The 136679-nt window shown below is 48.3% G+C and overlaps 2 protein-coding genes and 1 pseudogene across 3 annotated transcripts; 2 read left to right on the plus strand and 1 right to left on the minus strand.

Moving 5' to 3' along the window:
* Positions 1-4691: 4691 nt before the first annotated feature.
* TENT4B (terminal nucleotidyltransferase 4B) lies at positions 4692-61655 on the plus strand. Its single transcript, XM_065898696.1, has 12 exons — positions 4692-5320; positions 47109-47232; positions 48936-48982; positions 50408-50528; positions 51636-51743; positions 54352-54480; positions 55231-55444; positions 57191-57317; positions 57420-57523; positions 57619-57806; positions 59963-60127; positions 61283-61655. The coding sequence occupies exons 1-12, from the start codon at positions 4692-4694 to the stop codon at positions 61457-61459; spliced, it is 2133 nt and encodes a 710-aa protein (XP_065754768.1). The 3' UTR covers positions 61460-61655.
* On the minus strand, positions 30171-30897 carry LOC136140970 (large ribosomal subunit protein eL21-like; annotated as a pseudogene).
* A 44555-nt stretch (positions 61656-106210) lies between the features above and the next one.
* Positions 106211-135656, plus strand: ADCY7 (adenylate cyclase 7). 2 transcript variants are annotated; one of them, XM_065898496.1, is made up of 26 exons: positions 106211-106237; positions 110463-110642; positions 111963-112166; positions 113316-113477; positions 114324-114473; positions 114773-114921; positions 115935-116046; positions 119395-119522; positions 120929-121087; positions 121307-121439; positions 124599-124790; positions 125174-125208; positions 125704-125787; positions 125931-126003; positions 127246-127343; positions 128272-128356; positions 128752-128877; positions 129734-129832; positions 130850-131043; positions 131933-132020; positions 132389-132544; positions 133231-133377; positions 133966-134070; positions 134459-134573; positions 135184-135308; positions 135510-135656. In XM_065898496.1, exons 2-26 carry the CDS (start codon positions 110472-110474, stop codon positions 135654-135656), a joined length of 3237 nt encoding a protein of 1078 aa, XP_065754568.1. In that variant the 5' UTR covers positions 106211-106237; positions 110463-110471. The 2 variants fall into 2 exon arrangements, with proteins under 2 accessions (XP_065754568.1, XP_065754567.1); XM_065898495.1 differs by lacking the exon at positions 106211-106237 and having other exon boundaries at positions 110472-110642.
* The last annotated feature ends 1023 nt before the right edge of the window (positions 135657-136679 follow it).

A 136679-nucleotide genomic window follows, 5' to 3' on the forward strand; every position in this document is an offset into this window, starting at 1 on the left:
CTGGTCAGGGAACTAAGAGCCTGCAAGCAATGCGGCCAAAAAAAAATTACCTTTAAAGGGCCTTTCATGGCAGTATAAACTTTTCTACCATGTGCTTCCAAACTTCCCCAGTCTCTACCCATTTCCCAGATCCAAAGCTGCTTCCACATTTTTAGGTATTTGTTAGAGCAGCACCTCCACTTCCTAGCACCAATGACCTATATTAGTCAGGGTTCTCCAGGGAAACAACCGGGAGGATGTATATATTATCTATTATTTGACTTTGTTATATATGTAATATATATCCATATATAGAGATTTATATGGAGATTTATTATGAGGAATTGGCTTATGCAGTTGTGAAGGCTGAGAAGTCTCATGATCTCCTGTCTGCAAGCTGGAGACCCAGGAAAACCAGTGGTGTAATTCAGTCCAAGTCTGAATGCCTGAGAACCAGGGACGCTAATGATATAAATCCCAGTCCAAGCTGGAAACGATGAGATGAGATGAGATGTCTCAGCTGAATCAGCAAGGTGTGAAAAACAGGGTGAATTCCTCCTTCCTCTGCCTTTTGTCCTATTCAGGCCCTGAACCCATACGACTCCAAAACTGGATTGTGGTGATGGCTGCACAACTCTGTAAATTTAGTAAAAGTTATTAAATTGTACGCTTAAAATGAGTGAATTTTATGGTATAGAAATTACAGTATAAAGACTTTAAACACACACATGTGTAAACACACACACATATGCATACACACATAGATACTCTCACTCCAAAGATCCCAGAATGCACACAATTTGAGCAATATTTTTTCTAAAAGTTAGGAATGGGAGAAACTTCCATTGCACAGAACAAGATACAGGCTTCCACATTGCATGTTATTTTGAAGTCTCATTGAAATGCAATTCCCTACTTGGAATCCTCTTTGTACTCACAAAGGAGGAAACAAACATGGTACAATGGTGTATATTCTGTGCAAAAAAGGGAAAGTTGTAAATGGTACCTAAGCCCAAGATTATTAATACCTGGGCAAATACTTCATTTGCTAAACACAGAAGATACTAATAACTATAACTATGTGACTATTATTCATGGTTTTGTGAACTCTGGAGTAATATAATCACACACTAAGATTTAATTACAATGACAATTATTAATAACACCATGTAGTAGTATGTATGTGCAATTCCCCTTCTGTTTTATTCAAGTTAATAAATCAACAAAATTGTACTTAAATTTGCCTGATTCTTGGGCAACTTGCTTTTCATTTATCTACTCAATTTTTACTCTGCAGAATCTTGATGTTTCTGTAAATCTTGCAAGTTGAGACCATCAGCCCAGTATTTTCCCCCCTAAGAGTAAGAATGCTGAGAATGAATAGGACGTTATATTATGCAGGATAATGTCTGGTGAGTTTTTTTTTAATTAATTAATTTATTTGGTTACATAGGGTCTTCGTTGCAGCAGGTGGGCTCCTTAGTTGTGGCATGTGGACTCTTAGTTGTGGCATGCATGTGGGATCTAGTTCCCTGGCTGGGGATCAAACCTGGGCCCCCTGCATAGGGAGCATGGAGTTCCAACCACTGCGCCACTGGGGAAGTCCTCAATGTCTGGGTTTTTGATAGCTGTGTTTTTTGGCTCATCAGTTTAATGAAGGTGGTTTTAAAGAATGTAATGTTCTAAATAGCAAAATGAAAAGGTTGAGTAATCAAAATTTATTATTGCAATTAGTGTAGTCTTTCTCTTTGGTCGCAGTAGTAGATTACTTTGAGACAAAACATTGAGATTTGTTGTGGAAAGTGAATATATTTTTGTGTATTTAAAATTCCCTATTGTTTTAGACTGGATGGTTTTTGAGGAAACTTCCAGAAGAGATACTTTATGATTCTATACACATTCAACACTCATTTACATTGCCTTATCATCCTGCACACAAAGTAAATTCCTGCCTCAGGGCCTTTGCACTTGCTGATTTGCACTTGCTATTCCCTCTGTCTGATGTGTCATTCCCTAGATGGTCATGGTCCATTCCCTCACTTAAGTCCCTGATCAAATATCACTTCCTCAGAGCAGCCTTCCCTGATTAGCCCATCTAAAAATAGCACACCGTCACTATCCTTTTAGCTTGCTTTCTTTCTCTTCACAGCACTTAGCCACTGTCTGACCTTATATGCTTGGCAGGGACATCGCCAGTATTGTTCATTGCTATATCCCCAGACTTTGGCACATAATAATTCCTCAAGACATGTTGTTGAATTAACTGAATGAATTTTAATTTGACTTTAAATATTTACCTTTTTTTGCCTCCCTAATCAGACAGTAAATTCATGGAAGGCAGCCAAAGGCCCTGGTTGCTTATTTATCTTCTCTAAAACAATTAGCTCAGCTCTGCAAGGATGCTAAACATTCAACCAAGATTTACTGAATGAATGCCTTGAAACATGGACATGTGACACGGCTAACCAGTCAGCGTTACCTGCAGGTGAACAAGAACAGTGATGTCTTGCCTTACAGCCCACATTTTACAAACTACTTTTATGTATATTAACTCATATGATCATTTTGGTAATACTTTAGTAGTTCTGAAGGTTCGCCTGAAGAAACAAGCATTCAAAAATAACAAATGTTAATTTCCGGAGTGTACTATTGCTAATTCTGAATACTATTTTTTTTTTTTTTTGGTTTAAATATCATTTAATGTGTTCTTGGACATCTGAAAAACTATTTTAAAAGACTGAATAAGATTTAAAATAAATAAGGAAATAAGTAAAAATAAGAAAGACTGTCTTGAAACATATATATGCATGGAGAGATTTTTCGAAGAGTGTTTATCAAAGTCTTCATGGTAGTTATTTCTACATGGTGGGATCTTAGTAATGTTTACTTTTTTTTGGCTTTGCATTTTTCTCACTTGAATGTTTAAAACAAATTTGAAGTCATGAAAAGAAACTTTTTTCTATACAATGCTTTATTTTTAATTTGCCAGTGTGAAGAGCATAAAAATATCACTACTCATTTTCCTGGCTATGTAATTCTCAGGACATAGCAAATTTCATTCTGAGAAAACTTTTAATACTGATTTATAGTAAAGCAACAACAAACAAATAGAACGAACCAAAATTCTTTAGGGTTTACGGTGTGTTTTCCATATTTATGCCCATGTTATTCTCTGAGCAAGAAAAAAGGTAGAGCAATGCTTCGTAATTTGTTAATTTTTCATCTTTGCCGAAAAAACCTTTCCAGGAAATTGAGTTCCCAAAATAGGCCAAAATCAGGCGTTAGGGGCTCATTCTGGACTTTGGGCCAAACTTAAAGGGCACACATGAAACGTACTAACTTATTTTCCGTTTTTCTCTTGATGATTTAAAACACTTAAAATCCCTGTCTTTTCCCCACAGGAATTGGGAAGATATGCAAATAACCACTTTGTGGAAAATCTCTGCTGATGCCAACAATATGGTCCTCAAATTAGGCTTAAAAGGTTTTGGGTTTTCTTTCATTCTGAACTAAGAAGGGTTTTTCATGGTTGCTGGTGCACCTTAGGGCAAGTGAAGTTTCTTTACACGCTGAACACCTTGTGTCTGTCTCCCTGCCGGTGCGTCTGCGCGTGTTTCTGTGTGCAAGTCTGCATAAAGTCGGTTTGGGGTGTGTGACGGTGGTTTTGAGCCCATGGTTTACGCACTCTACGAAGAAGCGCGTCCAGCCCTGTAGGTGGGCACAGGTTTCTCCAGTCTCGGGGTCGTGTGGGGGGACCCTCCGCCAAGGCCTGCGGCTCCCAACCCCAGCCAGGGCGCGGCAGAGCGGGCGCAGGGAGTAGTGGGATGGCCCGGCAGCCTGCGTCCAGGCAGGGTCCGGGGCACATGCTCGGGTGGCGAGGGGGCGCATTTTCTCCCCTCTGGAACACTGCTTAGAGCGGAGATCTCGGGAGGGGTCGGAGAAGCCCAGGGGGTCCCGTTGCTGCAGACTGGGGGAGGGGACAGTGGGCGGGGCGGCACCGCCCACAATCCATTCCCTGCGGAGGGGGCGGCGACCTCCGTCCGGCCCCACCCAGCCTCAGGGACCGGGAAACTGGGATCGGAGGCGGCACGCGCATCAGGGGCGCCTGGACGCCCAGGTACGTGCTACCCTTTCCCTAGCCGGCGCCGGGACGGTTGGGCAGGGCGGTTTCAGCCCCAGACACACCTTCCCGCGGCCTCTGTGACGCGCCGCGCGGCCTCTGGGGCTGGACCGGCGGCGCGGCGCGCGCTGTGGGGGCGGGGCGGGGGCGGGGCGCGAGGGGCGGACCCGGCAGAGGCCCCGCCCCGGGGCCGGAGGAGCAAGGACGCTACGGAGCAGGCGCGTCCCGCCGCCGTCGCTGCCGCTGCCGCCGCCGACGATCACCCTTCTCCAGAGCCGCCGCTGCAGCCGCCATTTGCACGGGGACCCCGGTGACAGGGGCTCGGCAGAGGGGCGGAGGGAGGGGGGGAGGGCCCGCGGAGCCCCCGAGGGCGGGAGCGACGCCGCCGGCGCCGGCCGGGCTCACAGCGCGACCGCGCCGCCCGCGGCGGGCCGGGAGCAGCAGCAGCAGCAGCAGCAACAGCAGCAGCAGCAGCAGCAACAGCAACAGCAGCAGCAGCCGCCGAGGCCGGGCGTGCGCCTGAGGCGCGGCGGCGGCGGCGGCGGCCCTGCGGGCAGCCAGGAGGGGCGGGGGCAGCGGCCGCCGCCGTTTGATGGATCCGAGGATCGCCTGGTTCCAGCCAGAGCAGCTCGGACCGTCCAACAGTCTGTGGATGCAGATCTGGGAGACGACCCAGGGACTGAGGAACCTCTACTTCAACCACCACTGTCACAGCAGCGGCGGCGCGAGCGGCGGCGGCGGCGGCAGCAGCACGGCCACCGGCGGGAGCGGCAGCAGCACCGGCAGCCCGGGCGGCGCGGCCCCGGCCCCGGCCCCGGCCGGCATGTACCGTTCCGGGGAGCGCCTGCTGGGCGGCCACGCGCTGCCGGCAGAGCAGCGGGACTTCCTGCCCCTGGAGACGACCAACAACAACAACCACCACCACCAGCCCGCGGCCTGGGCCCGCCGGGCTGCCGCGGGCCCCTCGGCGTCCCCGTCCCCCTTGGCGTCCTCGTCCCCGCACTCCTCGGCCGCCGTCCCCGCCGCGGAACCCGCCGACCCAGCTTCGGGCAGCAGCAACAAGAGGAAGCGCGACAATAAGGCCAGCACCTACGGACTCAACTACAGCCTGCTGCAGCCCAGCGGAGGGCGGGCCGCGGGGGGCGGCCGGGCCGACGGCAGCGGGGGCTTGTACAGCGGGACCCCGTGGAAGCGGAGGAACTACAACCAGGGAGTCGTGGGGTGAGTGGTGGCCCTGCGGCCTGGCGGCCTGGCCCTTGCACACGCGCAGCCGGGCACACAACCACAGAAGGGGGATTGTGGGGGAGCCTGGGTGAGGCCACCCCCCTCTGCCTACCTTCGTTACTGGTCCTCAGGGGGCTGATGGCCATCGCTCCATCCCTCCGCCATCCATACCTTCTCCCAACCTTGGTTAGCGGTCCACAGCTTTCCCCCCTCCCCCTCAGCTCCACGCCTTTTCTGGACATCCCCTCAGCCATCCACACCCTCCCCTCACCTCCCTTAGTCATCCACATCCTCCTTTTTAACCCTCCACACCTTCCCTGGACCCCCCCGTTATCCATCCACTCTTTCCTCCCATCCCCCCTAGTCAAAGACACCTTCCCTCTATTCCCTCTCCAGCCCTCTAGCCCTCCCCACCCTGCTCCCCATCATCACACCCCAAAATGAAGTCGCTTAGCACAGGCAAATCATTCATTCCCTGAGAACGTTCCTGTGTTAGTGCCTTTTGACGGTACAGGACTTGGAGGTGCTTTTCTTGCCAAGAATAGAAACATCCAGAAAGCTCCTCCCCCTCCCCCAATCCCAAACAGGAATCCGTGTCAGCCCTGAAAGGCTTTGCCTGCTATTGACCCTTGGCCCATCTCTTTATTTTTTATTTTTAAAACTTTCCTATATTAGCGATGCCTTGCTTTGTGGGGAGTGAGGAATGGGGTGACAGTTAAGTTTAGGCTGATGGAGATGGTGAGCTCTTCTTCTCAGGCGGATAGAACTTTCTAGGAGTTCATGGTCCTTGGCCCCAGTTTCTCTCTGTAAAGTTGTCATCCTGGCAGAGACAGCCAGTGCTTTTCATTCTAGGGGGTAACTTTATGCTAATGAATGAATGTTGCACCACTAATGACTTTCTGTTTAAAGTTCAGCTGTTACAAAATGGAATCTTACCTGACCCCTAGTGAATTATGTACATAAACAGGGACTGTTTCCAGCTAGATTTCCCTTCTGGAAGAGCCCCTGTGCTGGAATTGATTATACAGTCCTTTTTAAAAATTTTTGTAAAATAAAGCTTTTGGGCCGTGTGTGTGTGTGTGTGTGTGTGTGTGTGTGTGTGTGTGTTTAGCTTGAGTATGGAGAATGAACTTTAAAATTGCTTTTCATTTTTCAGATCCTGTTTTACATTGTGGGCTACAGTAGGCAAATGAAATCACCATTAGTAGTCCCTTGTGAAACCTTTTCTTAGATTCTTCCATTCAGATCTGCCCTGCTTTGGCAAGCAGAGAGAGTTCTGTGTACCTTTTTGAAGGTCTGGGTAAAATGAGTTGGTGGGTTCCATCTGCTTCTAGTGGGCTGGTGTCTGCTGTATGCTACTATTACAACTCCCACCTTTTATGGAAAATGTAGTCAAGCATTTTAGGACTGGCATTGGGGTACATAGCAAACCTGTCCTCACTTTCCAGAGGGGAACCTTTTTGGGTTTAGTCCTCTGTTGCTAAGCTTCAAGGGCGCTCTCCATGGTCATCTCGTTTTAATAAAAGGCTCATGGTTCCATCCTGTTAGCATTTCCAAGATGAAGCATAAACCTGTGGTTTAGTGACAAGCACATTGATACTGAGGGATTCTGGTAGTTTCATTTCACAGGAATAAGCTCCAGTTAAGTAATCACTGTAAACGAAAATCTTGAAGTTCCCTAGTTTCGTTTTACTGAAGCTTCTGCATATGTATGTAGCAATGATACATTATAAATCCAAAATGCTGGCTGCCTCTCTTTTTGATAGATTAGAAATTCTCTCTTTCACTTGCTATTTAATGTTGAGGATACTGTAAAAGGCTCACATTTGAACTTAGGTAGAAGCAAGATGTTCTTGGTCCTGATTCAAATATTATATTGTCCTCAAAGGGATTAAGGAGAGGAATTTCCATTTCCCAGAGGGATTACTGTTTAAAAACTGATTGTAAACCTGTCTTAAAACTGCTTATCGCTTCATCAGACTTTCCATTCTTTTGCCTCCTTCTTTAGAGGATGTCAGCAGTTAAATTTTTTAAATATTATTAAGCGGTTCCTAAGAGTGTTTTTGTAAAAGTGTCTGGGTGCTTAAAAATTCTTGTTGTGATTTATGGATCCTTGTTTCTTGACTTTTTCAAAAGTTTTGCTTTTTTTAATACAGGTATTTTAAAAAATCTGACTTCAGAGTGCACCTCAATGTTACGCTATTCTGAGATTAAATACGGTAAAACTATTCTGAGTTCTTGGGATGACTGACATTTAGCTAACAGATTAACAAATCGTGGTGGTCCCTGGCCTCTGAACTGACATGACTGTCCAGATAGGGAGAGGAAGAAAAAGCACATGAACAGTGGACTGGAACTGTGGGACAGCTGTACACACACTCTGTCTCACATGTTTGATCTCTCTGTGTTCTTTGTTTTGGCCAGACTGGTTGACTTATTCCCTGAACACTCCAAGATCCAGTTCAAAATCCTGACTTTGTTGCCCAGGTTCATGATTTTTTTGGTTCTTCCTCTGAAATCTTGTAGTACTTGTTTCACGCTCTTGGTATAGCTTGCTTATGTTTGATTTTCCTTTTATGTATATGTTTTCTCTTACCCACTAGGTCACTAGTTAAGATGAAATTTCTTTCTTTTTTTTAAATTGAGGTAAGATGGAAATTTCTTAAATGTAGAGTAAGATGTTTGAATTTCATCCCGAAGTTTTCATGGTCCTTTTTCAAAATTAAAACTCACCTCGGCTTACCATCTCAGCCTTCTCTGTGTACCCCAGATCCAGGGAGTTTGTTTGCTTTTCTTTTCTTTTTTTTTTTTTTGCGGTACACGGGCCTCTCACTGTTGTGGCCTCTCCCGTTGTGGAGCACAGGCTCCGGACGCGCAGGCTCAGCGGCCATGGCTCACGGGCCCAGCTGCTCCGCGGCACGTGGGATCTTCCCGGACCGGGGCACGAACCCGCGTCTCCTGCATCGGCAGGCGGACTCTCGGCGCACACTGCGCCACCAGCGAAGCCCATAGACTTATTCTTTTTTACTTAATGATTTTAATAGCTGTGTATTATTCTGTCTAGTGGTTACATCATATTTTACTTAAACTCGTCCCTGTTTTAAACATTTTGTATTTCAATACATTGTTCAATATTCTTTGTGACTATGAGTTTCTCTATAGTTTGGATTATTTAGGTTAGAATCTTCTTTTTTTTTTTTTGCGGTACGCAGGCCTCTCATTGTTGTGGCCTCTCCCGTTGCGGAGCACAGGCTCCGGACGCGCAGGCTCAGCAGCCATGGCTCACGGGCTCAGCCGCTCCGCGGCATGTGGGATCCTCCCGGACCGGGGCACGAACCCGTGTCCCCTGCATCGGCAGGCGGACTCTCAACCACTGCGCCACCAGGGAAGCCTTCTTTTTTTCTTTATAAAGTTGCTTTCACTTATTCTGTTTCTTGGAATTCATCCCCTTTCAGCGCTGGCTATGATATAGGACGAGTCCGCCTGCCGCTTCTGGTTGTCCGTGAGAATGAACTTTAAGCCCTTTGCTTTTCAGAGATTTAATTGTTGATCATAATGGAGAAAGAGGAGGTGCCAAAAGGTAGCAAACATGGGAAACTTTGGCAGATTCAGAGTCCTTGGTCTTGCGTCCAGGTGTCCAGAAACTTCTTGTGGAAGGTGCTTGGCGCTTGTCCAAGCTCATGAGGATAGGCTTGTGTTGGCTGCACTGCCAACTCTGTAGATATTTTTTCAAGGCTTGGATGACTTGTTCAAAACAACGTTTTAGAGTATGAATTTGACTGTGGGACATCAAGAAGTCCCTGGTGGGAAACTTGGGTTGAAGGAATAATTTCTTGAACTGGGATGATGCGTATGAGAATGGGAAGGAGTGAATGTGAAAGGTACCACAAGGTAAGAATGGAAAAGATTCTGACTCCCTTCATGGATTTAATAACAGCTTTGAATTTGAGTGACTAGAGTAATGTTCGTGTTATTGTTGAAAATAAGGGTTATGACTGTTGGTTTGGAGCAAAAGGTATGGTGCTGTTTAGATAGAACTGTCTAGCAGGGAGATGAAATTTTGGGGCTGAGATACAGTCATCTTTACTGCAGTGGGGCAATGTCCTTTCTTATGTGTGTTGTACACTGTATCGTAGTAAGTCCGAGATGTTAACGCTATTCTTTGGCCCTGGCCTTATGGCCTCTTTCTGACTGTTTCTATGCAATTTGATCAGTGGGATTGGTGTTAGTGCTGGGCTCCAAAGCGATCAGGAAGATTAACATGAAAGAATTCAGAGGCCTTATTCCAAGGGTTTGCTCTAAGTATAATTTCTGTGCATTTGCAAATGTAGCCCGCAGTAATTCTTCACTGAACTAGGACCTTCAGGTTATTGAATTTTACTGCATTTGGGTGCTTAAATGTGCTTTCAAGAAGACATTAGGTTTTCTGCAGTGTAGATTCTACACTAACAACATAATTCATATTTGAGAATTTCAAATCTAGTATACTGTGTTCAACTAAGCTGCTTCCATGCCACAACTCATCTTCTGTCTAAAATCTGTGACAGTGAACACTGTCACACCGTCAGAATCATTGGCATTTTAGCGTGTGGAATTTTCTTCAACACCCATTAAGTTTTTAGGTGCCAAAAGGCAGAAAGAAGCCATTACTAGAGCTTTTAGGAATCTACCGTGGGGTCACACAGAAGGTTTAGTTTTTTTCTGGAAAGGAAGCATGGGAAAGGGATACTAGGAAAGTCTAAGGTAGGGAGGAGGAGGGAGTGTGTGTTACAGCAGTTCTGGTCCTGGGGTGGTAGATGGCCTTACATCACAACTTCTTCCGTGAAACCACTACCAGTAAATCCTAGTGTTAGGAGTCCAGAAGGGTCCATGGGGAGAAAATTTCAAGGGCTCCCTTGCTGGTATTGGACTGGTCAGACAGTTGTGGTTAGGTATTCTTATACCTGAGAAAAATTTAAGCCACTTTTCTATGGAAAGTAGAAAAGCAAGGTGTTGTATGATTTTACTCAGCTTTCTTTTTGTCCTTTAGAGTAAAATTTAGTGGAGGAAACTATTTCAGGATCACACCCACTGCACTGGAGACTGTATATGTTAATCATTTATACACACATAGGTATGGAGTAGTCTTGAAGGGGCTGTAGGCCTAAGAGGATGCTCATTTGAAGAATTAGGGTCCAGTTCCCAGCAGCTGGTCTGAGACTGCTATTTTGACTCTTTCCTACAGAACTGGCTGGACAGCTCAGCCTACTTCAGGGATTCAGAGGATGGCCTAACCCTCTGAATATTTGTTAGCGACTCAGCTGCTACAGAACACCAAAAAGACTTTAAATTCATTTTTACCATGACAGGAAATTATTTTTTTCTAAGAGAATATTTATCGAAGTTGAGGATGCCCTTGAACTAGGCTTTTCACTAATTTGAACCCAAACAGCAGGTGTTAATTTATTTCCATCCTGTAAGTCTCTAATGATATTAGAGACTTTTTTTTAATACTAAGGGCTTTGGGTTATGTAGAAATTTGAGTTAAAGATTTTGGGAAAAAGCTGAATGTGGAGCTGTTTTTGTTGTGTACTGGCTCCTTAATCACTTGAAGGGTTTCAGAGTATGGGAAAAAATCTTGCCATGTGCATAAGAGATTTCATGTAGCATCTGGTAACTGAACTCTGGAATTCTAGCTCAAGTCATGCTTTCTGCTGAAATAGTTTGAATAGTATACAGAAACCTGTGTTTTCAAATTAGTTGCTTTATTAAAAGTGCTCTATAAAATAAAAGTGCTCATGGAGCCTTTTTACCATGTTCCATATGCTGTGTTAAACCTTTTGTATTTCTTATATTAACCTTCTCATGCATAGCCCCATCTAATTTTTAAAAACTTTTTATTTTGAAATATAGATTCACAGAAAGTTGCAAAAAATAGTACAGAAAGATCCCATGTTCCCTTCACATAGTTTCGTGCAGTGGTAACATCTTACATAACTATAGTTTAATATCAAAACCAGGCAATCAACATTGTTATAATCCATAGCCTTATTCAGATTTCACCAGTCTTACGTGCACTCATTTGTGTAGTGTGTGTGTGTTTAGTTCTGTGCAATTTTACATGTGTAGATTTGTGTAACCACCGCCACCGTCTTTAAGATGCAGAACTATACCATCACCTCAAAGATCCCTCATGCCGTCCGTTTATTTTCACGCACACACATCCTCATCTCTAACCTCGAACAACCACTGATCTGCTCTCCATGTTTATAATTTTTCATTTCTAAAATGTTATATAAATGGAATCATATAGTACTTTACTTTGACTTTTTTCCATTTACCATAACTCCTTTGAGTTCTTTCCAAATTGTTGCATGTTTAATAGTTCCTTCCTTTTTAGTGCTGAGTAGTGTTCCAAAATTTGCATGTACCACAGTTTGTTTAACAGTTTACCTGGCGAAGGACATTCCGGAAGAGTTTATATGGTTTTTGGCTATTGCAAATAAAGCTGCTATACACATTCATGTAGTACACATTTTTATGTGAATGTAAGTTTTCACTTTGGGGGGAATAAATGCCCAAAAGTGCTGAGTCATTTGGTAAGCACATGAAACTGCTAAACTCTCTTCTAGAGTCGCTGTATCACATTACATTCCTACCAGCAACGTATGTGAGATCTGGTTTCTCTGCATCCTCGCCAGCATTTGGTATTATTACTGTTTTTTATTTTAGCTGTTCTCATATGAATAGCAATAGTTTATTATGCTTTTATCATATTAACCACCTCATAAATAACTCCACCTAATTTTAAGTTTTATTTTAAAAACTTCTTGGCAGTATTGAGAATGTCTGCAATTAAAAATCTGTAAGTAAAATTGACTTAAAAGGGCCTTACTTTTCGATTTGCTTTGATTTTATGCTTAGCAATATCATTTTAACTCTTTTATCATTGAATTACTTTACAGTGTTTCCTTTACATGTTGCTTTTTCTTAGATACTAGTATGAAGTAGAGCTTTATTTTCATTTTCTAAAAACATATAAAAGGATAACTTCAGAGTTGATTTCAAAATTTAGAGTCCTTCCTTTCATATGCTATGAATAAACTTTATTTTCTGTTGGCTTGGTTATATTTTAGGGAGTAAACCCCATGGTTAGTGGTGATTTTTTTTTAAATTAATTTATTTTTTGGCTGTTTTGGGTGTTTGTTGCTGCACTCAGGCTTTCTCTAGCAGTGAGAGGGGCTACTCTGTTGCAGTGTGCGGGCTCCTCACTGCAGTGGCTTCTCTTTGTTGCAGGACATGGGCTCTAGGCGCAAGGGCTTCGGTAGTTGTGGCACGCGAGCTCAGTAGTTGTGGTGCACGGGGTTAGTTGCTCTGCGGCATGTGGGATCTTCCTGGACCAGGGCTCGAACCCATGTCCCCTGCATTGGCAGGTGGATTCTTAACTACTGCGCCACCAGGGAAGTCCCTAGTGGTGACTTTTTTTGTTGTTGGTGGTAGTAAGGTTTTTTTTACAGTATTTTTACATCTGAACAGTGCCTTCAGACTGTGTAGAATAAATATATTTTCTTCATATCTATGCTAGAATAAACCATGTTTCATTGGAACCATTTTCTGGACTGAGAATTAGGACCTGGTCTCTTATCTTTCCCTTACCAGCCCCTTTAGTCACTGTTTTGATTTTGTCAAAATAACATAACTTTTAGCACTGTCAAGTTTGTATTATAAATTGTACTTTTTTTTTTTTTTTTTTTTTTGCGGTATGCGGGTCTCTCACTGTTGTGGCCTCTACCGCTGCGGAGCACAGGCTCCGGACGCGCAGGCTCAGCGGCCATGGCTCACGGGCCCAGCCGCTCGGCGGCATGTGGGATCTTCCCGGACCGGGGCACGAACCCATGTCCCCTGCATCGGCAGGCGGACTCTCAACCACTGCGCCACCAGGGAAGCCCTATAAATTGTAAATATATTGTATTGTAAATTTCTGCCAAAGCAAGAGTAAGGATGCATTAGGATTGTGGTTGTGGAGTATTTTGTTTTTTTTTTAAATTAATTATTTTTGGCTGCGTTGGGTCTTTGTTGTTGTGTGCGGGCTTTCTCTAGTTGCGGCAAGCGGGGGCTACTCTTCGTTGCAGTGCACAGGCTTCTCACTGTGGTGGCTTCTCTTGTTGCGGAGCACGGGCTCTAGGCGCGTGGGCTCCAGTAGTTGTGGCACGTGGGCCCAGTAGTTGTGGCTTGTGGGCTCTAGTACGCAGGCTCAGTAGTTGTGGCACACGGGCTTAGTTGCTCCGCGACATGTGGGCTCTTCCCGGACCAGGGCTCGAACCTGTGTCCCCTGCATCGGCAGGCTGACTCTCAACCACTGCGCCACCCGGGAAGCCCAGTTGTGGAGTTTTAAAAGTTATCGTCTAGTAATTTGGATTTAATAAAGTGTTAGGTCTGTGATGAGGTTATTTTTTTTATTTTTTTTTATTTTTGACTGTATTGGGTCTTCGTTTCTGTGTGAGGGCTTTCTCTAGTTGCGGCAAGTGGGGGCCACTCCTCATCGCGGTACGTGGGCCTCTCACTATCGCGGCCTCTCTTGTTGCGGAGCACAGGCTCCAGACACGCAGGCTCAGTAATTGTGGCTCATGGGGCCAGCTGCTCCGCGGCATGTGGGATCTTCCCAGACCAGGGCTCGAACCCATGTCCCCTGCGTTGGCAGGCAGATTCTCAACCACTGCGCCACCAAGGAAGCCCCTGTGATGAGGTTTTAAATTTGATGTCTTTATTCTTAAATTTAGTTATTCACCCTTGGTTTTCTTCTTTGTTTGAGGTGTTAATACCACTGTTCCTTAGAATACTTGTTTTCTGGTGTTTTTTTTTTTTTTGGCCGTGTTGGGTCTTCGTTGCTGTGCGCGGGCTTTCTCTAGTTGCAGGGAGCGGGGGGCTACTCTTCGTCGCGGTGCGAGGGCTTCTCATTACGGTGGCTTCTCTTTTTTTTTTTTTTGCAGTTTTTTTTTTAACATCTTTATTGGAGTATAATTGCATTACAATGGCGTGTTAGTTTCTGCTTTATAACAAAGTGAATCAGTTATACATATACATATGTTCCCATATCTCTTCTCTCTTGCATCTCCCTCCCTCCCACCCTCCCTATCCCACCCCTCTAGGTGGTCACAAACCACCTAGCTGATCTCCCTGTGCTATGCGGCTGCTTCCCACTAGCTATCTATTTTACGTTTGGTAGTGTATATATGTCCATGCCACTCTCTCAGTTTGTCACAGCTTACCCTTCCCCCTCCCCATATCCTCAAGTCCATGCTCTAGTAGGTCTGTGTCTTTATTCCCATCTTACCCCTAGGTTCTTCATGACCTTTTTTTTTTCTTTCTTAGATTCTATATATATGTGTTAGCATACGGTATTTGTTTTTCTCTTTCTGACTTACTTCACTCTGTATGACAGACTCTAGGTCCATCCACCTCACTACAGATAACTCAATTTCGTTTCTTTCTATGGCTGAGTAATATTCCATTGTATATACGTGCCACATCTTCTTTATCCATTCATCTGTTGATGGACACTTAGGTTGCTTCCATGTCCTGGCGATTGTAAATAGAGCTGCAATGAACATTTTGGTACATGACTCTTTTTGAATTATGGTTTTCTCAGGGTATATGCCCAGTAGTGGGATTGCTGGGTCGTATGGTTGTTCTATTTTTAGTATTTTAAGGAATCTCCATACTGTTCTCCATAGTGGCTGTATCAATTTACATTCCCACCAACAGTGCAAGAGTGTTCCCATTTACCATTGCAACAAAAAGAATAAAATATCTGGGAATAAACCTACCTAAGAAGACAAAAGACCTGTATGCAGAAAATTATAAGACACTGATGAAAGAAATTAAAGATGATACAGATAGATGGAGAGATATACCATGTTCTTGGATTGGAAGAATCAACATTGTGAAAATGACTCTACACCCAAAGCTATCTACAGATTCAATGCAATCCCTATCAAACTACCACTGGCATTTTTCACGGAACTAGTACAAAAAATTTCACAATTTGTATGGAAACACAAAAGACCCCGAATAGCCAAAGCAATCTTGAGAATGAAAAATGGAGCTGAAGGAATCAGGCTCCTTGACTTCAGACTATACTACAAAGCTACAGTAATCAAGACAGTATGGTACTGGCACAAAAACAGAAATATAGATCAATGGAACAGGATCGAGAGCCCAGGGGTAAACCCACGCACGTATGGTCTCCTTATCTTTGATAAAGGAGGCAAGAATATACAGTGGAGAAAAGACAGCCTCCTCAATAAGTGGTGCTGGGAAAACTGGACAGGTACATGTAAAAGTATGAAATTAGAACACTCCCTAACACCATACACAAAAATAATGGATTAAAGACCTAAATGTAAGGCAAGGCACTATCAAACTCTTTGAGGAAAACATAGGCAGAACACTCTATGACATAAATCACAGCAAGATCCTTTTTGACCCACCTCCTAGAGAAATGGAGATAAAAACAAAAATAAACAAATGGGACCTAATGAAACGTCAAAGCTTTTGCACAGCAAAGGAAACCATAAACAAGACCAAAGGACAACCCTCAGAATGGGAGAAAATATTTGCAAATGAAGCAACTGACAAAGGATTAATCTCCAAAATTTACAAGCAGCTCATGCAGCTCAATAACAAAAAAAACAAACAACCCAATCCAAAAATGGGCAGAAGACCTAAATAGACATTTCTCCAAAGAAGATACACAGATTGCCAACAAACACATGAAGAATGCTCAACATCATTAATCATTAGAGAAATGCAGTGGCTTCTCTTGTTCTGGAGCTTGGGCTCTAGGTGCGCGGGCTTCAGTAGTTGCAGCACACAGGCTCAGTAGTTGTGGTACGTGGGCTCAGTTGCTCTGTGTGGCATGTGGGATCTTCCCCAACCAGGGATTGATCCCGTGTCCCCTGCATTGGCAGGTGGATTCTTAACCACTGCGCCACCAGGGAAGTCCCAGAATACTTGTTTTTAAAATCAACATATGTTTTATATACTACTAATAAGTGCTAATTGTCAAAAAATTAGAAAATACAGCTAAACCAAAGGAAGAAAAAATAGCCCCTATAATACTAGTACCGGGACATAACTATTGTTAGCATATTTTAGTGTAGATATTTTTTATAATTTTATAATATTAATTTTATTTATAATATTAATTTATAATATTTATAATTTTACAATATAAATTTTATAATATAAATTTTATAATATATTTTTATAATATAATTTTATAATATAATTTTATAATATATTTTAATAAAAAATTTTATAATATAATTTTATAATATAAAATAATAATATAATATAATAAATAATAGTATAATAATATAATATAATATATAATAATATAATAATATAATATAAATTTTATAATATAAAATTTATAATATTAAAATATTAATATATATATTTAATATATGATATTAAATATATACACTTACTATATTTCATTTTTTCTGTCTATCAATATGGACTCCACTATGGGTATACTTAAAATTTTTTTCCAATTTAAAGAAAAATTTTTTTGTTTGTTTTTTTTTGCAGTACACAGGCCTCTCAGTGTTGTGGCCTCTTCCGTTGCGGAGCACAGGCTCCGGACGCACAGGCTCAGCAGCCATGGCTCACGGGTCCAGCCGCTCGGTGGCAAGTGGGATCTTCCCGGACCGGGGCACGAACCCATGTCCCCTGCATCGGCAGGCGGACTCTCAACCACTGCGCCACCAGGGAAGCCCCTAGAAAAAATTTTTTTGAATAATAGATATTTATTCTCTCACAATCTGGAGGCCAGAACTTAGAACTGGTTTTTATCTTAAGATTGTTTTCTACTTTGGGAGAAGGGTATCAGACTATTGTGGGCATACTTTTTTGACTTAAAAAAATGTATTAATGTGACAAATATCTTGCATATGAAATACATTTCTACAGCATTTAAAAATACCCCACTACCTTTAGTATGACTCTGTGTACCTACTGTGTGTGGACATGGTATTCCAGTGATTGAATGCACCTTAATTTATTTCACCAATCCCCAGTTGAACATTTAGTTTGTTTCCAATCTTTTTTTTTTTTTTTTTTTTTTTTTTTTTTGCGTTACGCAGGCCTCTCACTGTTGTGGCCTCTCCCGTTACGGAGTGCAGGCTCAGCGGCCATGGCTCATGGACCCAGCTGCTCCGTGGCATGTGGGATCTTCCCAGTATCTTCCCGGACCAGGGCACGAACCCGTGTCTTCTGCATCGGCAGGCAGACTTTCAACCACTGCGCCACCAGGGAAGCCCCAGTCTTGTTTTTTAAAAGACATGTTTTTAGCTGAGCCGGTGCCACAGTGAGGATTATTTCTTCTATTTTTCTACTTATTTTTACTGAGATAAAATTCATATGCTATCATATTCACCCTTTTAAAGTGTACAATTCAGTGGTTTTAGACCATTACAAGATTGTGCAACCATCACAGCTATCTAATTCCAGAACGTTTTCATCACCACAGAAAGAAACCCTGTACCCATTATCACTCCACTATCCCCTTCCTCTTCAGATCCTGGAAGCCTCATACAGACTTTTTGTCTCTGTGGATTTATGATTCTGGAAATTTCATAAGAATGGAATCATATAATATGTGGCCTTTTGTGTCTGGCTTCTTTCACTTAGCATGTTTTCAGAGTTCATTTGTGTTGTAGCATGTATCAGTACTTCATTCCTTTTTATGCCTAAATATTCCAGTGTATGTATATACCACATTTTGTTTTTCCATTTATTAGTTGATGGACATTTGGGTTGTTTCCACTTTTTGGCTATTATAAATAAGAACATTCATGTACAGATTTTTTTGTGGACATGTGTTTTCATTTTTCTTGGGTAAATAACTTGGAGTGGAATTGCTGGGTCATATAAAGTGGCTATAATATTTTTCATTCCCACCAGCAATGTCTGAGGTTTCCAGTTTCTCCATGTTCTTGTCAATACTTTTCATTATCTGTCTTTTTGATTATAGCCATCCTAGGGAGTGTGAAGTAGTATCTCACTATGTTTTTTAAAATTTATTTAATTCATTTTATTTTTGGCTGCGTTGGGTATTTGTTGCTGTGCGCGAGCTTTCTCTAGTTGGCGCAAGCGGGGGCTACTCTTCGTTGTGGTGCATGTGGGCTTCTCATCGCAGTGCCCTCTCGTTGCGGAGCATGGTCTCTAGGCGCGCGGACTCAGTACTTGTGGCTCGTGGGCTGCAGAGCACAGGCTCAGTAGTTGTGGCGCACAGGCTTAGTTGCTCCGCAGCATGTAGGATCCTCTCCGACCAGGGCTCGAACCCATGTCCCCTGCACTGGCAGGCGTATTCTCAACCATTGCACCACCAAAGAAGCCTTCATTGTGGTTTTGATTGCATTTCCCTAACGACTAAGGGTGTTGAGCATCTTTTCATGTGCTTGTAGGCTGCGTGTAAAGCTTCTTTGGAGAAATGTCTATTTAAGTTGCTTGCCCAGTTTTTTCTAGTGGACTTTTTATTGTTTATGGTAAGAGTTCTTTATATATTCTGGATTGTAGACCCTTATCAGATAGATGTTTTGCAGATATTTTCTCCCATTTTGTGGATTGTCTTTATATTATCTTGATATTGTCCTTTGAGGCACAAAGTTTTATTTGTTTGTTCTATTTTATAAATTCCAATTTGTCTATTATTTTTTTTTCTGTTTCTTGTGCTTTAGGTGTCATATCTAAGAAACCATTGCCAAGATCACAAAAATTGACCCCTATTTTGCCTTTTAAGAGTCTTACAGTTTTAGCTCTTAAATTTAGGTCTTTGATCCATTTTGAATTCACTTTTGCATATGGTGTGAGGTAGAGGTCTAGGTTCATTCTTTTGCCTGTGGATATGGGGTTGTTCCAGCACCATTTATTAAAGATCATTCTTTCTCCATAAATTGTCTTGCCACATGGTTATTTCTTGAGGATAAAGTTTTAGACTGGAGAATGTTTATATCTTTTAAGGCTTTTGCCAAATTTTCCTGTGGAAAGATTGGATCAGTTTACCCTTACATTAGCAGTGTGCAAGAGTCCGAATTTTCCCTAAACCTTCACCAATGCTACATGTTACAAATAAAAGCAAATACCAATACAAAAGGAAACATTTTTGGCCAATTTTACAGGTAAAAAATAGCATTTTACTGGTTTCATTTGCACATGCCTTCACATTAATTGGCTATTTTTCTTTTCAATTTCTTATTTCCCTTGCCTGTCTTTTTTTAATTGGAGTATAATTGCTTTACAATGTTGTGTTAGTTTCTGCTGTACAATGAAGTGAATCAGCTATATGTATGCCTATATCCTCTCCCTCTTGGACCTCCCTGCCACCCCCGCCCCCCCGGCTCCATCCCACCCATCTAGGTTGTCATGGAGCACCAAGCTGAGCTCCCTGTGCTATACAGCAGGTTCCCACTAGCTATCTGTTTTACATGTGGTAGTGTTTTTATGTCAAACCTAATCTCCCAATTCATTCCATCTACCCCTTTTCCCCTCTGTCCACATATCCGTTCTCTATGTCTACGTCTCTATTCCTGCCCTACAAATAGGGTGTTTGTACCATTTTTCTAGATTCCACATATATGCGTTAATATACGATTTTGTTTTGCTCTTTCTGGCTTACTTCACTCTGTATGACAGACTCTAGGTCCATCCACATCTCTGCAAATGACCCAGTTTCGTTCCTTTTTCTTGGAGATGTTGGTCTTATTTATAAGAGCCCTTGTTCTGTCCTATTACAAATACATGTAATTTTTAATTCTAATTTTATGATTTATAAATAGCTTTTATTAGGATATCATTTATATATAATAAATTCACCCATTTAAATTGTACAGATAGGTGACTTTTGGAAATATATACAGTTGTGTGACCACAACAATCAAAATGTAGGAAGAAGATATAGAACATTTCCATCACTCAGAAAGTACCCTCATGCCCGTTACAGTCAGTTGCTTTACCCCATCGCTTCCCCTGAGCAACCACTTTTGCCTTTTCTAGGGTTTTGAATAAATGGAATTCTATATGCTGGGCAGTCTTTTGTGCCTGACTTCTCTGAGCATGATGTTTTGGAGATTCATGCATATTGTGTGTAATATAGTGTTCTTTGTTACTTTTTAATGCCGAGTAGCATTTTTATTGTATGGATCTATCACAATATGTTCATCCATTCTTTATGACATATAGATTTTGTAAACATGTCCTCTGCTTTTCGTTCTTTATTACTTGTTGATTTTGCGACTCATCTCCAAACAGACCAGGATGATCCACACGGTTTTTTGGTTGGATAATCTACTGCTGTATGCAAGCCACTGCACTAGGCTTTTTGTGGGAAGTAAAGACAGTAAAACATTCTCTGCCTTCTAAGAAATTATGGTCTGGTTGGATAAACTGGATAAGGTGGAGATGTTGCTTTTGACTAGTGAGGTAAGGGCAAACTTTGAGAAGAGTAGAGATTTTTTGCTAATGTTTTGAAAGATTGGTTAGGTTGTGGAGGGTTGGAAAGGAAAAATTGGTTATACAGGTTTCATATGACAATCCCTAAAAGGATAGGTTAGATATACAGTGGTCCCTGGGTATCCATAGGGGATTGGTTCCAGGATGGATACCAAAACACGGGGATGCTCAAATCCCTTAAATAAAATGGTGCAGTGCAAGGAATACAGTTGGCCCTCCGTATCTGTGGGGTTTGCATCTGAGGAATCAACCGACCTCGGATTGAGATTTTGATCTGTGGTTGGTTGATTGTTTGGATGTGAAACCCATGGGTACGGAGGGCTGACTGTGTAGTATTTAGCATAATCGAGATAGATGGGGAGCAGCATCTACTATGATGGGCTATAATGGTTTATCTTTCTTAGAGAAATTTGAGATCTGAAATTACTGTACTTCATTTTTTTTTTTTTTTTTTTTTTTTTTTTTTGCGGTACGCGGGCCTCTCACTGCCGTGGCCTCTCCCATTGCGGACCACAGGCTCCGGACGCGCAGGCTCAGCAGCCGTGGCTCAGGGGACCAGCCGCTTCGCGGCATGTGGGATCTTCCCGGACCGGGGCACGAACCCGTGTCCCCTGCATCGGCAGACGGACTCTCAACCACTGCGCCACCAGGGAAGCCCTCTACTTCATTTTTTAAAACATTTTTATTATGGAGAATCACAAGCGGTATGAAAGTACACAGAATAGATAATGAACTTCCATGTACTCATCACACAACTTCAACAGTCATCATCAACCCGTGGCCAAACTCAATTCACTTGCATGCCAGTCCATTTCCACCCCACATTATTTTGAAGCAAATTCCAGATGTCGCATCCTTTTATATAAACCTTTCTGTATGCATGCGTCTCTAGATAAGGACTTAAAAAGAAACCATAGGGCTTCCCTGGTGGCGCAGTGGTTGAGTGTCCGCCTGCCGATGCAGGGGACGCGGGTTCGTGCCCCGGTCTGGGAAGAGCCCACATGCCGCGGAGCGGCTGGGCCCGTGAGCCGTGGCCGCTGAGCCTGCGGGTCCGGAGCCTGTGCTCTGCAACGGGAGAGGCCACAACAGTGAGAGGCCCGCGTACCGCAAAAAAAAAAAAAAAAAAAAAAAGAAACCATAATCGTGATACTATTATTACACCTGAATAAGTTAACAATAATTCCTTAGTTACCTCAAATACCCAATGTTTATATTTCCCCAATTGTGCCATAATTTTTTTTTAACAGTTTGTTCAAATCAGAATCCAAATGAGTTTCTTGCATTGCTGTTGGTTGAAATGCCTTTTTAATCTTTTAATCAACAGCTTTGTCTGCTGTCTGTTTTCCCCCCATTAATTTATTTGTTGAAGAAGCTGGGGTGTTTTTCCTATAGATTTTTCTACTTTCTGAGTTTTGCTAATTGCATTCCTGTGGTGTCAATTTAATATGTTCTGTGTCCCCCTGTATTTTCTATAAATTTGTAATTAGATCTAGAGGCTTGTTTAGATTTGTTGTTGTTGTTTTCTGCAAGAATACTTCATAGAGGGTGGTGTGTACTTTTCCCAGGACACATATAGTATCTGAATGTCTTTATTTTTGTGATATTAGTAGCCATTAATGATCATTGCCTATAAATATTAGTTCATTATTAGAGTTGTAAACGTGGGATCTTCTTATTCTCTTGATCCTTTATCATTTATTAGCTGAAATACTCCTAAAAGGAGAAACTTTTCCTCCTCAACCATTTGGTTGTCCTGAGGGTACGGTTCCCATAGGGAAAACAGGATAAGAGTGAGAAAGGGGATATAACTTTTAACTAGCTCTGTTAATGAGCTGTCATCCCTCAGGAAAGAGAAGCAAGGTGGGCTGCAGGAAGCTGAAGTGGGCTTTGGGCCGACTAGTGCCTGGTGTGTGGAAGAGGAAGTAGTGAACTGTACGTGACCTTTGGTCGGTGGCTGGGACTGTCAGGGGAGCCCTTGGCCCACAGGCACACCTGACCTTTGCTTTCAGCTTGTGGTAGCTGAAGAAAACCATGATGGATGTAGTGGTCTGTGAGCCTCTGCTCAGGAGACAGAATTCTCACAGCCTTAACTTGACAACCAGAGTAATACATTTATTTTTCCTTTAAATTGAACTTGGATTATGTTTCTTCATCTTGTGCTAATATTCTTTAACCTTAGGCTAAAGAATGCTGTAACCCATACAGCATTATAGGAAGGATTCCTACCGGGAGTAAATGTTTAACACTTTACCTCCAATCAAATACTTTTTTTAAAGGTTACTATTTACGTATAAAAGCCATGTAGCAAGGTGTGTAAAGGAAGGGCAGTATGACCTCTGTAAAGGAAGGCTCCAAGATGATGACGTGAATCGAGCCTCAAGATCATGGTTTGGCTTCAGCTTCCTTAGGAGTTTGTGGTCGCCCCTCTGGGGAGTCAGTAGGCAGGGAAAACTGTGAGACCTGGGCAAAGTGGAGATATTCATGGACATTTCTGTTCTGAAGTAGCTGGTTCCTCTTTCCTTCCCCAAGAGCCGTGTGTGTGTGTGTGTGTGTGTGTGTGTGTGTGTGTGTGTGTTTTATGTATATATTTATGTGTGTATGTGTGTGTATATGATTTTTTCTTGAGCAGTTTTACGTTTACAGAAAAATTGAACAGAAAGTACAGAGTTCTCATATACTCCCTCACTTCCCCACTCCCACCCCAGTTCCTCTATAATTAATATATTGTATTTATTGTATTTGTTACAATTGATGGGCCATATGTTGATACATTATGACTAATTAAAGTCCATAGTTTACTGTTAGGTTTCACTCTTTGTGTTGTACATTCTGTGGATTTGGCAAATGTATATAATGACTTGTATCCATCATTATACAGAATGATATCACGCAGAATAGTTTCACTGCCCTAAAAATCCTGTGTTCTACCTGTTCATCTCTCTCTCCCCCTGAGCCCCTGGCAACCACTGATCTTTTTATTGTCTCCATTGTTTTGTGTTTTCCAGAATGTTATATAGTTGGAATCATACAGTATGTGACCATTTCAGATTGTCTGCTTTCCCTTAGCAGTATGCATTTAAGGTTTCTCTGTATCTTTTCCTGGCTTGATAGCTCATTTTTATTGCTGAATAGTACTCCATTGTATGGATGTACCACAGCTTATGTATCCAATTACCTGCTGAAGGACATCTTGGTCATTCCAGGTTTGGGCAGTTCTGAATAAAGCTGTTATATGCATCTGTGCGCAGGTTTTTGTGTGAACATAAGTTTTCAGCTCCTTTGGGTTAATACCAAGGAGTGTGAGATTCCTGGATGGATGGTAAGAGTATATTAAGTTCTGTAAGAAACTACCAAGCTGTCTTCCAAAGTGGCTGTTCCATTTTGCATTCCCACCAGCAATGAATGAGAGTTCTTGTTGCTCCACATCCTCTCCAGCATTTGGTGTTGTCAGTGTTTTGGATTTTGGCCATTCTAATAGGTGTATAGTGGTATATCATTGTTTTAATTTGCAGTTCCCTAATGACATATGATGTCAGGTATCTTTTCTTATACTTGTCATCTGTATTTTCTTTGGTGAGGTGTCTCCTCAGGTATTTTGCTTTTTTTTTTTTTTCTAACTGAAGTATAGGTGACTTACAGTATTGTATTAATTTCAGGTGTACCGCATAGAATTTGATATTTTTATAGATGATACTCCATGTTTTGCTCATTTGTAAGTTAGGTTATTTCTTTCTTTTTTTTAAAATTAATTAATTAATTTATTTTTGCTGTGTTGGGTCTTCATTTTTGCGCGAGGGCCTTCTCCAGTTGGGGCGAGCGGGGGCCACTCTTCATCGTGGTGCGCAGGCCTCTCACTATCGCGACTTCTCTTGTTGCGGAGCACGGGCTCCAGACGCACAGGCTCAGTAGTTGTGGCGCACGGGCTTAGTTGCTCCGCGGCATGTGGGATCTTCCCAGACCAGGGCTCGAACCCACGTCCCCTGCATTGGCAGGGGGCTCTCAATCACTGCGCCACCAGGGAATCCCTTTCTTCTTTTTTAATATTTGCATTCAGTGGTATAAATCTTACTCTATGTACTGCTTTCCCTGCATGTCACAAGTTTTGATAAGTTATATTTCCACTTTCATTTAGTTAGGACTATCTCTTGAGACAACTTCTTTGACCCAAGTTTTAATTTCCCAATTATTTAGTCTCCAAGTATTGCATATTTAATCTTCAAATATTATATTTGGGATTTTCCAGCTATTTTTAAGTTACTGATTTCTCGTTTAATTCCATTGAGGTCTGAGAGTATACTTTGTATGATTTAAAATTTTTTAAGGTGTGTTTTATGGCCCAGAATGTGATCTGCTTACAGGTCTTTCCCCCACACCCCAAGAAATGTGATGATGTAAGGTTCTCTCATTTTTATTGTATGTGACTTCAAAGTAACATACAGTTAAAAAAAAAAAAATCAGAATGAAGCAACCCAAGTGTTCATTGATGGATGAATGGGTAAACAAGATGTTGTAATATACACACAATGTAATATCATTCAGCTTTATAAGGGAAGGAAATTGACACATGCTACGGACATGGGTGAAACTTAAGGAAGTGCTAAGTGAAAAAAAAGCCAGTCACAAAGGACAGAATTGAATGAGATTCTACTTCTATGAGATACCTAGGGAGTAGTTAAATTCATAGAGACAGAAAGTAGAACAGTGACTGCTAGGGGTTTGGGGGCGGGGGAGAAGAGAATGGGAGTTAGTGTTTAATGGGTACAGAGTTTCATTAGGGGAAGATTAAAAAGTTGTGGAGGGCTTCCCTGGCGGCGCAGTGGTTGAGAGTCCGCCTGCCGATGCAGGGGACACGGGTTCGTGCCCCGGTCCGGAAAGATCCCACATGCCGCGGAGCGGCTTGGCCTGTGAGCCATGGTCGCTGAGCCTGTGCGTCCAGAGCCTGTGCTCCGCAGCGGGAGAGGCCACAGCAGTGAGAGGCCCGCATACCGCAAAAAAAAAAAAAAAAAAAAAAAAAGTTGTGGAGCACACACTGCAACTACGGAAGACCGCGTGCTTTAGGGCCTGCATGCTGCAACTACTGAGCCCGTGAGCCACAGCTACTGAAGCCTGTGCGCCTAGAGTTCGTGCTCTGCAACAAGAGAAGCCACCGCAACGAGAAGCCTGCACACCGCAACAAAGAGTAGCCCCTGCTCACCGCAACTAGAGGAAGCCCGCACACAGCAATGAAGACCGAACGCAAACAAAAAAAGAAAAAAAACAAGTTCTGAAGCAAAGTTTCAGTTATGCATAAACAAGTTTTGAAGATCTATACAGCATGGTGCCTATAACTAATAGTACTATATTGTATACTATAATATGCTAAGAGGGTATGTCTTTTGTTACATATTCTTACCACACACATTAAAAAAGTAAATAAAGGGGGCAGGAGGAAACTTTTGGGAGGTGCTGGATATGTTTTTGGCCTTGATGGTTGGTGATAGTTTTACAAGTATGGTTATATTATGTGTCAGTCATACTTCAGTAAAGTGGTTTAAAAAAGAAAGTGCTATAGATGGATAGTAGTGATAGTTTCACAAGATGTGTATGTCTTTTTTTGTTTTTTTAGCGTCTTTATTGGAGTATAATTGCTTTACAGTGGTGTGTTAGTTTCTGCTTTATAACAAAGTGAATCAGCTATACATATACATATATCCCCATAACTCTTCCCTCTTGCATCTCCCTCCCTCCCGCCCTCCCTATCCCGCCCCTCTAAGTGGTCACAAAGCACTGAGCTGATCTCCCTTTGCTATGCCGCTGCTTCCCACTAGCTGTCTATTTTACATTTGGTAGTGTAAATATGTCCATGCTACTCGCTCACTTTGTCCCAGCTTACCCTTCCCCCTCCCCGTGTTCTCAAGTCCATTTTCTAGTAGGTCTGCGTCTTTATTCCCATCCTGCCTCTAGGTTCTTCATGACCTTTTTTTTTTTTTTAGATTCCATATATATGTGTTAGCATACGGTATTTGTTTTTCTCTTTCTGACTTACTTCACTCTGTATGACAGTCTCTCGGTCCATCCACCTCACTACAAATAAATCAATTTCGTTTCTTTTTATGGCTGAGTAGATGTGTATGTCTTAATGCCATAGAACTGCACACTTAAAAATGGTTAAAATGGGGCTTCCCTGGTGGCGCAGTGGTTGGGAGTCCGCCTGCTAATGCAGGGGACGCGGGTTCGTGCCCCGGTCCGGGAGGATCCCGCATGCCGCGGAGCGGCTGGGCCTATGAGCCATGGCTGCCGAGCCTGTGCATCCGGAGCCTGTGCTCCGCAGCGGGAGGGGCCACAGCGGTGAGGGGCCTGCGTACCGCAAAAAAAAAAAAAAAAAAAAAAAAAAAAAAAAAAAAAAAAAATGGTTAAAATGGTAAAAAAAAAAAAAAAAAAATGGTTAAAATGGTAAATTTTATGCATGTTTTAACCACAGTTTTTAAAAATGGGAAAAAATTTCCTTTAATCAGAACATTGACAAAGAAAAGGTTGAATTATTTTTAAAATTTCTTTATTCCAAATGTATGTATTTATTTTTATAGTTTTATTTATTTATATCTTTTTATTATTTTTTTAAATAGATCTTTATTGGAGTATAATTGCTTCACAATACTGTGTCAGTTTCTGTTGTACAACAAAATGAATCAGCCATATGCATACATATATCCCCCTATCCCCTCCCTCTTGAGCCTCCTCCCCACCCTCCCTATCCCACCCCTCTAGGTTGTTGCAAAGCACCGAGCTGATCTCCCTGTGCTATGCGGCTGCTTCCCACTAGCTAACTATTTTACATTCGGTAGTGTATATATATACGTCGATGCTACTCTCACTTCACCCCAGCTTACCCCCACACCCCGCCCCGTGTGCTCAAGTCCATTCTTTATGTCCGTGTCTTTATTCCTGCCCTGCCACTAGGTTCATCAGTACCTTTTTTTTTTTTTTTTTTACGGTACTTGGGCCTCTCACTGTTGTGGCCTCTCCCATTGCGGAGCACAGGCTCCAGACGCACAGGCTCAGCGGCCATGGCTCACGGGCCTAGCCGCTCCGCGGCATGTGGGATCTTCCCGGACCGGGGCACAAACTCGTGTCCCCTGCATCGGCAGGCGGATTCTCAACCACTGCGCCACCAGGGAAGCCCAGTACCATTTTTTTTTCTTTAGATTCCATATATATGCATTAGCATATGGTATTTGTTTTTCTGTTTCTGACTTCACTCTGTATGACAGATATTGAGCTCCATGAGCTGTTTGTATATTTTGGAGATTAATTCTTTGTCTGTTTCCTTTGCAAGTATTTTCTCCCATTCTGAGGGTTGTCTTTTTGTCTTGTTTAGGTTTCCTTTGCTGTGCAAAAGCTTTTAAGTTTAATTAGGTCCCATTTGTTTGTTTTTATTTTCATTACTCTAGGAGGTGGGTCAAAAAAAATCTTGCTGTGATTTATGTCAAAGATTGTTTTTCCTATGTTTTCCTCTAAGAGTTTTATAGTGTCTGGTCTTACACTTAGGTCTTTAATCCATTTGGAGTTTATTTTTGTGTATGGTGTTAGGTAGTGTTCTAATTTCATTCTTTTACAAGTAGCTGTCCAGTTTTCCCAGCACCACATATTGAAGAGGTTGTCTTTTCTCCATTGTATGTTCTTGCCTTCTTTGTCATAAATTAGGTGACCATATGTGTGTGGGTTTATCTCTGGGCTTTCTATCCTATTCCATTGATCTATATTTCTGTTTTTGTGCCAGTACCATACTGTCTTGATTACTATAGCTTTGTAGTATAGTTTGAAGTCGGGGAGCCTGATTCCTCCAGCTCCGTTTTTCTTTCTCAAGATTGCTTTGGGTATTCAGGGTCTTTTGTGTTTCCATACGAATTGTAAAATTTTTTGTTCTAATTCTGTGAAGAATGTGATTGGTAGTTTGATAGGGATTGCATTGAATCTGTAAATTTCTTTGGGTAGTAGAGTCATTTTCACAATGTTGATTCTTCCAATCCAAGAACATGGTATATTTCTCCATCTGTTTATGTCATCTTTGATTTCTTTCATCAGTGTTTTAGTTTTCTGAGTACAAGTCTTTCGCCCCCTTAGATAGGTTTATTCCTAGGTATTTTATTCTTTTTGTTGCGATGGTAAATGGGATTGTTTCCTTAATTTCTCTTTCTGATTTTGTGTTGTTAGTATATAGGAATGCCAGAGATTTCTGTGCATTAATTTTGTATCCTGCAACTTTACCAAATTCATTGATTACCTCTAGTAGTTTTCTGGTGGCATCTTTAGGATTCTCCATGTATAGTATCATGTCATCTGCAAACAGTGACAGTTTTACTTCTTCTTTTCCAATTTGTATTCCTTTTATATCTTTTTCTTCTCTGATTGCCGTGGCTAGGACTTCCAAAACTATGTTGAATAATAGTGGTGAGAGTGGACATCCTTGTCTTGTTCTTGATCTTAGAGGAAATGCTTTCAGTTTTTCACCATTGAGAATGATGTTTGCTGTGGGTTTGTCGTATATGGCCTTTATTATGTTGAGGTAGGTTCCCTCTATGCCCGTTTTCTGGAGAGTTTTTAATCATAAATGGGTGTTGAATTTTGTCAAAAGCTTTTTCTGTGTCTATTGAGATGATCATAGGGTTTTTATTTCTTAATTTATTAATATGGTATATCACATTGATTGATTTGTGTATATTGAAGAACCTTTGCATCCCTGGGATAAATCCCACTTGATCATGGTATATGATCCTTTTAATGTGCTGTTGGATTCTGTTTGCTAGTATTTTGTTGAGGATTTTTGCATCTATGTTCATCAGTGATATTGGCCTGTAGTTTTCTTTTTTTGTGGTATTTTTTTCTGGTTTTGGTATCAGGGTGATGGTGTTTTCGTAGAATGAATTTGGGAGTGTTCCCCCCTCAGCAATCTTTTGGAAGAGTTTGAGAAGGAGCAGTGTTAGCTCTTCTCTAAATGTTTGATAAAATTCACCTGTGAAGCCATCTGGTCCTGGACTTTTGTTTGTTGGAAGATTTTTTTTTTTAACCTTTAATTCATTTATTTTAAATCCTTTGTTCATAGGAATTTAGAGACTATTTTCAAACTAGTACAAATATTTTATAAGTAATATCTAGCAGTTTATTAACTAGTGGAGTATACTGCACAACAAACTACCTCACATCTTTCAGGAAGAAAACCCCCTAAATTTGAAACGTAAAAAGATGTCACCCACTGAATTTGGACACAGTTAAAATGTGCTTTAATATTTGTTTGGAGGAGGGGGGTCACACACTTCTACTCAATTAAGAGAAACATTTATACAGTCCAGGTCTTCAATTTTCTTTACACCCATCATGCCATGAATTCATAGGGAATGGGCTCTAACAGTTCAGGATCCTTTCCATTGGTTTTCACAAAGTGTGCTTCTCTGGGTGGAGCAGGCTGGCGCTTCAGTTGACCCCAAGTACCTTTCTATTTGGCTTCCTTCTTTTTCTGATCATTTTCCTTCACCCGTTTCAGCTGTCTCGGCTCCTTGAGTGCTTAGTATGCTCGATACGCACATTAATTCTCTTGGCAAGAATCTTGCCCTTAACTTGTTTGTTTACAATGATGCCAACAGCATGCTGGGTAACATTGTAGACTCTCCCAGTTTTGCCATGGTAACATTTCTGGGGTATTCCTTTTTTTTTTTTTTTTTTTTTGCGGTATGCGGGCCTCTCACTTCTGTGGCCTCTCCCGTTGCAGAGCACAGGCTCCGGACACGCAGGCTCAGCGGCCATGGATCACGGGCCCAGCCGCTCCAAAGCACGTGGGATCCTCCCGAACCGGGGCACGAACCCGTGTCCCTGCATCGGCAGGTGGACTCTCAACCACTGTGCCACCAGGGAAGCCTGGGGTATAACTTTTTGAACAGTGTCCAGATATCTACAGTATCACCTTTCTTGTAGATTCGCATGTATGTGGCCAACGGAACAACTCCATATTTTCTTTTTTTTTTTTTTTTTTTTCCATATTTTCTAAAGGGCCTGGAGAACATGTAGAGGGTGCCCCTCCTCTTTCCCTTTGTGTTGATCATTTTGGCGAATTACTGGAAGATGGTGGTTCCGGCCGAAAAGCTGTTGGAAGATTTTTAATTACAGTTTCAATTTCATTGTTTGTGATGGGTCTGTTTATATTTTCTATTTCTTTCTGGTTCAGTCTTGGAAATCTGTACCGTTCCAAGAATTTGTCCATTTCTTCGTGGTTGTCCATTTTATTGGCATATAGTTGTTTGTAGTAGTCTCTTATACTCCTTTGTAATTCTGCAGTGTCAGTTGTGATTTCACCTTTTTCATTTCTTTTTTTTTTTTTCATTTCTAATTTTACTTATTTGCGTCCTCTCCCTTTTTTTCTTGATGAGTCTGGCTAAGGGTTTATCACTTTTGTTTATCTTCTCAAAGAACCAGCTTTTAGTTTTATTGATCTTTGCTATTGTTTTCTTCGTTTCTATTTCATATATTTCTGCTCTGATCTTTATGATTTCTTTCCTTCTACTGACTTGGGGTTTTTTTTGTTCTTCTTTCTCTAGTTGCTTTAGGTGTAGGATTATATTGTTTATTTTGATAGTTTTATTTATTTATTTGTTTAATTTTTAAAGAAATATTTATTTGGTTGCGTTGGGTCTTAGTTGTGGCTCGCAGGCTCCTTACTTGCAGCTCCAGGGCTCCTTAGTTGTGGCTCACGGGCTCCTTAGTTGTGGCATGCAAACTCTTAGTTGCAGCATGCATGTGGGATCTAGTTCCCCAACCAGGGATTGAACCTGGGCCCCCTGCATTGGGAGCGTGGAGTCTTATCCACTGCGCCACCAGGGAAGTCCCTGTATTTATTTTGAGACTTATGTGACTAGTTTAATTTTCACTTGTGATTGATCTGATAGAATCTAATTAGGTTCAGTTAGGATTTCTTATGGTGTGATGATGAATAGAATTTTTGTGTAGATTAGCATAAAATTATATGTATGATGAATCTGATACTCGCAGAAGATATTCATGCATTTATTTAAGGGCACTCTGCTTATGGACTTGATTGATTTGTGGCCATATGGTAGAATGATCATGGGGTTTGAGATCAGAGGATCTTCGGAGGTCATTTATTCCAGTCCTTTAAAAAATTGATAATTTGAACCTCAGAGAGGTTAAATGACTTTACCAAGTTTCAAGTTAGTGGAGTGACTTTATCTTTAGTTGAAACCAGGGCTTCTTACTAGCCCTAGTCTATAATGGATCTTAGTTATAGAGAATCTGGTCCTGTTAGCCTAACTCTGTGATTTCAAATAAAACTGGGGGTTGGTGTTTCAGCTCCTCTGCTGGCTGCCACTGCGTTTCCTATGGCCCATGCAGATAATGGTGTTCTGCTTCCTGAGCTGGAGAAGAGCAACGCCTAAACCAGTTACTTCAACACAGGGTTCTCAATCTGAGGAAGTTAAAAAAGAGAGTTGATGACGGGAACCCACTCCTCAGAGATTCTGATTTAATAGGTCTGCAGTGGGTGGTGGCTCTCACGTCATATTTAAAAAATAATAATCGTATGCAGCACGGGTTGAGAGGTACTGCTTAAAACCCACTTTTAGAGCGTGGGTTCCCAAATCCGGCTAAGTATCAGAATCCCTTGGACCCCCTTGCTATAAGAGGGGTTCCTTGTTGAGGCGGGAGATGAGATGCTGGAAGTCCTCCGAAATTATGCTCAAAATGGAATAGCTTTGCCTTCCCACTAACTTTTCTGTATTGATTGAAACCAGACCAAGTGAATGAAACAACTTCAAAATAGTTATGTGGGCAGCAGACGTCATCTTAATGAGGTGAAGTTTGGCTAAGGCTTTGTAACACTATCGTTTTTTGGATGAAAAGTAAAAACGCTTATTAAGGAGTTTGAGATTATGTGTAAGATTTTTTAAAAATTTGGTCTCGTACTAAAAGTGCTTTTTTCCTTTTTTTTTTTTTTTTGGCGAGGAGGGTGTCTGGGGTTGTTTTTAAGGAAGGAAACATATTTACATTGTTGGAGAGGTACAGAGGGAAGTGTGTTTTTGTATTTAAATGTGAAGACAGGGCACCTTCAATGCCCTTTATCAGTTAGACCCAAACCACCTGTGTTCATACAGATTTGAATTCCCTTAGTGGAATATTAGATAAATCACATGCAAGTTATGATCCAGAGATTTTTCTTAAATTATAATTATGGAAATAAGGCATGAATTTATTCTCCTTGTAAAAACTCAAAACGTTACAGAAAAGTCAGGAGTCTCCTTTGACCACCATTCTTATTCTTAGCTCCAGCCTCTTCTTCAGAGGTAGTGATTGTTTCCAGTGTCCTGTGGATCCTCCCAGAACTTTTCCTACTGGGTGGACTTTATTTTGTAAATTTTGGTTTTTTCCAAATAATGTATCTTGGAAATTTTTTCGTGTCAGTTCACGTGCTGTGTAGAATTCAACTGTGTAGTTGTACCATAATTTTTAAAGCCATTTTCCTCCTGGTGAGCACAAATGTTGTTTCCACTGTTTCCTATTCCAGTGCTGCAGTGAACATTCTTGTGGATGCCTCTGTGTGCACACGTGCTGTGATTGCTGGGGCAAAATGCTAAATTGTCCTCCAGCCAGGTCATGCTGCAGAAGTGTTGAGGAGGGGAACTCAGGAGAATTTTCTGGACTTCATTGAATTTGCAAATATTTCAGTGAAGACACACAAGTAGCAGAGCAATTTTTTTGTTTATAATTGTCAAAAATTTGAGGAGTGTTTTGGGTTTGCTCCGCAGACCCTGAATGTCTTCATGCCCAGTGCCATTGTGCTGGCTGCTGACTTGGAAATAGTTTATAAAAAACGCTGAATTAGGTTAGTGATGTGAAGATGATTAACAGATAATGGTAGCCAGAATAATTGTGTCAAAACAGCAAGAAATATCAAGAGAATTTGATGAGTTCTGCATTTTCTTTGGTGCTTGCCTTTCATAATAGTGTTAGAAACTTTACGTTGTATATTCAGTAATTTGTATTGTATATTTGATCAACTTGACTGTACAATAACAACAAATATGCCACTTCAAAGAAGCTCTTCATTAAAAATTATCAACTAATATTAGTCTCCATAAACTCTTATTTAAGTGTCATTGTAAAAGATCCATTTAAAAATATACAATTTTCTTCTACTTGAAAGATCTTATTGCTTCTCCTAGTTTACATTTTGCATGGTCTTTTCCGTGTATTTATATAGTCTACGATGCAGTGTTTTTTGGAGAGGGTAGACCATATTTTCCTACATAACTATATACCAGGGTTTACTAAAGCACGCCCTTGTTATTGGACATCTAAGTTGCTTTTCATTTTCTGTTGTGAATAAAGCATGAGAAACATACTTATAAGTGTTGTTTACTTTTGAGCCAGTTTCTCCATCTGTGAAGGTTAACAGTGAATGAGGGAAACTGTTACAGCTTTTCTGAAGGCTCCCAGGCTCCTACCCTGCACCCCCTACCCCCAAGTAGATTTGGGCTTTATCCGTTTACTTATTTTTGTCATGGAATAGTGGTTGTGAGATTTTTGCCTCATGAGTTTGTTGGTGTGTGTGTTTGTTTGTTGAGGTATGTGTAAATGTGTTGGCTGTATTATTATTCTACTTTGAAGTTTCTAGTGTGTTAATGTTCTGATTTTTCTCACGCGTATCACTTTCTTATCTGAAAGTGAGGTAATAATGAACTTGGCACCACTGAATTAGAACATTGGCAGTTTGTCCTTGACCAGAAGATCATATGCCCAGGAAAGAGGTAATTACATGAGGGATTCAGCAGTTCCAGAAATGGGTGGTTGTGTCTTCCAATGGAGAATGTCAAAGACTTATTCAGATTTATATAACTTTCCATAAAATGAGACAAGACTCCCTAAGTAATGGTAAACTTAAGGACATATAATATATGCTCATTGTTAGGGAAGTTAATGGTGAAAAGAGTTTTTGTTTTTGTTTTTTCGTTTTTGACTTCTGTGGATGCTTGAGGATTATCCTGTGAAACCAGCAGTGCCCAGGAGGGAGCTGAGGTGGGCAGGCGCAGATTCATGGACTCTCTAATGACGTGTAGAGAAGCTATTGGGACTCTCAGATTAGATTGATGTTGCGTTAAAAGTTCTGAATGCCTTAGATACATGTTGACCCTGGGATCCCTAGGTCCTTTTTGGGTCTTTCAGTATTTCAAAAAGCGTTAACAATTTGCCTGTTACCTTGGTCCATGTGCTAAGTAAAATGTCAAGTTGTTTTGTTTTGGGTTTGTGTTAAGTCATTTACCACCTGGATATACAAGTCTCCTTTCTATTGACTTATAGACTCTCCTATTCCTCTTATTTTGCTTTGTGGCAACATACAAGTTGAGGCAGAATCTTTTGGGGTCTGTAATGGCAGCTTGTCCTTGTTTTTTCTCTTTTCCCTGATAATAGCCTCACTGAGATATGTACAGTTCAGATGTCTTTTAGTATATTCACAGAGGTGTGCAGCTATCATCAGAATAAGTTTTAGAATATTTTCATCACCCCCAAAACAAGCCTCATATCCACTAGCAGTTACTTTCTATCTCTACGGATTTGCTTATTTTGGGCATTTCATGTAAATGGAATTATATAGCTTAGGTGTCCTTTTGTGTGTGCCTTCTTTCACTTAGCGTGTTTTTAAGGTTCATCCATGTTGTAGTATGTATCATGCCTTTATGTGGCTGAATAACATTTCACTGTGTCCACATTTTGTTTATCCATTCATCAATTGATGGACACTTGGATTGTTTCCACTTTTTGGCTATTGTGAATAATGCTGTTATGAACAGCTTTTGCGTGGGTATACGTTTTCATTTCCCTTGGATAGATACCTAGGAGTGTTCCCTCTTTTGGTTCTTAGTGTCATTTTGAGCCTGGTGTACTTTTACATCTCCCATACTTACATGGAAATAGTGTCTTGGCTAAAAGAAAAAAAAAAGATCTAATTGTGTGTTGTGTGTGTGTGTGTGAGAGAGAGAGAGAGAGAGAGAGGGAGAGGGAGAGGGAGAGAGAGAGAAAGAATGACTATGAATGGCTCTAGGGTTATTTCTACCCTGATCTTATTTGTACACTTTTGATATAACTGGCAAAGTAGCAAAGCTCCAAGTTGCAGTTGCTTCCAAGTTCTGGCTTATTTGGGAATTTTTGCCTTTTATTGACAATTTTCAGTTACCTGCAGTAAGTAGTTATGAACCAGTTGTAACTGTATTACTACTAGCCTGGTATGAATTTAATTGTATGTAGAAATGCTGCAGTTTTTACATTAATTCTAATGGGAATTAGTGTTTTTTTTAACTTGCAATTTTGGAGGCAAGCAAAAATTGTAAGACCAATTATGGTCTCAGAGTGAGAGATAGAAAAGTCTGGCTAGTGAATGCTGATTGACAACTCTGACTGCTTGTTGATGGCAGCTTAGATCTATGGGGAGAGGGGAAGATGGGAAGTAGAAGGTGCTCTTGATGGTAAATTGGGAACGTGGCCTGTGTCTGGGCTGTCTGCTCATTCATTGTGTAGAATGGCTAAAGGAAGTTTTAATTCCTTATTATGTAAACTTTTGATTCTTAGTCATTTCAAATTTTTATGATTAATTATTTCAAACATATGTAGAGGATACAGAATAGCAATGAACCCCTGAGTACCCACCATCTGGATTTAACAAATTTGACTTTTTCCCTTTTTTCTCTCCCTCCCTTCCTTCTTTTCTTCCATTTTTTTTTTCTTTTTTTTCCTTTACATAAGGAATATAACTTTTCAGGTACACTTGAACACTGTTTGGCATACCTCCCATTTACCTCCCTCCTTTCCCAGAGGTAACCGCTCTTGCAACGCTGATGTTTTTATGCTTCTGTGTTTACATCCATAGCAATATATACCATTGGTGTCTATATTTTTAAACATTACATAAATGGTTTAATTTTTAATTCTAACTCTGTAGCAGTGTTTCTCAGATTAGGATCTTCATAAAATATTTTTGGCAGATATCCAGTGTTAGCTTAAGTTTTTCTTATTGTGATAAAATATACATAACATAAAATTTACCATTGTTAAGTATACAGTTCAGTGGCATTAAGTACATTCACATCACTGTCCAACCGTCACCACTATCAGTTTCCAGAATTTTTCGTCATTCCAAGCAGAAACTATCTACCCATTAAACTGTCACTCCCCTTTCCCCCCTCCCCTCCAGCCCCTGGTAACTAACCTCTGTTCTGCTTTCCCGCTGAATTTGCCTATTCTAGGTACTTCATATAAATGGAAACATACAATATTTGTCCTTTTGTGTCTGACTTATTGTTTCACTTAGCATAATGTTCTTAACATGCACGTTATGACATATATCAAAATATTCTTCGTTTTTATTTATTTATTTTATTTTTGTCGGTACGCGGGCCTCTCACTGTTGTGGCCTCTCCCGTTTGTGGAGCACAGGCTCCCGATGCGCAGGCTCAGCAGCCATGGCTCACGGGCCCAGCCGCTCCGCGGCATGTGGGATCTTCCCAGACTGGGGCATGAACCTGTGTCCCCTGCATCGGCAGGCGGACTCTCAACCACTGCGCCACCAGGGAAGCCCTATCCTTCGTTTTTAATGCCAACTAATATTCCACATTTTGTTTATCCACTCATCTGTTGATGGACATTTGGTTTGTTTCCACCTTTTGGCTATTGTGAATAATGCTATGAACATTGGTGTATAAATATCTTGAGTTTCTGCTTTCAGTTCTTCTGGGTTTATACCTAGGAGTGGAATTGCTGCATCATATGGTAATTCTACTTTTTAAGGAACTGCCACAGTTTTCCACCTGAGCTAATCATTTTATATTCCCACCCGCAATGCAGGAGGGTTCCGATTTTTCCACATTTCACCAACACTTGTTAATTTCTGTTTATTTGATAATAGCCATCCTAATGGGTTGAAGTAATCTGATGGTACTGATTTGCATTTCTCTAATGACTATTGATGTTGAGTATCTTTTCATGTGCTTATTGGTTATCCATAGTTCTTCTTTGGAGAAATGTCCATTCAAGTCCTTTGTCCATTTTTGAATTGGGATTTGATTTTGTTGTTGAATTGTAGGAGTTCTTTGTATATTTTGGATATTAATCCCTTATCAGATAGATGATTTGAAAATATTTTCTCCCATTCTGTTGGTTGTCTTTTCACTCTCTTTTTTTTTTTTTTTTTCCAGTACACGGGCCTCTCACTGTTGTGGCCTCTCCTGTTGCGGAGCACAGGCTCCAGATGCACAGGCTAAGTGGCCATGGCTCATGGGCCTAGCCGCTCTGCGGCATGTGGGATCTTCCCGGACCGGGGCACGAACCCGTGTCCCCTGCATCGGCAGGCGGACTCTCAACCATTGCGCCACCAGGGAAGCCCCCCAGCACCATTTTTTGAAAAGACTGTCCTTTCTCCATCGACTGCTCTTGGCACCCTAGCTTGAGTTATTTTTATTATAATGTAAGAATGCACACAAAGATAAATTTCTTATGCTTAAAAAAGGTTACAAAAACAAAACAACCAGGTAAATACAGATAAAATGACAGAATCAATAAAATTAAAATTAATTTATGGGACAGATGATGTTTTACACAGATCATATTGCTACTCTCAATGTAAATATGATATTGCCTGCTGTGGTGTTGGGAATGCACTGGAAATGCCTTTGGTACCTTGCCATGTGACAACTCAGTTCTCTCATCATTTTTCTCGATTCTGAAAACTGTAGAAATGTTCAGGGGTGCCGTTTGACCTTTACTTGGCATATATGTGTGATACATGTATCAGGTCTTACCCTGTTCTTGACTGTTAGTACAGACCAATTAAAATCCTCTTCTTTGGCCTTAGCTTGATGGTAAACACAACAGCACATGTGGGCTGGAGAATCCCTGGGCAGCTCTCTGTTTCCAGAGAAGCATCTGGATGATCCAGAACAAGCTCATGCTAATTTTATTAGAGTAATATTGAAGTGAAAACACACAATTTAAAAATTCTTATAGAGAACATATGGACTTAGAAGAAGTATCTACAGGGCCAGTTTGAGACACATTTCTTTCTTTCTTTCTTCCTTTCTCTCTTTCTCCTTTCTTCCTTTCTTTCTTTCTTTCTTTCCCTCTCTCTTTCTTTCTTTCTCTCTTTCTGTCTCTCTCTCTCCCTTTCTCTCTCTCTCTCTCTCTCTTTCTCCCTCCCTCCCTCTTCCTCTCCCTCTCCCTCCCTCCCTCCCTTTCTTTCCTTTCTTTCCTTCCCACGCCACGTGCATGGCACGTGGGATCTTAGTTCCCCAACCAGGGATCAAACCTGCGTCCCCTGCACTGGAGGCAGGGGAGTCTTAACCACTGGACCACCAGGGAAGCCCCAGGTTCAGTTATTTTTATTATAACTTCAGGGTTTTAAAAATTGCTTCTCTTTAGTGCTTTTATATATTATTGTTTTTTCTCTTGATTACAACCAAAATAAAAGCTGGTATTCTTAATCTCAGATCCTGATGTCCGTGTTTAAATATAATTTTACTGCCAAAAATCTGTCAAATTTGGTTTTTATTACGTTGGTTTTGTTTTCTGTGGATAACATGACCCTCAAATACCATGTCTTCTCACTGTTAAATTCTCAACTGAGTTGTCCCTATTTGAAGTGTAAGACTGCCAATTTGATTTTAAAATATTGGAAGTGAATTATGGTGAGATAGAGCTGTGAAGAAAGAAGCTTCATGTTCCCCTGGTTATAAATGCCTTTGGCATTTGTTTCTACTTGAAGACAACTTTTTCCTAATGCTTTTTTGAGGGAAGAATGTCTCACCTCTTCAGATAGGTCTGGGGGCAAATGGCTAAGAGACATGACCTAAAGCCCTGTGCTGTCTCCTGACAGGAAATCCCTTTCGCACTCTCTCTCAAGTGTTCTAGTATGTAAGTGTGTTTCCTATTTGTGTGAACTCCTATATTTAGCGCCTAAAATCAAAATTCTTATCTTCTATGCCTGACATGAAGTTTTATGACATGTGGACGTGGGTGTGGGTAGATGTACATATGTCAGCTGAGGGTCCCTTCCTCAAGAAGTGCTTTTCTGTACTGTGTCCTGGGTCTGGGGACACAGAGCTGCCTCGGAGAGTCGAGTCGGAGCAGGGAGGCCTGTGAGCAGGGCATCTGCTGTGAACTCGCTGGGTTGACTGCTGGGCAGGAGGTAGGACTAAGACTAGAGGGGCAGGAGCGCTGCGGAGGAGCTGAAGTGACACTGCTTCTGGGAACTTGACTGAGGAGGTGCTAGTGGAGCTCGCAAAGGCTGAGTAAAAAGGTGTTCCAGGCACAGGGCCTGCCTGTACAAGGGCGGGGCTCTTGAGGAGGCCTGGCGTGTACCAGCACAGTTCTTTGTGGCTGTACTGGGGGGGAAGAGGCATCAGGAAATGACACAGATAGCTTGAGGAAGGGTGATCACGTGGAAGATGGCCCAGAGAAGGGAAAAGCTAGGGGCTGGGAGACCAGTTTGGTTTCCATTTTGGGGAAACAACTCAGGGAAGAAAATGCAAGCAGGAAGGCTAGGTTTTGGAAGAAGACAAGGAATTTCATTTTGAATGAGTTTGAGGTGACATATAGGTAGAGGAGTCTAGCCGGCAGCAGGAAATATAGGACGTGTGTGTGGGTGTGTGTGTGACAATTTCTTTGTAAAAATCAAATTCTAGAGCCTCCTGAAGATGTCACTCAGACTGCTCTAGGGATTGCCCCAGGGCTTGCTGTTATTCACTTCTCTTGGTGCCTACTTGCATTTGAAAAAAATCAAACAGTACAAAAGGCTGTATAAATCCCTATACCTCAGACCTCAGTCCCACCCCCTCCCCCCAGAGGAAACCACTGCGAGCAGTTTTATGTATTCTTCCAGAAATTTGTCTTACATATACACACACATTTAAGTCCCTAGAAGGGGTGAGTCAGACAGCAGCAGAAACTTACTACTATACTCACTGCATCATGCATGCCGTAACTTCCCAACTGTGTCATGTGTCAGTTGCTGCGTGCCCGGGTTTGGGGTCCCTCTCTGCTCAAGTCTTCCAGCTGCCTGGTGTGTAGCCTTTTGGTCTGCAAAGCTCGATTATTAGAGTAAGCTGAGTCTTTTTCCTTTAAGTGTTAATTTTCTTTAATGATATTTTTCCTTGTTATAAAAATATACAATGGTAATTAATGTGTATGCATTTTAAATGATAGACTATATATATATCAGTGTATACTTTAAAAAAAGTGAGTCTCTTCCCACCCCCAAATTCACTCACCAGGTTTAGTCACCATAAACAGTATGGTATATAGACCGTGTTCTGTGGGGGCGAAGCTTTGGGGAAATACACACACGTGTGTATTTTTCACATGGAAAATATAAAGAAGATGACAAGTGACCTGTAATCTCTCCCAACAGATAATGATGATTCCTGTTAGAAAAGCAGACAAACAAATAAGCACTAGTGGTTTTAAAAAAATTACAAGATTATACAGAGTGATATGAAATAAAAAACGAAAGTGTCCCTACTTCTCCTGCCATGCCCTGTCCCCACAGCCATCACTGTTAACAGTTCTCCTTCCAGAAAACTTGTAATGCAAATAGAAACATATGGTGACTCTCTCTCTTTGTGTGTGTGTTTTTATTACTTTATTTTATTTTTTAAAATTTATTTTATTTATTTATTTGGCTGCGCCGGGTCTTAGCTGTGGCGCGCGGGATCTTCGTTGCGGCATGTGGGATCTCTTTCCCTGACCAGGGATCGAACCTGGGCCCCCTGCATTGGGAGCATGGCGTCTTACCCACTGGACCACCGGGGAAGTCCCTGTGTGTGTCTTTTTAATGTACATGAAAGGGATCCTTTCTTTTAAACATAACAAATCTTAGATCTTTCTCTCTCAGCTCATTTAGCTCTTCATCATTCTTTTTAATGGGTTATTGGCTATAGTTCAAGGGAAGGTCAATGAGTACTCCTATGATTATTTAATTGGATCCCATTGATGGACATCGAGGCTGTTTCTCAGTTATTTAGTATCCTAAATCATGCTGTGGTGAATATCCTTGTTCCCTCATGGAAATATTTCTGAAGGGTGAAAAGAAGGGGATTTGTTTTTAAACAGCTTTACAAAAACCTGCACATATTTCACGCAGATATTCAACTTGATGAGTTTGGACATATGCATCCCCCCATGAAACCATTACTGCAATCAAGGTAATTGATATATCCAGCACCTGCGAAAGTTTCCTTGTGTCCCCTCACTTGTTTTGTGGTAAGAATGCAACATGAAATCTACCCTCTTAACAAATTTTTAAGTGCATAACACAGTATTGTTAACTATAGACACTGTGTTGTACAGCATATCTGTAGAAGTTATTCATCTTGTTTAACTGAAACTTTATACCCATTGAACAACTCCCCACCCACACCCCCATGCCAGCCCCTAGCATCCACAATTCTGTTCTCTGCTTCTGTGAGTTTGTTTTAAATATTGCCTATAAGTGGAATCATGCAGTATGTGTCTTTCTCTGAGTGGCTTATTTTACTTAGCATAATGTCCTTCAGGTTTGTCTATGTTGCAAATGGCAAGATTTCCTTTTTTAAGGCTGAATAATATGTCATTATAGATATAGACCATGTTTTCTTTATCTGTTCATCTGTCAATGTACATTTCGGTTGTTTCCATATCTTGGCTATTGTGAATAATGCTGCAGTAAACATAGGACTGCAGATAAGATACTCTTCCAGATCCTGATTTTAATGAAATAATGGGATTTTAGAAATTATTTATATAAGCATTATTTATCACTAATTAATACAACAACCTCTGGAGAGGTTGTCGTAATTTATATTTTTACATACAGCATGTGAGTGCCTTTTCCATATGTCCTTGTCAAAATTGGTTATTATTAATCTTAAAATTTGGGGGGGGGGAGTAATTGAATAGAACTTTGTCAATGCCTTCATGTAAATCTGAAGTTATAATTAATGAGGACTTCAGTTATGGAAACTGGAAAGCTTGCCCTTGATGTGGCAGTGTTCTCAGGCACATTGCAAGCTGGGCAGGTGTCCCTCGGAAGCAGGGTTAGCCCCTGAACAGATTTTGGCTGAACTGCAGGGGGCAGTGTTGAGCAGCAGGGCCAGCAGTGGGTGATCTGCCTGCCTTGGCCCAGAGGCATCAGGGAGACTGCCATGTTGCCTCTGGTTTTGAGGGTACAGAAGCTCCTAAGAGACTCACACCGCCACCCTGGGCAACCCAGCTGAAAGGGTGTGAAGCAGTTCTTCCCTTCGATAGCCAGAGAAACTGAGCCTTTGAGGGCCATTTTGAAAGGCTAACATTTCTCCCTGGTGGAACTTTTCTCAGAGCAGAAGCAATTTTTTTTTTTCATGTCTCTGTTTTGACCTAAATTATCTGTGGGGTTGTACTTTTTCAAATACAGAGGCTATTTTTTGTTGATATTTCTTCCTTGTCACTTTAAATTTTTGTATTATCATTAATTTTGAGATTAATGTAAATTTTACCCCAGCAAATTAATTTTGATTCTGTTTTTTTGGGGGGGTGGTATCCTCTCCAGTTGTATATTAGCACCTACTTTATCATATTGCTTTTATATTATGTACTTTTCCTTTAAAAACAGGGAGTGGATGTGCTTTCATGCTCACTTTATCTTATAAAAAGAAAACATTGATATCCTGATAGAGGGCACTGTGTTTTGATCACTCAGGAATTTTGATCACAGGAGAGTTGTATTTTATTAATTTAAGATGAGAAACCATAAGGCTGCGTATGTAGCATACAGCAATATTTACTAATTAATCATATTGAGTTTTGACCCAGATGTGGGAGAAACTAAAGTTTTCTCTGAGTTATTGATTTCAGAGGCATAAAGTTGCATTAATATGTGAAAGCAAACTTGCAAAGTTTCTCTAGTTTCCAGCCTTTATTAGGTCATCATGTCACTCAGAAGTGTGCCAGGCATGCAGTAGTTACTCCAAAAATGGGATTCAGTTCCTTCAGGATTTTTGAAGCCCCTAGATATACATGGCACCATGCCAGTAAAATTATGCAGTCCACAGGGATAGAGCCCCTCAGAATTATTTTAAAATCTTTACTGGAAATTTATTTCCTAAATATACCAACATTTCTCACTTAGTTCTTTAAGCATTTTACAAGTAGCTAGTTAAATATAGACGAGATATAGGCAGTGATGTTTGTGTTTGGTGTGGGTAAAGAGATGACCCTGGCAGGCTTGAGATGGGTTCTCTTGTTCTTGCTGTTCCAGTACATTTTTGTTTTAATAGCCCTCCCTTTTTCCTTTATTCCTCTTTCCCCCTTCCAATATGGCAAATGCAAATCTACAGATAAGCTGTAGAGCCATATTTTCCTAAATGGGAAGATGGTTCCATGGATTTTTAAAGTTTAGGGTAGTCTTGATTTAAGGATTTGTCACGTAAAACTGTAATATCTTGTCTCCAAATTAATGTGCTAGTTAGAAACCTAAAAGCCTAGTGATAAACAGGAATTTTAGAATCTTCTCCACTTTTTACCAAGTTCAGAAATCTCTTATAAGACCTTTGTTTGCTTCATGGTCATCTAGTTTTTTTTATTTATACTCGTAGTGACGGGGACCTTACTACCTTGCAAGGCAACCCCTTTCCATTTCCCGAAGCTATCATCGTTGGAAAGCACTCCTGTTTATCTGCAACCTGCCTGTGGTGGAACAGTGCAGAATATATATATTACACATCACAAAACCACTTCAAATGAGTATTTCTTTTCGTCATTAGATGGAAACTACCCAGTGCAAGGATCATGTGTGACTAGCCTTTTTCCTTGTAATGCCCTGAACATAGGCGCTCGGTAGTGTTCTTACTTAGTTTCATATGACTTGAAGATTAACTGGAAGACAGGCCAAATATTTTTTGCCTGTATTTGAATTAGAAAATGTGTAAGTGGGCCTTTGTAGAATAGATAACAGTCAAATTTAGGAGGTTTTTTCCATTGGTTAAAATGGAAGTATTCTACAGTGATATGCTTTCGAACCACAAATAAACTCTGATACATAGCAGATGATCCAGTTAGACAAGAAGTCCGTTTATTATTTTTTTATTTTTTTTTAGTCCGTTTATTTTGTTGTTTATTTGTGGCCCTCATCCCTGCCAAAAGTGCAGAAGAGTGAAGCAAGCTGTAAACTCTGTAATGACTAGTCATTTTAGCTGTTGTCTTTAAGAAGCCAAAGGGGATAACCTTAGAGAATATATTAAAACCTGGGAAGCTTAAAAAAAAATCAGAAGATCCTAGGGTACCTAGAAGCATACCAAGGAAGACTTGATTCCACCTGCAGAACTCCCTGGAGTTTTAAAATCCAGTTTTCTGTGGTATTGCACAGTGAACAGGCAGAACGTTGCTATAAATCATTCCTTACCAAATGGCCCAGGGTTTGAAACTAAGGGGCTGAAAAGGCTCCCTGTGGCCAACCCCTTGGTCGTGCCTGAGGACACCAAGGCCAGGAAGTGCCAGTTGCTTTTCAAAAAGAACATAGCTGCCCTCAGGCGGAGCCTGAGTCTGGAACTCAAGTGTTTTTGACTCTGTCTAAAAATAAAACATCAGAAGAGGCAGAAACTGTTGATTGCCTACTCAGCCACATTTTAAATGTTATAGCCATTATAACATATAGGACTTAGACATTTTTCTTTCCTTTCTTTATAACCGTTTTGGATCTCCTGGTGTTTCTAGCTTCCTGTGAATCCGTACGCGCTCTGGACCTGAATGGGCTTGCCGCTGCGGGCACACCCCTCCTTCTGGATTCTGTTGCTTCGAGGCTGCACTGCCTGCCACTGCCCCCCAGCATGCTCCCCTCTGGCACTTGACACCCGTTGCGATTTAACTAGTGCCCTTCTCCTGGCTTCCTGGTCCATCACAGCGGTGCTAGACTGAGACGCCACGAGCACAACCTCACTCTGGCTTACCTCCAGCTACCTGGAGCCCGGCCTCCCACCTTGTCTGCGTCCAACACAAGTTCAGCAGACTTCCTCCCGTTTTATATTCAGTTTTCCCTCCTAGAGGTAGCTCTTCACAGTTGCGCCAGCTTGTTAAGGAATGCTATTTTCGTCTTCTTCTCTTCTGCAGTAGTAATTGACTACACCCAGCCCCTTCGCCAGCCTAGTTTTTCCTTTCATCTTGTTCATTGATGCCCCCAGCCGCTCAGGCCTCAGCCCTTGCAGGTGTCCTCACTCCTGTCTTTCCATTGCTGGTCATGCCCTGCGGCCCAGCCATTGTGTCCGTGTGTGTGGCACTTCTGGAGCCCATTTCTTTCCTTCCACCATCCTCCAGGCCTTCAGCTAGTTAGTTCCTCTACAGTTGCAGTAGTTTATGAGCCATTCCTCCGCCTCCAGTCTCGTCTCTTTCCCAATCCATTGTTTGCACCACTGCCAGATGAATCTTCTTAAAATGCTCCATTTTTTAAGTCAGTCTTTCCCGGGTCCCTCTCAGAAGCATTTAAATAGTCCCGTTACCACCGGGGAAGGTCTGAACTTCTAAGCTTTTCGTTCAAAGCCTGCTGTCATCAGGTGCTGCCTTCCTCTCAGCTGCTGTTCCTCCCTTTACTCCTCCCTCCGCCACAGGCTGTGCCCTTTGCTCGGTGCTCCCTGAGTGTGCCTCGTACCTCTCGGTCTCTGGAAGTCTTCTTAGCTCCTTCGTGGAGCCTTGTCTGCCAGCCATTCTTTTCAGGTCTTTGCTGATGTTCACTGGCTGACCTATTCATTTGACACTTAATTCACTAAGCAAACATTATGAAAGACACGCTGTTTTGCTCCTGTGAGGAATGGATTACAGAGGGGTTAGAGGGTCATCCGCACTGCCAGGAAGCTTGTCTTTGTCACCTAGATTCTGTATCTTCTTGTGTTCATATCTACCGGATCAGAAGTGTAAAGGCAGAGGCCAGGCCTTACACTTGAAATTTAAGAAATTTAAAAATCACCAGCACCCAGCAAATATTCTGCACAGGCAAATAAATACGTGCTGTGAGAGCTGCTAGTACACTTCTATTAAGGCTTCTTGGAATTTCTTGTTTTATTTATTTTGGCATTTTGATTAAATTGTGTACGTTCCCATTTTAGCATGAATTGTAACTTTAAAATTAAGGTGAGAAATCTATGAATGTAAAATCATCAGCTGAGTTATCTTATAGACTTAATTAGGTAAGATTATTTAAGCTAGTGATTTCTCATTAGTCTGGCCCCGCTCATATTAACTTTTCTGCTTTTTTTTTTTTCAGTCTGCATGAAGAAATAAGTGATTTTTATGAATACATGTCTCCAAGACCAGAGGAGGAGAAGATGCGGATGGAGGTGGTGAACAGGATCGAGAGTGTGATTAAGGAACTCTGGCCCAGTGCTGACGTGAGTACCTGTCTGGGTAGAAGGGTGCTTAGGTGGTAATATCCCTGTGTGTGTGCATCTGTAGAGTTGTGATCTAATGAAATTTTAAAAGCAAAGAATTTTCTTCAGCTTTTAGAATTTTGGGCTTCCTAATTATTTGCGTTGAATTGGATGACTTACTTAAAACTGTTTCTTTGCAGTACTGAATAGCAGCTACTAACTGCAAACTATTTTTAGGAATCATTACTATAAAGAGAAGAAAGACAAATAAAGCCTCCTTGTAGTAGTGGGTTATTTGGATGTGATGTATCAAAACGCTGTTACTATTTTGTTCCAGCCTGTCAGTATGAACATTACATAATTGTGTACAGCTGAATGAAGATGTCAAGTAGGAATTTCTTACGTCATTTGAAATTCGTTTTCCTAGGCTAATGCAGGCGTGTGTTCTACTTTCCTGAAACTGCTGTTTTCTTCTCTTTTTCTAATCACTCCTTGCCTCCCAGTATAGCTCCCACCCAGTGAACAAAACTTTTGCCCAAGATTTCCTCTGCTTATTTGTGGTTCTTATTGTGGACGCTCACTTTTTAGGGCTCCTTTGAGGGTCTGTTGTACAATTTTGTGCATTCGAAGAAGTAACTTATTAGAATCCATTCCGTTGTACATTGTGTTGTATAGCTTTTCTTTAGACTCCGTCATGGGCTGGTAAAGGTGAAGCCAGGGAAGTTTTTCTGGTCCAGTTGGCAAAACAAAGAAGCCTCAAATAAGATACTGTAGGTACAGGGAAGAGGGGAGGACACTAATAATATTTTATCGAGCAACCACTGTATACCACGTTGTTCCTCCCATGCGATCTAGATTGACAGCTTTCAACCGTGGACAAGTTTCTCCCCCAGGAGGCATCTGGCAATGTCAGAGACACTTTTTATTATCGTGACTGGTGAGGTGCTCCTGGCATCTAGTGAGTAGAGGCCAGGGAGGTTGCTAAACATCACATGCTGCACAGGACAGCTCCTCAACACAAAGAATTATCTGCCCCGGATGCCAGCAGTGCTGCATTTGAGAAACCCTGATCTAAATCAGTCCTCCTCCTTCTGAGGTGGGGGATTTTATCCACAATTTTTTTTGCAGAGGAGGCGCACGAGGCTGTGATTAGGTTCCTGGGTCCATCTCACCTCAAAAGTTGAAGTTTTTTCATTGTTCATCCTTTATTGCAATTACTTGCAAACACATATTTGCCTGAGTCTTCCACTGTCCTCTGTGGTTTGAGATAGGATATGTCCTGATTTTATGCCACAGCATGACGTTATAATGACAGTGCCTGGTGTTCTCTGTGGAGATGGCCTACAGGCTGGCACTTGTCCTGGAACTGAAGTAGTCTGACCCTAATGCAGTAATCTATGCGAAGATTCCTTTTGAGAGAACAGAAGTTAAGGATTTGTGATTATATCTCTAGATTATCAGGGAACATTAGTGACCTGAACATTACTTTTGAGAGGATTCTATTTAAGTCTACATATTTGATATTTGAACCTAATAAGTTTAAGCTATATTCCGAATGTCTGCCTATAAGCCACGGGATCCCGCTTCATGAAAGCATGGTGTTAGAAAAAAAATGCTCTTGTAGTACTAAAAATTACCAGTAGAGGGTGGCAAAACCCTGCATTTCTCCATAGCTTGGTGGCTTTTCATCTGATATTTTAATATAACAATTTTTTCTCTTTTAGGTCCAGATATTTGGAAGTTTTAAAACTGGCCTGTATTTACCTACTAGGTTAGTACATTTATGGCGCTTATAAGGGATTGTACATATTTTTAGAGTGTATGTGCTTTGACTGTTGAATGTGTAAGAGTTGAAACAAAGCAGGTTTATGAAACAAAAATTCACTTACCTGTATTTTATTTGAATTATCTTGAAGTGGAATATCACTGCAGAGAACTGTTCAACCCTGTAACTTAACCCACTAACACAGATGTTAATGTCATATTGTGGTAAAACACCTGATTATGCTCTAGAACTTTGTATTCTCTGGAATGCCAGGTCTCTCGTTTTTTATTGAGAACTCATACTATTAGCTCCTGTTCCAGTGTTCTGATTCAGAAAATCAGGGTACAGACTCTTCTCTGAGGGAAGTCTTGGTCTTTTCAGGCCTCTTATTTGTTTCGGTCTTCTCAAATAAGGGCTGTCTTGGCCCATATATAGCTGGGGGTGGGGTGTGTGTGTTGGTGATTTTGGGGGTGAGTAAGACTTCCTTGAGGAGTGAGTACCCGTCCTCTAAGAATTGAAATGCTGTGGTCTTTACGAAGCAAAAACATTTATGATGTTTTTGTTTTTATTGTGGTAAGAGCACTCAACCTGAGATTCACCCTTTTAACAAACGTTCGAGCGCACTATAGGCATCCATCATGTTTTTCATTTGAGTTTGATTCAGTCTACTTTACCCAAACTTAAAATGTGTTAAAGTGGACGGATCCTAGCAATTTCCATTTTTCCCATTGCTGTCTTAGGCCTACAAAAGCCATAAAATATTCAACTTTGAGTCCATTCATATTTTTCCTTATTTAGGTTCTGAGCCTCAGCAAAACCTGAGTCACTCTTTCTAATAATTTAATTAAATTTTATGAACAGTACTACATTTACCTAGTTCAGATTTGAAAAGAGCACACACATAATTACAATGAAAAGTCTGGATCCCACCTCTCTCCCCCAGTTTCTCTCCTTGGAGGAGCTGCTATTACCAGTTCTTTGCATATCCTTCCAGAGATATTCTACGCATACAAAAGGAAATGTGTGTTTCTTCCTTTTGTACACAAATGGTAGCATACTAGATACACTGCCTGCATCTTGCTTTTTATACTTAATAATGTAAGTCACAATCAGTTAACCTCATTCACTTGGAAAGTCTTAAGTTTTTTAGTACCAGAAGCCTTTATGAACAGGAAACGTTAACTGGTGTTTTTGAGGTGTTACTTCTTTTAAAATCACCCCGGGAAATGACCAGGAGAAGGAGGAGGTTGTTAAAACCACCAGTTTCCACTTCCTCTCTAAAAACAGTCCTCACCGACACATTTAGTCTTCATTGGGCAGGGTGAGAAATAGAGTTCCATTGTACTAACCTGCTGTCTGTAGCTTGAATGAGTTAAATTAAGTACAGTTTCTCACTTCTTGAAACAACTCTTGTGTGTGCTCTGTGTTCAGTGACATCGACCTTGTGGTGTTTGGGAAGTGGGAGAACCTACCCCTCTGGACCCTGGAAGAAGCTCTTCGGAAGCATAAGGTTGCAGATGAGGACTCAGTGAAAGTTCTAGACAAAGCAACTGTAAGTTCTTTAACATTGCCTCTTAAACCCTCGAGGTTACTTATGCATGAAACTTGTAAAATTAAAATTTAATTTGGGTGAGCACCGTCGGATTGTGAGTGAGTTATTCCTTCCTTTTGTTCATGATCACAGTGCTTATACATAAAAAGTTGTGTTTGTGAGACAAATGAATTATTCTGGTTGTACGTTTCTTTAAAAAATATTATTCAATTTATCATACATAATACTGTAGAGATTTTTTAATATAAAAAACATAAGTAAAAATGTGGATATCTGATACAGTTTATAGTTGCACAGCTGTTGCTTTTCTATCATACTTTGTATCCTTGAAGAATTGTATTAATTGAAATTTTGTAAATCAAGTCATATTTTAACTAACGGAATGGACGTTAAAGAATTTTCACAGAAGCTCATTTTAGAAATAAATATGTCTATTTTAGAAGTTTGGATTTTTGCATATTAGGTTTTATTAGAGCAAAACAACTTGTATTGTTTTTTATTAAAAGCTGTTAATTTGGAAATCCAGTTCTGTACACAAAGTTTGCTGGCCTGTGTTTTCTAATACATGGTAGAAATAGAGCTTTTTTTTTTTTTTTAAAGAATTCCTGATATCGCATATAAATCATCCTATCATTTTTCATTTGAGAATCATTCTTACATTTTAAGTTCTCTTCTTAGGTTGTTTTTTGGGCTGTTTGCAAAACTGACCAAAAAGGCCAGCGACTTACTGCGTGTGGCTTAAGAATCTAGCAGTTTTCTTATTGGAAACGGTTCGGTGCTGTTGGGCTGACGTTCATAATTCTTGATTTTCTTGAGTTGGAAACTGTTCTCCAAAGTATATTAATGTTGAGAAAGTTTTTGTTACCTGATTTCAAAACTCTCAGTTAGTAGAAACTACAAATATATTGCATGAGGTTAATGCTAAATATGTAATGTAAACTATCTAGAAGGCCAAGTCAACTGTGGTACGGAGTGTTCAGAATACTCAGTGTTTTTACGTCCTCATGAGGAGGTGAAGAAGACCTCAAGTCTGATAACCTTCCATCCCCTGATTTTGTCATTTAATTTGGTTAAAGTATTTAAATTTTACCTGTCTTCTCTTTCTAGGTACCTATTATTAAATTAACAGATTCTTTTACCGAAGTGAAAGTTGATATCAGCTTTAATGTACAGAATGGTGTGAGAGCAGCTGACCTCATCAAAGATTTTACCAAGGTCAGAGAATTTATAGTGTTTATTCAGTGAAAATGTTAGAAATGGAGTTGTGTTTTGAGATTCTGTTGTGGTGGTGTTCTGATATACTTGGCTAAACTATTTTTATATGTGTATCGCTGACAAATGCTTCTTTTCTGTGCAGTGGTTTTACTTTCCTTGAATCTGCTTGTAATAATCAGTAATTTATAATGTGACCTCAAGTAAGAATTAAGGGTTGAGGAAGCTTTTGAAGAACTTCTCTCCAAGAGTTCAGATTAAGACCCTCTCTAGGGAGCCTTTTCTAGATTTTAATCCCCAAGTCACCTGTAAGATAGGTCCTGCAGGTGTCCTTATCTTATCTTGAAGTGGTTTAAGTCTGCTTCTGCTTATTCTGTTTTCTTCCCAGGTAGTGCAGAATTTGTCAACATCATCTTCAGAACATTTCTCATGCTTAAACCCATCAGCTTTTTTCTCCCAAAACTAAAACTGTGAACTGCTTTGGCTTATGTAGAATATCATTTCTCTCCATTCACAATGTCTTTCTTTTAATGAATTTATTTCTTTTATTCATTTATTTAATTTTTGGCTGCGTTGGGTCTTCTCCACTGCACGCGGTTTTCTCTAGCTGCGGCGAGCGGGGGCTCCTCTTCGTTGCAGTACGCGGGCTTCTCACTGCGGTGGCTTCTCTTGTTGCGGAGCGCAGGCCCTAGAGCACGCGGGCTTCAGTAGTGGTGTCACGTGGGCTCAGTAGTGGCAGCACGCGGGCTCTAGAGCACAGGCTCAGTAGTTGTGGCGCACGGGCTTAGTTGCTCTGTGGCATGTGGGATCTTCCCGGACCAGGGCTCGAACCCGTGTCCCCTCCATTGGCAGGCGGATTCTTAACCACTGTGCCACCAGGGAAGCCCCCACGATGTTTTTGTTTTTTAGCAGCTCTTCAGGTTCACCTTTTTCTTTTTATGTCAGAAAAAAATTTAACTCTCCTGTGGTAAACATTATATTCTTATATAAATGAGCGGAGTGTAGAAAAGCAGAAAATGAAAAGAAATATTATCTGTAATCCCACTCTTTTGGAGGTATTGGGTGTGTATAAAGTTTCTTTTTACCAGAAAGAAACTTTTTTAAAAATTGAGAATAATACGTATGATAAAAAATCTTACTAGTATAAAAGGGTAGTGAAAAGTGAGTCACCCTTACACCTTATATGCTTAGACCAGCTTCATAGGATGTGCCTTCATCAGCTTTTTTTCTTTGCTTTTTATCCTCTTCTTGAAATTTTTAACAAAAGGAATATAGCACACTATATACAAGATGTCTCATACTTTTTTTCTAACTTAATATTTTGGTGGGTTTTTCTGTATCAGCACAGTCAGGGTTCCTTCATTCTTTTCACTGACTACATGGTTGTCCCTTGTCAGGATTATTGTGCTTTGTGTAGCACTTCCGTGGTGTTGCTTCCAGTGGTTTTATCTGTTACAGAAAGTGCTTGGTGGACATCCTTCCATGCCTACATCTTTCTTTACACTAATAAATTGTAGGAAGATTCCCGGAAGTGGAATTTCTGGGTCAGAGGATATATGCAGAAAAAATTCTGTTGGAAATTTGCCTAGTTGTTCTTTAAAGAGACTATATTTCTGAGTTCAACTGTAGTGTTTAAAAATGATTATTTCTCCATATTTTTGTTGTTTCTCATGCTTGCTTACTTTGACATGATTTGCAAAAGTTTAAACATTTTTCTTTCTTATGGAAGCAGTTTGTTTTCATTGTAAGTGTCAAGAAAAGAGTGGAAATCACTAGTAATTCTACCACCCCTAGGTAATGGCTGTTGACTTCTTTCTCGATGTTTGTGCTTGCTTTGTTCCCCTCGGCGTCCCTAGCCTAGGGCCTGGCTTGTGGAGAGAACTTAATGAGTGTGTGCCCGAGTGAAAGACAGACTCACACTGTCCATATTTGCCAGCATGGATGTTCTCACCCTTCTTTGTAAAGCACAGAAGGTGGGTCTGTGTGTTCACCTGCCCGCATGGAGAACAGCAGGCAGGATGGCTCCTGCTTCTGGGCTCTGCAGAATCATCTGAAGGACCCTGGTCTGCCTATGGAGTGCCACCTACAAGAAGTGATTCTTTAAAATCCCACTGATTTAGTGCTCTAAGAGATGGGAATTCCCTGGCGGTCCTGTGGTTAGGACTCTGCACTTTCACTACATGGGGCCTGGATTCGATCCCTGGTCGGGGAACTAAGATCCTGCAAGCTGGGAGGTGTGGCCAAAAAAAAGAATTGAGACATTGTCCTGTACTGTTTCTGTTACCTATTTACAATTGAATATTATTCGGTAATGGTCATAAATGAGTGTCACAAAATATGTATTGCTAGCGTTTCTGTCCTGTAGTGAGTGCTTGGGTGCTGTCATTTACGTCTACATGTTTTAGATTTTAGATGTGAGGAGACAATCCTTAATTGCTTTTAGCTTACTTTTTTATAGCTTGTTTTTAAGATAGAAAATTAAGTATGTTACATATGTCCACCAAAGTTTGTAATGTAAGGACCAGTTTATACTTAGAGACCACATATGCTGTTAATGCTTAGAGCTATTATTGATGTAGGAATTCACTGAAAATACAATTTTCTTTTCCAGAAATATCCTGTATTACCATACTTGGTTTTAGTATTGAAACAGTTCTTATTACAGAGGGACCTTAATGAAGTATTTACAGGTGGAATTGGTTCTTATAGTCTCTTTTTAATGGCAGTGAGTTTCCTTCAGGTAAGTTATACCATACTAGTGTACACTAAACATTTTTTAAAATAAATCAGTTGGGAATCATTTTGGAAAAAATTTAAATCAAGCTCTAATTAGAGTGTTTCCCTTGATTACTTACGACTTCTCCCTTTAAACTAGGTACCTTTTTATAATTTAGCAAATAAGTACTTTAAAATCCCTAGGGAAGAATTTTTTTAAATTTTTAATCCCGTGTGCTCTAGTATTTTTGAGACTTTTCACTGCAAATTTTAGCATGCAAAAGTATGGTGTGGTTTCCATAGGTGTAAATAGTAACACAAATGCCAAAATTAAGAATGCCTTCTAAGCAACTACTCTTGTAAGTTTAGCTGGAATTGAGATTTGCTGTCTGGTTAAGATGAGTTGGAAGTCTTACTCTCGTCAGTGAGCGTATTTATGTGGTGCAGTGTTGCCAACTGCGTGACTCGCTGGTGAGTCAGAATGACTTCCCTGATGCTGGGCCAAGCCCGCGCTCTCAGCATCCTGGGGCAGCTGTAAAATTCAGCCTCATAAATTGTCCCCCCCCCCACAGGTCCCCCCGCCCATGGGGCTTTAATTTAGGTTGTCTATAACAGAAGTACTATTAGGATTAGCCTGCTCTAACTCCATGACCTATTGGCTGCTATGCTAAAGCAAAATTATAATAATACTGTTTATAGAAGTTAGAATGTCATTTATTATCCTCACCTTGAATTTAGAGAAAGTCCAATATAATTCTTTTTCTTCTCATTTTAGTTACATCCCAGGGAAGATGCTTGCATCCCCAATACAAACTATGGTGTTCTCTTAATAGAATTTTTTGAATTATATGGACGACACTTCAATTATTTAAAGACTGGCATCCGGATAAAGGATGGTGGTTCCTATGTGGCCAAAGATGAAGTACAGAAAAATATGCTAGATGGCTACAGGCCATCCATGCTTTATATTGAAGATCCTTTACAACCAGGTATTGAATTTAGGTAAATTTACGGACATTCAAAGAAAAAGGCATTGGGAATTCCCTGGCAGTCCAGTGGTTAGGACTCACTCCACGCTTTCACTGCTGAGGGCCTGGGTTCAATCCCTAGTCGGGGGAACTGAGATCCCGCAGGCCTCTCAGTGCAGCAAAAAGAAGAAAAAGAAAGAAAAGGGCATTGTCAGTCACCACATTGTACTTTAAACTCTCTTCAGGTGGAAAAGTAAGCACTAACTTGTAATTGTAGTCGTTTTTTTCCCTCAAAATATATATATATATATTTTGCGGTACGCGGGCCTCTCACTGTTGCAGCCTCTCCCGTTGCGGAGCACAGGCTCCGGACGCGCAGGCTTAGCGGCCATGGCTCACGGGCCCAGCCGCTCCGCGGTATGTGGGATCTTCCCGGACCGGGGCACGAACCCGTGTCCCCTGCATCGGCAGGCGGACTCTCAACCACTGCACCACCAGGGAAGCCCTCAAAATATTTTATAAGCAAACACATGAACATAAACACACACACACAACAGGAAAACACATTGCGTACTTCCAAATGAGTTGAGTTGGGAGTGGAATCCATTCGACTCTTAAAGGCAAAGGAGAATGGGTATTAACTATATGGGTGGGTTTGTGCATCTCCAGTTTGGTGCCATTTTTCTTCTTTCTTGCGTCCTCACTGCTCCTGATTCTAACCAATTGTCAAACGGCACTTTAAGTGAGGATTTTGAGGTCATTAGAGGGAGTGAGCTCGCTCATATGTCTCAGAATTCATGAGGGAAAGGGTACCAAGAGATAGTTTAGTTTCCCTTTGGACCCCTTCTTTTTAATTTTGCATAGTCTCCCTGTGCTTTTTCCGGCTTTATGTTGGCTTAAAAGTGAGCAGAAAATGAATTCCTCCTGTGCTTTCATGATGCTGTGTTTGCTTGCTTGTATCCTAGTTTTTCTGGGCAATATTTTTTCCTGATATAATTGTAAAATATTTAGATTCCGTGTTATCAGACTTCAATGGAAATGCTTTTAGTCATTTGCTTTTAATGCATTGGCCTTGAAAATGAGTAAGGAAAGGGAGTTAAGAGATAGAGTAGTTACCTAGGAGCCCTTTTCTGGCTTGATGAGCCATCTTATAAACATTAATAGTTCTGTGTGGTGACTCCCCCGGCGGTCCAGTGGTTAAGACTCTGCACTTGCAATGTAGGGGGCTCAGGTTCGATCCCTGGTCGGGGAACTAGGATTTCCATATGCCGTGCAGTGCGGCCAATAAAAAAAAAAGAAAGTTCTGTGTTTATTCATTGAGGAAATGTTTACTGGGAGCCTACCCTACCTAAAGGACACTAAGGTTTTTTTCAGCAAGATGGTCCTTGCTTTTTAGGAGTTCATAATTTAGTGAAGGAGATGTCTGTATACCTACCAAGCAAAAAATAAGTATTTATAATTTAGCTTGGTTTCCCTCTTAGGGAAAACCAGGCCGTTACTTCTTTTACTTGCATGACTGTGTATGGGATAGTCCTGTTGGGCCAGAAGACATTTAGGCAATTTATATGACATAAGAACATATTTATGCGTGATGCACGTGTTTATAGAGTCTGGGGAGCTGTGGGACCGACTGGCAGCTCAGATTCTGAGTGCCACTCTTAGCAGGACAGTGAGTGCCCTTCCTCTCCCAAAAGAGGGCTCACAAACATCTAGTTCATTTTAAGCCACGGTAAGTTTTAATATCTTATGTATATATTTCTTTTAAAGGTAATGATGTTGGAAGGAGTTCATATGGGGCCATGCAAGTGAAACAGGCCTTTGATTATGCCTACGTTGTTCTGAGTCATGCTGTATCGCCAATAGCAAAGTACTATCCCAACAACGAAACGGAGAGGTAAAAGTTTAACTAAAATCAGCCCATTGGGTCAAAATTGGTTGTGGCTTCTTATCTTCAAATTAATGTACCTCCCCTCTTTTTTTTTTTAAACACTTGCAGCATATTAGGTAGAATAATTAGAGTAACAGATGAAGTTGCCACATATAGAGACTGGATATCAAAGCAGTGGGGCTTGCAGAATAGGCCTGAGCCTTCATGCAATGGTAAGAGTTTTTCATCGATTGAGTATTAGAGGCTTTTCTGTGTTGTGTGTGCTTAATGGGAAGAAACGTTTTCCAATCTTTTGCCACTCTTTCAGGAAATGGTGTTACCTTGATAGTAGATACTCAGCAGTTAGATAAATGTAATAATAATCTATCTGAAGAAAATGAAGCCCTTGGAAAATGTAGAAGTAAAACTTCGGAATCTGTTAGTAAACACTCTTCAAACTCTTCATCAGGTCCAGTGTCTTCCTCTTCCGCTACACAGTCCAGCTCTAGTGACGTCGTAAGTATGAAGACATTGTTTTCTAAACCTAGACCCTTAGGAGTTCTGTTGGGGGTAACTCTATCTAGAGAGCCAAGGCTAGCTCATTTTCTTGTTTGTTCCTGGGAAATTTTAATAACTTTATGATTGTACTTTTTTTTTTTTTTTCTTGCAGTACGCGGGCCTCTCACCGTTGTCCCCTCTCCCGTTGCGGAGCACAGGCTCCGGACGCGCAGGCTCAGCGGCCATGGCTCACGGGCCCAGCCGCTCCGTGGCATGTGGGATCCTCCTGGACTGGGGCACGAACCCGTGTCCCCTGCACCGGCAGGCAGACTCTCAACCACTGCGCCACCGGGGAAGCCCTATGATTATACTTTTTCTCAACATTGTGTTCAAATTTTCAAGCATACAGCCAAAAGTGAAAGGATTTTAGCGAACATCCATATACGCCACCACTAGATTCTACCATTAATATTTTACTGGTTTATCACAGAGCTGTCCATTCATTCACCAGTTCATCTTATTCTTTGATACATTTCAAAGCACTGCAGACATTAGCACACTTCCCGCAAAGTACTGTTGTGTGCTTGTCATTAACCACAGTTCAGTGTTTGTCCAGTTTTCTCTTTAGATATAAAATGAACGTATAAGGAAATCTTAATTATACATTTACTAAATTTTAACAAATGCATACACATGTGTAACCCCAAATCCTAGCAAGATACAGACTATTACCATCACCCCAAAGAGTTCCCTCATGATGTTTGCAAGTAAATTCCCAATCTTACCCTCAGAGGTAACCACCACTACGATTTTCTAATACCATAGACTAGTTTTGTCTGTTTCAAAATTTTATATAAATGGGATATATACTCTCTTGTTCACCATTTAGAAATGTACAGCTTAAGTGGTTTTCTTTTAGCATATTTATGATATTGTGCAGCTATACCACTATCTAATTCCAGGACATTTCCATCACCCCAAAAACAAACCTATTAGCAGTCCCTAATTTCTTCTCCCCCCCCCCCCACCGTGCCCTGGAAATCCCTAATCTACTTTCTGTCTTATCCTGAGTTTACTTAAGATCAAGATCTATTAATAAAATGGGCTTTATTGGCTTCATTAAGTGTATAACATAAAATAATCTAAATATGGAAGAGGAGGGCTTCTCTGGTGGCGCAGTGGTTGAGAGTCCGCCTGCCGATGCAGGGGATGTGGGTTCGTGCCCCGGTCCCGGAAGATCCCACATGTCGCGGAGTGGTTGGGCCCGTGAGCCATGGCCGCTGAGCCTGCACGTCCGGAGCCTGTGCTCCACAACGGGAGAGGCCACAACGCTCTGAGAGGCCCGCGTACTGCAAAAAAAAAAAAAAAAATTGTAAATATGGAAGAGGCGTAGTTTTTCATTGTCGACGATGACTGTTTATCGTAATGAAGTCGTAAACGCTCACATGCAGGATCTACCTGTGGGCAGTTGTGGTTCCTAGAGCAGAGCTGTGGAGGACAGAATGCTGAGCTAGATGTCACAGACACAGAGGGGCAAAAGCAGATAAAGCCTCGAGAGGGCGCCTTAGGGACTGAGAGTATGTGTCTCTGAAATGCTGGGCAGAGTGTGAGGGGAAAGGTAGAGCTGAGGAAAGAGTAGCAGTCATGGGCCCAGCAGCCCAGAAACAGGTGGGCTCAGACTGGTGTCTCTGGGAAGTCTGATCCACTCGGTGTGTTCGGTGCAGGGAGCACTGATTTGTCATCGCAGACTCTGAGAGACTGAGCTTTGTAAAGTGACTGTTTTGTATTTGGTTGAAGACATGGAATCAGGGACCGGGACCTAGGTCCTCACTCTTTACCATTGCTCTTTCCACTATACCATGGTTCATTTTCTGTAAATAAAAATGCAAATAAACTTGGACCTCTATGAGCTCCTTCGAGGCCGATTAACAAGGTCAGGCGTGGGCAGTGGATTTAACAGTGAACAGAAACCCTCTGATAGAATAAGCCACTTTAAATGTTTGGAAGAAAACTTAAGCAGTTAATTTTATAAATTCCTCAGTGTGCTTCCTTTAACTCCCAAGTATTTATTAGACTTAGTCCAGAGAGTGCTTAGCTGAAGTTCTTTTCCTTTCTTAATATTGAATGTCTAAATCATTGCCGTGTCACATTATAATTCATGTGACTTGTGCTAGGATTCTGACGCGACACCGTGCAAAACCCCGAAACAGCTGCTCTGCCGCCCGTCCGCTGGGAACCGGGTAGGGTCGCAGGATGTGTCCTTGGAGTCCTCTCAGGCAGGCGGGAAAATGCAGAGCACCCAGACCACTAACATATCCAACAGCACCAACAAATCCCAGGTGTGTGGAATTTGTGTTTTTGATTGTTACTATTCCGTATAGAATATTTAGAGTTTTGTACGTGCATATACATATATATGTATTCATACACGTTATGGGTTTAAAGAAAGCTCTAGGTTAAAAAGCAAACATATTTTGTTCTAAGAGGTGCCAAAGCGTGACAGTGCTTCTAGTAACAGGATGTCCTGAGGATCTTTGTGAGACACCATTGTAACATAAACCTTTGTGGGAATCTAGCACCTGGTCCTTATAAGATGTCCCGGCCAACCCACCTGATTACAGATTCAGCATAAAAAAAATTGCTTCAAGTTATAAAAAGTTTCAGCTGTACTTGAAGTAAACTCACGTGAAGTTTTTGCGTGACCTCATTGCAGTGTTGCGCACATCTGGGAATAATGTATCCTTTTCTATTTTAAAGTTCAATACCTGGTTGCCTGTGTTGAAATGATCGACAGCAGTCAGCCGTGGCCAGCTGATTAGCTTTAGCTTTGACTTAAAAAGGCCACAGAGACACTCTGTTGGAAGTTTTTCAGTTGCCTGAAATTTTATTCTTTGTGAGTAATGAATCAAAATGAGGGGAAGAAGTCATTTCGTACTAGACTCTGGCCTAAGGCCATCACACCCTCTCCCAATACATCAGGGACCCTGGGGAAGGCCCCTTGGCAGTACAGATTGACTGTTAATGTCAGTCACCTCGTGTGTGACTTGACTCGCAGAATCCACTTTACCTGTAGTCATGTGCACCAAACACAGACTCGTTTAGAAATGGCAATTAAAGTGACACGTGATAGCAGGAAAGGAGTGGCCAGCTGTGATGACCCCTGACCTGGCAACACACCTGCATGTCTGACAGCTTCTTCCAGTAATGCCATTGGTTAACGTGGTGTATCGGTCGATAGGCTCCTTAAGAAAAGCCTTACATTGCATATACTCTGTTAAGAAGACAGGGCTTCTTCTTAACAGAAGAAGTGGTCTGTGGTTTTTGATATTTAAAAGTTTTAGAGCCCGAGAGAGTTAACCCCTGTAGCATCGTTTTCTGCCTGCTAGATAAGTCAGCGTGTTCCTAGTTATGAAAGCTCCCCGAGGTAGGTCTTAGCCAGTGCTCTGTTGAATCTGCAATACTGATGTCTTTTTGACCGCTTTCCTTCTCTGCAGCATGGATCAGCAAGGCTCTTTCGCTCTTCCAGCAAAGGCTTCCAAGGTACAACCCAAACAAGCCATGGTTCCTTGATGACAAACAAACAACATCAAGGCAAATCAAATAATCAGTATTACCATGGCAAAAAGAGGAAACACAAGAGGGACGCCCCCCTCTCAGACCTTTGTAGATAGTCGGCGTTGTACGATGGACTGTCTTCTGTGTGCAATGATCTCATGCTCAGGACAGTTGGATAGGGACTCCTGGGAAACATTCGGGAGCCTTACACTGTTCAGACGTTGATTTAGCAACTGCGTTTTTTCCCAGCTCGCCACGGAACGGATCATGAAGACTGACAACTGCAAAAACGAAAAGCACGCAAAAAAGGGGGAAAAAAAAGGCTGCTCATTTGATAAGTCATATGCTATAACAGGGTCATTTTAAGATTTAAAGCTTGAATGTAAAATAAATCTATTTCTCATTGGCTTTATGCAGAGTTATAGGGAATAGTATTCAGTGTGGGTAGGGTGATAGAAACAAGAAACCATTTCAGAGGATGGGGTGGGGAAGGAAAACACAGGTATCTTATAGGAAGTCCAGATTTCAAAGGGGAAAGTGATCTGTGCATGTTTTTTTTTTTTTAATATTTTTGCATATATTTACCATTTTATTGTGTGTATATATAGATGACCATATAGGAAATTGATATTTGTAATAGTGGATTTGTTAATACTTTTTACATAACATTACTGTTTAAATTGTAAACAGATTTTTCTCAGGATTAGTTTGAAAAATAATCTGAATTGTCATCTTAACATCCATCTATAGGGAAGTGATTAGTTCTATTACTCAATTTGTTTCCTCAACATTGAAATGACTTAATAGAACCCTTGTGACCTGCTGCAAAAATTTTCCTCTCTAAAGAAAAGGTTATGGTGGCAAATGACGTTTACTTTATTTTGTAAAAAAAAAAAAAAAAAAAAAAAAAAAAAATACGTACTATGTACTTTTGTGTAAACACTGAAAAATCTCTAGTCATCTCTAAGAATTGACTTGCAACTGTTTTCTATAGTGCTGTCGTCTTGGGCAATGGGCAATTACATGACTTTGTGTTTGTTTCCTTTGCAGTCTTTTTTTTTTTTTTTTTTTTTCTTCCTAATAGGAAAAAAAAAAAAAGGCCACCCACGTCTGGTCCCATTCCTGTTGCAAGGAGACCTCGAGTCCCACAGGCGTTGGCGTTGCATGCTGGCTCCTCTAACCCCGTGTGCCGCGTGTGCTTGTTTTTCTCATCTCTTATTCTTTTTTAAATTCATGCTTAACTACTGTGGGAGAGAGTAACTGTAAACAGCTTTAATTAAATCATACTGATAAAAAACTATTTTCTTATACTCCACTTTATGCTTTTGGTATTGTTGATCTTTAAAAATTAAATGGTCTTTGATAATGGATCTATTTTGTATTGCCTTATTAAGACCAAATACTTCTTGTCATCCCATTCTTTATCCTCTCCTTTCATGGAATTGTTATCTTTAATTAAAACTTTTTTAAACATTGGCTTGTTTCAGTCATACTGTAAATTTTGGTTATGGTCAGTTTTGAGTGCAAATGAGATGTATAATTCTGTTATTCATCACGCGTTGAGTTTGAAGCTCGGTTGGAAGTATTTAATAGAATGTAAGTGATATTTCTGAAAATGCTTTCTTTGAAGGTGAACACTCTTTGTGTTCAGCATCACTATGTCTGGCTCTGGTAATTACAGCCATTTCTGAGATGAGATTCTTTTATAAATATATACATATAAAGTACTATTGGCTTTTAGGAATTTCTTTTATATATGTTTATGAAATACTGAAGACCAATCAGACCATTGATGGACATTTAGTGCAACTTTTGATAAAGAAAATAATGCTAAAATAAGACCAAAACTGATGTCATCACTGAAATTAACAGTTTTCAATGAGTTCGTATTTTAATTCACAACAAAAACGTGTGTTCCAAAACTGGAGGTTCATAATACTTGTGTAAACCGTGGAAGATTTTAAATGTGATGTTATTTTGACAATGTTTTAAATTTTAGAGTCACATTTTATTCTGGTCAGAATTTTTATCAAGATGTTGAGCTTCTGTTTTTTGAAACTAGTTTGTCATAACGTTGTGCATAATCACAGTATTTATTTTCTAGGACTATCGTGAATGTGTAGACTTATGTTTACTGCTAAGGGAACAATTATTTATAAAATAATATTAAATCCAGTATTAGCTGCCTATTTCAGACACTTAATACGTGCAGAGATCCATGTTACATTTACCACACTGAAGTTTTTTTTTTTTAAAGAATCACCCTCATTGTTGAAAGTAAATGTACTCTTAGGGTGCAGATATTAGTGTTTCAATAAGCATGTGATTATATTAAGGTGGTGGTAGCGGGAAGATAATCTTGATTCCATTGGGAATCTTAGGTTTTCGTAAATTTATTGGGAAAATAGTTTTTCCTGTACTGCTGACGTTTCTTTTTGGTAAACAGTATCTTTCTAAAAGAAAAGCATGAAGGAGAAATTGAGGTGTGTACATTTCCTCAAATGACCAGCATTGTATTCGTGAATACTGTGTATCTTGCAATGAACGGTGTGGAAGCTGTTCATTTTTCAACCTGAAGTAAAATACTTTCAAGAACTTTTAGTTTGCCTGCTCATTTGTTTTGTACATTTCATCTCTGTATTTGACTCCTGTCTTTTTTCTTTTCTGAGTTTAAATAGTTCCTATAAAGATTTTGTGAATATGTCAGAAACATGCCATTTAAATATTATAGTCCATCCATATCCATGAGTCATAACCTTCCTTTGCTAGTACTTGTAGAATGGGGTTTTTACAAATCCGGCCTCACTGTGGTGACATTTCTCTGGCAGTGGCGTACGTGTACCTGGCTGGTGTGGAAGCTCCTTAAAAAGTCATAATAAACTTTTCAAAATACTGGTTTTTAGAGGTGCTGATGGGTCAAAGAGGTGTCAGCACAAAACCTGAGTGGTTGTGCTTTGATGATAAAGGTAAATGCATTTTTTCCTCCATTTTTAAGGTGTCCGTGAAGGTGCCCAGTTTTTAGTGTCTTTGATTTGTTCGGAGATGTTGCACGTGGCTTGCAAATCTAGCTTTGATCTGTGGGATCCACTGGTTTTACGTGTAGTCGCCCTCCAGTCTTCACCAGTTGATCATATTATATTTTTGTCCTGTTTTGAGTGTTTTACATTTCCTTGCATTTTGAACCTCTCATTAATATTTAGGTTTAATATTTAGGTCATTTGCTTTGCCTCCAGACATTCCTGGATAAAGTCTTCACAGAGCAAAACACGTGCGGCAGGGAGAGCATTTTTAATAGCCTTTTTTCCTCTGGAGTCTTAAATCTCCTTGTGTTTTCTTTTCATTGCCTTAAGCTATGGCCTAGTGTTTGGGGGTTCTGAACTGTAGGTGGGTCACGAGAGAGTATGGCTGCTCTGAGCTGCAGGACCCTATGGCTGTGACGTGCATCCATTGCAAAGACCTCCCCGATGACTAGGACGTAGGTTTTTAAGTTGCTCTGTAGAAATCCCTAGGAATCACCATGGGTATTATTGATAAGTTTTGCTGCTATTTTTATTGTTCATGACGTATCTTCTCAACTTTAATATCCATCTAGAGTTTGAAACCAATCAGTTCCCTCAGTTATCAGACGCTGTTGATTTCTTAGTGTTTCAGTCACTAACTTGGAATGTTGTTAGGAAGTTGGTTGCTTCTCAATTAACTTTTCAGGCATTAAATGGTAAAGTATAAAAATTATTCCCAATTTTGCTGTGATAAATATTAAAATGTCAGAATTAATAATCAGAAGAGTTTATGCTTATCCATCAGTTCTTACTCTCATTAAGCTGTTTGAATTAGTGGAAAGCAACATTCTCGTAAAGTATTTTGTGAGCGGAGTATTCAATAAATGACTCTATTAAACCTGAGTAGGAAAGTTATAGTTAACAGTTGCTCTTTATCCTAATTTTCATCAGTGACATCTAGTGAAATGTGTAGAGAGAGGATGATGTAGCATTGAAGTGGGATCAAAGGTACGTGTAAGTAATTCTTTGGAAGTGGTGTCTTTACCTTGTCTCAGTTTCTAAGCCTCAAGACTCTTAACTGCCTGCAGTTTTGTCAGGACGTTTATGGGTGGAATAATGTTAAAGAATGAATTTTAATATGCTACTTGGTAGTTACCATAACTAAGAAACAAGCCAGATTTTACCCCGGAGAGTACTTGCATGACTTGAAAACCCTACATCACCCAGGAGCCTTTTTCTCGACCATCTTCTCGTGAGCTGTCTTGACTTTACACCTTAAGCAACCTTTTTTCTTCAAAGAGAATGAACTAAACGTCTGTATACATTGAATGCTGACAAAATTATTAACCAAAGGAATTGCTTATAAAGTCTGCTGATCTGTTTTATATCCAGAGTTAAATATTTACTTAAGGACAGCTTTTAGCTCATAAACCGCTAATGCGCTAATGTTTGTTTTCCTCCTGTCAGGTTGGGGTTTTTTTTTGTTTGTTTTTTCTGAGTATTTGGCCTTTATATTTTCTGCTTGAGTATGTGCCTTATTAAGTTTAAGTTTAGCCTAGTCCATAGTCTACTAGCCTGAAGGAGGTAACACTTTAGAAAGAGGCTGAACCAGAGAGATGGAGATAGATGGTGCATCCCCTTTGATGACTAAACACTTGAGGTATCTCCTGGATTTACTGAGAGACAACGTTAGCCATGTCAATAAGAACAGATGCTAACAGGGAAGTCAGGTGTTCTCTTATTTTGTGTATTTCAGCGAACGTGTTGATTGGTATTTGCACAGCATCTTAATTTTGCATTTTAATTTAAGTCCTCTTGGTTCCACACAGCCATGGCTTCTTTTCGTTGCAGCAGCTTCTACGTGTCCTGATTACAGGGAAGGTCTCCACTAAGGAAACAGTCTGGATGAATTTGTTAGGAGTGTTGTTTTATCTTAAAGATGCTGTGGTAACGAGAGATTATGAAGTAAAACAAGCTGGTCGTTACCCACCGGTAGGGTGGGTGGGGAGGGGAGAAGAAAGGGGCCCAGGAGAAGCATTCTGTAAAAGCCAGTAACTTGGTGGAATTTAGTCCTTGTCTCTTATGGATTAGTCAGCCGTACTTTTCGAAGAGAATGAGATTTTTGGTTATCAGCCACTTTCTTTGAGTTTAAACTTATCTTCAGCTTTCCGCTTGGGTTCTGTGCAATCCATCGCTGCTCCCTAAATCATTTCACATTACCTTTTATATTTGGTTGCGGCTTATCACACAGCATGTCTCTTTGTCCCTAAACATAATCTCTGAAATTTAAGATCCCCTCCCTCTGATTTTTACGTACTGAAACTTCCAGTCACTTTTTTTTTAAAGAAGTCTTTTGAAAGTCCTGTAATCCTAAAAGATCCGAAGACTTGTTACAAGTATCAGAGTCTTCACACTGTACACACTACTAAAAAGCACCGTCTTATCGCACGGTGTTAAAAGACGAGAGGATAGGTGGCAGCCAGTGTAGCTTCTGGATATGAAATGTGAGGGACTATTGAGATAAACATTTTTTTTTGAGTGGAATATACATAGATACATGTATTTAGCAGTTTGATGAACCTGTGTTTGTTTTTAATAACCTTTTATTTATTTCCTTCTTTGATTAGCATTGCCTTCTGTGCTAAGAAATGCGGACTCCTGTGAGGTGCTGGAGGCTTGAATCATCTTGAAAGCTTTGCAATCTTGTCTAGTTACCGCTGCAGAGGCAGAAAGGAATTTACCAGAAAAAGAGATTTGATACAAATGATTTATGAAATCTCGACATTTCCTGAGGTCATATCACTGGGCACCAGTTACCCTGAATGCTCTGAATGAATTGTACATCTGGAAGCTTTTTTTTTTTTTTTTTTTAAGCTACCAATGATTTCTTCAAAGATGTCAACTGTTTGCCTTAAAAATTTTATAAACTGCATTTCTGCACACATCTGCCTCCAGTGCTTACCATCGGGTTTATTATTCATAATCTGCAATTCAATAAAGGCTTTGTACTTTGATTTATCTTCATAACCTCTGGTATGAGCCTTTATGTAAGACTGGAATAGCTACTTTAAAAAGAAATTCTCTTGTAATTCTGAGGACGGCCCAATTTAGACTGGTAAGAGGTTTTCTTGTATCTGTACAGATAGCATTTCTGTGGGTTTTCATTTTTATAAATGCCAGCAGTGGAGAGGAAGATGCTCGAAGATGCTTTGTTTTTTTTTTTTTCTTTTGCCCATGTCCTAGCCAAAGATATCCTTTTGGCCTCCCCATAGCCATTGCAAGACTGTGGGGACGGACTCCCTCAAATCTAGATATTTGCAAGCACCAACCCAGTTTTACTCTTTGCTTTAACGTAAGGGGTTGCGCTTGCTGTACTAAGACATTGAGATACCATTTGTTCAGTGGAGCACATTACACAGACTCTTACAACAGAGTAATGAAAATGTTAGTTTCTCCAAGGAACAGAGAGAAGCAGGGTTAATAATCAAGTGCAACTAAAGCATGTGTTCAGAATTATGCTCACCCAGGGAGCAGAACTGGCAGTCCTACGGCATGGACCAGTGGTGCTTGCCTGGAACGCAACTGAGTGGTGGCGGGGAAAATCCTGAATAGTTTGCTACAGGATGACTACAAAGCTTGGTTCTGGGTGAAGAGTAGTAGCTCAGCAGTCTGTAGGCCACTGGCTGGTAAATCCAGACTGCCCACTCCAGTTACTGGAAATGTTCTCTTTTAAAAAGCAATAAAGTATAATCCTGTGAAATAGCACCCCAGAAATTTCTCAAAGTAAATTAGAAAATAAATTGAATATACAGGATGATTTTTGTCCAGACACCCAGACACAGTGAATTTACTTAATTTCTCAACAAATACGTGAACGTATGTTCATTGTGAAGAAATGTAATTTGTAAATAGCTACATAAAAGGAGTTAGTTACCCTTCACCCTCTTAATCCCTTCATGTTAGAGCCAGCTTCTTTAATATTTCGGGATGTATACTTTTAAGATTTAAAAAGAAATGCATTTTCACACATAGACATATCTGCACAAATATAATTTCAGAGGGGTCATTTCCCCTTTTACATAAGTGGTATCATTCTATAGTATTCTGCAAATCTCCTACCATATAGAGAGATCTTTCCGTGTCAGCGCACATACAGATCTACTTGGTTCCTTTTTATATGCTGACGTTTGCTTGCAAGTAGCTTTGGTAAATTCGCATGTCAGATACCCCAAGGCTCTTATAAGCTAATAAGCGCTTATGAAATGTCCAGTACTTTTCAGCTTGACTTGAATGGGGGTTTTATAAAGTGTTGCTGTTTGATGGCTTTTTTCTTCTGAACTTTTACTGAGAAAAAAAAAAAAGATTCTCCTAGCTTTAGGTGAATTTTCATGAGTTGCTTTTTGATATTTTTACTAGGATTTTTTTTTTTTTTTTTTTTGGTACACGGGCCTCTCACTGTTGTGGCCTCTCCCGCTGCAGAGCTCAGGCTCCGGACGCGCAGGCTCAACGGCTGTGGCTCACGGGCCCAGCCGCTCCTGGGCACGTGGGATCCTCCCGGACCGGGGCACGAACCCGTGTCGCCTGCATGGGCAGGCGGACTCTCAACCACTGCGCCACCAGGGAAGCCCTTTACTAGGATTTAAATGTTATAAATGCAACATGGTCGTCTGAAACTACACCCTGCTACTTTTTTTCTGTACTTCCACATAAAAAATTGCCCTTGGCAAAACTGATAAAAAAATATTAGTTTTATTGATCATTTTCCCCCCACCTGTCCCCTAACTTAATCTTTTAAGACCATTCAGTGACTGTAGCAGCAACAACCGTAAAATTTTCTCTAAAAATAAGTTCTCTGTCTTAGAGTAGAATGAGTCATACAGTGAGCCAAGAGAGGGAACTCTGGCAAGAAAAGGGATCCAGCTATTTGGGTCAAGAGTAGGCAGAAAACTGCCTTGGATTTTATTGGGAAAATCTGCTGGAAAAAATGGTTGGAAAATGGATGAACAGTAGCTGTCGGAAATTCCAGATGGTGGTCTCCCTGCTCTTTAGGAGCTGTCATTTTCTAAGGAGATGCTTTCCTTGAAATCACTTTCTTAGGCTGCAATTGTAGAATTTTGTTTTTGTTTTTTGTGGTACGCGGGCCTCGCCCTGCTGTGGCCTCTCCCGCTGCAGAGCACAGGCTCCGGACGCGCAGGCTCAGCAGCCGTGGCTCACGGGCCCAGCCGCTCCGTGGCACGTGGGATCTTTCCGGACCGGGGCACGAACCCGCGTCCTCTGCATCGGCAGGCGGACTCAACCACTGTGCCACCAGGGAAGCCCAATTGTAGAGTTTTTGCTGTAATCCGCGTTCATTATCATTCAGTTAAGTCTGTGATGAGATGTTCTATATTTACCAGGTTAGCTTAGGAACGCAACAACTTTGACTTTTAAATTGGGACCATTTTTCACTTTATAAGGAGAATGCTGTATACTTCTTGCTTGTCTAAGAAAACCAGTTAGAAACGCCGATGCAATAAAAATTCATATTTTATGGCAAGACAATTTAAAAATAAAAATTTTCTCTGCCTGTTTGGGCCTCCTCCCTCCCCTCTGGTGTGCATTGTGCGTCTGCATTATGCATTAGTGAGACCTCCCCAAGGGCAGAGATACCTACTCAACCGTAAAGATCAATTTTTCTCCTTCTGGTACCAGCCATGTAACTCCTTAGAAGATAACATTCCTTTCTCTATCCTGTAAGGGGTCATAATAACCTTGTACATGCAGACATTGTTGGTGAACTTTCTGTACAATGCCAATATGTCATTTCCCTGAAAGATAGCAATTGGTGCAGAACAGACTGCTCAGAGGACCTGGGGATATACTGGGCTGTACCTAATAGAAGTTCTTAAATACTTACTTACGACCTTATTAATGTTACTAGCTAACGTTACTTGTATTCTGCCTATTTTACAAGGTTACTGTTTCTTGCATTACCAATGTGTGACTAGCCTCAGAGAAGATTAACGATGGTTAGTTAGGCAACTTGAAACAGTTGATCAAATATGCAAGATAATGATTGTAATAGTGTAACTCTAGATGTGGGAAGAGGGAACTTTCCTGGACCGTAACAGACTAGTAAGACCGGTGGTCCAGAGGCTTTTGGCTACTGTTAACAGGGCCTAGTCCAGTAATAGCAAATTGAGTGGCCTATCAGCGAAATCCTTGCCTGACCAGGGGACGAACATTCTTGGCATCACGGGACAAATTGGTCACGAAATGCCTCCCCAAACTTGGTCAAAATTAACACCAAAAGGCAAGGGATGGTAAAATGAAGAATGTTGCCTACCATCCAGCTGCTGACCCCCAGGACACCCTGAAAGGAGTTCAACGTGAAGAGCAGATGAAGCACTTTGTGCTCTGAGAAGACTGAGACACTGGCCCTCAGATAGCTATTTTCAGGAGAAGGTTTTACGAACCCAGTTTCTTGCATCTTCCCATACTTAGAAAACCGTTAGCCAAGATGTTTGTTCCTTGTGGCTAGCAGCGACCGTCTACCAAGATGTGTGCTTGGTTGCACATACGCCCTTTGCCAAAGTCACATCTCTACTGGACTCCGCCACTTACCTCGTCAGAAGAGTTCTCAGAGCTCTCTGAGAGCCTGTCTCCTGGGTTATAATCCTGTTTGGCCCAAGTAAAATTTACCATTTCTTTCTTAGATTGACTATTCAATTTTTTCATCAACAACCCAAATTAATATGTGAAATAATCTATTTGGGTGTAAATAGTATAAATTTGTGTTATATGTGTGTTTCTAAAGCGAGTAACTAACTCCAATTTGAAAACACAGGATTAAAACGTTGAAGAGAAACCCATCAGAGATAAAAATGTCAGTGTTTAATGCCAAGATGAAATTGAAGGGAAAGGAGAGGGTTAAAAGTATCAAGTGGCCCAATCAAATGGTGTGTCAATCAATATTCAAAAGAGCTATTGCCCAATGTGGGTTGCAAACCACTTTTGTACTTAAATCACTCAGCAGGTATCTTTAGGAATGTGGTTTTGTGCAAGCACTCAAAATAGTCGAAAGGTGATTACATCATGCATCTTTGTTTTCTAAAATCCAATTCAGGAAAACAGTGCTTTCACATAAGGAGGCAAGACATCTCCACAGGAAGACCCAGGTGAAGGGGAAAAGGTGACACAGAACAGCCTATGGAGATAGGGGTGCGTAAGGCAGCCAGGCTGGCATGAGGGGGCCCTGCCAAGGAAGTGAAAAGCAGGTGGATAGGGACAGAGCAGGAGTTGTGTTATAGTTTAAAACCAATAGTTCTACAAGTTTGTCTCCCATTCCCTCCCTCTGCTTTCTCCCTCCCCGCTTTTTTGGGGGGTGGAGTGTTTACCTCCTTGTCTCTAAATAATATACCTTTAATACACTTCTTGATTTTTTGTTCTTGAAATTGTGTGTTGACTCCCCACCAACCCCAAACTTCTGTGCCCCAACCTCCCAACACAGTTATATTGAATTTTGCTTACCACAATATACGGTGGTTGCATTATCGTGACTGTGTAGATGCTGTGCTTATCCATTGAGCTGGAGGATAATATGACTCCCTTTTCTGCACAAGTTGTTTTGTTTTTCCTGGAGTTTTTTGTTCTCAGCTTTCCACATTAATGCACCCTAAACTCTGCCAATTTTCTAAGCCTCTCTAAATGTTCAGGTGCATCTTTCCTGGAGCTTCTGGCCTGCTGTGCCTGTGCACACGTCACCCTGGTCTGTCCAACCTCCACCTGGACATGCCTATCACGTATCCTGTGTTGCAGCTCCTGTTCTCTGTATCCCATTTCCCTCTTTTTGATAAACTCTCTCCTTTCCTTAGCACACATTCCAGTACCCTGGAAAAGGGTGCACAGACAGTAAACATCTGAAAATGTCTTTGTTCTTCATTTATGCTCAACTGATAGTTTGGCTGGGTATGGAATTCTAGGTTAGAAAACATTTTTCCCTCAGGATTTGAAAGCATTCCTTCATCACTCCCACTGTCGTTGTGAGAAAAGCTGGTTGTAACCTTTTATTTGTTTGTTTTTTTCTCTTGAAACGTTTAAGAACTTCTCTTTGGTTCCCAGTGGTCTGAAATTTCACTACTATGGAGATTTGGTGGTTCTGTTTTTGTCACTTGTACTGGGGCATTAGATAGTACGGGCCCTTCTGATCTGACACCGCGTGACCTTTAGTACTAGGAAATCTTGAATTCTTATCTTCCTTTCTTCTGTTTTCTCAGGAACTCCACAGTTATTCTGATACTGTGTCTCCTGGATCGATCTCTCATTTTCTTATCTCTTCTTCCCTATTTTCCATCTCTGACTTTTTATTCAACCTTATCTTCCAACGCTTCTGTTGGCCTTTCATTTCTGCTGTCATGTTTTCATTTGAGGATTCTTTTTTTTTCCTCAGACGTTCCTTGTCAAAAAATAGTACCCTATTTGTTTTCATGGTTACAATGTATTTTTTGAATCTCTGAAGATATTAATGATACACTTATTGTTTGCCTGTATAGTCTCTGTGAACGTTTTTCCCCCTCTTGCTGCCTTGGACTCTGTTTTCTTGGGTTGAGGCTTTCCTCGGATTCCTGATGTCTTCTGCTTGCCTGCACACGTGTAAGAATGGAGCCTAACAAGCTCGTGGGAAGCTCTGCACTCAGTGTGGCAGCCAGCTATGTGCTTCTCTCAGGGTGATCAGGCTTGATGGGGGTGAGGAGAGGATCTTCAGGGGTTCCCCAGGGAATCCCTCCAGCCTGGGGGTAGTGGTCTGGCTGCCAACACCCTGGGACTAGCTGAGTGGAGAAGAGGGCTGGCTTGGGGCGGGGTATGTCTCAGCTTCCTGTATAAATATGCCCTTTAAATTTCTCTTTTCCCACAGCTGGGCTTGGTGCGGTCCAAGCCAGGGACTATTTTAGCTTTTCTAGAGAAAAACCCTGCAGATTTCTGCTTGCCTGGGGAGGGGTACTCAGCTGGGTGGTGGTAGTCAGGGGTGGGGGAGAGACTGGCACTCTTAATTGCTTCTTAGGTTTTCAACCTACCTTCTTTACTTGAGCTCTGCCTTGCTTCCTGAGATACCCAGCACTTCCACTTTCTGAGACTTTGGAGCTTACTCCAGTATAACTGGGATCGAGTCTTTCCCAACTGCCAGTGGGTGATTCAGTTTCTTGTGTCTGCCAAGTCAGTACCACTGGTCCATCTGCTTCCCACCTTCCAAATTTGTACTCTTTACTTCCCCTCTCATTCTCTTCATTTTTATGGGCCTTAAAAAATCCTTTCATTGCTGTTTTAGTGGATGTAAGGAGGCAGCAGGAGTAGATAACGGGTTCAGTCCACCATCTTTTCTGACCATTGTTCCCCCCCAATTTTATCGAGATACAACTGACCTACAGCACTATATAAGTTTAAGGTATACAGCCTAATGATTTAATCTGGTGAGTTTTCTAACGTAAAATTGGGTTGCCAAGGAGAAGGGTGTAGAAAGAATATAACCCAAGCCTTGAGAGTCAATTCTCTCAGGGAGTGGCATGAAGGAGAGGACAGATTTCCAATCCTTCCTACCTTTGGACTGTTTCGTTTTTCTACTGTGAAGTACACATCCCCTTTCTAATTAAAAATCGATAGCTGCATAGCCCATTCCACAGGTACTCAGAACACCTGTCCATGACAAGTGCTACTCGGGGGAGTGAGGGCAAGAAGAAAGCTCCTTCTTCCTTAGCGGTAAGTGACAAGGACCATCTGGCTGGGAAGGCTGACGCGGTTTCACGTAGTGACGAGTGAAGAAGTTGTACCAGGACTGCAATGACAAAAGCACCAACTTGGCATGCTCTCCTGCTTGGCCTGATAAAGAGAAGGGTTGAGTTTACTGAGATAAGCAAATCATAGCTTGCATTGTAGTGATTTATTTTAGGTTTTTGAATCTTCTCCCTACACAAGTGAATCAAGGCCCCTGGACTGTTGCCTACCACAGAAATTCATTCAGGCAACAAATGCTGACGGTTTTCTAGCGGCAGATGCTGGCCCTCCATGGGGGACTCTTGTCCCTGGGGCAGTTAATGAGGGACTCTTCAGACAAACGTGCTCTGGAGGTTTTCAACACAGTGGATAATTAAAATCACAAACATACTCGATGTGGACATTTGGAGACCCCTCACCCGGAGAGAGACGTTCAACTTTTAACTGCAGCCCTTCAGTGTGGATTTGATATCCTATGCAGACTTGTCCACTCCAAAATTACTAAAATATCTTCTTTTATAAGGTTTGTTTTCATACACAAAGATCTGATTCTATTGGTTGACTGTTGTTGTTATGAGGTGCTTTCTAATAGTTTTGCCTCAGTGGTAGCCAATTCAACACTATGGATTGAAGGAGCTCTTCCTTCCCTTTCTGATTTCAAGTGCCATCTTTGTCATGAACTAAACTCGCTATGGGCTTTTTAATAATGCATATTCGCAGACCTACCCCAGGATCAGAATCTCTGGGAATAGGATCCAACCATATTTGGAGACCAGTGCCTCAGAGCCTTGCTACACAGGCTGGCCTGAGGGCCAGCAGCATTGGCATCACCTGGGAGCTGGGTAGAAAGTTAAACTCTTGGTGGCCATTGCCAGACCTGCTGCATCAGAAACTCGAAGTGGGGCCCGGCAGGGTGTGTTTTCACCAGGCCTCTGGGCGATTCTCATGCTGGCTATAGTTTGAGAATCACTGACTGAGGACTGAGTATGCAAGGAGGTGACTGCCACTGAGGTGACCACAGCATTGATGGGGTGATGGAGCTACCCTGGCAGTTCACGGCGAACGCTTTTGCAGGCATCATGCTTAACTCACTTTCTCTGGCTCTGCTTTTCTGTTCGCTGTCAAGAGAGTTGGTCACAGAGTTGCATAAAGATGACACACACAACAGGGTGGGAAATCATAGCGTAGCATAGCTCCCCGCCCCCGCCCCGCAACATCACGAAGGGCAGAAGGCTTCTAGCGCTCTGCATGGAGAGGCCAATGGAGGGAGACAGCTGAGAGCAAGCCCCAACTGGGCCATCCCGTGCCCAGGGCTCCACCTCACTCTCCAGGGCTGACCTCACGCAGCAGAACGCACTGCTGCGGGGCTGAGACACGCACTGTTCTTGAGGCCTTGGGGTTAAACAGGTGGGTTCCCTGACTTCCTGGGTGGTTGAGGAGGAAGGGCTGCAGGAGGTAGGCAGGCACAGCTCCCAAGTCAGCTCTGCTGAGCATGAGGTGTACCCACCATCTTGCGCACTGCAGGGCTTCCCATTTCCTGTGGGGGGAAGTCCCAGCAGCTGGGAAGACCCTCCCCTCTGAGCCCTCGGGAAGCAGTAGTGACTGCACCAGGACTCCAGCCTAGAGGGCCAAGGGCCACTGTCTGGACACCCAGAGGCTGTGGGAGCCCAAGGAGGTGCCTGACCAGTCTCCAGGGAACCAGGGAGGGCTTGCTGCTGAGGACAGACGTTTCAGCTGGGATCTTCCCACCTGCCATCCTGGAATGGAAATCAGATGTTCACCTTCCAGCATCCCACCATCTGATTCCTCATAACAGTTCCAAAGTAGGTGGGCTCTGGGCTGGGCTCTAGGCCCACTGCAGGGTCAAGGCTGTGACACATCCAGGGTCTCTTCCCCCTGGAGTAAGCTGTGGTACCTTGCTCCAGGATTCCACCACAGGGTCCCAAGTAGACCAGAGTTCATGAACCTGCTTCTCATAGGATCACCTGGGGGCTCGTTAAACTACACATTCCCAGGAATCTTTCCTGTGGGGCTCTGGCCTCTGAGGTTGGACCTGAGAAATGGGTACAACAGATGCTCACATGATTCCTCTCAGCAAAATGGGAGCCTCGGGATTCCACGGTGGGCATAAGGGCGCTCTGGACAAGCGGGAAGGGAGAAACTCATGCAGGTGTATGAGTTAAACGCCTCCTCCTCTTGATTACCCCTTCAGTATTCCTCCTTTGTCCCTCCCAGTGGTGACTCAGAGGAGGGATTTCTTGTTCTCCCAGCCTGGGTTCCTCGGAAACAGGACAGATTTTTTTGCTGCCAGCTCTGGGGCCTCATCCGGGTTGTAGGCAGTGGTGAGTGGGATCACGACGAGGTTCGGCACCTGCTTCCTGAGGACAACTACTTTCTGAAGCGAGCTTGGTCTTCCTGGTGCCCGAGAAGAAGGTCAATAAAGGGCTGAATCTCGCGGGTGCTGGGGCAGCTCCCGCCTCCGGACCCCTAGGAGTTTAAGGCCTGAGTGAGACAGTAGGTTTCGACTAGTTTCCCTCATCTTGGCAGGAGGGCACTAGACCACAGTCCATGGGTCCGTCTAGAAACGGCGTTACTGGTGGGGGTGGGATGGGAATCTGGAGCAGAAACAGCTGAAAGAATTTGCTAGAAAGTGTTTTCCTCTGGGGTTGGGGCTGCACCTGGCGCGTCCAAACACGTGCGTGGCCTTGAGGAAGAGAATGTGTTTTGAAAAGGTTTTGTTTCCTGCTCACGTTCCGAGGGTGCCTGGCCGCTCGCTCCCACACCCGCGTGGGAAGGCGGGTGGCGGCTGTGGGATGCTTGTGCGTTTTCCGCGTTTCTGGTGAAAACCGAGCAGGGTGGCGGCACGCGGCGTCCGAATGGGGGCTGGGGCGTTGGGGCCACCCTCCCTCCCGGCCGCGGGGCCCGGGGCCCGGAGCTCCGGGCTGGGCCGGGCGGCCAGCGGGGGGCGCCTGCGGCCTCTCCGCCGCCCCCGCCCGCACAGCCCGAGCCCGCCCGCGGCGGCGCGCCCACTCGGGCGGCGGCGGCGGCGGCGGCGGCGGCGGCGGTGGTGACGGCCGGCTCAGGAGCGGGGCGGCGGCGGCGGCGGCGGGGGCGGCGGCGACGACGGCGGCGGCAGGTGAGCGCGGTCCGGACGGCCCTGACGGGGAAAGGCGCGGCGGGCGGGCCGGACCGAGGGGGCGCGCGCCGCGACTCGGGGCCTGGGGACGCGCCCGCCGGCCAGGTCCTTGGACCCCCGCGTGGCAGGGAGTCGGCGTGGGGGGCGTCTGCGGCTTCTTCGTTGCTCGCCCGCCAGGCAGCACCCGAGCGGAGGGGGGGGGCGTGGGCGGCTGCAGCCGGGTCCCTCGCTCGGCCTGCCTTCCCGGGCCTCGGGAGCCGGGGAGAGGCGCGGGGTCGGCCGACTGCCCCCTTCCCCCGCCCCGCGGAACCCTTCCTGCCCCGTTTCCCGGCCTTGCGCTTTCTCTGGCCCAAGCTTGGGGTGGGTCTTCTCAGATGCCGCCTCGCTCAGGCATTGCGGGGAGACGTTTCCCACATAGGACCTCAGCGCAGGAACTGGGGCCCAACCCCACTTTCCGGATGACAAGACTGAGACCTCACTGAGGGACGTGGCTCTGCGTCCCCCCTGGGTCTGGCACGCTCCGACCACTCTGTTGGAACGCCCATTGGCTTATGATGGTAAAAAGAGGGGCTGGTTTTTCAGGTTTCTCAGGCTCAGGCAAGGCAGGGGCCCCAGGAGGGTCAATATGGTCTGTTTAAAGTAAAAAATAACTCAAAGGGAGAAGGCTCAGGTAAGGGCAAGACTACGGCCTGGGGTTGGAAGCAGTCCAGTCACAGCCACAGTGAGCAGGACGCCTCACCAGTTAAGGGGGGCGGTGTGTAGATGGGAGAGCTGGTGAGGCATTTGCTCTGGCTTGCGTCCCCACTGGGACACTCCCGAAACCTACCCTTTTACGCGAACGGCATGGTAACCATCCCTGGTTGGGGGTGAGATGATGGAGCCTTTCTCAGTGTGGGCTGGAGTTGTTCTCTCTCCTGGTGTGTATCTCGGGTCCCCTTCCTCAAAGGCGAAGAATTCATGTTCTTTCTGAGTCCCAGAGCCAGAGCTGGAAAATGAGAGTTTGGGCCCTTTCACTAGAAGTGGAGCCTTTAAGGTGAGGACCACTGGTGCCCTTGGTGGTTAGGCTGTACCTGGAATGGCCAGATCTGGACTGGCCTTAGGTTCAGGGCCCTCATTGCTTGCTGAAGCCTCCTCAGACCTGGTCCAGGATGATGGTCAACAGAAGCATGAATGAATGAATGAACGAACGAATGACCAACAGGACTGCAATGGTCTCAGGGCGTGAGGCTGAGGGCACTTGGCAGGCTGGGGCTTTGGGCTCAGAGATGAGGGCCCCTGGCCTTCAATCAATCACCACTCTCACACGTGGGCAGGTGCCCTCCTAGGAGAGGTGAGCGTGTCCCGCTGTGGACCTGGAGCTATAGGGGCAGATCCCCAGTGTAGTGAGGAAGCCCCACAGGGGTGGCCAGCTGGGTCTGGGGCATGGAGTTGGGTCCACAGGGTGACCTTTGGAGCTGCCTCCCCCAGTGCTGAATGTTTGGGATCCTCAGAGGCTGGGTCTTCTTCCTCAGCCCTTGATGCCCTTGGGCTTTTGAGAGCCGTTGCTTGCTCTTGGGCCTTTTATGGAGGAAGGCTGAAAGAGGTGGGGGAGTTCCAATTTCTGAGGCCAGATGGCTTACAAAGCCATGGCATGTCCCTTGTACCGTTTGATCCTGTTAGGAACAGAATGACGAGCACCATTTATGGGTGGGAAAGCTGAAGTCCTTGAAGGTCTTGTAGCAAGTTAGGCCTGGAGTGGGGACTAGGGCCTGGCCTTCTGGTCTTCCCCTCCTGTTTTGGCCTGGTTCTGGTGGAGTCTGACTAAGTACCCATTGGGAGCCTGATCCCATCCCAGCAGGCAGTCTTAAGTGAGCCCATTAAATCCCCCGCAAGGGTAGAGCACATTGCCTGCCCACCTACCTGCCCACCTCTCTTCCTCCTGTTCCTACTGCTTACCAGGAGATGCTCTGGACTTTGCTGCTGACCTCACCTCTTGGATCCCCTTCCTCTGCAGCTGGGCTCAAAGGGACTGCTAATGGGGGGATAACGGCTTATATTGCCTCTGTGGCTAACTCCAGCAAGGGAGCTTCGACTGGCCTGCCCTCGTAGGAGGCAGAAAAGCGAGTTAGGCGTGGTCCCTGCCCCCTGCCAATAGGGGCGACAGAGTGGTTGCACCTTGACCCCAAACACCTCTGTAGAGAGAGGCTCACAGAGTAGGCAGGCTGGTCTGTGCACTAGATGGATGGACGGAGGGGTCTTCATTGTGATATCTTTGGGAGAGTTTGTCGATAGGTCATTTTCTTATTTCTTCATGCCTTCTGTATTTTCAAAATTGTCTACAATGAAGAAGAAAAGCAAAACTATTCCGTTTTTTGTTTGTTCTGGAAAATTTTCAAGAGCTGTTCTGCTTCTGAAACTTGGAATTGGGTTTGCAGGTGAGGTCGGTAAACTTCCGAATTTAATAGGGCATCCAAAGGGAAGGTCCCAGGATTTTGAGATATTTCAGCACAAATTAGTCTACAGAATGGCCTGGAGCTCAGGCAGAAGTTGCAAACTTCTTGTTGACAGTGTTGCCTCTCCCACTGCGAGTCTGCTGGTATTTGTGGCTCACAACCAGCTGTTGGAGAGCTATCTGATGGGGCCTAGCTGGTGGGTGGGCAAGAGCTAGAGGTGATGGAGGCAAGGTTGGTGGCAGCTTCCAGGCCCTGAGCCATACCCATCTGGGAACCAAAGAGAGTGGTTTTTTAAGCTGATGCTGCCCGACCTAGGTTGGAATTGGGGGTAGGGACTTTGGCCAGAGAAGAGTGGACAAGTCCACATCCACGTGGGTCCTCCCTGAGGAAGCTGAGTTTGTGGGATCAGCCCACAGCCTCCTGGTCCTCTTTGCACGCAACACAGGCTGCGTGATGCCCTGGAGTCCTGAGTCCTTGCTGCGAGAGCTCCGCTCCCACCTCCAGCCCTTCCTCTTGCTATTCCTTCTTCCTATAAACCCTCCTCTCCAGTGCAACTCTGTCATGTGTCTTAGGATGTGCTCAGCCCCCTCTTGGACAACTGACCTCAGGGGTCCCCTTCAGTCTGGTGCTCTGTGGGTCAGGAACATGGCCTGAGGGCCCTTTTGACTTCAGGCTCTGTCCCTGGGGTATTTGCCTTGCTCTGATTTTGGCACATGGGCATTTGTACCTGGACTGTCACTTTAAGAGGGGGGAAAAAGCAAGGTAGGAGCTGTGGGCCCCTCCAGCTCTCCACCGCCCAGCTTGTATAGAGGGAGCTAAACGGGGCCCCACAGGGTGGGGTGGTGGGCCTTGGGCCAGGGCCATTGCCAAGTATGGGGAGCTGGCAGCAGGAGGTCCAGCCAGTGTGTGCACAGGAGGCCACCCCTTCAGTTAATGACCACCTGCTGAGTGAGGTGGCTGTGATCAGCCATCCACCTGTTTGCAGAGGGAACCACTGTTTTCAGTTATTAACAACAAAGGCTACTATTTGCAAGCTTTTATGCCTGGAGGACAAGAACACAGGCTCTGGAGGGAACCTCTTGGTCTTGAGTCCAAGCTCAACATTTCCTAGCTGTGTGACTTTGGGCAGGGGCTTCAACCTCTCTGAGCTTCAGTTTCTTATCTATAAAATGGAGACAGAATAAGACTGCTTATCTCAAAAGCCAGGAACAGTTCCAGATTAAAAGAGACCAAAGTGACGTGACAACCAAATGCAGTTATGTGAACCTGGGCTGAAAAGAATTACATAAAGGACATTATTAGGACAGCTGATGAAACTGGATATGGACTATAGATTAAAGTAGTGTGTCAATATTAAATGACCTGATAACTATATTGGTCCTTGTTCTTAAGAAACGTGCACTGAAGTATTTAGGGGTAGAGGCTCACGGTATAAGCAAACCACTCTCAAATATTAAAGAGAAACATATGTATAGACAGATAATAAAGAAAGTGAGACAAAATGGTACAAATAGGCAAATATGAATTAAAGTATAGGAGAGTTCTTTGTAGTTTTCATCTAACTTTTCTGAAAGTTTGAAAGTGTTTCCAAATGCACAGTTCAAAAAAATGCCTAACAGTATGAATGAAATGACATTAACTGATGTTACAGAGCAGTGCCTTGCACTCCCTGAGCATTAGCTGTTATTGTTAGTGTTGCTTTTTGTTCTCATTAATATGGACAAAGTATACATCTTTGTCTTTGTCTTACTTCATTGTCACAATACCCTGTGTTATTTTTCCACTTTACAGATGACAGTTGAAGCCCAAAGAGGTTAAGTGTTTTGCTCAGGGCCACACAGCAGTGAGTCCAGAGCACTGATAGGAGAACTGCTTAAAATTTATTTTGGATTCATTGCCAGCATCTGTAACCATGAGATTTTATGTAAAAAAAGCCCAGTTTCTTTTTTTTCAGTTACATATATGTAATGTATATATATTGTTATATATATGTAATTATATATATATGATTTTTAAAAATACATATTTTTCAGATTATTTTCATTATAGATGATTATAAAGTATTGAATATAGTTCCCTGTGCTATGCAGTAGATCCTCGTTGTTTATTTTATGTGCAGTAGTGTGTATCTGTTAGTCGCATACCCCTAGTTTATCCACCACCCTTTCCTCTTTGGTAACCCTGAGTTTGTTTTCTATGTCTGTGAGTCTGTTTCTGTAAAAACCCAGATTTCTGATTTCCTTTGATAACTCAGAAGGCTTGCAACACTGGCCACATTCCTTTGTGGCAGCTACTGGCTGAAGCTCGGCGGCAGCCTCTCTTTACACGGAGCTTGGGCCTCCAGTTTACCCTAGTCCCCAGCCAGCCAGCCGGCCAGCCGGCATCACTGGTTGATGTCCCGTCTGATCTCCGGGGGCTCTGAGTTTGCGCCTCTGGGAGAGTGCCATTGTACACCTGATCCCAGGGCGCCAGGCCAAGGCTTGGGTGCTTCCCTTCCCTCCTGATGCCCCACCTTGGGTTCTCCCCTCCTCCCACCTGCTCCTCCAGCCAGAGGGGGCAGCATCGCACGTCCTTTGTTCAACCTGCACTTGAGCGCCTACCAGCTGTATGGAGAGGGGCTGGGGGGCTGCAGCCGCTTTGATGAGGAGGTGCTGGAAGTTTTGTGCCTCCAGCCTGGTGTGTCCTACGACGTTCCTCGTCTTCCCTCGGTCCTGCCCGTGGCCCTAAGCAGTGCGCCTGGCTCTTCAGAAAGGGTACAAGGTGGTTTGCTGATACCCCATGAGGAGGGTGTAGGAGGAGCTCACAGAAGGGCCCCCAGGCTGCAGTCTTCATCTTGGTTTGGTATATGTAGATGGGTGGTTATTTCTTTTCTCTGAGTTTCTGGTTCTTTCTCTGTAAATCGGGGCTATACCGCCTTCCTGGAGGGTGGTCAGAGGGCTGGAGGGGCTAGCCTGTCAGCCTCGAGCAGCTGGAGATCTGGGGGTGTGGTCGTAGGGATTGTTTCATTCCACGTTTGGCCTCTGATGCCCCTGGTTCTCCACCACGCTGGGTGTAGAGTCACCAGGTGCCCAAGAGGCAGAGGAATGAGCAAAGGCTGGAAATGAGGGCACCAGTCCATGGGCAGTGGGGGAGGGGAGGCTAGGCAGGTGGTGTTTATGTGGCCTTGTGGGTGTGCCTTACTGTACCCATCTCACAGAGGAGGGAACAGCCTCTGTGAGGAGGTGGGAAGAGCTCACTTGGTGGATTTGGTGTCTGACAGATGGGGAAGCTGAGGCTCAGAGAGGCCGTGTGGCCTTGAGAAGTCCCACAGCCAGGCAGTTTCTGCCTCCTGGGCCAAGACTGAGCAGCATTCCTGGGGAGGAGGAGAAGGTCAGCTCATTTTTTATTTTCAAATGGCTTGAATTTTGTGTTAATTACCCAAATAATTCACACTTATTACTAAAAAAGCATAAAACCTAAGCAGTAAAGTGGGGATGGGCTTCCCTGGTGGCGCAGTGCTTGGGAGTCCGCCTGCCGATGCAGGGGACACGGGTTCGTGCCCCGGTCCGGGAAGATCCCACATGCCGCGGAGCGGCTAGGCCCGTGAGCCATGACCTCTGAGCCTGCGCGTCTGGAGCCTGCGCTCCGCAACGGGAGAGGCCACAACAGTGAGAGGCCCGCGTACTGCAAAAAAAAAAAAAAAAGTGGGGAGAAAAGCCAGAATCTGTACCCATTAATGTAACCTATTAGTGTATTGGTGTATGTCTTTCCAGACGATTTCTTGTTTTGGGGTTGTTTTTTTTTTCAACATGTGACAAGAAAAAAAAAAAAGCATTACAACATTTCTTCCTGTGTCTGTCCTGCTTGCCCCCAGGCTTTGGGAGTGGGGTTGCTGGAGTTCTCAGACACATATCAGGCTCTCTCCAACGTTTGGTATACTAGGAACCCTGGTTGATTTTCTCTGTACCCTATTGCTGGACATTTAGGGTTTTTTCCAGTATTTTTGCAGTTAGCTCACTGCGCTAAGTAGCCCGTAAGTTAAGTCTTTGTACACACTGGGGATTATTTTCTGTAGGGTTTGTGGCACTGCAGACTGGATGCAGGTTTGTGGTTGGGCCGTGTCTGCAGGCGTGGAGGTCCTGGGCGCCCCACTCCCCCGGTAAACTGCTTTGCGGTCAGAGGATGCGACGGAGAGGGGCTCCCACCGGAGGGCTTTGCCAGAAGAGGGGTTAAGATGCCGCCGTCCAGGCTGGTACTGGAAGCCTTTAAGCTCCTGTGCGGGAGTTGGGTGGAGGTGGAGGCAAAGGAGAGGTGGCCGCTGCTCCAGGCTAGTACATGACGGTGGAGCCTGCAGCCCTGCAGCCTCCGGTGCTTCCGCAGAGGGGCCTGGGGGTGTCTCTGCCCTGCTCAGGGTTCAGGCTGAGAGTGCATCCACCCCTCCCAGTCGGGAGCAGGGCTGAGGCTGATTCTGTGTTACTGGCTCTGAGACTCCCTCGGGGCAGGGTGGGGGGCATTCCTCATCTGTAGGAAGGGGCTGAACATGTCGCCTTCACCAAGTGAGACTCAAATGAGACAACAGATGCCAGAGCTCTTACAGTGACAGTGTTTCAACATTCCATTATGGAAAAATTAAACACCCACAAAGGAAGACAGAATAGCATGTCCACCCCCACATACTCATCCCCTAGATGCCACGGTTTCCAGCTCTTGGCTAACCTGGAGTCATCTCTCCTCCCACACACTTCCCTCCTTCAGACCTCATATCACTTCATCTGTGAAAATTGTAGTACAGGCATACGTCGTTTTATTGTGCTTTGCAGGTATCGTGTTTCTTTTTTATTATAAATTGGAGGCTTGTGGCCACCTTGCTTTGTCAGATGATCTTTAGCATTTTTTAGCAATAAAGTCTTTTAAAATTAAGATATGTACATTGTTTAGACATAATGGTATTGCACACTTAATAGACTACAGTACAGTGTCAACATAACATTTATATGCATTTGGAAACCGAAAAAAATTCGTGTGACTCACTTTATTGCAATATTTGCTTTATTGCAGTGATCTGGAACCGAACCTGCAATACCGAGGAACTATTCCTAAAGAAGAAGGAGTAGAAAAACAAAACAGAACAAAAAACCCCCAGAGTATTATTACCACACCTAAAACTTCACAATATTCTTTAAGATCATAGCTATCCATGCAGTGTATTGTGTTCAAATTTCCAGTTGTTTCGTACATGTCAAAAAATATATATATATTATTTTAGTTTTTTAAAATCAGCGTCCAAATGAGGTTTGTGTAATGAGATTGGTTGATATATTTCTCAAGTCTTCTTTCATCTGTATGATTGATATTCATTCACTCTCTCTCGTGCCATGTTTTTTTTTTTGCTCCCTATAGTGCTTAATGTGTTTTTTATCCACCGAACCTCCTATAGATTTTGGTAGTTGTATCTGGAGCCTTGATCTAATTTAGTTTTGACTTTTTTTCCACACAAGAGCACACTGGAAATGGGGTTGCAAACTTCTACTGGGGGGCTCACATTGTCTGGTTCAATCTCTTTTTGTGATCTTCAGTGGCTTTAAGGTAGTAGTTTTTTTTAAAATTTATTTTCTTTATTTTTTTGTCTGCGTCGGATTTTTAGTTGCGACACGCAGGATGTTTCCGTTGCGGCACGGGCTCTTCATTGTGGCATGCGGGCTTCTCTCTAGTTGTGGCATGCGGGCTTCTCTCTAGTTGTGGCGTACTGGCTTAGTTGCCCCCCGGCATGTGGAATCTTAGTTCCCTGACCAGGGATCGAACCTGTGTCCCCTGCACTGGAAGGTGGATTCTTTACCACTGGATCACCAGGGAAGTCCCTAAGGTAGTAATATTTTAAATTATCATAAAAACTTTCCATTTTCACTTGGTTACAGGTGGTGCTGAGTTTGGCATTGGGTGGAGACCTTCCAGTCTCAGGCCATTGTTTTTCCTTATTCCTGCTTTTTCTTCATAGTAGTTGCTTTTCCCTGTTATCTTTTAATTACATGGGAGGTATATTTTCATTAGAGAAAATTGGAAAACAGGCATAAACAAGAAAATATGCAATTAAAACTGTGTTAAATTTTATCACCTAGCAATCACTCCTAAGTTTTGGAGTATATTTTTCCGGATTTTCCTCTGTGTTAAAAAATATACGTAAATCTGTGATATTGTTGAATGAAAGGTCTGTTTTCACCTCGTGGCACCTCCATAACCTCCTTCCCAGGATCTGTAGGGAGGGTCATGGTCTTCCTCCCTGTCCATCAGTAGTTCACACCAGACGGGGTGTGGGGAAGGACAGGCGGCCGCTGGTGTAGCCCAGCTGCCAAGTTTTTCAAAGGAAATAAGGACTTTTGGTTGGCAGGGCAGTTGCTTTCACATCTGTTCTTTTAGGATTCTCTGCAGTTACTCAACACACTGTGACCTGGGCTGCCCCTTTCCTTCTCCAAAGCCCTGTCCTCGAGGCCTGGCAGAGGCTGGGGCCATGGGGGTCATGGGAGCCAGCCCCCTGCCCTCTGGAAGGCTGTGCCACCAGCATGATGCGGGGTGGTTCATTCTTCCTTGTCTGGCATTCTAACTGAGACAAGCAGCAGCTGTTTAGATTTCTGCATAGGAGGGGCGGTGGCTAAGTATGGGAGCTGAGTTTGGTTGCAAAGGTGCTGTTTACTTATTAACACATGTGTTTTTTTGGAGTGGCTTTGTATCTCACCCCTTAGGACCACCACTGATTAGGAGTGAAGGCCTTTGTTCCATCCTGTAACTTGTAACTGGTTGCATGACCTCAGTCGGCCCCTTCTCTGGACTGAAGGAGTGAGCCAGAGCATCTCCATATGTTCCCAGCCTGGGGAAGGAAGGGATCCTAGCACATCCCTGAGTTTGCAGTCGACTGGGAAGAGATGATGGCAGAGGGGCCAGAGGTGAGTCACTGCATTGGAATGCACCCCACCTCCCCCCAGTGTGAAAAAATCATTCTGGGAGCAGGGTGAGTGACGGGACCACAAGGCTGTGCCTGCCTCGGTGAGGCTGTCTCCTCGGGGATCTGCTGGCCCAGAGCGTGGAAGAACTGGGGGCCTGGAGGAGTGGGGCCAGCAGACCTGACACCACTACTGAGCCAGACTGCTCTGTCCTCCCAGGCAGGGGGAGTGCTGCTGTCTGCACAGAGTGGGTTCTGTGTTTCTGCCTTATGTTCTTGTTAGGAGATTCTGGGTGCAGATCAGTTTGGCAGAGATGTCGTGAAGGCCTCCTAAGTGCCTGGTACTGGGGATGGGTGGGTCTGCTGGAAGAGCGGAGGTGCCCCCCTGTCTCTCCTGATCAGGTCGGCATGCTACAGTGAGAGCGCATCAGTCCAGTCTTGACGGGGACTGGAGGATCTGCTTCCGAGGTGACTCAGTCACATGGATGGCAGGTTGGTGCTGGCTGTGGGCAGGAGGCCTCAGTTCCTCACCACAGGGCCACTTGAGTGTCTCACGACACGTTGGCTAGCTTCCCCCCAGAGGGAGTAATCCAAGAGGCAGCAAGGTGGAAGCCAAAGTATTCTTCATGACTTCAGAAGTCAAACATGTGATTTCTGCAGTATTTTGTTGGTCGCCCAGGTAATGTGGGAGGACACCATACAAGGGCGTGAACACCAGGAGGCGAGGGTCATTGGAGGCTGACTACCACTGTGGCCTAGATGAGCCCAGCAGCTTGCAGCTCATATCCTCCCAGCCTAGTGAAATGAGAGCATCTCCTTTTTCCAGTTAGTTCCAACAAAAGTCCCAGAATTCAACATTTTGAGTCACATGCCCGTTCCTCAGTGAACACTGATCAGGAGCCCACCCCTGAAGGGCTGGTTCTCCACAGGAATAGGGAGCTGTTACTAGAAGTGAAAATGGATGCTACAGAAGGAAGGTAACAGTGTATATCCTCTAAGGAGAGGCCTGTGGCACTGTGGCCCGGAGGGGGCGACGATGGGGCACTGCTTCCTGAAAGAGGCGGCGTCTGTACTTGTCTTGGCAGGATGAGTAGCATTTTGACCATTCCTGGTGGCAGAAAGGCTTGAGCCAAGGTATAGCAGGGTGAGGCAGCTGGATCATGGGGTAAAAGGAGATCAGGATGGAAAGACGAATTGGGCCAGGTGTGGAGGCCCGAGAGGAGGAGCCAGGACTTGACTCAGGAGGTACCGTGAAGCCATGGACGTTCTTTGAACAGGACAGGTGTACAGTAGAGCCAGGATCTAGGGTTTATTACTTTTTTTGTTGTTGCGGTATGCGGGCCTCTCACTGCTGCGGCCTCTCCCGTTGCGGAGCACAGGCTCCGGACGCGCAGGCTCAGCGGCCATGGCTCACGGGCCCAGCCGCTCAGCGGCATGTGGATCTTCCCAGACCGGGGCACGAACCCGTGTCCTCTGCATCGGCAGGCGGACTCTCAACCACTGCACCACCAGGAAAGCCCAGGATCTAGGCTTTAAAACTGAGAGAGCACCCTCTGCCCAGCCTCCCTTGTCTTCAGCTGTAACTGAGCACTTACTGTGTGCCTTATACACATTTCTCACTAACCCTCACAGCCTCCCAAGGAGCTGGATGATGTTGTCCTGACTTTACAGATGGGCTCCTTGAGCGGCCGAGGTCACTTGATGGGGACTCTGATTGCAGAGCTGTCAGCCTCTTCATCCCACATTCATGGGACAAGGGACTGGTTGGGGGTGAATCGCCAGACCTGACTGCTCAGACCCCTCTCCGGGGTGTGGTGACTGTAGTATTGATGGTTTCCGTGCCCACACTCCCTCTCATAAATCTGCCTGGAGTTTGAAACACGCTGGGGTGCTGCGGGGTTTCTTCCCAAGGGGAAAGGGATTGACATCTGGGTTTGTCAAATGGGGCCAAACTATGTGCTCAGAGCTCAGTGTTATTTGTCTCTTGGTCGACGGCCAACCATGTCTGCCTTGTTTTTGCTGCAGTTTTATTCTTTCTTGCCCACTATTTCAGTCAGGGATTGGCTGGGCCATCTCCCGGGCCTGGGACACCCTCTCTTGGGTCCCCTTCTTCAGGGAGGCCCTGAACCTCCCCCAGGTGGGTGAGGTCTTTCTCCCCTGAGCTCCGGACCACATATCTTGCCTTCACGGACGCTTCTCCCAGATCTTTGTGCCATGTCATTGGTGGTGGGCACGCTGTGTCCAAGACACGCTTGCGTCCCCAGCACCAGAGAGGAGTCCTGCCCATGGGGAGGAGGGCGGGTGCTGCTGAGTGGAACAGGAGAGGGTGGGGCTGTGCTTTGCGCCTGGCACCTTGAGCGAACAGAAACCAGTCTTCCCTGCCTGATGCTGAGAAAGCCCGCAGTTGCCCCTCCTTTGGGGAAGTTTCGCTGGCAGGTTTGGGAGCACCGAGTGCCAGGGCTTGGAGATCTCGGGCGAGGGCACCTGCCAAGCAGGGCGTAGTGGGATCTGGATCAGCCTGTCTCCAGGGAAGCCCTTCTTTGCTCCTGGGGAGGGTCATGATATGAGTGGTTGAGAGAGCCTAGGCCATAGAGTCAGACAGACCTGAGTTTGAATTCTGGCTCTGCCTTTTTTTTTTTATTTTAAGCTGTGTGTGCTTGGGCAAGTGGGTAGCCTGAGTCTCAGTTTTCTCTTCTATAGAATGGGCACAATAGCGGGACCTCCTCATGAGGCTGTGCATGGTGCCCAGCACACAGTCAGTGTTTAAATAGTGATCCTGGGTGCGTTAGCCTGTGTGCACAGGTCCTGCCTGCTGGGACCTCGCAGTTGGTATGAGGGGTGAGGTGTCAAGTGCCGGGGGGCTGGGCCTCGGGGTGCAGCAGGTCAGCAGAGAAGAGTCTGCTTCCTCTGAGGAAAGAGCTGGAAGGGAGACCTGGGGAGGGCAGGACGTGTCAGCTGGGAAAATTGGACACCGTTCCCTACTTTGTTACTGAACAGTAGGGTTTACTGTCAGGATAAAAGGTAGAAGATGATCCCAGGTCCCCATGTCTCATGCTCAGAGGGCTCCCTGAGGACCAGGAGGTGCTTTCCCCCTCTGTTTTGGGAGGTCTGTGCGCCCTGCTTCCCAGTCCCTCCTAGTCTCCTGCCTCACCGCTGAGCATCCCATGATCCCAGTGGCGAAGCTGAGGCTCAGAGCCTTGTGTGAGTGGCGGAGCCAGGGTGCGGCTCCCTGCCAGGCCGCCCTTGCTTCTAATCGCTCATTAGGGAGGCGTTTACTCCCTGCCTTCATCAGCTGTCGCTGGGCTTCTCATGCAGGCTTTTGGTCCTTGTTTTGTTTTTTACTTCTTGAAAATGGTTCCAGCTTAAAGCTTCCAATTTCCATGAAGTCACTGGAGTCAGGAGCCTGGCCTGACAGCTCTCCCCCTCCTGTTGAGGGCTCTCTGTGGCTGGGAGAGCCCCACTACACACCCCGAGAGGCCCTGAGCTGAGGGTTGAACGTGAGGCTCTCTGCTGCCCCCACCGCCAGAGCAGGAAGCTGTGGGTCCCAGATGTGACTCACTCTCATTAGGTAGCTGGTGGAACGAGCCTTCACACGCGTGAGCCTGGACACTGGCCTAGGAGGGGCAGGCGGCGGCCGCTTCCACGCTGGCTCTGACCCTGGCCCAGCTGCCGAGGGGCCCTGGAGGAGAGCCAGGTAATGTGGGGAGGGGAGCTGGGGCACCATGTGTCCTAGTGGCCTGGGCCTGAGGGGAGCGCTGGGCAGCGCCCCTCCCCACCAGGCGGGCCTAGCCTGGGAGTGGATGGACAGGGTCTGGACTGGAGGTAGGGGAGGCTTTGGAGGCTGCTGGGCAGACGGCAAGGTGGGGGGCTTCTGGACGAGAAAGAGATGCCTTGTCACCGGCTTTTCCCGGCCTGACCGGAAGGTGCTGTTATGACTGTGGTGGTGTTTATTTGGCTTGGTCCACCTAGACTGCCGTGACTGTCTCTCAGGTGCCCGAGTTTCTTTACAGGGTTGTAATTTTACATTTACAAGTACACTACTCTTCTCAATGAAAGTAAAAGTTAACTGGGGAAGTGCAACTGAATTTATGTTGTTAGATTGAAAAAGAATAAGCAAAAACCAGACCCTGAAAGTGACGCATGCCCATGAGGCAAAGAACCAAGATGCCTCAAGAAAATGGAACAGTCTCTCTTTCCCTCCAAGTCCTCCTAGCCCGAGGTCCTGGGACCACCAGTGTGGACCATGGGGAGTGGGTCTTTCTGCCCACTCATCCAGACACACGTGCACAGACACAGGGCGAATCAGGCGTCTCCTGTCCGTGTCATCACATGGGGTTCAGGACAGCTGGCCCTGGGGGCTTCCTTCCTGGCCAGCCCGGAGGGGAGGGGGAGGGGAGGGGGTTGGGAAAGCAGAGGCCTGGGCTGGGCCTCTGGGAGACAGAACCCCGGTCCGCAAGGCCTGGACGGGTGCCTGGAATGGCTGTGTGACTGTGGGCTGTCACCGGCTCTCTGCCACAGACGTGCAGGTGGACGATGTGAGGGGGTGACCAGACCAGCGTTTCTCGGGGTGGGGACCCTGCTCCTCAGACGGTGTAGCCTGGATGTGGGTGAACAGGCTTCACGTGTAGGTGTTCATTTTCATACATTTCAGAAAAAAAATTTGGAAATAGGACATTGGATCTGTGACTTCATGCACGTATTTTTGCCTTGGACAAGGCCGGAGAAGACACAGAAATGAAACGGGTAGACTTAAGGGGAAGTATAGTGGGACTGGCTCCACAGGAAGTGGGGGCGTCCAGCGGGGCGCGGAGTCTGGAAGGCCCGTCTGAGCGCCCTCCGTTCTGCCCAGGCTGCGGGCCGTCCCGCTCCAGGTGGGCCCTGGGCTCCCTGGAGTTTTCCTGTGGCTCCTGGTGTAGGGGGGACGCTCAGGCTCCTGGTGTAGGGGGGACGCTCAGGCTCCTGGTGTAGGGGGGACGCTCAGGCTCCTGGTGTAGGGGGGACGCTCAGGCTCCTGGTGTAGGGGGGACGCTCAGGCTCCTGGTGTAGGGGGGACGCTCAGGCTCCTGGTGTAGGAGGGGACGCTCAGGCTCCTGGTGTAGGGGGGGATGCTCAGGCTCCTGGTGTAGGGGGGACGCTCAGGCTCCTGGTGTAGGGGGGACGCTCAGGCTCCTGGTGTAGGAGGGGACGCTCAGGCTCCTGGTGTAGGGGGGACGCTCAGGCTCCTGGTGTAGGGGGGACGCTCAGGCTCCTGGTGTAGGGGGACGCTCAGGCTCCTGGTGTAGGGGGGACGCTCAGGCTCCTGGTGTAGGAGGGGACGCTCAGGCTCCTGGTGTAGGGGGGACGCTCAGGCTCCTGGTGTAGGGGGGACGCTCAGGCTCCTGGTGTAGGAGGGGCCGCTCAGGCTCCTGGTGTAGGGGGGACGCTCAGGCTCCTGGTGTAGGGGGGACGCTCAGGCTCCTGGTGTAGGGGGGACGCTCAGGCTCCTGTTGTAGGGGGGACGCTCAGGCTCCTGGTGTAGGGGGGACGCTCAGGCTCCTGGTGTAGGGGGGACGCTCAGGCTCCTGGTGTAGGGGCGACGCTCAGGCTCCTGGTGTAGGGGGGACGCTCAGGCTCCTGGTGTAGGGGGGACGCTCAGGCTCCTGGTGTAGGGGGGACGCTCAGGCTCCTGGTGTAGGGGGGACGCTCAGGCTCCTGGTGTAGGAGGGGACGCTCAGGCTCCTGGTGTAGGGGAGACGCTCAGGCTCCTGGTGTAGGGGGGACGCTCAGGCTCCTGGTGTAGGGGGGACGCTCAGGCTCCTGGTGTAGGGGGGACGCTCAGGCTCCTGGTGTAGGGGGGACGCTCAGGCTCCTGGTGTAGGGGGGACGCTCAGGCTCCTGGTGTAGGGGGGACGCTCAGGCTCCTGGTGTAGGGGGGACGCTCAGGCTCCTGGTGTAGGAGGGGACGCTCAGGCTCCTGGTGTAGGGGGGACGCTCAGGCTCCTGGTGTAGGGGCGACGCTCAGGCTCCTGGTGTAGGGGGGACGCTCAGGCTCCTGGTGTAGGGGGGACGCTCAGGCTCCTGGTGTAGGGGGGACGCTCAGGCTCCTGGTGTAGGGGGGACGCTCAGGCTCCTGGTGTAGGGGGACACTCACGTTGTGCACATTCTCTGCCCTCAGTGGGGAAGGTGTGAGCTTTGGGGGAAAGTCGCCAGTGGTCATTCATCGAAAAGAAGTGACTGTTTACTGGCGGCCGTTTTCCCAGGGGTCGGGGGTGAGGGTGGTCTCGCGGGGCCTCTTTGCCAGGAGTGGGTCTCGGGAGAGGCAGTCTTCCTATGGGCCCTACGGGGCTGGGGGCTGGCGCAGTGAGCCGGGGGTAGGGCGTGGGGAACGGGGCAGGAGTGGGGCTTCCACACAAGCCAGAGGTGCTTCTCAAGAGGAGACAGAGGCCCAACTTGACATCACTTTGGGCATGTGCACCCCCCTTTACGGTTTGTAACTATTGGTCTAACCCATTCCCTGCCTCCCCGCCACCCTGTGTGGTAGTGTCGTCTGTCCCCAGTTGACGGAGTTCGAGAAGCCCAAGGCCAGCAGGGCACCGTCTCGTCCTGGGCCACACAGGGAGTCGGTCCCCGGGGGCGTCCACTTGCACATACCACCTCTCACGGAGAGCCGCCGCGTTCGAGGCCTGGGGTTGGGTAGGGACGCTGTGCCTTTGGGGAGGCTGGTGGGGGGCAGCACAGCTGAACAGGGGCTCTGGGTGGCTTTGGAGCGCTGGTGCGGGGGAGCCTTCCTGGCGGAGGGTCTTGCCTGTCCCCGCTGCGGGGTGGCTGGGCTGAGTCAGGGCTCGCGCCCCAGCTGGGCCGTGTGTTCTTGGACCCGTGCTCGAGTCCTGCCTCAGCGGGGAGGTGGATGACCCAGCCCTTTGCATTTTCCATGACTTGCCATCCCACCATTACCAGGGGTCATGAAGGGGTGGCCGGTGGCCTGTCCCTCACCTTGCTCCTCCTGTCCTGGGCACATCGCACTGAGCAGAAGGCAGCTTTCCACATCCCATTGCCCAGGCCAAGGGCAGTGCTTAACTCGCCCGGGAAAGTTCCAGGGCCCCCTGAGCGGGTCACACTGGGCACCTGAGTCCGAGTGGCCGATTCTAGCCTTTTGTGGGGTTGGGTCTTAGGGATGAGAGGGAAGTGCTGATGGTTTACTGCCTTTAAAAAGGCCTGTGTAGAAAGAGCTGGGAGTTAGTCTGGCTCAGTGAATGAGGCCTTGGCGTCTGAACAGTCGCCAGAGGAGCTGGGTCTTCCGGAGGTCACCGCGTCCAGCCCGTCTCCAGGCAGAGCTGGGTGATGGCCTGGGTTCAGCCGCACTGTGCCTCTTCCCGGCAGCGTGCGAGATGACCAAGGGGCTGAGCTAGTTTGTTGCATCTATAAAATGGGCTGCTCATGGTACCCAACGTGCCAGGTAGTTGTAGGATGAAACGAAGGGATGTACGTGGTACGGCTGGCACAGAGAAGCCACTACCCAAGTGGAGGTGTTTGTCATTACTGCCCCGTCCTGCCTTGGGTGGGAGGGTGGACCTCCCTAGGGAAGGGAGCCTCGGAGGTGAGGATGGGTAGGGCCAGCTGAGGGGTGTCACTGAGAGGCCTCCCTGGTAGCCGGTAGCCCTTGGGGTAATCACTGACTCTCTATTCCTCAGTTTCCTCATCTGTAAATGGCAGCGCCCAGGCAGGTTGCTGGGAAAGTTAAATGCGTGAAAAATGCTCCCCAGGCATCTGAGACCAGCAAGCCGAGGCCTAGAGGTCCCTGGCAGTGGTGAGCCCCCCAGCCTGTGTGTGTGGAATCCTGCCAGCCCCTCCAGGGGTCCTCCAGCTCTGCCCCCACCCTCCCAGCTGAGCCTGCCTGCGGAGTCTCCACTTGCCCACCTGTGGCTCCTGCCAACACCCCCCAAGGAGGGTGGCATGGTGCCCACCTGACAGCCGCTGGCATCGGGCTCAACCTGCCGCTCCCACGCATTTCACAAGGGGCTGCGTCATGGCTGGGGCATTGCCCAGTCCCGGGCGCAGACCTGCTGGGCTGAAGTACCTCCGTTCCCTGGGTTGCCCTTTCCCCACGCCCACACCCACCCCAAGCCTTCGAAGGAGGACAAGGTGTCGGGATGGGGTGGGGCGTGGGCCCTGGGCAGAGGTGGCCTCATTCCCTCTTTGGTTACCCTTCTCGCCGTGTTGCCTGGGATCGTCGTTTCTCCCTGCATGTGCTGATCTCTGATGAGGGTATTTCACAGGCGTTTTCTGGGGCACTAAATGCTGTGCTGGGGGATAGACCTGAGCCCACCCTGTTGTGAAGATGGGGTGGGGCAGCCCTGGAGAGGAGGCCCGTGGGGTTCCTGGGTTCCTCTTACACACATGTCAGTGAGTTCCTCCTGTCTGGTGTCACGTTTGAACCCCTTCTCCTGGCTTTTGCCCCCCTCGCCGTGTTGGCGAGCCACCCGCCCGCCCCCAGTTCTATGTCTCAGGCACTCCGGGCCCGCCCCCTGGCTTGGGCGGCAGGTCGGCTTGCCCCCTCTGCCCTTTGAGTGCTTCTCCACCTCGAGCCCCCTTTTGCCTCGTGTCACCCCCTCAGGGGTCCTCGGGCTCAGGAGAAGACGGGGTGCAAGTGTGTCTGCTCTACTCGGCAGCCTCCCCCTTCCCCCTGGGCTCTGCTGGGTGCACCAGGAACACCCTCCTCTTTGTGTCTCTGTCTGCCCACCCGCCTTGAGCTCTGTTACCCTACAGCTGTGCCTGAGGAAAAAGAAACAAACTGAGGCCTTTGTTGTGGGTGCCCTGGTCCTCAGACGTGATCCTGGCCCCCAAGGCCCACCTTCTCTTGCTTTCTTCTGAGCTGGGCTGGAGGTGATGGGGTGGATGACCCAGGGGGGACTCGTGCCCACTTGGGGGTGGCAGCGTGGCAGGCCTGGCTTTCGGGCGTCGTGAGGCCCCCCGGGGGTGGTGGTGGTGTGTGGTCAGTGGTGCCACCACCCACCTTCAGGACCCAGAGTACCTGCCGGAGGCCTCGTGTCTTCCAGGAATCCAGGCCTTCTTGCCCTTGGAAGTGGCTTAGTTCACTACCTCAGGTGCAGCTGACTTGGGTCGAGGGTTCCTGGCATCACTGGCTGGCCGAGCAGGGGGAGGCCCAGGATCCAGGGCTGCAGCCTTTCTCTGCACAGATGGGGAAACTGAGGCCCAGAGGGCTCCAGAGCCCCGGGGCGAGTGTGTTTTCCTGGTCAGGGCTGTTTGGAGGCACATTTCCCTGGCCTCGCTCAGTGGGGGATGTGGATTTGGGGTGGTCGTCCTCTCCTCCTGGTCTCTCTCCTCATCTCTGCAGTAGTCAGGCTGACCTTATCCCTGCGCACCTCCCTGCTGTGCGGGCCAGGGGCCTCCCGGGCCTGCCCACCCCTGCTGCCCAAGCCCTACTCCCTGGCCTCTCCTTCGGGCCCCATCCGCCTGGGGGAGGAGGTGCCCTTTGAATAAGTCGTCTGGAGGCGTTGCTTTAATGGGGTCCTTGGCTAATGGGGAAGTGTCCTCTTTTGAAATATTCAGACTCCCTGGAAGGGGTGCCTTAGTGCCAGGCAAGGCCTGGGACAGGGGCTGGCACCCCGGCATCCCTTTGTCAGACCCTGCTTTCTGAGCAGAGGACCAAGAGAAGAGAAGAGCTGCCTTTTGGGGGCTGACAGGAAGTGAGGCTGAGACCCCTGGGACTCGCAATGTGTCCCCCAGGTCTTTGTTGTTGAGGTCTTTGTTGTGGGTGCCCTAGTCCTCGGCCGTGTTCCTGCCCCCCAAGGCCCACCTCCTCTCTCTCTCTCTCTCTCCTGGGGCCGGCTGGAGATGATGGGGTGGGAGTGATGTCAGAGTTTCTCAGGCCCACCCCTCCTGTTTGGAGCCAGTTGGGGCGGACCCACGTAGCAGCACTCCCTGTGTGCCAGCCTCTGTGTGAGGCCCTTGGGCATTCGGTACCATCACCAGTCCATTCTACAAATGAGAAAACCAAGGCCCAGAGAGGTTAATTAACGTGCCTCAGGTCACACAGCTCCTCTGATGTGGAGCTGGGGTTCTCCCCTGTTTGGTCTCAGAGCCTGTGCTCACAACCACTAGGCTGCCCGGCCAGAGGCTGGGCCCTCTCCCACCCTGGCATTTCTTTGCCTCGTGTGGCTTCTTTGGCACACGTGTCTTCCCTCCCCGCAGCATGGGCTCCTAAGGGACCCTGCGTCCATCTTGTTTGCTTCAGCACTTCACCTGGTACCTGGCAAGGGCAGGAGCCCAGTGGGCACCTGTTGGATGGCAGCACGGGAGCCTTAGGCTGGGGCCTGTTTTCCTGTGGTAGAAACAACACAGCAAGGTTGGCCTCCTTCCATGTGCCAAGTTTCTGGATTTGTAAGGAGTTTTTTAGCCACGAGGTCATTTCACTGCCAGAACAGGCCGGGGAGTGGGGGAGTGTTTTCGTCCCCATCGCTCAGGTGAGAAATCGAGGCCTGAGAGGCAGGTGACGTGCCAAAGCTCAAGCAGATGGGACTAGGGACCCCAGGGTTGGGGGCCAGACCCTGCGGTTCAGGGCGGGCTGTATTTGACTCAGTTCGTGAATTTGGGGTTTGAGTGTCCGCTATGTGCCAGGCACTGTTGGGTCCTGAAAGCAGGGCAGCGCGTGGCCAGACATCGGCCTTGGTAGAGGCATCACGTGATCAGGCAGCGACAGGCCAGGGGCCCTGTTCTGTGGTGGGAAGTGCAGGCACTGAGTCAAGGCTGGGCAGCCCTCCTGGAGGAGGTGGCAGCTCAGCCTGGCTCTCAAGGGCCGGTAGGAGTTTGCCAGGCAGAGGGCGTTTGGGGGTGGGGAGGTAGGCAGTGCTTTGAGACTGTCTTAGCCTGGAGACAAAAGGGTGGGGCTTGTTTGGGGAACCGAAATAAGTCAAATCACACAGCCGAGGAGAAGGTCTCAGGAAGCCCTGGAGGAGTTGGTTGGCTGGGGGTGAGCAGGACGGGGCTCGTTGTCTTTGGGGCCGCGGACAGGCGTGGGGAGCCCTGGTGGAAAATCCCAGGGGAGGCTTGGGTTTGGGGGGCATGCGGCTGCCGGAGACTGAGCCTCCATCACGGCGACTTCCTGTGCCCAGCGGAGCCTGGAAGGAAGGGGTGCCCAGGCAGGAATGGGGAGCTTGGGCTGGGGGGACAGCCGTGGGGAGGGGCTCCCGAGCCCCTGTGTTTGTGGCTCCGGAAGCCGGGCTTTTAGGGGTGCGGGGGAGGTCGGCTGGGGCCGCTTCCCCTGCAGAAGGGCTCTTCCGGGCTCTGGGCTGGGCTTTACCAGGCAGCCCTCCCGCCCCTGTCCCCCATGTGCCCCTTTGACCTCGCACAGTCCCCAGGAAGCCTTGGGGAAGGGGGGTCTTTAGGGCCAGGCACTCTTGGTGGCTGGTGTGGCGGGAGTCTGAGGGAGGACCTCATGGGGAGGCACTGGCTTTGGGAGCCAGACTAGATAGACAGTGATGCCTCACGGGTGCTGGGGAGGCCACGGCCCCGACAGGGCCTGCTGAGCTCTGCGTGGAGGTGCCTCTCCATGTGCCTTTCCCGCTGCCCTCTCTGTGGCTAGCTTCTCTGGTAGTCTCAGTGAGAAGGGACCTCGCACACCCTGGGGGCCTTCCCTGCCCCTGGAGGAATCAGGCCCAGAGAGGGCGAGAGGCAGAGCGGGGCTGGACCTTAGGTCTCTGTCCCCCGCACTGCTTTGCTTATGGCAGGTGGGGAGACTGAGGCAGGGGGCACTTTGCAGCCCTGCGCGGGAGAGGCAGGAAGTATGACAGGAGGGTCTTTCCTGGTTGGTATTTAGTGCCTTTTCCCACTTTCTCTTCCCCAGGGCAGATTGCTTCCCCAGCTGAAAACTGCCCTAGGGCAGGGCCTCCTCCAGTCTTCCCCGAATGCTACCCTGAAGGCCAAGGTCAGGGCTGGTTCCTGTGCGCCCACGCAGCCCAGCCCAGGGGAAGGTGGAGGCGGGGGAGTCGGGGCCCAGCTTGAGGGAGCTCCCAGGCTCTCAGAAAAGGGGCAGATCGTGGCCTCTGTGGGCCACAGTTGCCCAGGGAGTCTTCTTGGGGGAGGATCCCTGAGCCGAGTCTTGGAGATGCCAAAGTCAGCATTTCCCCAAGAGGATCCCTTAGAGATTTAATGCAAAAAGGGCCTCGTGAACCAAAAAGACTGGGAAATGCTTAGCTGTGTTCATTAATTCAGCAGCTTGCTTTCCTGCAGGACTTCTCAGAACCTTGAATTTGCTAGTGTGCACAGGGTATCTTTAGAGAAGGAGGAAGAGAATGCGAAGCCCAGCACTGCCTGTGACCAGAAACTGGCGTGCGTGTGGCTTTACACGGCCCTGCCGTTGGGCAGGGCACACCTCAGGAAATGCAGACGCAGGGTTAGGAAGGAGTCTGGGCCTTGGAGTGGGCAGCTCTGAGTTTGAATCCCAGCCAGGAGGCTTTGGACGAGGAGCTTAGGATCCCAGAGTTGGTTCCCCTGGCTGGAAACAGAGGGAGAGCACCCCTAACCCGCCCTGGGGGTCTGGATGCAAGGACCTTGCCTCTTCCCTGCAGGTGCTTGGAGGCTGATGGCAGGGGCGCCTCCCGTCGGGTTTCCTGCCCTCTGTCTCCCAGTTGGGTTCAGGGTGTGCAGAGCGTGTCTGGAGGGCCGGGCGTTGTGTTTCCTCTCCTCTCCTCTCCACAGCCCTAGAGGCCTTGGGGTGAGGACCCCGTGCTGCCTGGAAGCTCTCTCTGGCTCAGGCCCACCTTCCCGCTTTCCTTGACCCAGTGGACAGCTGCTCCCTTGAGGTCCAGCTAGGCTCTGCGTGGGCGTGTGAGCCCACGCGATGCTGATGCTGCTTGTACCCCAGAAAGCAGTCCCAAGGTGCTGACACTGCTGTATCCACCCCAGAGGCTAGGCCACTTCCAGAGCAGGGAGGGGGCCGGGATGCCTTGACCTCTTTGGTGCCGAGGCTCATGACAGAGTGGGCTGAAGGGGAAGGGGCAGGTTCTGGGCCCACCCACAGCCCTTAAGGCCCTTTCTGCCAACTTGGTAGTACTTGTCGTCTTGACCTGGCGTGTTGTGCCAGGTGCAGCCCCCTCCCTGCCCCCCGCCACCGTGCTCTGCTTGCGTCACCTCCACTGAATCCCCTCAAAGCCCTGGGTGGTCTGAACGTTATTCTCCCTTTCTTTCAAATGAGATAAGTGCGGCTCGAGGAGGATAAGTAACTCTTTCAGGGTCATGCGTCTTAGACCTGATGGACCTGGGGCTCGTTTTCCTTTTCTTCTTCTTTCATTTATAGGCTCTATTTATTTTTTGTGTATTCACATACATATTTTATAAATATTTTTAAAACAATTATTTACTTATTTTTGGTTGCAGTGGGTCTTTGTTGCTGTGCGCGGGCTTTCTCTAGTTGTGGCGAGCGGGGGCTACTTGAGGTGCGCGGGCTTCCCATTGCGGTGGCTTCTCTTGTTGCAGAGCACGGGCTCTAGGCATGCGGGCTCTAGAGCGCAGGCTCAGTAGTTGTGGCTCACAGGCTTAGTTGCTCTGCGGCATGTGGGATCTTCCCGGACCAGGGCTCGAACTCGTGTCCCCTGCATTGGCAGGTGGATTCTTAACCACTGTGCCACCAGGGAAGTCCCCACATACATATTTATATATGTACACACACACACACACACACCCCCCCCGACAAACATGCCAGGAACACATCTTTCCATGTTAATAAACTTAGAGCGTCACTTCAATGATCAGTCGCTTTATATTGCCCTTTGAGTTTTTCTGTTAGGGTCATTATTTTTTACTTTATGTATTTATTTAAAAAACCCTTTATTGAGGTATGAGTGACATACAAAAAGCTGTGCATTTTTATTGTATACAACTTCGTAAGTGTGGAGATAAGTATACACCTGTGAAACCATCACCACAATCCATGCCATAAACCTGTCCCTCACAGCCTAAATTTTCCTCCCCCTTTTAGTTTATCATTATTATTTTTAAGATAAGAACACATAAAATCTACCATCTTGAAAAAATTTTTTTAAAATATATTTTTATTTAGTTTTGGTTGCATTGGGTTTTTGTTGCTGCATGCAGGCTTTCTCTAGTTGCGGCGAGCTGGGGCTACTCTTCGTTGCGGTGAGTGGGCTTTTCATCGCAGTGGCTTCTCTTGTTGCAGAGCACAGGCTCTAGGCGCGCGGGCTTCAGTAGTTGTGGCACGTGGGCTTCAGTAGTTGTGGCTTGCAGGCTCTAGAGTGCAAGCTCAGTAGTTGTGGCGCACGGGCTTAGTTGCACTGCAGCATGTGGGATCTTCCCGGACCAGGGATTGAACCCATGTCCCCTGCGTTGGCAGGCGGATTCTCAACCACTGCGCCACCAGGGAAGTCTCTTGAAAATATTTTAAATATACAATACAGTGTTGTTAACGATAGGCACTATATGTACATGGTCGATCTTGTTTTTTCTACTGAAAACTTAAAAAAAATTGCATAAGCTACATTATAACAATAGAAATAGAAACTGAAAATGAGGAGGAGTAAGATTTGTTCACTCCGACAAAGCAGCAGTTTTGGTGTTTCTGTGTCCTGGTTCAGTCCTAATCCATTCTAGGCGTGACCTTCACCATGTGCATTTTTCACAGGATGCCCTTCCACAGTATGGTTCAAGCTGCTGCATCTTTTTGATAGCTGCATTGTATTCCACTGTAAGAATGTGTTGTGATTTATCTTCCCCAGACTGATAACACATATTGTTTTCAGTGTTTTGCAATTACAAATAGTGCTGCAATGAATAATTTTGTACATATGTCAAATTTCACACACGTGAAAGTGTTTATAGGATAAATTACCTGATGTAGGTTTGCTAGGTCAAAAGGTGTGTGTGTGTATTAGTGAGTCTGTTAGATATGATGAAACTGCCTGCCCCAGACGTTGTGCTGAATCACACGCCCGCCAGGGGTGAGCGTGAGTGTCTGTTCCCCACCCCTGCCCCCGGCCTAGCCAACACAGATTTATGAAATGCTCTGATCTTTGCCAATTGGGTAGGTAGAAATGGTTTTCCATAGTATTTTTAATTTGCATTTCTCTTGTTATGGGTGAGGTCAGCTTCTTTCCAAATATTTAAGAGATTTGTATTGTCTTTCTGTGAACTTTCTGTTCATCCTCTTCTCCCATTTTTCTACTGGGTTATTGTTCTTTTTGATTTGTCGGAACTCTTTACATATGAGGGAGATTAGCTCTTTAGGGAGATAAAAATTGCAAATGTCTCCATAATCTCTTGCTCATCTTTTGATTTTGCTTTTCATAGTTTTTACTATGTAGAAAAAGAATTTTTAATTGTAATCGAATTTATCAGTCTTTTCATTGTGGCTTTTAGGTTTTGTGTCAGGTTAAAAAGGACTTACTCACTACAGCATTATATGAGAATTCTTTCATGGTTTCTTGCTCTTTGGAAATCATCCTGGTATAAATTATGCCTCCAGCTCTCTCCCTCCTCTGGGCTCTGCTGACTTTTTAAATAGGCAACTTAGCAGTGCAGAAGTTAAGACTTAAACCTAAATCTTTCTTGCTCTTTCCAGGACAGTGGCTACTCTGGGTTAAATCTTCTGTCACCAGCAGAACCACTGTCTGGGTGGGCCGTGGGAAGCCCAGTGTTCTGCCATCTTGGGCAGAAGTAGCACCACATGAGGTCCCTGAAGGCCAGCTAGACTTCCCCTTTCTGTTCTTTGTTATCGAGGGGAAAGGGATCAGGAATGAAACATGGGCATGAAAGTTTTCATTCTAAAGGGGGAGCCTAGTGAAGATAGTACTCAAAGGAATGAATAACTAATGGTGGAATTTCAGGCAAGAGTTGGGGGAAGATATAGCTGTTCTTTCCAATATGGGAACCTGGTTGTTTAGTTGGTCAGTTAGTAAACATTGTTGCCTGAACACCTCCTGTGTGCAGAGCCCTTTGCAGACACCTGGGGGAAGGGGGCACCAAGGTCTCTGCCTTCTGAAAACTTGTGCCTGGAGCTGAGTTTCCTCTTGACACATAGAAGGTGTTAGTGCACATCTGCTGAAGGAGTGAATGTGTGAATCTCTGTCAAGATGCGGGAATGAATGGATGAACTCTTCCCAGGCAATTACTAACCATCATTAGAATTGGCACAGGAGATGGCAAACTGGATTTATTATCCTTGGCGGCTGGAGCCTTGCGGGGGAGGGGTGACAAGGTATTTGTGTTTTAGAGGAGAGATTGACTAGGGTAATGCCTAATCCAGAGGAAGAGTGGAAGGGAGGATTTCAGGAGCAAAGAACAATTCCCTACCCCACCCCTGGAATTAGCCCTCTGGGGCCAGATGGCAACACGCAGGCTTTTCAGCTTTTCCTCAGTTCTCTTTGTTTTATGATTTAACCTCGTTCCTAGCCCAGCCCAGAGCTGTGCCTCAGAGATTTGACATAACCATCTCCTTTGGCAGAGGGAAAACTGAGGCCCGGATCAGGTAAGGGTCACAGAACACGTTAGTGGCAGAGCTGGGACTGGAACACAGGTCTCTAGACCCCAAGACTGAGTGACAGCTTGTGGTCCCTAGAGGCTGGGGTAGAGTCAGCCTGGGAGTTCTTGGGGAGCAGGGCTGTCTGGGGGCATATGCTATTGGGGGTTCGGCTTTTGCTCCTGCCTGGTGGCTTTGCAGACTGTTGCCAGGGGGTGGGGAGATAAAGTGGAGGGTTGTTAGGGGCTCTGCCCCCCGTGCACCTCTGTCTCTCCTGTTTGGACCTCATGGTTGGGCTTCCTCAGCTCTGGGAATTGAGCCTTCCTTCTGGGCGCATTTGCTATTTTGTCCTCACAAACTTGGCCTGTTGGCCGTGACGACCTGCGCCTCGCTCTCCCCCGAAGTTGGGTATCAGCATCTCAGTTTACTGATGAGAAAACTGAGGCCCAGAGTGTGAGAGACTCTGCCACTCCTATGGCCAAGGGTAGCAGAGCTGGAATTTGAACCCAGGCCTCCTCCCTCCAGGTACAGCTCACCTGCGGGAAGGTGTGATGCGGCAGGTACTTCCGGTTCTGGGGGAGACCCTTTTGTCTGTTTTCATCATCTTCCGCCCTAATGCCCGCCCCCCAGCCCCCTCACCAAAGCCGCCCTGCCTGCTCTCTGCCACCTTTCTGCCTGACTCAGGACTCGAGTTGGTTGGCTCATCCATCTGACCGTCCCACAAGCATCTGCCAGGGCCTAGCTGCAGGACACAGACGTAAATCCCACCACGATTTGGTGAGGCAGGTGCGGGGATGTTTGATAGAAGTCTCAGAAGGCCTCCCGAGGGGCGCAGATGTCCAGGAGAGAATGGTATGGGGAGGGAGTTTAGGCCCCGGCACAAGCTAAGGCTTGGGGAGGCCCTTAGTCCCATGAGGTTTTCTGGGTGCCCCTAGGTGCCAGGCCGGGGCTGGTGGCTCTCCTTCACAGAGCTCTGGGTCTCCTGAGGGAGGTGGCATTAACATGAGTCCCTCAGCAAACAGAAAGTCTGCCAGTGACTCAGCCCACCAGGCACTGGGCTGGCCTAGGGGGCAAGGCTGTGCTGGTGGGTTCCTGGCTGCAGCAGTACCGTCACCTGGGCAGGGCGTGGGTACAGGGTCCGGCCTGAGGGGCTTGAGTGGGCCCTCTTCTCTCCTTAGGCCTGCCTGCCTGCCCCGCTTCACACCCCGAGGCCCCACTTCCTCTTTCTGGGGCCACCAGGCCCTGTACAGCTCCGGGGCCTGCCAGGGCAGGGCCAGAGGAAGCCGGGCTGGGTTCCTGCCAGTATTGCTTGGGTGAGGAAGTGGGTATCCTGTCTGTGTCTGTGAAAGCTGGGGTGGGCTAGAACTCCCCCAGGGGTGTGGTAGGGCTGGGGGTGCTGCCAGATCAGCCAGTCCCGCTGGGGAAGGATTTCCTGAGCACCCCTGAGGGCCCAGTCCTGCAGTCATAATTCGAGGTCCCAGCACCCTATCTCCAGCAGCTCTTCTAGCTGAGGAACCTGGACCCCGCCTGTCAGTATTTGGCAAGAAGACCCCAGTCCTGTCTTGTTGCAGGGAAGGGAGAAGACGGTGTGTATGGGGTAGTTCAGAGGGCTTCCTGGAGGAAGAGGCCCTCCTGGATCTTGCTGGCTTCGAGGAGGCTCCCTGGCATGGCTGCCTCATCTTGCCCCTGGAAGGCAGAGGGAGGTACCTTGATGGAGTCCACTTTGCCTCCCACCCTCTGTCTGGGGCCTTGAAGGGGGAGGGCAGAAAGGGGTTGGCATTTTGAGATGTTATGGGCTCTTTGAATGTCAGCACTGGGAGGGTGACGGGCAGGACCCTGAGTGGCCGGTATTCAAATCCCAGCTCTCTTTTACTAGCTTTGTGACCTCAGGCAAGTAACTGAATCTCTCTTTGCCTCAGCTCCCACATCCGTAAAACAGACACAGCAGTCTTACCTACAGGGCAGGGGTGCAGATTTAGAGAGACTGCAGTGCTGGGTACACAATAAGCAGTCAGTAGATTCTGTGATGGTCTGTCCTGCTCAGTCACAGGCCCTGCGGCTGCGGGGAACAGAGTCCACCAGGATCGCTTGGGGGAAGAGATTGATTCCGCAGGTATCAGTTTCCACCTAAGTACATCCCTCCGCTCCCTAATTCCTCCTGCAGCCTTGGGCCCCCTGCTGCCCTGCTTAGTTTGGGACACGGTGACAGAGGTATGAGCTGGGGTGGGGATGGTGAAGGGTTCCCCTCCCTGGCCGGCGTCCCTCCAGAGGAGGTCTTAGCCAGGACTGGCTGCGTCTGCAGGGGCCCGCTCTCACCTTTGAGCTAACTTCTCCCGACTTGGACTCATCAAGGAACCACGAGGGCTTTCTGGACACAGCAGACTGGGGCAGGGGGCCCAACATGGACCTGGGGACTCTTGGTTGCAAGTGCCAGAAGCTCACCCTGGCTTCAGCTGGGAGGGGTATTGATTATGCCTTGGGAGGAAATACCTGGGGGTTGCCTGAGCCTCAGACAGAGCTGGATCTGGGGGCCCCAGCGGGTATGTTCAGGGCTCTGTCTCTCACCATTCCTCCGTGTGGGCTTCCTTCTCAGGTGGGCTGTCTACTGTGGTGGTTCAGGTGGCTGCCAGCAGCTCTAGGCCACAGGCAAAGAGAGCATCTTTTCCTTGTGGGCCAGCAAACGTCCCAAAGAGTATTCTCACTGACATGGTTTTGGTCACATATGCATCTTTAAACCAGTCACTGCGGCTTGGAGAGACTGCACTGATGAGCCAGACCTGGGTCATGTGGCCCCTGAACCAGGGCTGAGAGAGGGGGAGAGGACCATGTCCAGCAGAAGCGGGAAACACCCTCCCAACTGGACCCTTGGGGTCCCCCTCCTCCGTGAGACGGGGCTGCTCCCCTGCCAGAGTTATTGTGAGGTGTGAGTGACGGTGAGGGAGCCCTGGGAATCCAGCCTCTCCAGGTAAAAGGGCCTCAATGTCTCTGCTCTTGGTGTCTTTGGAGTTCACAAAGGACCCGCGGGGTGTGGGTGAGGGAGTGACAGGGAGGCAGGGCCTGGCTTGACCTCAGGTCGGACTTACAGCCAGAGCCGCGCCCAGTGCTGGAGAAGACTGGCCCGAGAGGGGATGAGCTTGCGGCAACACTTGTTGGAGACCTGGCAAAGGGGTTCATCCAGGGCCTCATAGGGGCCCTCCCAGTTATCAGCTGAGTTGGCAACTGGCAGAAGAACTGGAGATTGGACAGAGGGGCCTTGAAACCTGCCCTGACAGAGGGGCCTCTGGGTCTCATCCTGGAGAGGAGCTGGCCTGTGCAGGTGCCTCTCGGTGCTGGGTTGTCTGCAGGAGGGAGAAGTGCGGCCCTTCCTCCCAGCCCTGCCTCGTTCTGCCGGAGCTGGACGGGGTCCCTGGGGGGCCTAGTCTCCGTGCCCAGTACTGCCCGTTGTCTGCCTCCTCTCCCGCCTGCCGTTGCCCAGGAAGTGGCCTAATTAGATCCCAAAGAAGAGTGTTTACCAGGCCTGAGTTCCCAAGACTCTCGGAATCTTCCACTAATCCCTCTCTCTCCATGCCTGGCTCAGCCCGGCTTTGTGTGCCTGGAAGGGCAGGTTGGCATCTGGGGGTGAAAGGCTCCATGGTGTGTGTGTGTGTGTGTGTGTGTGTGTGTGTGTGTGTGTGTGCGCGCGCGTGCGTGCGTGCACACACATGCACACTTGTGCATGTCCTGGCCACCCACAGCTCTGCTCTGGGGGCTTTGTCTGGGGGATGGAGCAGCTGTGGAGAGTTGCCTTGGCTCCTTGGAGTTTGGGGTTTCTCAGCCTGGCAGTCCTGGTGCACTGGTGTTTGCACGAGGCCGGAGGGACAGGCAGTGTTGTGTATACTTCTGACAACTGGTTCAGTCACTGGGACCTGCTGCTTCTGGAAGGAGCTCCATGGGGAAGCCTTTCTCAGTTCAGTAAGACAGTGAGGCTGGGCCAAGGAGCCCTGGTTTGGAAGCTGGCAGACTCAGGTTTGAATCCCAGCCCTTCTACCAACCAGCTCCAGCTGTGTAATCTTAGGCAAGGCACGCTCCCTCTCTGGGTTCAGTTTTGCATCTGGGAAATGGCTGTAACACCTTGTCCTTAGCAGGTTATGAAGGCGAGAGTGGAGATGGATGTGCAGGCACCTGGCGTGACAGCATGACAGCTGTTTTACACGTGCCCGGGGGTGGGGGCTTCTCAGGGCAGGGACCTTACCTTGTTTTGTGACCCCTTTAGCACAGGGCTGGGCATATATGGTTAGTACTCAAAAAATGCCTCTTGTGGAACAAAGACTGCTGAGTATAGCTTTAGAGGTGGCAAACTAGTGGGCTGTGCTATGCAAATTTTACAGATTTTTTTAAATCGAAGTGATGTTGATTTACAGTGCTGTGCAAATCTCTGCTGTGCGGCAAAGTGAGTGGGTTACACATATATTTATGTTCTTTTCCATTAGGTTTATCCCGGGAGATTGGACGTAGTTCCCTGTGCTGTACGGTAGGACCTTGTTGTTTATCCCTTCTAAATGTAATAGTTTGCATCTACCAACCCCAAACTCCAGTGCATCCCTCTCCCTCGCCTCTCCCCCGGCAGCTGCAAGTCTGATCTCTATATCTATGAGTCTGTTTCTGTTTTGTAGATACGTTCATTTGTGCCATGTTTTAGATGCCACATATAAGTGATATCATTTGGTATTTGTCTTTCTCTGTGTGACTTACTTCACTTGGCATGATAATCTCTAGGTGCATCCACGTTGCTGCGGACGGCATTATTTCATCCTTTTTCATGGCTGAGTAATATTCCACCATGCATATGCACCACATCTTCTTCACCCATCCATCCGTCGATGGGTATTCAGGTGTTTCCACGGTTTGGCTGTTGGCACCAAGCACATTTTAGAACTCAGCTGGCGACAGCTGGAAATCAGTATTTCATGTAGTATTTCATCAGATTTGTAGCTTTTGTCCAAGCACTTTGCATACTTTGGCGGTCCTGGCCCAACCCCCTCAGGGTTGCCTGGGTTAAACAGGTAGTTACCGAGGCTTGTAGACACCTGCCTGGGCCCAGAAGGAGCAGAGGGGCCAGGACTCCTGGCAAACAGCCCTTTCCTCCACCCCCAAACATGTGGTTTTTCCATTTTGTTCCTGGGGTTTCAGGAACAGGAGGTCCCAGGTGGAATAGTGCCACAGGTGACTCCCGATCCAAGGTGGCCCCAAGGTTACTCAAGGCAGTTGGCACTCACTGGGGGACTTCACTCAGACTCTGGGACTCTGGGTGCCCTGCTATTTTGCCTTTGGGGGCTCTGGACCAACTTTCCTTCACAGCTTCCACCAGTGGCCATTTGCACCCTTTGTGTCTGCCCTGAGCCTTCCCGTATCTTACCACCTCCCTGCCCCCTGCCCTGTCCTGGTTCCTATAGCTGATGCAGGCCTGGAGGATGTTGGGGGCCTGGACTCCTGGTCCAGGGCTGCTCCCTTGACACAAGGTTCCTGCTGGGAATATGTCAGCCACCCCAAGCCCCAATCGCTACATCTAGGGATTGCACATTTTTTTGGTAACTTTCTCTCCCTGGAGACTGGGAGTCCTAGGGGGAGAGAGAGCTAGCCTGACACACAGGAGATATAATGGGCCTGGTGTGCCATAGGCATGGTTAACGAGCTGTTTGGGAATAAAGGAATGGGCAAATAAATGAATGGTGCTGGGGAAAGAGGGAGCCCCTCTGGGCTAAGCATTGCAAGCCTGGGGTCCGCTCTCAACTTTGTCATAAAGGGTCCACCGTGTTCTTCTCTGAGGTTCAGTTTCCTTATCTATGAAGCAGAGCTTGCAAGGTTCTTAAATTCTTGTCAGTGGGCCCTTTTAGAAAAATTCAGTCTTACGTGGAAGCTTAACATAACATGAATGCAAGGGGTATGCTCTGAGTGAAGCTGGCGTTAGTGTCTGAGACACTAGACTCATTGAGAAGTTCCAGTAATCGAGTGAGTGAGGTCTTTGCACAAGAGCCATTGGAACAGAAGAAAGCCTGCGAACAGACTTCACGTGACTGGCCACCTGACTTAGGACAAAGGTGCCTCCACTAAAACTCTTGAAGGAGGGATGGTGGCTCCACGAAAGGCTGGTGGGGTAATTAGATATCCATTCAGAAAAAAGAAGCTTGGTCCCTGCCTCACACCATACACAAGAATTCCTTGAGATGGATGGAGACCCACATGTGAAAGTAAACTGTTCAAACTTCTAGAGCAGTGCTTTCCAGTAGAAGTTTCTGGATAATAGAAGGGCTCTATCTCTGTGCTGCCCGATGTAATAAACGCTAGCTGTGTGTGGCTGTTGAGCCCTTGAAATGTGACTAGTGTGGCTGACATTTTTTTTTAACTTTCAAAATTTTTAAATGTAATCATCAAGCTATTATTATACTCAAAAAAATTAAGTGTAATTTATTAACTTCATCCCACCTTCAGTTCACGTTTAGATTTCACCAGTCGTTTCAACATTTTTTTTTGTAGTTGCAGCTTTCTAAAAATCAAAATCCAGGTAAAGTCCATTATATCGCATTGGGTTTGTAAGCCTTTTAAATTTATTTTATTCTGTAACATCCCCACTTTCTCTCATGGTACTGACTGGTTAATAATGGGTTATTTGTCCTGTAGGCCAGTAGTTTTCAAAGTGTGGACCAGCAGCTTCAGCGTCTTCTGGGAACATGTGAGAAATGCACATTTCTTCTCAGGCCCCTTCCAGTCCTACTGACGCTGGGAATGCAGCCCAGTGATTTGTGTTTTAACAAGCCCTCCAGGATCTCTCCTGGGTACCACTGTTGTTGACTAGCCCACGTCGTAGATTTGGCCACCTCCTGCCACCGTTTATCTTCTCCAAGTAGCCTCTATATGGGACTGAACTTCTAATTTCATTTTTAATAAACTTAAATTACATTTTTGATAGTCATATGTGGCTAGTAGCTACTGTATCGGACCGCGCAGTTCTTGGAAACACAGGAGACCAGCTTTATGACCTTGGGGTGGGCCAAGCGTTAAAGACCTAAAAGTTAGGTTTGGTTAAGGTTGATAAATCAGACCTGGGGCTATGAGGCCTGGCCTTGCTCTCGCCCGATGCCAGCCTTCCCAGTCCAGGTCAAATCTTGGTCTGCTTTGTGTCTCTGCAGAGCTGAGGACCCTGCATGTCTGTTCATTCGGGCCTGGATGCAAAAGCGGATGCGGGCTCTGCAGTGAGCAAGCCCTGGCGGCTGGAGCAGTGCAGGCCCCGTGTGTCCATGGAGCTGCTGGCTGAGGTGACTCCTGCCCCGCTCCGCCTGCCAGGCTCGGAGAAACCAGAGGCCTAGGCGCACAGGGGTGGGTGTCGGCAGACAGATGCTCCCCAGGCTGCGGGGTTTCCTGCGTGGACTGCTGGGCGGGTGTGTGAGAGGTGGAGGATGCCGGCCAAGGGGCGCTACTTCCTCAACGAGGGCGAGGAGGACCCCAACCACGACACGCTCTACGAGAAGTACCGCCTCACCAGCCAGCATGGACCGCTGCTACTCACACTCCTGTTGGTGGCCATCACTGCCTGCGCCGTCCTCATCATCATCGCCTTCAGCTACGGGGTGAGTGGGGGCAGCCCGTGGGCGTTTCCCTGGGCTCCAGGTCTCAGCTCTGATGCTTTGTATTTGTGAGGCCTTGGGCAAGTCATTATCTTCTTAAAGCCTGAGTTTCTGCATCTGTAAAGTGCTATGGAGCATATTTAGGCTGGAGGAAGACACATTTTTTATTTTAATTTTTAAGTCTGGGGTGGTTTTAGATGTTACATGAATTTGGCCAAATAAATTACCCTCACTTTTCTCCACAATGGACTTTGATTTTACTGAAGGCCCGTGTATCACCGCTCCCACTTCCAGTCCCGTGGCAGACATCATGCATCAATCCCAGCACTCTTTCTCACGGAGCCGGCCGGGGTGGGGGGGGTGTATGTCTCAGAATCCTTCTTAAGACAGCAGGCCTTAGGCCTCGTCCTGCTGTAGCCATGACCTCTGCGTGGCTGTTAAGCACTTGCAACGTGGCTAGTGTGACTGAGGAACTGAATTTTCAATTTTCTCTTTAATTATTGGGAATTTAATTTTGAACAGCCACATGTGGCTAGTGGTGGCCGTATGGGACAGTAAAGTTCTAGAAGAAAACATCAGAGACTACAGGCTGTTAGCCGGGCGATATGTGTAAGGTGGCCGGCACCCAGTAGGCGCTCTGACGGTGCTGCCTGTATCTCTGTGGATGTAAACCCGAGGGCCTTTGTTTTGTCATTTGGCACATAGTTACTGAGCACCCACTGGGTGCTGGCCCCAGATTAGTCTCTGTGCTCATGGAGCTTACGGGCCTCTGGGGGAAACCAGGTGCTGTCCCCCTGTGAACGTCTTGCCTGTTACCTTCTCCCCACAGTGTCACACTTCTGTACCTTTCCTTCAGCTCTTCCCCTGTCTGGGATGCCTTTGGTCGTATTTCCTCATGAACATGCATTCGTTCTTTATGAGTTAGGAGCACTGGCCTCTCCCCCAGGAGGCTTTGCACAGCTTTGCTCCTGTGCTCTTGTACCTGTGCCCTGCAGGTGTGCACAGAGCTGCTGGGGACCCCGGGGGACGCCTGAGGGGGAAGGGTGGGGAGTGAGAACGTCATAGGGCTGGGCCCCACAGGTGACTGGGGAAAGGTGGTGGTGAAGGCACCCCTAGCAGAGGCAACAGCACAAAGCCTGAGGTAAGAAAGAACTTGATGTTTAGAGGGAGGATGGACACCACCCACGTGGAGGAAGCAGCAAGTGACCTTGCTTAGGGCAGGCTGGACAGGCTAACCTGGCAGGCTTTCTGGAGGAGGTGGCACCCCGCTGGGGAAAGCTATGGCATTTCTGTGTGTGTTCACCCCCCACCCCTTCCCCCCAGGACCCCTCCAGACACCAGGCTGTCCTGGGGACGGCGTTCTTCACGCTTGCCGTGTTTGTGGCTCTCTACGCGCTCGTGTATGTTGAGTGCCTCGTCCGCCGGTGGCTCAGGGCTTCGGCGCTACTCATCTGGGCCTGCCTTGTGACGCTGGGCTACGTGCTGGTGTTTGACTCATGGATGAAGGAGGCCTGTGACTGGGAGCAGGTAACAGGGCAGGGGACCCTGGCGCCCCTGGGGGCTGGGTGCTGCCAGCCAGCTGTGCACTCGGTAGCTCCTGTCCCCTCTGGGCATCAGATCCCTTCTGGAGACCGGGCCGCATTGGGCGTGCCAGCCACGGGCCCCTCCCTCTCTCCGGGCTGTGGTTCTGTGACTGAGATGGGCCCTGGGCTGATCTTGTTCTCTCAGGCCTGTGCTGACGCGATGGGGGTGAGGTGGGAGAAGAGTGTCCACTTGAATGTCTGGCTGTGCTCTTTCTGGAAATGACACATTTCCAGCTCAAAGAGGCAAAAAGGCACAGACTGGCTCACGTGCCGGGAGGGGCCCAGGGGTTGGTCTGGGGCTTCAGCAGGAAGGCCAGGTCCCGAGCTCTCCCGGCTCTGCTTTCCTCTGTGCTCTTTCATTCCCTGTCAGGCCACCCCCAGCTCGGGACAGAGGTGCCTGCGGCACCTCCGGGCTGCCCGTCCACCAGCCTACCCAGGCCAGCTGAAAGAGACAGCCCTTTCTCAACCAACTTGAGCTGCGCTGGCTGGCCTGGGGCATGGGCCCAGCCCTGGACGGTCATTGTCACCGGGGAGGGGGGCGGCTCTGACCGTTGGGGCTGGGTCCTGTGGCTGGGGTGGGGTGAGGCTCGGGCAAGCCATGCAGGTGGGAAGCTCGGGGGAGGGTGCCGTTCCCAGCAGGGGTGGGAGCGGGCGGGTTGGGGGTGGGTGGGGGGGAGCAGCAGGGGCCAGCTCAGAGCATGGGCGGGGCCGGTGAGCTGGGCTGCTGGGGGTGGCAGTAGTTACCTACCGTTCCTGCGGAGGGAGGGCCGTGGGCAGTTGGGCACCAGGCGAGAGCTCGCTGGGTCACGAGGGCGGCGGAGGCTCAGCCTCAGCCCCAGATGGTAAATCAGCTTGTAGGAGATGATGCTGGCTGGGCATCATTTTCTCCTTCTATCCTGTGTCTGTCGCTGCCTCTCGCCACACAGGGTGGGGGAAGGGGCCGACCTGAGGGCCGAGGGCGCGGGGAGGGGGGCGTAGCCTCAGAGTTCAGGCTTCCAGGGCCATCCCCGCGAGCCGGGGCTGCGGAGTGACCCCAGCTGGGCCCCGGGCGGGGGCGGCGTGGTGGCCGCGCTCATGACGCCTCTGCGTGCAGGTACCCTTCTTCCTGTTCGTGGTCTTCGTGGTGTACACGCTGTTGCCCTTCAGCACACGGGGTGCCGTCGTGGCCGGGGTCGTCTCCAGCACCTCCCACCTCCTGGTGCTCGGCGCTCTGATGGGGGCCTTCACGACGCCCAGCGTCCGGGTAGGGCTGCAGGTGAGGGGCGTGTGGGTCTGGGCGCGCGGGGCCGGCTAAGGCCTTGGGTGGGGCTTTGGTTTGGGCCGAGGGCCGCCAAGGCTGGAGCGGGTGAGTTGGAGGCCTCGGAGACAGAGGTGTTTGCCGACAGGTGGCCTCGAGGCCGGGCTTCGTCCAAGTCGGCAGGTGCCCTGCCCTGCAGCCTTTTCTTTGTTGGCTTGGGGTCCCCGGAGGCTCGGCCCCCCCTCGAGCCCTGACCCTCGGGCCTCCTTCCTGGGTCCAGCGCACCACTGCTGGGTGAGGCCCCGTTCCCGAGGTTTCGCTCGTTCAGCCCAGAGCCCCATCTGCACAGGGTCGGACGCCGCGTCTGGTGTCCTTTGCGTTGAGTGATTATGAACAGTTAGTGGTGACGCGCAGTTGTGTTTTCCTCCTGAGCAGGCCTGGTGTCTGGTCTGGGAGGTGGGGGCCAGAGCTCTGGGCAGCCAGCCTGGCCCTGTGCCTTCCGTGGCTGTCCTTGGCTCTCCCTCTGGGCTCTGCGAGGGGCTGTGCTCCTGCCGCCCTGGAAGCGGCTGGCTGCTCTGGTCTCTGGGGCCTGAGCCCTTCTGCACCAGGGAATGTCTGGCGGATGCTGAGACAGGCCTGAGTCCTGGTCCTGGGGTCACAGTGACCTACTAGGAGACCAATGAGTCTAGGAGACCAGTGATTCTGAACCTGTCTCCCTGCCTGCCCACCCCAGGGAGGCCGCAGCCCGAGTGGGTTGGGAGGCCAGGGATCGGGGAGGGGGTGCCGTCACCAGCCCACCAAGGGAGTCGGTGTCCTGGGGCACGGGCCAGGCCTGATGCTGAGCCCGCCACGGCCCGCCCGCAGCTGCTGGCCAACGCTGTGGTCTTCCTGTGCGGGAACCTCACGGGCGCCTTCCACAAGCACCAGATGCAGGATGCCTCCCGAGACCTCTTCACCTACACTGTGAAGTGCATTCAGATCCGCCGCAAGCTGCGCATCGAGAAGCGCCAGCAGGTGGGGACCCGCCTGGCCCTGCCCGGCCCCCCGGCTGTCCCCCGGGCCCCACGCCCTGCATCCTTTCTCTGAGGATGTGCTCACTGAACAGCATGGTGAGGCGCCTGGGGCACCTGGCCAGACACCTGTGCTGGTGTCATCCCGGGGGCTGCTGGGGACACGGGAGGGTGTGTGCCTGCCGGGTTGGTAGCAGGGTGTAGGCCAGCAGCAGTGGGGCACGTGGTGGGCAGAGGGGCAGGAGGGCAGAGAGGATGGAGACCCGGGGCCTGACGCCGCCCTGCCTGTGCCCCACGTGCCAGGAGAACCTGCTGCTGTCCGTGCTGCCTGCCCACATCTCCATGGGCATGAAGCTGGCCATCATCGAGCGGCTCAAGGAGCGCGGGGACCGCCGCTACCTGCCCGACAACAACTTCCACAGCCTCTACGTCAAGCGGCACCAGAACGTCAGGTGGGTGGCTGGCCGGGCCCGTATGCACCGTGTCTCCCAGGGCGGCCCCGGCAGGTGGCCCGCTGCCTTCCTACCTGTAGGCCCAGGTCCCAGCCCGCACGGGGACTGGGGAGAGGTAAATCCAGACCCCTCCCTGGGCCTCAGTCTCCCACTTGTTCCCCCGGGGGGGGGGCAGATTAGATTAGTATTGGGGGAGATCCACTGCCCCCTAAAATTGTCAAACTCTGCACGAACGTGACTGTGGGGAAGAAAGGGGTCTCTTCAGATGATTCTCAAAGGGGCACAGGCCCTCCAAAAGGAGATGAAGCCCCACCCAGGTGACCGCCAGGGACCCCCCAGTCCTGACACCATCTTTGACTGATTTGAAGGGGCTGCAGAACCTTCCTCAGCGGCGCTGACCTGAGTGAAGCGCAGATGTGGGCGCTGTGAGCTCCACCCTGGTCCTCTGCCTGCAGGCTCAGCATTACCCCCGAGACTGGCCTGCTGCCTCTGGGCTGTGGATGGTCCAGAACTGTAGACTCAGGAGCGGGGAGATCTGGTGCAAAATGCAGCTCTGGCTTCCCAGCAAGTCTTAACCTCCCCGGGGCTCAGTTTGCTCGTCTGTAGAAAGGGGTTCCTACAAGGGCAGCGTGAGGACTAGATGTGTGAAAGCGCTGGGTGTGGAGCTCAGCTGGAGGGAGCGTGCAGTCACATCTTACCAGGGCTTTAGCTCTGAAGTCTGCGCAGAGGTGAAATCCAGGTATAGGGAAGGGGAGAAGTTCCCAGGTGCCCGAGAATCCACCTGTAAGGGCTCCATTCAGTCATCTGCGGTGAGGCTCTAAAGGGGTTGGGGGTTCCGGAGGGCCCCTGCAAACTGGGGCTTGCTTCATTTTCTTTGATGTGAAGCTTCTGGAACTTTAATCCATCCTTATGGCGGGGGTTTCTCTCCCACCCCTGGCGGCAGGGGGCTCGCAGGGGTGATTGGGTGCGGGGCTCTTGGCCCTGACCCTCCTGCTGGCCCCCCCTACCCCCAGCATCCTCTATGCTGACATCGTGGGCTTCACGCAGCTGGCCAGCGACTGCTCCCCAAAAGAGCTGGTGGTGGTGCTGAACGAGCTCTTCGGAAAGTTCGACCAGATCGCCAAGGTGAGCCCACTGACCTGTGCTGCCTCCCCTCCGCTGATGGTAAAGTCAGGAGCCCTTCCCACCGCATCCACAGCGTGTCCTGTGTCCAGCGCTGTGCTGAGATGGGTGTGGGGAGGCCTGGGCCGCATTTTAGCATTCAGTCAGCAAAGCTTTCAAGTGCCCCGTCGTCAAAGTGGAGGTTGAGCCAGGATCCTGTCCCCCAGAGTGTGAGGCCTCTGGGGAGACTGTCAGTGCACACTGGGGAATGCACTGGGCTTCACGAGCTTAGAGGGGGACTCCGGAAGGCTGCCTGGAGGAGGAGACGGCTCCATCCTCACTACGCAAGGTCAGCAGCCTCAGCCTCAGCTTCACCCGGGAGCATGGGAGGACTGTGGAATGCCAGGCCTCACCCAGCATCTGTCTCTTGACAAGATTGCAGGGTGAATAGTCTGCACATTAAAGTTTGAGAAACCTAAAAAGAAACTGAAGAGGAAAGGGAACAGTGTTATGGGCAGAGGGAAGAGCATATGCAAAAACCTAGAGAAGGAAGAAAGCTCTGTGTGTCCATGCAATGAAAGTGGCTCAGTGTGAGTGGGACAGAGTGTGTTGGCAGGGAGCATGGTCACAGGGTCAGACATTCAAGGACTTGAGGGCTGACTTGAGGAGTGGGATTTGACCTCAGGACCCTGGGGAGCATAGCAGGTGCCAAGCAGGGAGGGCATTGGGCAAGGAGAGCCTCCAGGGTTCAGCCAAGGCAGGAGTCTGGTCTGGAGACCAAAGAGGGCTGAGCTGAGATCTCACTGTTTTGTCTTCACAAGCAACACCCAGCTCCAGGGGTGTGTGTAGGGGGCTGGGGAGGAGCCTCAGTTATTCATTAATTTACCACCTGGTCCGGGGACCTGCTGAGTAGCAGCCCTGGGCTGCCCTCAAGTTGCTCCCGGGCTACGTGCTATGTGGTTGGAAGAGGGGTACAGGGGGCAGGACTTGGGGGTGCTTATTTAGCCCAGCCTCAGGTGGTCAGGAAGGCTTCCTGGAAGTGGTAGCCACTGAGTAGAGACCCAAGTGTAAGATTTAGGGCAGTGGCTCTCCGTCCTGGCTGCGTGTTTGAATCACATGAAAAGCTTAAGTAAAACCCCAGTACCCATGCCCGCACCCATGAGAGTTTTTCAGAGCCTCCCAGGTGACTCCATGTGCAGAGAATCGATGGTTCAGAACTTGATGGGAACAAGTTCTGGCCTCGCACTCAATCTTGGGAGGGACTACCTCACCAGGAGCAGGCTCCACCTCAGGAGATGAGCTTCCCATCACAGGAGGTAACCAAATTACAGTTGGACACCACTGGCCAGGGGTGCTCTGGAGAGCTGTCCCCGCTGGGTACTGTGGACTGTGTGACTCTGAGGGTCTGTTTAGCCGGGAGCCTTCCTTTAGGAGCTTCCTTCCTTCATGATTTCTCTGGTGGAGGTTCCTAGAGGTTGGGCCTTATGTGGGCCCAGGCTCCATCCTCACTAAGCAAAGCCACAGCTGGCTCTTCCCCTGCCACAAAGCCAAGGACCTGCCCTTGCCCTTTTGGACACAGCCCGCTCTCCATGGCAGGCCCAGGAGGCAGCCTCATTTTATAGATGAGAAGAGGGAGGCTATGGCAGGTGCCAGTCTTCAGGCCAGAGTGTCCAGTCCCTGGGCAGACACAGTAGGCAGAGCTGGTCCCAGCCTTTTCTCCTATCAGCAATCAGATTCCAGAACTGTAACCTCCTGGTGAGAGCCAGGGCCTCCTCTCAGAGGTGTCCGCATTGCGTCTGGGCTCAGGCATTCTCTGTCCCAACACACTCACACAACTCCTCCAGTTTGTAAGTCTCAGAGGCGCGGGGAAGAGCAGCCTGGGGAACGTGGCCTCCTGTAAATCCCTGACAGCGGGGCTGGATCCAGACTGTTACCCTGCGCCTGGCTCTGGAGGAGATAAGATAAGGGCAGCGGTGCCCTGAGCCTGGGTGTCCCAGCCCTCGCCAAGCTTCTGCTGCTTTCTAGGAAAGCACTGTCCTCCCCCACCTCCGTTAGGCCATTCAGAACTCAGCATGTGCCAGACGGAGCACACCGGGAAGCAGCTGGCACACACTCAGATGGGTCATTGGAGGAGCCTCCCTAGGAAGGCTCCTAGTCCCCTTAGGAAGGGGACTGCTCACAAAGGCCTGGCGGGTAGGGGATCTCGAGGGAGGGATGGGGCCTGGCCTGGTCATTGGCGCTGGGTGGTCACCCACAGGCCTGGTGGGCATGCCAGGGAGTGGGCACTGGATCTGGAGACAGAGGGTACCCTGGTCCTAGGGGCCAGCCCTCTGGGAAAAGGCAGGAGGGAGCTGGGGCAAGGCTTCACTGGAGCCCAGTAGGCAACTTCTTCCTGTTCCCTTAAACCCCACCCTCAAGGCCTTGATATGTATGGCCACCTTTGCTAAGGGCTTATGGAGGGTCAAGTAGCTGCAGCACCACCTCAGATGGAACCTCAGACAGCCTACCTGGGCCTCCCCTTCCCCTCCAGGGTCATTTTTTTTACGTGACCCCACCCTCTCTCCCCACTCCCATCTTTCATCTCTGTTCTTCCCCCACTCCCCAAACCCTGTATCCCTAGCAGCAGAGTCATCTCTTGGGTTACCTTGACACCTGCTGACCCCATAGCTTATGGCACCTGCTGCCTCTCTGTTCTCATCCCTCCTACTCTCTCCCCTCCACCCACACTGACTGCTGTGCTATGTCTCAAACACCCTTCTGGCCTCAGGGCCTTTGCACGTGCTGCTTCCGTCTGCCCGGACGCTCTTCCTCCAGATACTGGCATGGCTTGCTCCCTCAGTTCCTTTAGGACTTTGCTCGAATGTTACCTTCACTGGGTGGCCTTTCCTGGCCTCCTGGGAACTTCCTCTTCCTTCCCATTCCTCATTTTTCTCCATAGCACTTATCTTGGGTGTCTACAGATTTTATTTATGTAGCTTAGTGTCCAGCTGTGCCACTGGCTGCAGGGATTGTTTTCTGTTTTGCTCACAGCTGTGTCCCAGTGTCTGGGGCAGAGCAGGGCACTCCGTAGACGCTCAAACATTGCATAGATGAATGAAACAAAGGTAGCACCTCCCTAGAGACCCTCAGGTGGCCGCCCTTGGTAACACTTGCTTTTATCCCTGACACCTGCTTGGGGTTCCTCCTGCAGACCCCCCGTGTTCCCCGTCCTTTTGCCGGGCCCAGAGGCAGCTGCTGGTGGCTGGTGCCCCAGAAGAAAGCCCCTGGCCAGAAGAGAGGCTGGTTGACTCTGGAGGGTGTGGGGAGGTGGCCAGCATGCCTGCTCCACGGCCCCTGGGCCGTCTGCTGACCAGGCCTCTCCTTGCCCTGCAGGCCAACGAGTGCATGCGGATCAAGATCCTGGGCGACTGCTACTACTGCGTGTCAGGCTTGCCCGTGTCCCTGCCCAGCCACGCCCGCAACTGTGTGAAGATGGGGCTGGACATGTGTGAGGCCATTAAGTAGGTACCACGCACAAGCCTGGGGCACTGGGGCCTGTTCCCCCGGTGGGCCCCTTCTGCTCCCCAAGGCATGCTGGGGAATGCATTGTCTCTGCTTTGCATATGAGGAAACTGAGGCTCCAGGGGCGCAGGAGGCTTACCTGGACCCCTCAGCACTGTGTTTGCATCCCTCCCTCTGGACCCACTGGGACTCCGAGTTCCAGAGAGTCTCAGAAGCTCAGAGCTGAGGGCCATGAGGAGGGGCAGCTGGGCTCCGTTTCTCCGGAGGCTGAGCCTTTGCAGCAGCAGGGGAGCTGGCAGACGCAGCGTTGGACTCCAGGCCTCCGTCTCCTTCCTGTTCCCCCTGTGAAGACCCTAGAGTTGGGGGTTCCCCCTGTGAAGACCCTCAGCCTCCTGCGGCTCCTTGCCACCAACATCCCAGCTCCCCACAAGGCTCTCTGGAGCCCCGAGCAGCCGTGGTCTGTGGTGGTCAAGCGGGTGGCGGAGGGCCAGGCGGGCTTGGCCAAACGGCCCAGCGTTCGGGGCAGAGCCGGGCGCGCCTGGGCTGCCGGGCAGCGCACAGCTTCCGCGCAAACCCAGCTCCGGCTTGTCCTCCTGAAGTCTCACCAGAAAAAAACCCCGTCAGGGAGTCGGTCCAGGTCACAGGCTGGCTCTGCATCACCGGCTGTGTGACCTCGGGCTGGTGCCACAGCCCTGGGGCTTCCTTCCCTCCCTGGAGCATGTGGAGGTTGTGCGGGCCCTCCGGTCCCACTGGCTTTGACCCTGGCAGGCTCGGTCCGTCCCGAGCCCGTTGGCGGACACGTGGCACCGGCTGCTGCCCAGGCCCTCACGCACTTATCAAAGGGACCCAGAGGCCTGCTCATGTTGGGGGTGCCTTGTGCCCCTGGGAACTCTGAAGTTGGGGCTCCTTGTACTAAGTGGTGCTGGCAACCCCCAGTACTCCCAGTTCCCAGAGATGGGGGTGTGTAAGGCCCCCCAGGGCTGGCCCCATGTTCCTTGTTTCTGCTGGGTTTGGGGCAGTGTCTGGATCCCTCTGCAGACTCCAGCTGGGGCTGCCAGGCAGGGGTAACACCCAATGATTGTATGTTAGGGCCTCCAGCAGGAGCCACCGTGACCAGTGACAGTTGGAATTCCTCCTCCTTTTAACAGCCTTTGAGCTTGGGGCGGCCACATCCATTTGCACACTCCTAGACATGGGGGGCTCATCCCCTTGCAAGGAGGCAGCCCCCTCAGGCTGAGAACGTTCTCTTCTGTGAGCTGGGCCTGCCCTGTTCCCATACGCTCCCTGCACCCTTGCTCTGCCCCTACCCCGTGCCACACCCCCTACCAGGGACCTTGAGCCTGTCCTAGGGTTCAGGGCCCGCCAGCAGCCCTGGCTGGGGTGGGCTGACGGGCCTCTGCCCCAGGCAGGTGCGGGAGGCCACAGGCGTGGACATCAGCATGCGTGTGGGCATACACTCGGGGAACGTGCTGTGCGGTGTCATCGGGCTGCGCAAGTGGCAGTATGATGTGTGGTCCCATGACGTGTCCCTGGCCAACAGGATGGAGGCAGCTGGAGTCCCTGGGTGAGGCTCAGCTGGATGGCGGTGGGGTCAGAGGTCTGGGGCTGACTCTGGGCTGCGGTGGTCACGGGGTATCAGCATGGGGTCAGAGAGGGAATCAGCGACCTGAAGGTGGGGGAGCCCGCCCGGGCTCCGGCCTGCTCAGCCCTGCCTGCTGTGCACCCCCGCGTGGGTGTCTGCCCTCGCTGGGCCCTGCTGCTGTCTGACTCTCGTCTCCCCCAGCCGGGTGCACATCACAGAGGCGACGCTGAACCACCTGGACAAGGCGTATGAGGTGGAGGACGGGCACGGGCAGCAGCGGGACCCCTACCTGAAGGAGATGAACATCCGCACCTACCTGGTCATAGACCCCCGGGTACGAGGCTCAGCCGCGGCAGGCTGGGGGGCGGCGCTGGGGCTGTGCTTGGGAGCAGGGCCCACGCCCGGGGCATGGCCCCCGTGGAGGGAGAGGTGGGGCCCGCCCGGGGTAGGAGGCAGTGCCCCGTTACTAGGCATGGTCTAGGCCCCAAGGGACAACTTCTCTGGGCCTCAGTGTTCTGTTCTATGAAACGGGGATAACAACGGCCCCTACCTCAAGAGGAGAAAAAGCTAATCTGAGTGAAGCCCTCCCCGTCAACTGGGTGCATCATAAACGTTCTAGAAACAATAGTCACTGTTAGTTTATTTTCCACGAGGTTGTCACTAATCGTCCAGATTTTCAAAAGACACGTTTTAAAAACACGCTTTGGATGGGAGTCAGGGAAGCAAGGAATGGCCAGGGGGCCAATAGGCGGGAGCCCCTGTGTGTCCTGGGCTCTGACCCGCCGCGTGCGCCCCCCCGGCCGGCGCCTCTAGGTTCTCGGTTGGCCCCACTCCCTTCAGGACCCCGTGGTGGGGAAGGCTGTGAGCCTGCTTCTGGGCCGTGGGCCCCGGGCCTGCGCCGGCAGGGGCCTTTCGCTCCCGCCCGTGGGAGGCCAGCTCGTCTGGGCCCTCGGTGAATCATCCTTGGGGCTTGCTCAAGAATGTTGGTAGTGGCTGGCTCCTTCCAGCTCCGTCTCACTCTGGCCTTTGCTGTCCTCGGGGCTGGCCCGCCTGCCGGTCTCTGGGGCAGCCGTGGGCCCGCCTGTGAGCCTCCCCCGACACCCTCGGGCTTCATCCTGCCGACATTCCCAGTGCGCCCTAGGTGGGTCAGCCATGCTGAGCGAGCATCGGGGAAACCCCTCCTGGTACCTTGGGGCTGCTCCCAGCCCACTATCGTGGAAACCACCCAGCCCCTCGCCCTGTCCCTGCAGCTCTGGGCCCCGCCCACTCCTCCACTCCTCTGACACCCCCCCCCCCCCCGCGCGCTTCCTTCCTCCCCCGCCCTGTGCCAGCCTCCTGTCCCTCCACTGCCAGGCTCTTTCCACTGCAGAGCCCTTGTCACTGCTGCCCCCTCCGCCCAGAGCCCTCTGTCCCAAATGCTGCTGTTTATCCTTTTTACTGTTTATTGTCAGTGTGAGTTCCACGGGGGCAGGCTCGGGGTGGGGGTCCCTCTTCTCCAGGCTTCAACCCCCGGTCCTAGGACAACGCCTGGTACAGAGCAGGGCCCCAGATAGCTTGTGAACGAGTGAAGCAGAGCCCTTGACCCCGAGGTGGTGGCAGGCGTAGTCCTGTAACCCACCCCGCAGGGCCGCCGGATCAGCAGGTATGACTGCGGGCGCCCAGTCAGACTCGTGTTCCAGATGAACAAGGGAGAAGGCTTTAGTACGAGTGTCTCATGCAGGGTTTACTGGGCACCCTGTCTTATCTGGCAACGCTACCTTCCCCCATCTTTGTTTAATTTTATTCATTCCCATAGTTGAAAATTCAAAAAGCATGAAGGGTGTGCTATAGAAAGTTTCTCGTGCATCCCTGTTCGCCGCCGGCACGTCCCCCCTGACGGGGACCCGTGTGGTGAGAGGTGTCTGTGCGCATCTAAGTAGAGGGGGAAAGACTCCTCTGGCCTCTTTGCTGAGCTGGCGGTAGCGCCTCCACCAGTGTGAACTTTGCTTCACCAGCGACGTAACTTGGAGACCTTGCCTTCTGCGCACAGAGACCGCCCTCATCTCTTCTCACGACTGTGCTGTGCGCACCGTGCCGAGGCGTGGTGGGGAGGTCCTTTCCCAGCTCTGGCTTCTGTAGGCTTACGTGTGTGTGAGGTGCCCCAAGGGATGAGTGTCCAGAGGTGGCTGGTAGGGGGCCCGTGGCCGGTGCAGGTTGCAGGTGCCCTCCCTGGGCCCTGCTTCTCAACAGATGCGTTTTTGCTCAGAACTGATGGATCATCAGGACCCGTTTAATTTTTAGGGACAGTGTCTGGCTTCCCTGCCCTAAGAGAGAAGTGGCAGTGACCTTGAACTTGAAGAGCTGGCTGCCGTGTAGGCAAGAGTTGCTGACGGTGGAGGGGGAGGCAGAGAAATGTAACCTCCCCAGACCCCCAGGGCAGGTCACTCAGCACAAGGCGCAGCTTGCTCTCAGGACCCCGGGACTCTCTTCGCAAGGACTGAATTCCATGCCATTCCCTCTGGCCTGGCAGACAGACATGGCTCAGAGTTTAAGAATGTTTCTGTCCTAGGAGGAGGCAAGAAGTTTCCAGGAAAGCTCCTGCCTGTGGCTTGACGAGTGTTTGTGGCAGTAGGTGTTGGTCTGTGTGGGTGTTCGTGGGAGCCGCCAGAGACTGGGACTCCTGCAGGGCAGGGCTGTGAGGGGATGAGAGGGACTCAACAGGCCTCGAGATGGCCCGAGCTTGTCCCTGGTGGCCTCGGGGGTCTTTCTCTTCCCTCCCCCTTTTCCAGTCCTGTCCGGCCTCACCAGCTGAGGATGGTCCCAGGCAGGTTGTTGTTCTTGGCGGGGGGTTGGGGCAGAGGGCAGCAGGGCTGGGCCCCTCCTTCAGGGCCTGGCTAAGCCACTGTGTCCCTGGCATGGCTGCGGCAGGCTTGTGGCAGATACTGGACCCATGCTGTGGTTTGGGGGCTGTACGAGTGGAACTCCCTGGAATGCTGCCCCGTGGGGAGCAGCCCTGGGTTGGCCAGCATTCCCCTGCCTCCTGGCTGCTCCCACACGAACGATGTGTGCTGCCACATGTGGGTGGGCAGGGCAGGATGCCTGTGGCTTCTTCCCTGGGTGCCATCTCCCTGGGGTGCGTCCACCGGGAGGGGCCGATGGGCCTTCAGACCCAGGGAGCTTCAGGGGCCAAGTGGAGCCTTCGGGCTTGGGGCCTGACCCCACCTCTTGCCCTGGGGAGGCAGAGAAGGGCCTGAGGGGCTGTGCACAGTTGTGCCTGCGGCAGGGACAGGGCCCCGAGCTGGGGCCTCCCCGGTGCCTGGCCAGGGAGACCACTGGGCTTCCCGCCAGTCCCCGAGGGGCTGCAGACCCAGCAGCTGTTTTGCCGTTTTCCCTTTTGGCCAGATGGGCCAGCGTTCTGGGCAGCGTCGCACTTCTGGGGGAGCGGGATGGGGGCGGGCCGTTCCTGTGCTGAGAGGGGAGGGGTGGGACAGGCCGTGTCTGCGTCTGCCCGCAGAGCCAGCAGCCGCCCCCGCCCAGCCTACACCTCACCAAGTCCAAGGGGGACGCGACCCTGAAGATGCGGGCCTCCGTGCGCATGACCCGCTACCTCGAGTCCTGGGGGGCGGCGCGGCCCTTCGCGCACCTCAACCAACGCGAGAACGTGAGCAGCAGCGAGACCCCTGTGCCCCACGGGCGGAGGCCCAAGGTAGGACCTCTCCTCCCAGAGAGCTGGGAGCAGGGGCCGCGGGCAGGAGCGGGAGAGCACATGCTACGGGTGTCCTTCCGCTAAGGGTGTCCTTCCGGCCAAGCCTCACTTTCCGCACCTGCAGGATGGTTCCAGGCTCTGCCCTCCCTAGCTCCCTCCTGGGGCCCTTGGGGAAGTGAAGGCATTTGGAGAATGCTCCAGGGTGGCGGGGGATGTCCCTGGCCTCCTGGTTCTCCAGACCAAGTTCAGTTTCAGCTCTGGGTGCCTGCAGCTTGGACAGTCCTTGCATCCGAGAGTGCCAGAGATGATAGACCCAGACCGGTGAGGCGCATCAGGGCCCCGGGTCCTGGAGAATAACCGTCTCCCCCTCCCTTCCCTTCCAGGCCATTCCCCTACGGCGCCACCGGACCCCTGACAGGTTTGTGCCCTGTCTCCTGCCTTTCTGGCCAAGTCCTGCCCCAGTCACCTCCTCCAGGCAGGCTGCCCTGACCAGCCTCTGTCCAGGAGGGCAGCTCCACAAGGCCCAGCCCTGACTATGGGTTTCGCCATGGCTTGGGTCAGAGTGTTTTTAGGAACCAAAACTTTACAATGATCGAGTGGCTGTTGTATACCCACCCTGTAGTGGGGTCAGTGGGGTTGGTGTGATGGAACCCTGGGGTTTAGTGGAAGAGACCTTGGACCGGGGCCTGGGGGGTCTGCCCTTTGCTTCTGGCTGGGTGATGCTGGGCCTTCGCTTGTCCTCTCTGGGCCTCAATGGGACCCGCCTGTCCCTCCTCCATCCTGCACGAGGCTCTGGGACCTCCTGCAGGCACCTGGGAACCCCACTTGGGTGAGTCATCTCGTCCACACCCCTGCCTCTGGGCAAGTAGATGTAGGTTCCTGGGCTGATGCCGTTGCGGGTGTCTGATTCCAGAAGTGCGTCCCCCAAGGGGCGGTCAGAGGATGACTCATATGATGATGAGATGCTGTCAGCCATCGAGGGCCTCAGCTCCACGAGGTGAGGCTCCGAGACCTGTGCTCGCCTTGTGCCTCATGCCCCGTGGCTGTGTCCGTGGTGCTGCCTCCTGAGGGTGGCCCCCCACGCCCTCCCCCCGACTCCTCCAGGCGCCACCTCTCACTGCCTGTGTCTCCACCCCACAGACCCTGCTGCTCCAGGTCTGATGACTTCTACACCTTTGGGCCCATCTTCCTGGAGAAGGGCTTCGAGCGAGAGGTGAGGACCTCTGAGCAGCCCCAGGAACAGGGGCAACAAGGCCTGGGGTGGGGGACGGGTGCTGGCCACAGGGCAGCCAACACCCCCAGAAGGTCTGCTCAGGGAGGGCGCTGGGGAGTCGCTCCAGCTGCCACTGGGGTGAGGACGGGGCTCAGTGCAGCCTGTTTGGGTTCTCATTGGCCTCGCCCCTGCACCTGACACCCCCGTTAGTGCTTCCCCGACTTGGGTTTGGGAGACTTTGCTCCCTTCAAATGCCAAACCTCAGCCAGTGCTGATAGGGGCCAGCGTGCACCTTTGGCTCTGCACGTTTTAGGAAAAAGCCCCCCAAACTCAGTATCAGTTTGACGGGGCCTGACCGGTTCCCCCTTCTGGCTGCTGTAACACCATGCTTGTGTCCCACTAGTGACCGTTCACTTATTTTTCGAGGGTCTGCTGGTTCTGGCAACGTCCAAGGCACGCGTGTGTCATTCTGCCCTCACCTGCAGGCCAAGGTGGGCGATGGTACCCATGTCACGGACCCCAAGGTTTGGGGCGTCTTGGCTTCAGGTGTGGCCTGAGAGAGTGACCCAGCCCACGGCTCTCTGGTGCTGGGACCTCTCTGCCGCTTCAGCCTCCAGGACTGGGGGTCTCCCTGAGTTGGGGGCTCCCTGTGTGGGGAGCTTGGGGTCTGGAGGCAGGTGTGGTCACCAGGAGAGCCGCCTGGCGGGCCACCTGCTGGCTGTGAGACCTGGACAGGCTCGGTTTGCTCATGTGCGGCAGGAGCCCTGTGGGCTGAGATCTTGAGACGGTGCTGGGTGTGGCGGGGCGGGCAGCAGAGGCCCCCCGCCCGACGGCTTGGGGCTCAGGCCTGGCCGTGCTCCTCGGTTTGGGGTGAGAACAGGACCCCCACTAGCCCCAGTCGCAGCAGCCCCAGAGCTCCCATTTGGTTCTCGCCCACCTTGGGCTGCGGGCTTTACAGGGACCTTGGAAATGAAGTCAGAGACCTGGGCGGGGTGGGGGAGGGGAAGGTATCACCTCTAAATATAAAAGAGAGACTGCAGAATGGTAACAGATGAAAATTGTTTGTTCGGTGATGATGTAACAGTCAAGGAGGGGAGGAAGTCAAGGAGGGGGTGTAAGGCTTTTCTTAGAGATGGTTAACTCGAGCCAGGGTGGAGCCCAGGAGGGGTCAGAGCAAGTAGCCTGCCCCGCGGGCAGGGCCTCAGCCGCCCGGCCACCCCTCACAGTCTCTGTTGCCCGCAGTACCGCCTGGCACCCATCCCACGGGCCCGCTACTACTTCGCTTGTGCCAGCCTTGTGTTCATCTGTATCCTGCTCGTCCATGCCCTGCTGATGCCCAGGTCAGTGGGGGGTGGGCCGGATGGTCAGGTACACTGGGGTCAGGCTAGGAGGGGTGGTGACCTTGCACATCCCACCAGAAGACCCGCAGGAAGGGGCTGGCTGTTAGAGTTAGTACCTTTAGGCGTCAGAGCCCCAGAAACTGGACCTGGCACCGTGGCCCCCATACCTGGAGTTGCCAACGTTTAGTTTTAGCGTTAGTTGAACATGCTTGCACACTCAAGCCGCAGGCCTCCCCACTCCCAGATGCCTCTCGCCTTCAAAGTCACCTGTTTTCTGTGTGGCCCTTCAGGCATTTCAGTGTTTTGAGACTGTTGCCTTAGGTGTTTGGAGTCCTAGAAGGGCAGACTCCTAAAACCGTAGCTGCTACCACCTCCCTCTTAGGTGTGGGAAATTGAGGCCCGGGGGGCTTAATGCCTTATCCAGGGTGTGTGGCCAGTACACAGGAACCGCTGAGATTCACGCTTCTGCGAAAGGGCTCTGTTGCTGGGGGCGGGGACAGGGGGCTGAGGTCACAGGGAGGTAGGAAGGTCAGCCAGTTGGAGGCTTCTGGAAGGGTAGTTAGGCCAAAGGATCCACTAGGATCGTGGTTCAGGATGGGCTTAATAAAGACGAAATAGGGAACGCTTTTCGATGGTGCTTGTGTGCCGGGCAAGAGTCTGAAGGCTGTATAACCAGTTATTTCTTGTATACTTGGCCCGGAAAGCGGGGCGTGATGTTGACCTTGGTCCTCGTGTCTCGGCCAGGCCTTGTGTGTTGTTCGTGGGGCAGCTGGACCACGGTGTGCAGTGTGCCCCTTCGGCTTGAGTGCAGAGTAGCCGTTTGGGAGGGGGGAGAAGGTGAACTGAGGTGCTGGGGGTGGGGAGCATGCCGGTGGCTTGGTCCCGGGCAGGGGGTCCCCCAGAACTTAGGGTTTTCCTTCCTCTCCAGGATGGCGGCTCTGGGTGTGTCCTTTGGGCTGGTAGCCTGCGTGCTCGGGCTGGTACTAGGCTTGTGCTTTGCCCGTGAGCTCTTGGTGAGTGGGGAGGCCCCTGACTGGGCGGCGGGCAGGCCGGGCCCACCAGGTGTCGGGGCTGTGGTGGTGCGAGCCCCGGCCCTGTGACCCCTGCCCCTCCGGCCTGGAGCACGGTCTGGAGGCTTCTCCCAGGGCTCTCCGTCCTGTGTGCTAGTAGTCCGCGAGCGGCTGTGGCTGTCCCCAGCCCCAAGGGTGGGGCTGTCCCTTCTGTCTACGCACCACACGTGTCCTGAGCTCTGGGCCGGGCGGGCACAGCACCCCTGACTGCCCAGCAGAGCTCTCAGAAGCTCTCGCTCTGCTGGGCCTTTGGGCTGTGGGCCCCCGGGCCAGGCCTCCTGCGGGCTCTCCCTCCACCTCGGGTGTGGGTGCTGGGTGATGACACTGTGATTCCGCAGAGGTGCTGCCCAGCCCGGGGCGCGCTCCGAGCCATCTCCGAGAGGGTGGAGACGCAGCCCCTGCTGCGGGTGTCCCTGGCCGTCCTGACCATCGGCAGCTTGCTCGCCGTCGCTATCGTCAACCTGGTGGGTTCTGCGGCGGGGACGGCAGGCCTGGCAAAGACCCCTCAGGCCGTGCACGCTTCCGGGGAGGAGGGAGCAGTCTTTGACCCTGGGGACCTCCGGATTCTAGAATCCTATAATCCTGTTGCCTAAAAGCCCATCTGGTGTGACTGTATCCAGAGCCCTGTGAGGTTCCCGTGGCGGCTCTGAGCTCCTCACCCTGTGTTTGTCACATGAGGACTTGGGGGCCCCCAGAGTGTTCACGTGGCCGACCCCACAGGGCCACCACGGCGTCCTGACGTCCTGACGTCCCGGTCTTTCTTTCCTGCCCCTGAGGAGGTCCTGTCTCAGCCTCTCTGAGACCCAGTCTCCTCGCCGGGGATGAGCAGCCCTGGGTACAAGCTGGAGGGGACGCCTGGGCCCTGCTTCTCGGGCCGGGCTCGTGTGCTTTGGGCTCAGACAGCACTTGTCCCACCCGGTCCTCCCCCGCTCCGACATTTAGAGCCAGAGTCTCTCCCATCTCCGTGTCCTCTGCACTAGGGACTCTGTGACCACCTCCCTCAGCGTCACCTGCGGAGAAGGGGGCTCACTGAAAATGCTGCTCCCAGCTTCTGCCCCCGCCCCGAGTCAGGCGCTGGGGTGGCGTCCCTGTGCCTTCCTTGGGCTCCCTCTTCCCGCAGTGAAGCCGCCAGCTCTGGTGGGACGTCGGGGGCACAGAGGCTCCGGCCAGGCTTAGAGCCGGGCCTGGCAGGAGATGCCCATGGCGCTCTCGGAGTCCCCGGCCCTGCCCTCTGCCCGCTCCAGGTCCCCAGCCCCGCTCAGCCGGGGCAGACCCTGGAGCCCCTGGACCACCCCTCACAGGGACCTGTCTTTTCCGTAGCCGCTGATGCCTTTCCCGGCCCCAGGGCTGCCCGGTGGGAACGAGACGGGCCCAGGGGCCGTGAGCAGCTGGGAGAGGACCCTGTGCAAGCTCCTCCCGGTGAGTGTGTCCCTCGGGGCTCCTGGTGCCCTCACTCGGACTGTCCCTGCGTGCTCAGGACACACTGAGCACTGGAGCCCATGGGCATGGAAGAGCCGAGTCCCCCCCCTCCCAGGCGAGGCGACAGAGCAGGGCTGGGTGGGGCTAAGGGGTCCAGGTGCTGGCGCCTGGGTCCAAGGCGAGAGGGTGGGAGCGCCCTGCGCTGGTGGTTGTCTCCTGACCACGCTCGTCATGATCTCCGCTTCATGGATGGGGGAGTGGTCGCGGGGAGGCCGACGGATTTGCCTCATAGGCGGCGGAGCCAGGACTGGGCCCAGGTGGGCTGACACCAGAAGCTGTGCCTGAAGCACCCTCCCGCACAGGACGAGGGACTTGAGGGGGGTGGTGGTGAATTTGAGCTGGTCTCTAAAGGGCACAGAGGTTATGGGACGGGGGTTGGAAGAGGGGACAGCGAAAAAAAAGCCAAGGCAGGTAGTGGGCACAGTAGGTTTCAGGTGGTCGTGTCACGGGGAGGGGGTGGGGGAGGACTGGGAGATGAAGCCAGAGGTAGGCTAGATCCAGCTCCAGTGGAGCATGAGTGCCAGGGCGAAGAGCTTGGTCTTTATTCTGGGGGCAGTAGGGAGCCACAGCGTGCTCTTGAGCGGGAGAGTAACATGGGCAGAGATGCACTTTGCGGGGCACCGGCTCATGGCAGAACTCAGATCGCTGCCTGGACCTTGTCACAGCCTCCCCAGCACCTGCATTTTTATTTACTGCGTTTCTTTTTCCTTGAGTTCACTTGCCATAAGTGGAAGTAAAAATATAGTTAAAAACAACATAATATAGAAAGTTTTAGATTCCGTTGCCTGCTCTTTGTTAAGGGAGGTCAGTGAGGCAGGAGAGTGATGCTGAAGACACACTGGATCTTTGTGGATTCCTCTGTGGCTAAAGGTGTCCCCCCCTTGGGTGACCTCTGATCCGGGAGGTGCCTCTTGGTGACAGGAGATGGTGGGGTGACCGACGTCCCCGTCTCCCCAGTATTACACCTGCAGCTGCATCCTGGCCTTCATCGCCTGCTCTGTCTTCCTGCGGATGAGCCTGGAGCTGAAGGTCGTGCTGTTGACAGTGGCCTTGGTGGCCTACCTGGTGCTCTTCAACATCTCCCCGTGCTGGCAGTGGGACTGCTGTGGCTACAGCCTGGGCAACCTCACCAAGACCAATGGCACCCTCAGGTGGGGCTCAGACCCCACACTGCCGGGACCCCTTGCCCACTGCCTGTCTCGACTGTGGCCCATCGTAGCACTTTTTGTCTTGTCTTAGTGTCATTTCAAACTAAGGTGCTTTTGCATTCACAGTCCCCTCTGGACCGGACACCTTGTGGGCTGGACTGGCAGGTGGCATGGTTTCCGCTTTACAGAAGGGGAAGTGATAGGCTCAGGCCCTGGGTCTGCAGCACTCAGAGCTGAGTGTGACTCATTTGCAGGGGGTGTCCCTGGTCCCAGGAGGCCACCTGGGTGACCCTGTCTCTAGGCCAGCCTGGGGGCGGGAGGCGGAGGCTTCAGCTGTAGCCCAGTCCCCTGCTTTGCGCCATGTCCTGGGTCTCCAGAGCTCTGGAGAGGGCAGTTGGCTCTGGTCTCTTCCCAGACTGATGCGAGGGGCTGGCGTGTGCGTGGTTCGGGGGGCTCTGGGCCTCAAGTGGATTGAGGAGCGGGGGCCTGGCTCCCCTTGAACTAAAAGGCCGGAGCCTGGGGACCCAGAACTAGGTGTGCTCCCGTGGATCTGGCTTGCACCTGCACATTGCTTCTGCCGACCTGCAAGGCCTGTGGCCGCTCCCCTGCCTGCCTAGAGTGCTTTCCTTCAGACTTCGCCACGAATATCCCTTGAGACCCAGGTGTGAGCTCAGATGTCACCTCCCTGTCAACTGAACATCCCCCTTTTCTTTACAACCTGAAGCGTCCTGTTTGCCAACCCCGAGAATGTGAGCTCCAAGGGCAACGATCTCCCATCTTGTTCACTTTCCCGTGGGCTGGCCCTGCGTTTGGGCCTCATGCCATCCCCTGAATGTGGGGGGCTTTGGGCGGAAGTGGAGGTGACGCCTGCCTTTCCCCTCATATCCGGCAGCTCCCCGTCCTGTTCATGGGATCTGAAGACAATGATCAATTTCTACCTGGTCCTGTTTTACACCACCCTCATCATGCTCTCCAGACAGGTACGGCCCAGGAGGCGCCCTCTGCGTCCCTAGCTCTACCTGGCTGCTTGTACCTCTTTCTGGAGGGGCCGGGGGTGGGGCTGGGGCTGCCTCAGATTTGGAGCAGCACACAGGACTGCAGTCTTTCGGGGACCTCCGGTCCCCTGGGTCGGGGTCCTGGGCAAGTGTCCTTACCTCCCATCAGGACACGAGTGACATTTAATCCTGTGGGTCACTTGGCTGACTGGGGAGTGGCTGTTGAGTTGGGGACGTTTGCCAGGGGCACAGGCTGCAGTGCTGATGGGCCGGCTCCGTAGCCCCCAGGGTTACGAGTGCGCTCTGCCCTCGCTCACTGCTGCTGGGACACCGATGTTCCCTTCTGTCCGCAGATTGACTATTACTGCCGCTTGGACTGTCTGTGGAAGAAGAAGTTCAAGAAGGAACACGAGGAGTTTGAAACCATGGAGAATGTGAACCGCCTTCTTCTAGAGAATGTCCTGCCAGCCCATGTGGCCGCCCACTTCATTGGTGACAAGTTAAATGAGGTGTGGGTGAGAGGGGGCTCGGTCACTAGGACAGGGAGACTGGGTACAGATGCAGTCCCGTGGAGGGACGTGCTATAGCTACAAGGTGCTTTCTGCACTTGGTTTCCATGGCTCTAGGCCTCACTGATGTGCCCAGACCATGTGTGGTGTTAGCTGTAAGAACACAGGCTTTGGATCGGAGACTAGGGTTCAGGTGTGATTGTGGACGAGATCTCTCACTGCCCTGGGCCTTGATTTTCACATCTATAAAATGGGGCTGATAGTACTCGGCTGGCAGGACGGTTGCAAGGATCAGATGTCCAGGTATTTGCAATCTGGACCATCTGTTGATGAAAACATGCATTTTTACCAATTCTGTGTAGCAGAGAGTTTTTTTATCTATGGAAACTCGGGCCCAGTGGGCATGGATCCCAGGCCTCCTGTTACCTTCTGCTACCCACGGGTTCTCAAGCCCAGCTGTACAGACCCAGGGTACTTAAAGGAGCCCCAAACCAACCTGAGTCTGACCCTCCCCGACACATTGATTCGGAATCTCCTATTTTGTAACGGCCCCCACTCGAGTCCCATGTTCAGCCAGCATCTGCTCCTGGAGCACAAGGAATCGCCTCCCGTCTGCTTCCCCCCGCCACCTGCCCCATCGAGGTCTGGTGGCCACAGGGTCATGTTTCTACCCACCCCCAATCCAGGACTGGTACCATCAGTCCTATGACTGCGTGTGTGTCATGTTTGCATCCGTGCCGGACTTCAAAGTATTCTACACGGAGTGCGACGTCAACAAGGAAGGGCTGGAGTGCCTGCGCCTGTTGAACGAGATCATAGCTGACTTTGATGAGGTAAGGCCTCCCTCCACACAGCCTGGAGAGGGCAGGGTGGGGCCGGGGGCACCCTGCGCCCACTGAACACGTGTGCTGCGGCGCCCTTGGGGAGAACACATGGTACACAAATTATAAAACGTACCTACACGTTTGCTTGTTTGTTTTGTCACGATGTAATTTATCTTCTCTGTGAGGGGCAGCTTGCTTAGGTTTAGGTTGTAGAACAGTCTGATTTCCCACTAAGCCCATGCTAGCAACCTGTTTCAAAGGGAGTCGCTCAGTTTGGGCTTAACTCTTAGCTGCAAATAATCGACATTCCTGTGTAGATACTGTTGGGCGGGGTGTTTGCTCCTTCGCAGGAATGAGACCAGATGAGAATGGAAGAGACAGGGAATGTCAGGGAACAGAGCCGAGGGAGCAGCAGGGAGAGAACCCAGAGGCTGTGTCCCCACCTGTGCGGAGGTGTGAACTCAGGTGGGAAGGGCCCCGCATGAGAAATGTTTGCATTAGGAGTGGTGGTGGGAGAGAATCCTACACCCTTCTCAGAACCTGGGACAGGCCTGGGCTGCAGCTGTGTTGTATGGCCTGCTTCCTTTCGTCTTATAGCTGCTGTTAAAGCCCAAGTTCAGTGGTGTGGAGAAGATCAAGACCATCGGCAGCACGTACATGGCAGCTGCAGGGCTCAGCATCCCCTCAGGGCACGAGAACCAGGTACCCAGGCAATCTGGTGGTCTCATGTCCCAGCCCCAGATGCGGGGAAATTCAAGACAGCCCCAGACCGACACCTCTCTGTGCCCCCTCCTTTGAGGGAAGGGCAGAGGAGCTCATGGCTCAGCCTGAGGGAGCCTTTTGGTGGAGGGGTTGGGGCAGGCGGCCCCTCACCAGGAGGGGAGCTTAGGTGGGGGAGCACGTCCTAGACCCTCTGTGGAGGAGCCTCGGTACATCTCTGCCCATCAGTGGTCCCCCATGGGTTTCATGCCCAGGCTGGCACACAGCGCTCAGCAGGTCAGGGTGTTCTGGAGCGTCCGTCTGACAGCCGGTGGAGGCAGGAAGACGGGGCGTGATTGGGCCTGGCCCCACGGAGTGCTCTGTCCTGCAGGACCTGGAGCGGCAGCACGCCCACATCGGCATCATGGTGGAGTTCAGCACCGCCCTGATGAGCAAGTTGGACGGCATCAACCGGCACTCCTTCAACTCCTTCCGCCTCCGAGTTGGTGAGGTCCTGGGAAGGCGGGCTGGGCCTGAGCTCCGGGTGGGGCTGTGCAGCTCCCGCCTCCTGGCAGATCCACTCTCAGTCCGGGGTATGCTGCCGTCTGCTATGAAAAGTTTTAGAAATCCCTTTCTGATCTTAAAACCCCAGTGACTGGGTAATAAGAATTCTTTGCCTACTATTTATGAAGTTACCCTGGCAAGTTTTAAGTAAACAGGAATGTATCACTACGGGGACTGGAAAGCCCAAATCCCTGGCTGTAAAGAGGTGACCTTGAATACATTGAGAACAAAGCAAAATCATTAACCTAAGTAGTCACTGCTAGCTAACAGGGTCCGTGCTCAAAGCCCATTTACTGTTCAAGAGATTAGTAGATAGAAGAAGTGTTAACAGTGGACTCAGGTTTCACATCCAGCACAGTCTGGAAAAGAACTGCCCAGGGAGCGCTCTCCTCCCATCCCAAGTACCACCTCCTGTCAGACTCAGGAAGCACCCTTCCAACCTTCATTGCAGTTGTTCTGTCAATGCTTTCTGTGGTTGTCGGGTGGATTCTGTGGCCTTATAAGCCTGAGGCTTTGCCTCTATGATCTGCTAACTGCAAACATGTTCTTTAGGCATAAACCATGGGCCCGTGATTGCTGGAGTGATTGGGGCACGAAAACCTCAGTACGACATCTGGGGAAACACGGTCAATGTTGCCAGTCGAATGGAGAGCACTGGAGAACTTGGGAAAATCCAGGTAAAAGCTCACCTGGGGAAACCTGTGCCCAAGGGGGAAAGAACTTCCCGGAGGTGAGGGAGCCTGGGCATCAGTCAGCTGTGGGATTCTAGCCACAGAATTCTTGAGGGAAACCAGACCCCGTCGGCCGATTTCTCTTCATCCCTCCCACAGCAGATTTTCTTTCTGCTTCTGAAGACACAGGTTTCTTTTCCTTTTCAGGTAACTGAAGAGACGTGTGCCATCCTCCAGGGACTCGGTTACTCTTGTGAATGCCGCGGACTGATTAACGTCAAAGGCAAAGGCGAACTGCGCACTTACTTTGTCTGTACGGATACTGCCAAGTTTCAAGGGTTGGGGCTGAACTGAGGGCTTCAGGTAGGTGCAGAACGTGCTGGGAGCCGATTTCCTTCCCTGAAGCAAGCCAGGGGGAAGGCTCAGCCCCACATCGGTCACAAAGGCAGTCCAAGGGTTTGGCCATTACCACCCCTAGCAGGTGGTTGTGCATGGCTTCCTTGAACTGGCACTAGAGGATTTCTCAGCTTGAGGCGACCACCAAGCCTTACACACAGGCAGCCAGAACCTCTGTGCTGCCGGGAGTCTGCAACTCGGCCTCCCGCACAGCAGGGAACAGCTCATCCCCCCAGGTGCTGTGGATGAGACCTCAGAGCATGACCTGGAGGCCCCTGCCCACCCCTACTCCCCCTTGGCCTGTGAGCTACACAGGCGAGACCCGTCTTTCTTTTCTTGTCCAGGATGGGTGGAGACTCCTTTCTCCCCAGCAGAACAGCTAGAAGAGTCCACGTTTCTCATACAGGCATTCTGGTAGAGAGTTGAAAGGGTGCTCGTTTTAAATCTATAAATGGTTTCAAGCAATTGGGAGAAAACCCCCCCAGTGGTCACTTCTTACTTCTTGTCATCTTTGGTATGTGTCTGTTTTAAATGGATACATTGTTAATGGAGGTATTTCTTATCCTTTAAATGACTTCTGAGATGCTAGACAAATTATCTTCTCTGCAGCGTAGTCTCTGCCTTTGTAACCACTGACACGTAAGTGGGACCACTGTCCAGTGTGAGCGTATGAGATCAGCTCAGCTGTGGGATGGAGCTCAGAGGAATGCGGCTCATAGCAGGAAGGCAAGGAGTGTCACAGCCTTGGCTTTGAATCAAACAACTTTGAAGCCAGAACTCTGAGATTAGGTTTAGTATGAGAAAAGCCTAGAAAATAAGGTGTAAGCTCTTAGCCCTTCCTTGACGACTCATGCATTTTCGAGCACCCGCTGCAACCTTCCACTCTGTCTTAGCTTTGTACTGGACAGGAATGGAGTCTGTGTGGAGAGAAGCTGGACAGCCTGCAGTTCTTCCTTTCCTTCAGTCCTCATAGCTAGCTCT

The sequence above is a fragment of the Phocoena phocoena genome, chromosome 20, assembly GCF_963924675.1.
Source record: "Phocoena phocoena chromosome 20, mPhoPho1.1, whole genome shotgun sequence".
NCBI classification, from domain to species: Eukaryota; Metazoa; Chordata; class Mammalia; order Artiodactyla; family Phocoenidae; genus Phocoena; species Phocoena phocoena.

Excerpts from the sequence above, each read along its gene's own strand:
- TENT4B (XM_065898696.1), top strand. The coding sequence starts at position 4,692 with ATGGATCCGAGGATCGCCTGGTTCCAGCCAGAGCAGCTCGGACCGTCC. Across the intron at positions 47,233-48,935 it reads AACTCTGGCCCAGTGCTGAC|GTCCAGATATTTGGAAGTTT; the intron begins GTGAGTACCTGT and ends TTTCTCTTTTAG. Across the intron at positions 48,983-50,407 it reads GGCCTGTATTTACCTACTAG|TGACATCGACCTTGTGGTGT; the intron begins GTTAGTACATTT and ends CTCTGTGTTCAG.
- ADCY7 (XM_065898496.1), top strand. The coding sequence starts at position 110,472 with ATGCCGGCCAAGGGGCGCTACTTCCTCAACGAGGGCGAGGAGGACCCC. Across the intron at positions 128,357-128,751 it reads GCTTTGCCCGTGAGCTCTTG|AGGTGCTGCCCAGCCCGGGG; the intron begins GTGAGTGGGGAG and ends GTGATTCCGCAG. Across the intron at positions 133,378-133,965 it reads TCATAGCTGACTTTGATGAG|CTGCTGTTAAAGCCCAAGTT; the intron begins GTAAGGCCTCCC and ends TTCGTCTTATAG.